Source organism: Delphinus delphis, chromosome 3 (assembly GCF_949987515.2).
Source record: "Delphinus delphis chromosome 3, mDelDel1.2, whole genome shotgun sequence".
NCBI lineage: Eukaryota > Metazoa > Chordata > Mammalia > Artiodactyla > Delphinidae > Delphinus > Delphinus delphis.
This window is the reverse complement of record NC_082685.1, coordinates 109,640,893-109,785,071: the sequence shown is the minus strand read 5'-3', so window position 1 is coordinate 109,785,071 and position 144,179 is coordinate 109,640,893. Positions and strand designations below refer to the sequence as shown.

The 144,179-nt window shown below is 43.5% G+C and overlaps 1 protein-coding gene across 2 annotated transcripts; it reads right to left on the bottom strand.

Moving 5' to 3' along the window:
• Positions 1-25,449: 25,449 nt before the first annotated feature.
• Positions 25,450-114,253, bottom strand: SERINC5 (serine incorporator 5). 2 transcript variants are annotated; one of them, XM_060009233.1, is made up of 13 exons: positions 85,633-86,015; positions 76,265-76,432; positions 57,688-57,792; positions 57,049-57,227; positions 56,499-56,581; positions 54,964-55,057; positions 49,153-49,364; positions 47,526-47,621; positions 44,916-45,042; positions 38,346-38,412; positions 35,406-35,445; positions 34,430-34,574; positions 25,450-31,055 (listed from the first exon to the last, which is right to left on the bottom strand). In XM_060009233.1, the coding sequence occupies exons 2-13, from the start codon at positions 76,346-76,348 to the stop codon at positions 30,908-30,910; spliced, it is 1,380 nt and encodes a 459-aa protein (XP_059865216.1). In that variant the 5' UTR covers positions 76,349-76,432; positions 85,633-86,015; the 3' UTR covers positions 25,450-30,907. The 2 variants fall into 2 exon arrangements, with proteins under 2 accessions (XP_059865216.1, XP_059865215.1); XM_060009232.1 differs by lacking the exons at positions 57,688-57,792; positions 85,633-86,015 and adding an exon at positions 114,110-114,253 and having other exon boundaries at positions 25,451-31,055.
• Between the last annotated feature and the right edge of the window lie 29,926 nt (positions 114,254-144,179).

Here is a 144,179-nt window from a genome sequence, read left to right as displayed (position 1 = left end):
CATTTACGTCAAAAAGAACAAAATACCTTGGAATAAATCTAACTAAGGAGGTAAAAGACCTGTACTCAGAAAACTGTAAGATACTCCTGAAAGAAATTAAAGACCACACAAACAGATGGAAGGATATACCATGCTGATGGATTGCAATAATTAATATTGTTAAAATGAGCATACTACTCAAGGCAATCTACAGATTCAGTGCAATCCCTATCAAAATATCCATGGCATTTTTCACAGAACTAGAGCAAATAATTCTAAAATTTATAGGGCAACATAAAAGACCCAAAATAGCCAAAACAATTTGGAGAAAGAACAGAGCTGGAGATATCACGTACCCTGATTTAAGACTACACTACAGGGGCTTCCCTGGTGGCGCAGTGGTTGAGAGTCCGCCTGCTGATGCAGGGGACACGGGTTCGTGCCCCGGTCCGGGAGGATCCCACGTGCCGTGGAGCGGCTGGGCCCATGAGCCATGGCCGCTGAGGCTGCCCATCCGGAGCCTGTGCTCCGCAACGGGAGGGGCCCCAGCAGTGAGAGGCCCACGTGCTGCAAAAAAAAAAAAAAAAGACTACACTACAAAGTAACAGTATTAGCAAAAAACAGACAGGTAGATCAATGAATCAACAGAATACAGAGACCAGAAATGAGCTCATACTTATAAGGGCAATTAATCGACAGCAAAGGAGACAAGAACATAAAATGGGGAAAAGACAGCCTCTTCAATAAATGATGTTGGGAAAACTGGACAGCTACATGCAAAAGAGTCAGACTGTACTATTCTCTCACACCATGCACAAAAATAAATTCAAAATGAATTAAAGACTTAAATGTAAGACATGAAACCATAAAACTTCTAGAAGAAAACACAGGCAGTATGTTCTTTGACAGTCTTAGTAATATTTTTTCAGATATGTCTCCTCAGGCAAGGGAAACAAAAGCAAAAATAAACAAATGAGACTACATCAAACTAACAAGCTTTTGCCAAGTGAATGAAACTATCAACAAGTGAAAAAGCCACCAACTGAATGGGAGAAGATATTTGCAAGTGATATATACAATAAGGGGTTAATATCCAAAATATACAAAGTACTCATACAACTCATCAGCAAAAAAAAACAAACAACCCAATTTAAAAATGGGCAGAGGATCTGAATAGACATTTTCCCAAGACATACAGATGGCCAATGGGTACATGAAAAGATGCTCAACATCACTAATCATCAGGGAAATGCAAATCAAAACCACAATGAGATATCACCTCACACCTCTCAGAATGGCTATTATTAAAAAGACAACAAATAACAAGTGTTGCAAAAATGTGGAGAAAAGGGAACCTCGTGCACTGTTGGTAAAAATGTAAATTGGTGCAGCCACTGTGGAAAACAGTATGGAGATTCCTCAAAAAATTAAAAATAGGACTACAATATGGTCCAGCAATTCTACTCCTGGGTATTTATCTGAAGAAAACAAAAACACTAATTAGAAAAGATATATGCATCCCTATGTTCAATGCAGCATTATTTACAATAGCCAAGATATGGAAGCAACCTAAGTGCCCACTGATACATGAATGAATAAAGAAGATATGGTATATATATACACAATGGAATATTGCTCAGCATTAAAAAAAAAAATTGAAATCTTGCCATTTGTGACAACATGGATGGACCTAGAGGGTATCATGCTAAGTGAAATAACTCAAACAGAGCAAGACAAATATTATATGATTTCACTTATATGTGGAATCTAAAAACAAACAAACAAAGTAACAAAACAGAAACAGAGTTATAGATACAGGGACCAAACAGGTGGTTGCCAGAGGGGGGCAGGGTAAAGAAACAGGTGAGGAAATTAAAAGGTATGAACTTTCAGTTTCAAAATAAATGAGTCACAGGCATGAAATGTACATTGTGGGGAATATAGTCAATAATTATGTAATATCTTTGTATGATAACAGAGAGTAACTAAACTTATCATGGTGATCACTTTGATACATATAGAAATATCAAACCACTATGTTATATAACAGGAACTAACAGTGTTGTAGGTCAATTATACTTCATAAACAAACACACAAATGAACTCATAGGAAAAAGAGAACAGATTTGTGGTTACCAGAGGCAGTGCGGGGTCGGGGTGGGGGGCAGGGCGGTGCAGAGGGTTGGAGGGAAGGAGAATTGGATGAAAGCAGTCAAAAGGTACAAACTTCCCCTTATAAGGTAAATAAGTACTAGGGCTGTCATGTACAACATTATAAAGACAATTAACACTGCTGTATGTTATATATGAAAGTTGGTAAAGAGTAAATCCTAAGAGTCTTTAATCACAAGAAAAAATTTTTTTCTATTTCTTTAATGTTCTATCTATATGAGATGATGGATGTTTTATTAAGCTTATTGTGATAATCACTTCATGATGTATGTAAGTCAAATCACTGTGCTGTACACCTTAAACTCATACAGTGCTGTATGTCAACTATATCAATAAATCTGGAAGAAAAAAAGAACTATAGTCACCATGCTGTACGTTACATCCCCATGACTTAATTATTTCGTAACTGGAAGTTTGTACCTTTGGACGTCTCTCACACCTTTCACCACACTCCCACCCCCGCCTCTGGTAACCCCCAGTCTCACCCCTCCTTCTCCTCTCAGGTCTCACTCAGGAGCTCTGCCTGCGGGTTTGCTCAGGCTATGGAACAGGAACGCCTGTTCTTTCCCAGCTGGGAAGCCAGACAAAGCAGAAAGAAGCTCGGGCAGTTTTGAGAGCCCCCAGACGGCTGACACCTCCTCCCGAGCAGCAACACACAAGGCCCCAGGGCTCCACCAGCATGAGAGCGGCTACGCAAAGAGCACACTGATGTCCTTGTCTGAGCCGGTGGAAGCGTCCATGGGCACAGGCTGTGGGTCAGGTGGAGACCCGCCTTGGAGCACTTGCCTCATTTTTGCCTTACTCTTCCGTGTTCCTTTTCTTTAAAATGCTGACCTGGACAGAGAAGCTCTCAGCACTTAGGAAACATTCACTCTAACTCCATCAAATGTGAGCTCTCTATAAAAGTTCCTGAAGTGGCTCCCAATCTCAGGCCACAAGTCCAGGTGTGCAGAATACACACATTTTTTCTATTACTGAATTTAATTTGTTTTGATCCCCATCCCACCAATGTGGCAAAAACATAATCTCAGTTTGGCATTTACCCGCTGCCTGAACCTAAGATCTTGTCAAAGTCCCCCTAAGCTTTGAGGGATGGGGTCTTCAATGTTCTGGTTGTCCATGTGTCTGGATGTTGTCACATATTGTCACTTTATGGCCTGCACAATTGCAGGCTCACCATCCAAACATTTCCTATTGCTGCTGGAACAAATTCCCGCAAACTTAGCAGCTTAAAACAACACAAATATATATTAACTCACAGTTTCTGTAGGTCAGAAGTCCAACACGGGTTTCTCAGGGCTAAAATCAGGTGTTGGCCAAAGCCGGGCTTCTATTGGAGATCTTAGGGAAGAATCACTTCCAAGTGCATCCAGGTTTTTGGCCCAGCTTAGTCCTTTGTAGTCAAGGGACTGAGATCCCCATTCCCTTGCTGGCTGTCCACCAGGGTACGCCTAGTTCCCAAAAGTCTCTCTCTGGGCCTTGCACATGGGCCCCTCAGCACCAGCAAAGAGGCAGCAAACACTCCTCACCCTTGGAAGATCTTCTCTGACTTGGCGTCCTCTGCACCTCTCTGACCAGCTCTGACTTCCTCTCCTGCTTGATTCCATTGGGCCCACCTGGCTAATCCAGGCTGATGTCCCTGTTTTAGGTCAGCTGATTAGTTACCTTAATTCACCTGCCGAGTCCCTTCCCAGCTGTACTAAATTGATGCTTGATTGACTAGCCAGGGGATGGGAGAATGGCTCAGGGAAGGCAAAGGGATCTTTGCAATTCCACCTACCACACAAACCCTGTGAGGGCACCCGGGGAGGGATGCAGTGCGGCCACCCTGCATGGCCACTGAGACGTCACCTGCCCCCTCAGCCCACAGCCCCTGGAACACAAGACCTCCTTTCAAGGTCATGGTCCTCTTAAGGCTGACGCTTCGCTGCTACTCTCATGGCCATCTCAGGAAGGAACTTGCTATGCTCTGAACCACACTGGGATGGGAAGCTCTGGGGGGCCAAGGTGTCACTTCTGCCTGAACACACTGTACAAGCCACTTCCTCTTTGGAGTCTCCCAGGGCTCTTTCTAGTTCACAGGACATAGGACATCCCCCCCACCATAGGAACCCCCATTTCTGTACTGTCATGGCTTTCCTTCTTCCTCCCTTCCCCCATCCCAGAGGAATCTTTTCTCGTGTTTAAGTGAAATCATCCTCTCACCAAACCCCCCAAATCCCAAATGCTTTGGCTACATCCAGAGTCCTGTCCATTCAGGAGCGGCTTTAGGCTTTTAGAACCGGAGGTCCAGTCCTGCTTTCCTCTCTGTTACGTTCCTCACCTGGGGCCAAGGGGCTGGAAGATGGCTGCTTTAAAGTTCAAGTTGCCGGGGTAGGAGGCGAAGGGAGGGAGAGGGACGGCAAAGCAGGGAAATACTTGAGTTAATATTTCAAACATGTTTTCCCGCCACTCTCCTGACCTGGCCTGTTCTTTAAAATGCCCTTGGCATGCGGCCCATCACAGGAGTCCATCCTGGGGGACTAAGCTGGAGCCAGCGTCTCCCCAGCCCCAGGCTGTGCCGGGCCAGGAGGGGCTGTGGGCAGCTTTGAGGCCTGCACCTTCTTGTCTTTTTTGTTCACTCTTTGGAGCCTAATTCAGAGGTCACCTCTCTATGCGGCCTCTCCTTCCCTTCAGGTAAGTGTAAGCACTCCCTACTCTGGGCTCCCAAAGCTCTTTGACTTGTTTTTGACCACACGGCCAAGGGGTTTGGCCTGGGTTAAATCAAAACCAACCAAGCAGCAACCTCGGAGCAGACTCCCTCCACCGGGATTACAACTCTCAGCCCGTCTCTGCCTCAGAAATGCCACCACCGCTTCCTTTAGGGGCTCCTCATCCTCTTTGGTCCCCTGAGTGTCTCCCTGCCTCCCACCTCGGACTCCTGAGGCTCTGGCTGTCCCACTCGGCTCCCCCCAACACAATGCACAGCTGCAAGGGCTGCCCCTCACGACGGAGCAGAGGCTGGCACTCCAGACTCCGAGGATGCCATCATCATAGTTCAAACCAGACACACTCCTAGAAGGGCCTGCAGAGAGACCCACGGTGCCCATGGACACTGGAGCAGAACTGGGCTTCTGTGACAGCTCAGGCTCCAGGACCTAGAGATAGTTTCCAGGAGGGGGCAGCAAAAGGCCCTGCAAACCAACCAGGCCATTGCTCTCCCCACCCCACTCAACACCCATAGAGACCTTCTCCAGAGCCAAGGGCTACTTGGATATCCTTTCAAGGTCATGGCAACGCACTCCACAACCAAGAGGGCTTGTTCTCAGGATCACATTGGAAGGGCAGAGAGATGAAGTCACAAGAACCTGCAGCCTCGATGAATGCAATGCTGTGCCCAGGCCCACCTGGAAGGACCACATGAGGCTCAGCCTTTCACCCTAACCATGCCAGAAAGTCTACGGGCAGACGTGAACAGGAAGGGAGGAAAGTTCTTTAGATCAACATGGTTTTATTGATCTTCTGACCAGCACTGGGCAAGGGCCAGTGGAATTTTTAAAAGGAACATAATCCTGGTCTTTGCCCTCAGGAAGCTTATGATTACTGAAGAGAACCAAGACTGTCACATAAGTAAATTAGGCCAGACACCGTTGGGGGACGGAACAAGGCCTTGGCCAAGTCAAGTCTGTGTGTAATGGAAAGTGAGGTGAGCAAATAAGGAGAGAGAAGAGGTAGGGGGTAGGAGTTCCCACAGGTGGGGAATCCATTTGCTAGGGCTCCTGTAACAAAGTACTGTCAACTGGCTGCCTTAAACAACAGGCGTTTGATGTCTCCCAGTTCTGGAGAATTGGTTTTGGAAATCAAGGGTCCTTCCGAGGGCTTTGAGAAAAGGATATATTCCAAGCCTCTCTCCTTGGCTTGTCAATGGCCATCTTCTACCTCTGTCTCTTCACATCATCTTCCCTCTATGCACATCCGTGTCCAAATTTCCCCTTTTTATAAGGACATGAGTCATATCAGATTAGGGCCCACCCTTATAACTTCATTTTAACTTGATGAACTCTGTAAAGATCCTATCTCTAATAGGGTCACATTCTGATGTACTTGAGGTTGGGACACAGATATGTCTTTTTTAGGGGACACAATTCAACCCATAATAGATGGCTTCAGGGAGGACTTAAAAGACTCAAAAATTTGCCCATTTGAAGGATCAGGTCCCCCAGCACCGGTGAGAATTTTATGATTACTGAACAATCCCACAGGGAAGTACTTTCAGGATTTGGAACTGAAATCCTGTAGGAACATCAGGACCAGAGGACACCATGTTGGGCAGGCTTTCTTCACGCAGGTCCCGAGTCTGGGGGCAACAGAACCCTGGCCCCAGCTGTGTGCAATGGCTGAAGCCAAGCCTTTAGATTTTCCCACCAAAGGGGAAATCTTCTGGGATCCACATGAGGACCACAGTGGAGACTGGTTTACAGGGCAGCAAGCAGCCAGAGTAGGCCAAGGGGGAGGGAAGAACCTTTCTCCCTGTTTCCACCCCCGCATACAAACACAGGAAAAGTCAGACACCTCCTGCTGCCCACTTGGATGGTTTATGGGTCCAGGACACAGACAGGGTGGAGGAAGGAGGGCCACTGGGCCTGGGTCTTACATTCATGAAAGGGCTTTATTTTAGCCTTTCGATGTTATTTCCAAATGTTTGTTACGAGCTGAGTTGTATTCTCCAAAAATTCCTAACACCCAGGACTTCAGAATGTAACTGTATTTAGAAATAGGGTCTTTAAAGAAGTTAAGTTAAAATGAGGCCATCAGGGTGGGCCCTAATCCAATATGACTGGTGTCCTTATAAGAAAAGGACAACTGCACACAAACACACAGAGAGAAGACCACGTAACAACACGGAGAGCAGACGGCTAATCTACAAGCCAAACAGAGAGCCCTCAAAGAAGGCAACCCTGTAGACAGACACCTTGATCTCAGACTTCCAGCCTCCAAAACTGTGAGACAATTTCCGCTGTTTAAGCCACTAACTTAGTGGTACTTTGTTCCGGCAGCCCTTTCAAACTAATACAGTGTTAAATCTATATTCACATTGTCTGTGTTTTTAAACATTAACTTTTTTTTAAATGTTATTTCCAGTGTACTTTTCTTTTTTTAATTTATTCATTTTTATTTTTGGCTGCGTTGGGTCTTCATTGCTGCAGGCAGTCTTTCTCTAGTTGCGGCGAGCAGGGGCTTCTCATTGTGGTGGCTTCTCTCGTTGCAGAGCACGGGCTTTAGGCGCACGGGCTTCAGTAGTTGTGGCATGTGGGCTCAGTAGTTGTGGCTCATGGGCTCTAGAGCGCAGGCTCAGTAGTTGTGGCGCACGGGCTTAGTTGCTCCACAGCATGTGGGATCTTCCCGGACCAGGGCTCGAACCCGTGTCCCCCGCATTGGCAGGTGGATTCTTTTTTTTTTTTAATAACATTTTTAAAAATTAATTTATTTTTGGCTGCGTTGGGTCTTCATTTCTGTGCGTGGGCTTTCTCTAGTTGTGGCAAGCGGGGGCCACTCTTCATCACAGTGCACGGGCCTCTCACCATCGCGGCCTCTCTTGTTGCGGAGCACAGGCTCCAGACACGCAGGCTCAGTAGTTGTGGCTCACGGGCGTAGTTGCTCCGTGGCATGTGGGATCCTCCCAGACCAGGGCTCAAACCCGTGTCCCCTGCATTAGCAGGCAGATTCTCAACCACTGCACCACCAGGGAAGCCCCGCAGGTGGATTCTTATCCACTGCGCCACCAGGGAAGTCTTAAACATTAATTTTTTAAATGTAAATATATTTTTTAAACACTATAACATTTAACCTGTTTTTCCCCAGCATTTGTAATGTATTGGAAACTACCACCACCCCTCTTCAAAAAATGAAAGCGGCCCAGGAGTCTGTAGCTCTAGGCAGCCCCTGAGAGAATCCAGCAGCCCAAACAGCAACTCTCTGGAGATCTGGAAGGATGGTGTGTCTGGACACAGCCTTCATATCTGGCCCGAGAGCCAGCTGGCACTGCTAGGCTGAGGAGAGAGCTCTGAGCTTCCTCAGTAGCTGGCAGCATCCCCGCCTGCCTCCTCCCCACCACCCACAAACCATCTGGAAAATGAAAATAATGCCTCTGCTTCCTACCAGGCTCCAGAGACTGCGAGAGACAGGGAGAGATTATCCACTAAGCCCCCCACATTCCTGGAGAAGGTTGCCCTGGAATGGGCTCTTGCCCAGCCGCCTTCGCCCTCAATAGCAGAAGTAAGACGCTCATCAGGGCTCTCGCCAGCTGCCCTGGCCTGGCCTCTGGAACCGCTTCTGCTCGGAGGCCACCCGATTGAAGGCGAGGCTTCCCACCGGCTCCGCTCCTCAGGGGTATCCTTTTCCTACCCCGCCCCTCTTCCCCTGCAGCCTGTCTGAGATTCAGCCACCTGAGAGGTGACTCGGGCAGAGCTATGCAAAGGCAGCTGTGCTCTTGAGTCACCTGCAGATTTGTTAGAATGCAGAGTCTGATTCAGCAAATCTGCCCCAAGGCCCTGAGCTTCTGCCTTTCCCCCTGGTGATGCAGATGTCACTGGTCAGAGTGGAATAGCGCTAGACAATACAGCAGGAGGGAATTATAGTCTCCAACGCATTCTGGCAGAGGCCAGCACTCCCAGTCAAGAAGCTTGACCACTGTTAGGAGGGAAACGTGATGCTCTCCCCCGCAGCTCCGAGGGGGATGCAAATCCACACAGGCTTCTGCCCAGCCGCTTTTCCTCGCACTTCCAGGTGGGCACATAGCCCCCAAGTCAAAGCAGCGTTTCGCCAGCTGGCAGTCCAGCACCAGCAATTCATCTTTAAGTTAGGAACCTGGGAATCAATAGGCGGGTGCAGCTCAGTTTTGGGGTGTCCCTGAGAAACGACGCAGCCCCTCTCCAGATGGGCTTCTCTGCACCTTCCCTCCCTCCAGTGGGGGCTGGCCAGGCCCCAGGGTGGATTCGTTCTGGGTAATTGCACTATTCCTGGCAGGGCTTCCAGGCTCATGAAATTTATCTCTTGCCAAAGGCAGAGGATCAGCTGGCAACAGAGAGCACGGGCTGCAGCTAATCAGGTGCAATCGTTTTTTTAATGACATCTTTTTCCCTCTAATTATCAAGATCATGCAGCAACTCACTTTAGAAAATTTAGAAAACATTGAAAATAGAAGGAATAAGCCTGCAATTCTACAATTCTAAATTAATCCATTTTAACATTTTGAAAAATGTCCTTCCAGTTCTTTATGTGCTTAAATGTCATCGGCATGCAGTTACGCATTGGGCTCCCCAAATTCTTTGAAAGCGTTTTTTTTTTTCAAATGATTAACATTTTATTATAGAAAAAGCATCCCAAATACAGGATTTTGTAAACACTTTAAAAGTAAATACAAAATAAAGAGGCAAAAAACCTATAAGCAGTTTGCCTTCAAGAAAAAATGTAATGTTCTCCCGCAGAGCTGATCCCACCCAGAGCATGAATGGGGCTCCAACCCCCATAAAGGCACCAGGTGTACTTTCTGAACTATGCCCAGTTTATCAATTTCAAAATGATGGCAAGAAGTGGCATTGAATAAATCACTAAGACAGTTGCTTAACTTTCTACTGATTATTACTCGATAAAAGCTTCCCATCACACTTTGACAATTTAAAGCCTGTGTTCTGATTGTTTTTACTTACAGAAGGGCTGGAACACTATCCATCCTTCCTGGGCTTATTCCACAGTATTTTTCATAGATAGACCTGTATACATTAGGTATACAGAGATCAGAGAACTAAATTCCAAGAGAACAGAGATCACACTGTTCTCTTGGAATTTAGTTCAAAATAATATTGGCTATTGCATATCGTGCAGTAAATTCAGCTACTTTCTAGCTTCCTTACCTTTTTCTACTGTCATTCTTTTAATACCTTTTCTCCACTTTGGAGAAACCATTAAGTAATCTCACCAGAAAGAATGATTTTCAATAGCTGCATAATAGTTTCCCCAAATAGACCTTGAGCAAGTTGAAGGCAGACTTGTTTTTTTCCATATTCCTAGAATTTGACAAACAATAGGTACGCAACAACACTTTGTTGAATAAATGAAACTTTCCTGAGTTTACGTTTACCGCATAAAATTCTATACATTTTTGCTGTCTTACATTTACTTCTTTTAAGGTATCGATATGCTGAAATTTGGTAAATATAATTTCAATCCCACTTGAATCCCTGAAGGCTAGGTAAGAGTATTACAAAAAATATAAAGTGCACTTACCATCTGCGAGCAGGGCCATCTAGAACTCTTCTATGGCTCTTTAACAAACCTTCAGTGGGATTCCTACCTCCACGGACAAATGGGGAAAATTCTAGAAAGGAGGGAAGTCTTTTTGATTGGGATGCTTAACAGATTATTCACAAAGTTAATTCAACATTGGAAGGATAGAAGATGTCAATTCCACACAAATGTAGAAGAAATCAACAGTCTGGCCTCATGAAAACCCATGCTGGGGAAGGCGGGGGCAGATGGGGGAGGAGCGTAGGGGCAGAGCAGAAAGCCATTTCTTGGCTGCAGCAAAATGCAAAATCAGGCCCCTTACCTTTGGCCCCTCCAGCACAGCACTCCGTCTTGTCTCTCCGCTACTTGGAGAAAAGCAAACTGTATTCAATCACCTTTTCAAATTCTAAAACCAGGCTTTCCTGTCAGAATCAGGCCCAGGAATTTTCCATTCCCTCTTGCACTGAGGGTATTTTACCTGGGTCTTAAGTCCATAACATTGAGAGCTTCTGAGAAAGGAACAGAAATGAAAATCCAGCCTCGTGTCCCTCTCCTCAACTGAACAGAGGGTGGGACAGGCCCAGTCAGTCCAGATCACCACCAGCCCAGAGGAAACTTCAGTCCATATTCCCTATTTCCTTCACTGGGATTTGCATGCTATGCCTCCCTCCAGGCAGTGAGAGGCAGCGCTCACCTGCTTTCTCCCCACCCCTGTGTGCAGCAGCTCCGTAACTGAATGCAGAAACCGGTGGCTCACCTCCAAGAGGATGCCATACACTTCTCCAAGGGCCCTGTAGCAGCCAGAGATCAGCTGGCATCCCGTCCTATTACATCTCACTCATTAACGAACATCTGCGGAGGCACGCCTGCTGTGGCCTGGAGGGGCATGCCATACACTGGAGGACTCAGGCTCATGGAGCCCATTGCTCCGTCCACCCCTCCGGCTCTGGTCACCCAAAATGGTGGAGCCCTTAACTACAATGACTAAGCATGTAAGAATTTACTAAAAGGGAAGATGGTGTAGGGAACTGCTTAAGCCAAGACTCAGGAGCAACACAGACCTGAGTTCCAGGCCTCCCACTGGCACTTATTCACTGTACAACCACAGGTGGGAAATCACCTTTCTGAGCCTCAGTTTCCTCATCTGCAAAATAGGATAATACTAGTACTTACCTCATAGAATTGATGGGAGTTTTAAATGAGGTAATGCAAGTAAAGCACTTAGTCTGGTACCTAGCGCATATTAAGTAGTCAACAATATCAGAAATGATGAAGGTGATGACGGTGATGATGATGTAAGTCCAACACAGAGAAAGAGACAGGCAGGTACTAACAGATAATTACATAGGGCTAACTGACCCCCCAATTTCAGTGATGTCTGTCTCTGCTTTTCCATCTGTCAACACACAACATAATTCATCCTTGAATTATATGCTCCCTGAGGATTTTGCTTAAAACAAGTAGGGTGTATTAGTTTCCTGTGACTGCTGTTAGAAACAAAAACAAAACAGCCATAGACTGGTGGCTTAGAACACAGAATTTTATTTTCTTGCAGTTCTGGAGGACAGAAATCTGAAATCAACGTGTTTTCCATACTCTCGGGGACAATCCATTTCTTTCATCTTCCAGCTTCTGGTGACCATGAGCATTCCTTGGCTGTAGCTGTATCACTCCAATCTCTGTCTAGACGTCACATCTCCTCTTCTGTGTCTGTTTTCTCCTCTGTGTGTCTCTTATAAGGACACTTGTTACCCACCTGGATAGTTCAGGATGACCTCCTCACTCAAGATCTGTACCTTCATTACTTCTGCAAAGGTCACATTCACAGGTTCTGGGGGATTAGGATATGGACATATTCTTTCAGCCCACTGCTCAGAAAAACTAAGAACATGAGCTTTAGAATCAAACTGACCTGGATTCAAATACCAGATCCACAACCACCAGCTAGTTGAGTCACCTTGATTAAATTATTTAACATCTTTGAGCTTCAGTTTTTGGAAACAATGCCAACTCCTCAGTGTTTTTTGTGAGAATTAAATAAGCTACTATGTAAACTCCCTCTGTAAATGGTACTGCCTCTCATTAATGGTAGGTTTACGTCACCAGGCTAAAAGCTTATAAGACCGGGCAACATCTTGCTTTGCTTCGTTCATGGGTCCTTCTAGCACAAGTCTGCAAGCAGTCCATCCTCAGTAAAGACAGGGTGAGAAATTGGCTGAACAAGCAACCCAGGCAACCAACATCACCAATGACATGTGATTCTACAGATGATAGGGAGTTGGGTTCATGTTCTCCACATCTGAAGGAGGCTGTTAGAGGAGTCCAACAGTCACTCGAACCTGAGCATTGCAGGGCCAAGATGGGTGGGCTTTAGGGAGAGAATAGGACCATTTGGCAGGCATGCAACTGGCCTCACTCATCTCTGTTGTTACCATTAAAAAAAAATCCCTCCCCAGTGACATGATTCCTTGGAGTGGGGCAGGGGAAGCTACTCTGGAGAAGCCCCAGAATTTCATAAACAGAATTTCATAAACAATTCCTAGCAAGGAGCACTTTTCCAGACCAGAACTGGGAATTCACCTACTCATGTTCATTTCAACACATCTGAATAACCCAGGGTGCTTAGTTAATGCAGATTCCTACCCCCTCCCCGACCCCAGACTGGCTGAATAAAACTTTAGTGGAGTGGGGCTAGGAACTAAACATTTCAAACAAACCACTTAGGTAATTCTGATTCATTTGGAGAAAACCAGCCATGATAATCAAATTATAATCCAACCAACACATCCCTAAACATGGGCTTGATCTCCAAACGTTCTACCGAAGAACCATTATATGTCAAACTGGGAAGAGTAAAAGTTTGGGAGTCAAATAGGATTGAGATCCTAATGGAGGTGCTTCACATAACAGCTGTGGGACCCTGGGAAAATTATTTCTCTGGCTCTCAGCTCCCAGTTCTGTAAAGCAGACCAATATACCTCTCAGGGCTCTGGTGTTAATTAAATGAAAATTATGTAAGGTGCCAGTACACAGTAGGTTGAAGCAGAGACTGATACTGTTCACCAATCCATTTCTTCTTCATTAATCTACAGCTAGACTATATCTCCAAGCACCCTGACAGCTAGACATGGCCATGTGACTAGCTGTCACCAAGGGAATGACTGTTAAGTGATGTGTCTTCCACTAGACAAAGGCTTGAGGGACAGATGCATCTCCCTCGTGTTCTTTCATCTTGCACCAACTGGATGTAGGTGACGGCCCTAGGGAAGCGAGGAGCTACAATATGAAAGGAGATACAATATGGAAGGAGCCTGGGTCTCTGAATCACTGGGTAGAGGAAAGCTACCCACCAACCAGAATACCTGCCTTGGACTTTTTTTTTGCAAATGAGAACTAAGTCCCTATACTTCTGGAATCTATTTTTTACAACTAATGTATAGGTGGTCAGAAGATGTTCACCTTCTTTCTCGGCCTTCAAATAATAATTACACGTTACCCAGAACTGGTTCAAGAGTTTATCTCCACTCGGAATTTCTTCGTAGTAGGCAAATTCTAAAGACGGCCTCTCTGAGATTCCTGTCCCCCCACTCCCCCCACCCCATTATTCATTCAATTAAACATTAATCTAGAGACTTCTGTGAAGGAATTCTTCAGATATAATTAAAGTTCCAAGTCAACTGACCTCAAAATAAGGAGATTATCTGGGTGGGCCTGATCCAATCACAGGAGTCCTTTGAAGGACAGATACGGAAGTCAGAGAGATTGGAGTGTGAGAAGACTCCATATGCCCTTGCTGCTTTGGAGATAGAGCACCATTTGAGAAGGAACTGAGGGTGGCCCCTAGCTGGCAGGCAGCAAGAAAACAGAGACCTCAGACCTACAGCCACAAAGAACTGGATTCTGCCAATAACTTGAAAGAGCTTGGAAGCAGATTCTTCCCGGAGGCTGCAGATAAGAGCCCCGTCTAGCCAACGCTTGCTTTCTGGCCTTGTGATACCCTGAGAAAAGAACTTAGCCAAGCCCACCCAGACTTCTGACCTCCAGAACTGTGAATGAATTCAGTTGTGTTGTCTCAAACCACTAAATCTGTGATAATTTGTTACAGCTGCCACAGAAAACCAATACATTTTCTAAATCTGTTTCCTCACCTATGTCTTTAAGAATTCTGTGGGGTGGTGGTAAAAACTAGGTTAGGTGATATCCAGGCATCCTTTTAACTTTACATTTGTTCAGGCCCATGTCTCCATTGTATATTAGGGAGCCCCATGGCCCTACGGCACTTGGAATCTGGTGTGAACATGGCACAGTCTGGGTATTAGTTGTAGCTTTATGAGCAGATGATCCACTCCCACTTCACCAGCCCCCAAATCCAAATCTTAAAAGTAGCACTGCTGTCAAAGAAAACAAAGTTGGGCAAAGTGATTCCAAAGCCTACTGTGCTGACCTTCAATCTCCCAGCAGATCTCCAAGCCTGATGAATGTGGAGGATCCAGCCTTTACCACTGTTCTCCAGCTCTGGGTGTCATGAACGGGGAAGGTGGCTTATTCTGATCACATCTCCTGGAACCCTCCTGGCCTGATGCATATATCTTATTTCCATGTCTCTTACCCTAAAACACCCTCCAAAAGCAGAAAGTGTTCCCGCACATATTATGCCCTTGACCAAGATGAATTTAAGAAGTTTTTTTTGAAGTAAAGGAGTTCAATACATACAAGTATCATCATGAGATACTGAATATACAAACGGACAATGGCCAGACTATATATAAAAATAGAACTCTGGGGAATTCCCTGGCAGTCCTGTGGTTAGGACTCAGCATTCTCACTGCAGGGGCCCTGGGTTCGATCCCTGGTCAGGGAACTAAGATCCCACAAACCGTGTGGTGTGGCAAAAAAAGACCCCAAAAAACAAACAAACAAAGGAACTCTGACACACAACATGCAGCAACCAGATCAGGAACCCAAACAACCCTTGTAGCAAATGACTCAAAATGGCCAGGACTTGATTAATAACTGATAGCTTCCCTAATTTTTGCCCCCACTTCCAATTTAGGACTAACCAGAGAAAGCTAAATAGTCACCTTCACCAATCACACAGGATGCCTGCATCTAGTTAGCCCGTTAGCCTGCAAACAGTTTCCTCATGGCAGCAGCTTCCAATAAGAGCATCACTGAAGTCTTCTCTTTTCTCCACTATAAAGCTTTCCCACTCCTTTGTTTTTTTGAGCCTGCCAAGCACTGTTGACGGTGGCTCACTCCCCTGCGATACAGCAAGATCTGGAGAGCCTTTGCTTGTTCTCTTTTAGGTAGTCTTCATTTATGTACTTATTTTTCAAGCAGATTTAGAGCTTTGAGACATAAAGTGACTTACTGATTGTTTTTAGTAGTGTTATGTTATTCACACTAATTCCAATAATAAAAGGAAAATTTCACAGTAGGCTACAGGAGTGTTTACTGGAAACTCAGGGTCAAGAGAGCATCTGGGCCACAGGAAGACCTAGAACCATAGTCTGGAAAAGCCATCAGAGCTCTCTATCTTGCATCTTATCTCAGAAAGTTTCCGCTACCTTATCTTGTTGCAAACAGAAATCTCTGCTTTTCTGGCCCACAGGGCAGAAAACGTGACCATGAACAGGGCCTGTGTTTAATGGTTCTTGTCCAGCCAAGGGGGAGTTATCTGCAGAGAGAACTCCCCTCCCCTCCCCTCCCCTCCCTTCCCCTCTTTTTTCTCTTCTCTTTTCTCTGTCTCGGTCCTAATTGCAAGCTCCAGGGTAAGGGACACAGACCAGGCCACTGGGTCTAGGGCCATCTTAGAACAGTTCACCAACTATTATAATTCTATATTCTAGGATAAAATAATTCATCCTAGAATAGTCCCCAACCCCGAACCCAGGTGGTCAGTGGCTGTGGGTGGTCTTGTTTATGACCACTGCAATCAGGAATCCATCACTGTAACTGTTTGAGGGGAAGCGGGGGATGGGGACAGTTCCCAGAGAAAATGTACAGGGGCAGACAACCCAGTAGGGGTTCACTCCATTCCTGATGGCACAGGGAGAGAGTAGTTATGTGGTGCTAGATTCTGTGCCTCCCAGTATCACTAACTGACATGGTCTAGTCACTGATTTTCCTTGGGAAGAGATTCATCCATCCATTTAACAGACAGCAAGTGCACATATCCCAGCATTACGCTAGGTGCTAGGTGTACAATGGTGAAAAAACCCATCATCTCTGCCTTCATGGAGAGGAGGATATCACCACATAAATGGAAAATTAAAATACGGTGAAGAGTATTACGCTCAAATTATAACCCAAATCTGATCCGGGTGGGGCTGAGGAGGGAGCTGTTTCAAGAAATGCTTTCTTAAAGAATATGATATCTGGGGCTTCCCTGGTGGTGCAGTGGTTGAGAGTCTGCCTGCCGATGCAGGGGACATGGGTTCGTGCCCCGGTCCAGGAAGATCCCACATGCCGCGGAGCGGCTGGGCCCATGAGCCATGGCTGCTGAGCCTGCGCGTCCGGAGTCTGTGCTCTGCAACAGGAGAGGCCACAACAGTGAGAGGCCCACATACCGCAAAAAAAAAAAAAAAAAAAAAAAAAGAATATGATATCTGAAAGGAAATCTTGAAAATTAGGGAGGTTGGTAGAAATAAAAGAAGGATGAATGTTCCAGGCAGAAGCAAGTTTCACTGTCAAGGAAGGGCATTTAGGAACACTGAAAGTAGTAATAGTAAGGCTGACATGAGGAGTGTTCGGGTGAGAGCACTGGGGAGGTAGACTAGAGAGGGGGTCAGAGACCAGGTCTAAAGGTGAAACCATGACCCTCAGATTGGGACTTGAAGCCACACTGCCGGGACTCAAACCTGGCCAAAACCCAGACTGGGACTTGAAGCCACATGCTGGGACTCAAACCTGGCCAAAACCCACAGTCTTCCAACTGATACTGCACACCCGGTTTCAGGACTTAATGAAGCTCAGGTTCCTGATGTCTCATTGCAGAAAGAATTCAGTGAGAAACAAAGTGATACGTAAGAAGCAGATTTATTTAGAGAGAAACATACTCCACAGACAGAGTGTGGGTCATCTCAGAATGTGAGAAAGGCACGAGGGTAAGGAGATGTCAGTTTTTATACAAGTGGGTTATTTCCCAGGCTAATGAGTGGGAGGAGTATTCCAGCTATTTCAGGAAGGGGCGGGGATTTCCAGGAATTGGGCCAGGGCTCACTTTTTGATCCTTATGGTCGGCCTTGGAACTGTCATGGCGCCTGTGGGTGTGTCATTTAGCTTGCTGATGTGAGCATATACTGAAGCTCAAGTTCTAGTGGAAAAAGTCGACTTGTCTGCCATCTTGGACCCATTTGGTTCTAATCAGTTTATGTCATGTCCTCAGGCTATGTTATTCTTTCAAAAGTTGTGCCCTGCCTCCTTCCCTCCTGTTTCAAAGGGACTTGAATGCCATAAATATATGACGAAGGCAATGGGCCCCCTTACACAGGAGTGATCTAGATTACTAGATTTACATTCCTGAAAGGTCACCATGGCTGGTAAAGGATTAGGTGTACCTGAAAATGGAGAGAGCCAGGTGGGCAACTTGTGCAGTAACCTTGGGGTTCTAAGGTGAACTAAGACAGAAGGCAAACTGATTCAAGAGATGTTACCACATGGATCAAGAAAAGGCCATGTAGTGGATGAGGTGGTGGGGGGAAGATATATAAATAAAGTTATTACTTGAAATAATGGAGGAAAGTTTGAGAGAGATTGATTCTATCACCATTTATTCGGCAGGATCACAGGCTGAATCATGAGCCTTCCTGCAACCTAATCTAAAGTTTGTTCAGTTCAGAGATTCTATCTGAGCAAGGAGGAGCTAATGAGTCAGTCACCTGTCAATGTGGTCTTGTGAGCTTTCTTGTCTCCAAGAGACAAAAAAGGAAGAGAAGAACACTTTAGGATTATAATTATGAAAATTCATTTAAATATACTGAAAAACCAAAGTGGTGGGGTAGAGGGGAGAACTGAAAATCTGATTTCATCTCAACCACCAAGTAGATTTGGGACAGAAACAACCAATTAGGCAGAAATCCAATTTGGATTACAAAAAGCTAGTTCATCAGTAAGATCAGTACTGACTGTAAAAATCAGAAGCAAATGAAGAGTCAATTAAGCACAAAAGCTTCGCTGTGATAATATGCAAAGAGATCCAAGCTGTACTAACTGTAAGTTTCCTGCCAAAGAGAAATATCATCTTCCCTGGTGGCAAGAGTGAGAATTTCATGACATCAGCCAGATAACCACAAAAGAATGTATCTTATAATACAAAATGCCTCTATGCCATCATGAGACTATGCTCTCCCCACCCAACTAACCAACATTCATCAGTTACTGAGGTATGTATTTAACGAACACATCCCATTTTACAGCCACACTCTTTCTGAGCTGACAGGTTGGATAGAGAGATACCTAAAACACAAGCTCTCCAACATACATTTTTTCCTTCTATGTTGTGAGATATTAAAACACTGTTTTACACACATCACCCTTCCTATATTAAAAACAAGTTATCCACTGCCTTTTCTGTCCAAATAAAATTTATAAATTTTAATCTGGCTATGAAAATTTTAATTAAAACTTAAAATTTTTAATTTGGTTTCAAAATAACTATATATTCATTATAGAAATTTTCGAAGAAGAAAATTAAAATCACCCTAATTCCAATACCCAGAACCAATCACTTCTGTAATTTAAGACACATTGACATCATGTATGACAGGAGAAAAAAGTAAATTATAAGAATTTTTAAAAATATCCTTATTCCCCATTATAGTAGGTTGTATTATTGTTCAAAATATCAGCTGCCCCACCCTGGGGGAGGGTAATACTTCCCTGCCTCATTGCATCAGCCTTGGCTATGACTTGAGGCACCCCTCCTTGTGGGAAGATTAGATATCCCCACCCTGTGGATCTCAAGAGTAGCCATAGGACTTGCTTTGATCAATGCAGTGATAACAGAAGTGATGTGTACCACCTCTAGGAAGAAGCTTTGGGAGTCACCATGTGATTCTGCCATGTTCTCTCTTGGCAGAGAGAGAGACCAGTGTAGGGGAGGAAAAATAATTTTCCCTTTACTCTTCTAAGTTCTTAGCTGAGACCTCTGTAATAAAACAGTTAACAAAAGACAAAGACATTTATTAGCATGCATACCTCATGTATACATGAGAGATACCCAAGGGAAAAATGGCTCCCCAAAGTGGCTTAGAACTCACTTAAATACCATCTTAATAGGGAAAGAAGAAAGAGGATGTAGGCCTTTTAGGGGAGAGTAATGATTTTTAGGAAAGATGAATGGACCTTTAGAAGAACAGATGGGAGTTTATGTTGAAGTCTGTCTGGGTGTGGTGTCAACTTCTAGTCTCCTCTGGTTGATGAAATTCCCAGGGAAGGGATCTATGACTACTGAGCTTCTTTTGGAGGATCTGTCTGTAGGCAGGCAAGGGGCATTCAGAGAAAGCTTCTCCCTACTTGCTATAGCTCAAAACAATCAGTATGCCAAAGTGGCATATTCTGTGGTGGCACGTTTTGCTACCCTTCATTCTATACCACATGTATACATGGGAGATACACTGGAAAAATTAGTAGTTCTCAGAAGTAGCTTAGAACTCAGGCTTATATACCATCTTTAGCTAAAGACAAGGGAAAAGTATGGGAGAAGCCAAGTATGAGGAGGTGACCAGGAGAAGCATGGTAAACTAGAGTGTTTTATTATGCAGATTTAAGTCAATGTCTTCTCCATTGATAAGGGTCCAAAGTTGTCCCCAGGTATTAATGTTTGCCCTTACCGGTAGAGAGGGGAGGAGGGATGCTTTTCTAAATTTATGTTCTGCTCTTAGGCAAATGGGGGAGGGCAAAAAAGTTTTCTTGTATCTTCTCACTTGCGTTCAGCTCAGAATTCTTCTTCTTCCAAAGTAGCATATTTTGGAGTGGCAAATTCACCCACCTTCATCAGCAATGTCCCAAATAGGGGCTGCTGTATCAGCCTGGCTCTCAGAGTGAAGAGAACTTGGAGCAGAGCTGCAGACAGCCCACAGCTGAAATGTAATGTGAGCGAGAACTGAACTTTAGTCATTGTAAACCAGAGAATTTTAGACTTGCTTGTTACCACAGCATATCTTAGCCTATACTGACTGACACACCCAAAGTATCAACTAAATTTTTCTTATGTCTGAAGACAGCTTTTATGCATTGAAAGAGTTTCAACTTACATTTTATATAAATTATATGTATTTTTAAAATAATTTTTAAGCCTTTAAACTCATGTCATTTTATTTACAAATTGATTAATTTTGTGTTAATATTATTAGTCAATTTTGTTTTTGATTAATGTCTCCTTGGCTTATAAATGTGATACATACACCCAAATGTTTATCACGTTTTAAAAATTAAGTCTTAGAAATTTCAAAGTACAATCTAATTTTAATACATTTGATTTTCTCAAGCCCTTCAAAAACCCAATAAAGATGATTCACATTAGTACAGACAAAACTCTCTAAACATTTAAAACACATGACACCTAAAAAGTTTAACCTTATGAACTTAATAAACTATAATAACTTAAACATTGGCTTTAAACTTAACTACCTGTATCTTCTTTTGAATTTTTATTAATATTATAAGTCTAATTCATCAGTCTCTTCACTCACTTTCTCACCTTAAAAGGCAGAAAAACGCATAACATACTATAATGATTACAAACCTTATTTCTAGATAATACTCATTGCTAGACATAACTTAGCTTGTCATCAGAGCGTCTTTAAAATTATTCTTGTCTTCTGGTAATAACAAGATATTCCAGACCTTTATATTTCCTGCCCTAACATGTGCAGTGTGCTTCTCTTTAGGGAGCCCTGCACCCTTCCTTGGTTTTCTGTCTGTAATGTAGATAGGATGGATCTGCAAAGCAGTCCCTGGAGTCCACAAAAGAAAAGCCAGAAATTCACGGTAGCCTTTGGCCTGACACTGAGATGCTGAACCAAAATCCCAGGTGTTTATGACACTGAGGTTCACTGTGCTACTCAAATGCAAGTCCTTACTGATATAATCCTTATGCAAATAGAAAAACCAAGAGAAAGCTCTATATGCTAAAAGGAAAAACTGATCTACAAAGGAAACCTTGGGAGGTGGAGAATGGTAAAGAGAAAAGGAGATGGGAAAGATGGGTGAGGTGAGGTTGGATTTGGCAACCTCTGTAAAAACAATTGCATTTAGTAAGGATTTTAAGAAAAGTTCGCCTTTTTCCTTCACGTGTAAAATGAGAATTAGAACAGTAACTTCCACAGGATCATTGTGAGAATTGTACCAGGCATACATCAAGTGCTCAGTGAATAAGAGCTATCATTATTATTTCAAGCTGGGGTTCCAGAACAGAATTCAAGTGGGGAACATTAAGAACACCCTAAGAAATCCAGAAGTCCATTCTCTCTCTCTGCCCCACCCCTTCTCTCTTTCACAACTACCCCTCTACACATCCATTTTAATCCTAGATCTTCCTGCAAATTGGCTTTCTCCCTGTGTTCTAACTAGTCACTAGCAACATCTTTTAAGTTTCCCAACTCCTTGTTTCAAGTCCAAATTTCCAGAGAGGCTGATTGCCCAACTTAAATGGGAAGTCCATTCCTCAATCAATTAACTGTAGCTATGACAATTATGTGGAAAGAAAATAGCTGCTCCTGCTACAGGCATGAGAACAGTTCCCAAAATGTGGAGAGGGAAACACAGAGAGGAGGTGCTGCTATGAAGACAAAACAGTGTGAACACTTTGGGTGCATTTTCTCTGAGCGTGCAAGCATGCATGTGTGTTCTAACCAAGTCCCTCTCCTTGATCAAATAGTCAGGCTCCTCTGAGCTCTCTTCTTGACTAGACCTCAACCTTAGTCTTCCACATCCAGCCTGTCCTTGCCAGGCGGCACAGCTAGTCTTAGCAAAACTCCCCACCCTTGATATCTGACCAAGTTCTTCATCCCCTCTACCTTTGATGTATAAGTCCTTGTGTTACCCAAAAACTGCGTTCGCCTCTTCATGGGTGTTGAGCCAAAAGACACAACCAAGCCAAAGATTGAGAGAAGGAAGGATTGATTATTACTTGCAGCCAGTAAGGAGAACACCAGGGATCTTTCTCAAAGCAGTGTCTCCCTGAATAGCAAACTTGGGGAAGCTTTAAGCTAAGGGTTCCTGCATATTCATGAAAGGGCTTGTGTGGTATATGCATATTCATTAAGGGGTGTGAGCAGAGAATTCAGCATAGACTTGGGACAAACGTTGACAAGAGTCCAGGCCCTAGTTGACAGAAGTCATGAGGGTCAGAAAATGTCAACATTGTCATCCCTTAGGTTCCAGTTAATCTGATGGTTGAGGACTCCAGGGGTTTGAATTCTGCAAAACAACTCAAGAACGTGCTTCAGGGTAATCTTTACCTTTCAAACAGAACTGGTAGTCTTTACAACTGATATATTGTCTCTGATAAAGTTAGGTTATCTCCTTGTCCTGGTAGTAACTGTTTTTACCTTCTTTTTTTCCCTTAATATCACTGACTACTGAGACCTATCCCTCTGCAAGGGCAAGCACTGTGGCCAGGCTTAGATCACAAAACGGCTGAGGCCTAAAATGGCTTCTTATGTTAATAAAGCTAAGTCTGGTTCTTCCTCTGGGGGCCCCCTACCCTACCTGCTTACACTTGGCCTACCTTTAGCAAGAATCTCTCCACCCCCTGAGGTCTCCTCTTATAATTTTCCATCTACTGGACCCCCTCCCTCTGCTTGTTGGTTATCAATCCCCACTGTCCTTGTATTGAGTTAGCCTGATCTCTCTGCCCTATTGCAAAACTCCTATTGAATGGACTTGAATAAAGTCTTACTGTGTTGTTGTTGTTGTCATTGTTGTTTTTTGTTTTTTTTTTTTGGCCACACCATGGGGCATGCAGGATCTTAGTTCCCCGACCAGGAATTGAACCCAGGCTCCCGCAGTGAAAGCACCGAGTCCTAACAACTGGACTGCCAAGGAATTCCCAAGTATTACTGTTTTAACAAGTATGAGAATAATTTTCTCTTTAAGAGTTCACACAGGCAGGATTTGGATCACACTGTATATATGGTTTTCTAAATTACTTTTCATTTAACAACACACTGAAACACATTCAATGAAATATTTTTTCAACAACACTATTTTTTTAACTACTCATCATTTCTAAGATGCCACAAATAAAGTGTAGCCTCAAGGTCAAGATAAAGCCTCTTATTATGACCTCAAAGATTTAAGGAGGTGCGTCTCAAATCCTCCTGGCTAGTGCGTCTCCTAATCTCAGCTAGATAAAAGGGCTTCTGTAAGAATAAGGGTATTGTCACACACCACTCTGACCTGTAGCCCAAAGTAGAGGGGAGTGTATCTGGAAAAGATTGGTGGGGATGGTTTTACCTAACATAGTGAATCCCAGTAAGAGTCACACAATGTTTTTAAGAGAATTGAACTAACAAAAGCACCACCAGCTTGTACCAATAGGGACAGGGACAGAGACGGTTCAAACTGAAGCCACTGGGCTCCCAACCACTTACGGGCAGGAAGCAGGCTGAGCAAACTATTCAGCTACAAATCAGGCCTTTTTTTTTTTTTTTGCGTTATGTGGGCCTCTCACTGTTGTGGCCTCTCCCATTGTGGAGCACAGGCTCCGGACGTGCAGGCTCAGCGGCCATGGCTCACAGGCCCAGCCGCTCTGCGGCATGTGGGATCTTCCCGGACCAGGGCACGAACCCGCGTCCCCTGCATTGGCAGGCGGACTCTCAACCACTGCACCACCAGGGAAGCCCCAGGCCTTTTTTTAAGGAAAAAGAAGGATGACCCAGAAGGTGGGGCTTAGAACTAAGTCAGGTCCTGTTGTGGATGATGCTTCCAGGGGTGGTTCCTTGGATGTCGTTCTGTGGGTGCAGAGACTGGAAAACTAAAAAGACAAGTTTTTTTGTTTATTTATTTATTTATTTATTGGCCACATTGGGTCTCCGTTGCTGCGCGCGGGCTTTCTCTAGTTGAGGCGAGTGGGGGCTGCTCTTTGTTGCGGTGTGTGGGCTTCTCATTGCAGTGGCTTCTCTTGTTACGGAGCACGGGCTCTAGGTGCTCAGGCTTCAGTAGTTGTGGCACACGGGCTCAGTAGTTGTGGCACACGGGCTCAGTAGTTGTGGCTCACGGGCTCTAGAGCGCAGGCTCAGTAGTCGTGGCACGCAGGCTTAGTTGCTCCACAGCACGTGGGATCTTCCCGGGCCAGGGATCAAACCCGTGTCCCCTGCATTGGCAGGCAGATTCTTAACCACTGCACCACCAGGGAAGTCCCAAAAGACAAGTTATTTGCCTCCCATGATCTTAAGGGCAATGTGAACAGGGACATGATAAATACAATAGACAATTCCTTTCAAAAGGTGGGGATGAGTGTATGTAAAAACCAGTAAAATCTGAACAAGGTTTGTAATTTAGTTGACAGTTAATACTGCCAAGTGCTGGTAGGTCAAGTAAGATGAGGACAATGGATTCAGCAACATGAAGGTTACCAATGACTTTGAAAAGCACTTTCTGAAAAAGGTATGTGTGAAAGCTTTACTGCAGGAGGTTCAATTCAAGAGTGAATAGAAGAAATGACAGAAGCATAGTTTTTGGATCTTCCTGAGTTCCTACACAAAAACAGTGCGAGAGGGTAACACAACCAAATACCCCATGGAAAACACTTACAACAAAAAGCGGTGAACCTCAAAACACAAACGCCAGAAGACCTGAGCAATGTCAGCATTTATGTGGGAAGAAGTGGTAGAGGGTGGGGATTGGCAAATTCATAGAGGTAGAAAGTAGGATGGTGGGTGGTGGCTGCCAGGGGCTGGCGAGAGGGGAACGGAGAGTTGCTGTTCAATGGGTAGAGAGTTAGGCCTTTGCCAGAGGAAAAGAATCCTGGAGATTGGCCGCACAACAATGTAGATGTATGCCAACTCAAGGTTGGCACCTGCCACCTGCCTCTACAAGGATTAAATCACAAGCTGCTGGGACCGCTGACCTTCAACACCCCCTGAAAGGAGTTCAGGGTGGAGATCAGGAGTGAGGCACTCTGTGCTCCGGGAAAAACTGGCAGAACAGGCCTTCAGATAGTTAGATATTTGCAGGAGAAGATTATGAGCCCAATTCTTGCACCTCCTCATATCTAGAAAAGCACTAAAATCTTTCATGGTGACGCCTGCTCCTAATACACTGACATTCCCCCCCAAGCCCCCGCCGCCACCTCTTCGGAACAGTTCCTCGGAGCTATCTGAAATGCCGTCTCTTGGGCTATAGTCCCCATTTTGCTCCAGATAAAACATAACTCACAACTCTCACGTTGTGCTTTTTTTTTTTTCCAGTCGACATGTATTTAACACTGCTGACTGCACACTGAAAAACAGTTAAGATAGTAAGTTTTATATTATGCGACACATACTATTAAAAAAATCAGGATACTAACCTCACATACAAATGAGAATTGGAAGTATCAAGATTAAATCCCATACAAAGATATTTTAATAAAAACAAAAGGATCATTCAATACGGCTAAAGAAAATTTAAAAGGCCTATGTAAATGAAAGATACAATCATACATCAGAAGACTTAATGTTGTTATCATGTCAATTCTTCCTGAATTGATCTAATGACTCAATGCCATCCCAAATCAAGGGAACTGGCAACTTAATTCCAAACTTCAGAGGGAAATGCAAAAGGCCTAGAATAGCCAGATCTTGAAAAAGAAGAACCATGTTGGAGAACTCACACAACCTTGTTTAAAGACTTACTCTAATTCTCATATTTAAGACAGAGTGTCGTTATCGTAAAAATAAGAAAAAGGAAGCAGGCTGCAGGGGCTTTCAGAGAGAAAGAAGGCAAAAAGCCTGGGTTTTCCTGTTTGAATTTTCATTCTCTAGAACCAGAACAGACTCTATGAAGCTTAAGAGAGAGCGAATTAACACCTGAAGACATCTTTGGAAAACAGTACCTGGAAGACTTTAATTACAAATGCATTCAACAGAAGGGAGAAAAAAACAACAGTTTTCAATTTTATTAAAGTTAACAAGTTTTGAGTATTCTACCTAGGAAAAGACTGGTCAACTTCGGCTGCTTCATAGAAAAATTAGCATCCAAGATAACAAACATAAATCCATAGTTGCCTTTGTGACTTAAAGGAAAAACAATAACTATTTTAAAAGTTACCAAAACTCCAACCATATCTGAGAGCATTATAAATTTCAAACAGTAGATTTACCACACATATTACATTTTCAAATTCTAACATAGCAAAACATAACCACATAATTTGGCTACATCTAATTATTTCAGAAAAGTTAAAAAAAAGTAACAAAGTTATGACTATAAAACTTTTGTAGTTTTTTTTTTTTGCAAAGTAAAAAAACCTTAAATCTTTAATAAAGGAAAACAAAACAATCCTTAAATTTCTTATAAATAGCTCTCAAGACATATATTACCCATCTGCTACAAGCTTTCTTTACCTGAGAGAATTTCCCAGGATCCTTCACCACAAAGGATTACCTTAAAGAATTCTTCTAAAAAAAAAAAAAAGAATTCTTCCAACATTTTACTCACATAAATATGATTAAACACCTATAGAAGTGGATGTAGACAAATGCATTCTTAATCCACCCTTCCCCAAGTAAGTTTTTGCTGAAAGGATTTTGCTTTTAAAAAAAGAACACCTCTTTGGTAAAAGCCAAATATTTCCTCCTTTCAAAATGAACGCCTCTGCAAATGATTTACTGAGGAAGGGTGAAAAAAAGAAAAAAGAGCGAGAGGTCTTTAGAATGGCTAGCATCAATTCAAAAGATCTGTGTCCTGTGAAGCAGGTCTAACATTAGAGAACGCATTTCTGCCTAAAATGCAAAACTGGATTAAAATATCTGAGGCTTTACAAATATATTAAAGATGGCAGGAAACACAGTTAAGAACAAGGCCAAAGGGATTTAGTAAATTAAGGAGAATACCCTATAGAGAATGCCATGAATCCAGGGGCATTGGCACTGTACCTGATTAAGGAGGGCCCAGCGTGCTCTCTGGACACGTGGGGTCTTGGCCCAAGGTCACAACCTTCTTAGTTATAACTAAAACCGCCTTTCACTTCCAAGAGGGGTAGGACATGAATACATACCAAGACGAGATGCTCGTTAGAAAGGCAGTCAAAGGAGAAAAAAGGCCTAGGCAGCTTAAATGCACACAGGCTCTGGAATTCCCTTTGCAGGGTAACAGGAAGCACCAATGGTAGTAAACTTCTGGCCAAAATTAAGCACATAATCTTAAAAAGGCAGAAGGTGACAATTTGGGGGGGAATTAGCACTGCACAGAGGTCACCCATAATGAAGGCACCGCTGAGCAACTGGAAATAAACAATGGGGTGTGGGAGCCCCTCTGTTAGCCATTCTGATGGGCACCAGAACCCGAAATCCCCAATAACCCCACCCTCCATCAGTCCACATGCACATGGCCCATCTACTCTACAAAGGAGCTCCAAAGACCTCTGGAACAATTCTTTCAAGCCATTTCCCAAGAAACTGTGAGAACAAAAAAACCAACTAACCAGTATTAAAAACTTCAACCCAGTGAGGACAAAGTAGGGTTTCCAAAAGCCTTTGACAAAAAAGTCTCTGGTCTTCAGTCAGGTGACACATCTAGACATACACTGCAACACTCCCAGAAGAATCCCTTCCCCTACTTAAGTGTCTGTACTCATGAAAATGAGAGGGGAAAAAATTTCCTCATCGGATGAACGGCACAGAGGAAGCATACACAGTTTTAAAATATCTTCGGCTTTCATCACTAAAGGAGTCTGACCAGCAGCTTCTGGGAATGCACTTTTTAAATCATGTATAAAAAGTTGTAGGAAGCAGAAGTCTATTATTTTAAAAAGACTATCAGTGAATTTATCAAATGAACATCATCCTTAAGAGCAACTCAGAGCAATTGGCACAATGTTTCCAGTTTCTTAAAACACAATAGCACAAAAATGTAGGTTTTTTTAAACCCATGAATGTTGACTTATCACCTGAGTATTGTTTATTACAATTAATAATCATTAAAGTCAACTTATTTATATGCCCTCTGTCCTCAGAGAACACCTACATCTCTTGATCATTCAGATAAGCTTGCTTAAATTTTCAGTTGAGAATAAAATCAGAGTGACTGTAACTCTCCTTCTTGTGTCAGACCAACCTTCAGAAAGGAACATTATTAGTCTTAAGCAGCTGGAAAATGGGGGTTGGCTGTAGGAGAATTTGGGCGGCTAAGGAAGGAAGCTCCGAGGGCCTGGCCACTGGCAATGTCCTTTCCTCTGTGTCTCCCTGAGCTTCCTTCGGCACAGGAAGGGCCCAACGAAGGCCCGCTAAGGAACACAGGGCCTGGTCAGCTTGACCTTGACCTGCCAGAAGGGCCAGTTCTAAAGTCACACGGCTGGATGCCAGACCCCACTAGACCCCAGCAGGGAGAAGACACAACGAAACCAGTCACTGACGGCACCCCGGCTCCTGAGCTGCCTCTCCTTTCTGCTTACCCAGAGCCCGTGTCACTGCACCGGCCGCTGCGGTGGCCTCTGCCAGGATGCTGCGACACACACAACCCCACTCCCTCCACCTGTCCGACCCACAGAGCTCACACTCCCACTGGCTTAAGCTCGGGCTACGCATAGCGGCCATTCATTTTGTGCCTACAGAAGATCTCTGGACCACTGAGCTCAAAGAGCTCCTGGTCTGAAAACAACTTGATAAAGTTTACAAAACAAGGCTCTCACACACACACACACAATGAGCGAACCTCCAACACTGTAAATAAGTTCCTGGAGGAACTCATCCATTGTTTGAGCCCCGCCCCCCAATTTTCTTGAAAGGAGGGCAAAGCAGTGAGTGGAAATGAAGAACTAGACTAATTTCTCAGGCCGGCATTTGGCACACTGGAGGCCAGCTTAGGTGGGACCCAATGCATACAGCAGGGCACAAAAAGTACAGGCCAAATCTTTTCATCCTCAGACCCTCTCTGCCTGGGTGCTGAGAGGATTCTTTCCATCCCGCATGAAATACTAAGAGGAGGGTGCCCACCGTCCTCCACCAGGGTCTCTGATGGACTTTCCACTGCGTAAACTCTTCCCTGGCTGAGAGTATCAGCACTGAAAATGGACGTCTTCTTGGGCAGCTGCCTAGAGTCATATCTTTCTTCAGTATCACCTTAAAAGTATGTATTCTGGAAATTTCTGCGGCTTTTGCTTATGGCTTAGTTAAATACCTCCCCCCCACCCACCCTTTCTTTTAAGTATATTTGGTCACTTGTACAACTTGTATAACTGGAGGCCTTACCTGGTCAGCCCTGTTTGAGGTGTGGCCTGCGGTTCTCACCTCAGCAAATCCACCCCCAAAATCATAATGGACATTAACGGTGTGGTCACATTACAGGTCTGGAAAACAAAAGTCCTTTTGCTTTTACAATTTCGAAGGCCTCAAGTGGAAGAGAAAACTGGCTGACTTTAGTAATGGAAAGAGGGGCGCAGCAGGCTTCAGTCAAGAAGCAACTTCCCAGGTAAGGTCCTAAAGTATCATGAATATCAATCCACAAACAAGAACTATAGCAAAGAAAACAACACGAATATTGTTCTCTAATCAGTGAGTAACACCACGTGTAAGAGTCATAGTATTGCAGTAACTCAGATCAGGTAGTGATAACCTGGTGGGGGATCACATGGGTGGTGATGACAAATTGTGCTTTTTCACATTACGACAAAGATGTTGAACCCAGAAAGGATGAGGGGAGCTCTGGGAAGGGCAAGGACAGAGTGAAGTCTGTGATTCCCAGCATCACAACTTCAAAGGGAAACGTTTGGGGGCTGGGAGGAAACAGCACAAGGGTGGAGTTAAAAGCAGATGCTTCCTCTTGTAGCCAATAAATAGCAGGGAACCAGGAGCAGGGGTCCCGCAGGCCGAGGTGTGGGAGAGGGGTCTGCGTTCTGTCAGGAGCTTAGGGCCCCAGATTCTGTCATGTCTTTCTATTTCAGGGATAGGAATAATAGGCCACACAAGGTAAGCTTTTCTCCCTGTGATAAAATGTCATGTCCCAAACTCTGTTTTGGTAAAAACATACAGAAGGAAAATACTTGCCTAACTACTATCCCAGTTTTTAGGGGTAAGACACATACAAAATATATCACTCAGGATCCACTCGGGTGAAAATTTCAATTTTCGAGGGACAAACTGGTAGCTTCTTTTCAAATTTCAGAATTAAAAAAGATAAGCAGGTGATTTTTTTTTTCCCCCTGTTAAGTTTTTTTAGACCCACTCAAGCCAGCCAGGGGGAATGCCAGCTTGTCACAAAGTACCAGTCACTGCTCAGACTCCTGGTACGTTTGTTCAAAGGACGTCACTTCCAGCCTGCAGAACCTAGGAGATTGCTCAGATCCTCACACGGAGAAGTGCGGAGAGGGTCGACAGAGGGGAGCGACCAGCGTTCCCAGGTATAACAGCACACATATCCAGCAGGAAGCCATCTTGACCCAGAAGATGGACCAGCTCCCGCTGAAGAAGGTTTCAATGTTGGCACTTTCATAGCTGCGGAAACAAGAGACCCAGTTGTGATCAGTGCAGGGTGAGAACAGGTGGTGAGAAGGTCTCTTCCACCAAGTCTTGTCTCTCCCTGCTTCCACCACCTCCAGCCTTTCTTTTTTTCCCTGGCAACTCAATTCAGGTGTAATTCACACCCACTTAAAGTACACGATTTTTATTATATTCATAGACTTGCGTAACATCACCACAATCAATTTTAGAACATTCTCATCCCCCCAGAAAGAAACCCTGCACCCTTCAGCGGCCCTCTCATTTCCCTCCTCCTGCCAGCCCCTGCCATGCATTTATCCACTTTCTGTCCGTATGGCTTTGCCTATTCCGGACATGTCACCATGCATGGAATCATGTGGCCTCTTGTGACTGGCTTTTTCCGCTCAGCATACTGTTTTCAGGGTGTATCCATGTTGTAGTATGTAACAGTACTTTATTCCTTTCTGTTGATGAGGAATATTCCACTGCGTGGATATAGCGCCTTTTGTTTATCCATGTGTCAGCTGATGGACATTTGGTTGTTTCCACTTTTCGGCTATTATGAATGATGCTATTATGAACATTTGTGTACAAGTTTTTACATGGACATATGTGGTTTTTTTTTCTCTTGGTTATATAACTAGGAGTGGAATTGCTGCATCATATAATAACTCTGTGTTCAACATTTTTGAGGAACTATTTTCCAAAGTGGCTGCACCATTTTACCTACCAGGAGTGTGAGGGGATTCCAGTTTCTCCACATCCTTGACATGTTATTTTCTGCCTCCATCCTTTCTTAAACTTCCGAAGCCAAAATTTTCCAGGAATTCTCCAGGTATCACTGGGAAGCATTAGAGGCTCTAACACCCTCTTCTCCCTCAGGATGTTGAGGAAGAATCTCCTCAGGGAAGCCTTCCCCATCACTCTATTTGAAACCGCTGCCCCCAGCATCCGCGACCCCACTGGGTACTCCTCATTCCTCTTCTTCATTTTTCTCCCCAGTAGTCATCACTGTTTGACACGCTGTATTTGATGTGGATCACCGTCCATCTCCCCTATTAGAATATAGCCCCTACCACCCACAGCAGTGTGGCATGAAGGAGTCACTCACATGTTTGTTGTACAATGAGTCTTAATGTCTATCCTAAGTTATTCTAATGTCTATGTTAGGTATATCCTCAGGCACAACAAATTATGATGCAACAGAAACTTTGGATCGGTCAAAGAAATCTCCAAAAGGAATCAAAAAGAATCTCCATGTAGTGACAGGGAAAGTCAGGCCCATCATGTATTGCCCATCACGTAAGTTAAAAAACAACCCTCAAGGGGGAGAATATGTGTAATCACGTTTATGTTTTAAAAATTATATAGGCTAGGGCTTCCCTGGTGGCGCAGTGGTTGAGAGTCCGCCTGCCGATGCAGGGGACACGGGTTCGTGCCCTGGTCTGGGAAGATCCCACATGGCGCGGAGTGGCTGGGCCCGTGAGCCATGGCCGCTGAGCCTGCGCATCCGGAGCACAGGCTCCGCAACGGGAGAGGCCACAACAGTGAGAGGCCCGCATACCGCAAAAAAAAAAAAAAAAAAAAAAAAAAAATTATATAGGCTTATAAATACACAGAAAAGGAATGAAAGGATACATACCATATAGTTAGCAGTGGTTATGGGGTGGGGGGGTCCATTGTTACTTTTCACACTTTCACCTTTTTTTTGGCTATGCCACGCTGGCAAACCCGCGCCCCCTGCTGTGGAAGCAGGGAGTCTTAACTACTGGACCACCAGGGAAGTCCATATGTTAGTTTTTTTTAAGAAGATGTTTCAAACTTTTGTAATGAAAGTGTAAAAAAAAAAAAAAAAGACAAAGTACAAAGTAGAAAAAAAGAGTATCTTCTCTTTCTTAAAGGCAGAATTCCATGTTCTTCCTCCTCACTGTTACTATGTTCTCAAGACTGCCCACGTGCCATTAACCTCCCATTTTCTTAAAGCTGCAGTAAGTATCACCAACTGCCAGGCTTAAAAGCATGCCAACAGAGGGACTTCCCTGGTGGTCCAGTGGTTAAGACTCCACGCTCCCAATGCAGGGGGCCCGGGTTTGATCCCTGGTCAGGGAACAAAATCCCGCATGCTGCAACGGAAAGATCCCTCAACTAAGACCTGGCGCAGCCAAATAAATAAATAAATATTGTTTTAAAAAGCATGCTGACAGACTGTCAGGAACGCGGACTGTTTCTGTGAAGATGAGTACAGCAGCACTTGGAGAAGAAGTTAGTTGACTCCAAGAGATCTGATCTTCGGGCTGTAAAGAATAGGATGTTTTTAACAAACAACCCAATCCAAAAATGGGCAGAAGACCTAAATAGACATTTCTCCAAAGAAGATATACAGACTGCCAACAAACACATGAAAGAATGCTCAACATCATTAATCATTAGAGAAAGGCAAATCAAAACTACAATGAGATATCATATCACACCAGTCAGAACGGCCATCATCAAAAAATCTAGAAACAATAAATGCTGGAGAGGGTGTGGAGAAAAGGGAACACTCTTGCACTGCTGGTGGGAATGTGAATTGGTACAGTCACTATGGAGAACAGGATGGAGGTTCCTTAAAAAACTACAAATAGAACTACCATACGACCCAGCAATCCCACTACTGGGCATATACCCTGAGAAAACCATAATTCAAAAAGAGTCATGTACCAAAATGTTCATTGCAGCTCTATTTACAATAGCCAGGAGATGGAAACAACCTAAGTGTCCATCATCGGATGAATGCATAAAGAAGATGTGGCACATATATACAATGGAATATTAGTCAGCCATAAAAAGAAACGAAATTGAGCTATTTGTAATGGGGTGGATGGACCCAGAGTCTGCCATACAGAGTGAAGTAAGTCAGAAAGAGAAAGACAAATACCGTATGCTAACACATATATATGGAATTTAAGGAAAAAAAAATGTCAAGAAGAACCTAGGGGTAAGACAGGAATAAAGACACAGACCTACTAGAGAATGGACTTGAGGATACGGGGAGGGGGAAGGGTAAGCTGGGACGAAGTGAGAGAGTGGCACTGACATATATACACTATCAAATGTAAACTAGATAGTGGGAAGCAGCGGCATAGCACAGGGAGATCAGCTCGGTGCTTTGTGACCACCTAGAGGGGTGGGATAGGGAGGGTGGGAGGGAGGGAGACGCAAGAGGGAAGCGATATGGGAACATATGTATATGTATAACTGATTCACTTTGTTATAAAGCAGAAACTAACACACCATTGTAAAGCAATTATACTCCAATAAAGATGTAAAAAAAAAAAAAGGATAGGATGTTTTTAAAAGACTTTTTTTTTAACAACTTCTAAAACATCTAAGACAACGGAGCCACTCACTTGAACCAGTTGGTGACGGTCATCATCACATAGAGGGAAGCCAAGAAGAATACGAAGTGGAAATAGGCATAGCTGTAGACAGTGCTTCTCTTCTCATCATAAATGACCCTCGGGCCCTCTTTCACATTCTGCTGCTCTTCTGTGTCTGTGAACCACAAAGCGAGCACAAGCCCAGTGAGTGAACACACGCATGTTGACCATTTTCGCAAAGCCACACTCGCTAGTTTCCATCCCAGGGGCTGTTGAGTAGAAAAGCTGTCAAAAATCATTTGTACCCTCAGGCAATTTCATCTATGCCATAAGCCCCAAACGCCCACCTCACCCCAAAACCTTCTACAACAGGATGAGTTACCTAATGTCGGTCACGTTTAGTTTAACAGAAGAGAGCCCTTAAACACACAAAACGTATTATAAGCTCAGAAGAAAATGAGAGGGCAGAGCAAGAGTTCTCAAGCCCCTGGGATGCTCTAATTCAAGAAGAAAAGTAAGCTGAACGAAAGAAAATTTCCAAATTATCATTCGTTTAAAAAATGCACCTCCCGCTCCTTGAAATCTCACTGGGTAATGTAACTTATATAAACACGACCCAAAATATAGACTGTTCTTCGCTTGCCAGAATATCAACACAAACGAATCCCAGCAACCCTTTGGGAAGCATGCGTAAAGTGTAACACATAACGATAAACCAGCTCTGGAATAAAAACGTCCTCTCACCACTCACGTTATTTGTGCCTGAATCCCAAATGCCTACAGACTAGAGCTACAGGTCTGCAGGGCCGCACGGAGCCCAGAGCTACAGGTCTGCAGGGCCGCACGGAGCCCAGAGCTACAGGTCTGCAGGGCCGCACGGAGCCCAGAGCTACAGGTCTGCAGGGCCGCACGGAGCCCAGAGCTACAGGTCTGCAGGGCCGCACGGAGCCCAGAGCTACAGGTCTGCAGGGCCGCACGGAGCGCAGAAGGAAAGCTGTCTACTTACCCTCTCCACCAGAGCCGAAGCAAAAACAACACCGGGCTACCTGCGAGGGCAAAACCAACAGTCAGGCGGCTTGCTTTCTGCTTTTCTATCTCCACACTGGTTAAGAACTAAAGGCCACCTATGTGCCAAACCTCCTCCATCTGAACTATATCCCAAGCCCCGAACTGCACGCTTCACTCCTTCGAAAGGTTCTGATCACGTGTGTTCTTCCAAGACGCTCTGGGGGCTAGTGACAGGAAATCAGGACATGGAGGTGAGCCACCCAGATCCCGTTCCAAGGTGCTCCCTTAGTGCTTGCTCAGCTACTGCGAGGCTCTAGAAGGCAGCTCCAGGCTTTGCCCCAGCTGTGGGTTGCCCCACCCTCGAGGGAGCCTATCCTGGGCAACCCACACAGAATGACCGCTCACGGCAGGGCGGTAAAGGCGCAGCCACTGACCCCTGGGGGACAGCTCTGATGGGTCGTGTATCTGCTCCGAGTGCCCGGGGGGTGAGCAGTGGCTCTGTCCAGCCTGCAGTGCCCTTCGACCTCACCCTCTGCCCCATGCTGCCCCCTTCCCTCCTTCCACATGTGTTGATCCCTAATAAACACCCGCATATCAGGCTCTGCCTCGGTGGCTGCTTCTGGAAAACTCAACCTGGAACACAAAGTGAGTGAGACAAGGTCGCCACACTCATGGCGCGCACTCCTGGTGCTTTGCTCTACTTGCTACTTGATGAGATCCTCTTCAGCGCCTGGGGCTGGGATCATTATCCTGTTTACACGTGAGGAAACTGGGGTCCCGCAGGCTGAATAACTGGCCTGAAGTCACAAAATTAGGTGACAGACCTGGGAGAGGAACGCAGTGAACCCCAATAGGCAGCACATGGTATCTAGGAGATGGTGGGGCTGACAGACTCAGAAAGGGTAAAACAACTAAGGGATCTGGGGCCAGGAGGCCTGCCCACATTTCCTATGAAAATCGGGCTCTGAGCTGGCTGCCTCATGGGGGCAGGGGTGCTGGGGACAGCGATGGATGGGATGCTTTCCTTTAACAGTCCTTGGTTCCTTCCAAATGTCATGCCATGTTTCTGACCTACTCAAAACAATAAACAATTTAAAAGAAAAATCAGGTTACGAAAAATTACTCCATGATTCCAGAAGTACTCCGGTAAACAGAGTAAGAAATGCTACACACGCCAGGACAGTCTGCGAAGTGCTGGGTCCTCAGCACCTTCCGGCTAACAACAGTTTCACGACAAAGAACACAGAGCCAGGGGCAAGGACGTGGGAGCTTGAGCCTTCGTCCCATTTATACATCTCAAAGCCAAGCCCTTTTTCCTTCGTGCATCAAGGAAACTTGTCATAGAGGGATTGGCTCTGACAGAATCTTGGATCAAGTGATACCGTCTAAGATTCACTACTTCATTCAATGGGGCCAAGACATCGTATGCTGGGGTCCCAGTTCTTTTGAAGCTTAAGTTACAAGAAATGACTAACTCTCTCTTTCAAAGGTATATCCTGTGAAATGTGAAGCAAGGAGTTAGCAAACCAACTTCCATCCTGTGTGCTCTCCAGTTCAGAGGGAAACGCTGGGGCTCTTTCCTTGGAATGCGAAGAAAAACATCCTCTCTTAAATCTAACTCGGAGACTTGCTGTTCTTTGCACTTTAACTGTGTACACAATGGGGATATTGAAGCCAGAGAGGTCCAACCTCAGCAGGGGGTGACCCAGTCAGCGGTGTGAACAACCACTTGCCTTCTAGAGGCCATTCTCTTCTGGAGAATAGGCAGTAACCCATTCAAACTCAGCACAGTTTTCTCCTTCTTCAAGAGACAGAAAGAGCTGGTGAATGATACTGGCAGACTGACAACCCCTCATAATGGTCCACTATCTCCAGGTCAGGTGCAGGGAGGGCCATCCCCAGAGACCCACTGCAGAACAAAGTGCGCATATCTGGACAGACGCCAGGGCTCTTCCTCCATGCAGCCGGGGTTGGACGCCAGGCAGAATCAGCAGAGAGCAGCTGAATCTCGGGCAGTGGTGGTTAGGAACACAGCATAGACTCTGGAACCAGAGGGCATGGTTTACACGCTGGCAAATCAAAAGTTTCAAGGACTTAACTTTTCTGTTTTTCCCCCTTCTGTGAAATGGAGATAAAACGCTCCTTGGGTTTCTTTGAAGATTAAGTGAAGTCACAGATGTAGCGCTTAGAACACAGCTAGTCTTAGCCATCATCGGAACCTCCTGTTCGTTCCATCCTTGGGGTCAGGGCTGAGTCTCTTCCTGGCTGCCTCCATCTGATCAGACCTTTTGTGACCTTGGTGGATGTTCCACTGAGGGCCCCAGAAAAAAGGCGTTTGCACAAGAAAGAAAATGACATTCTGCTGACCGACAGGCAAATGCTGACCAGCCTGGTTCTTCGGACGCCGACTGTTCACCATTCTTCTTCGCCCCATGGGATGGCCCGCCTGCTGGCGCTGCTGCAGTTAACAAGCTCACGTACAGGCAGTGCCCAGCAGGGCGGCACAGAGCGCAGGCGCGTTCCTCCCCTCTCCTTCCCACAGCTACCCTATGACCTCATGGCCGTGCTGTGTACGGAGAGCGCAGACAGGTAAAGACGAGGGGGATGGGCTAGAAGTTAAGACAACCCGCACACATTCTGTTACAACAGAGGAAACGAGCAAAGAGCAGCCCAACGAGCTACCCAGGCCTCTGGTGGGAGCGGGGCGGCCGAATGCCACACCAGAGGCCAAATTTGTTGGAGGAAGATCAAGGATTTGTTTTAATCCTGTAGTATATTCAGGACATTTCTTTTCCTGGACGAAAATTGTATTCCTTCCTGAGGAGAAAAATGGGATCGTGGAATACAGACCACTAAGGATGCAAATAAACACATAAAAAGCCTTCTGAAAAATGGGTCTTCTGAGATGAAGCAGGGCCAGAAAAGGAAATAAGCTTACTTCCAGGTCAGGAGCTGCGTACCGCCCCTGCAGAGCATCCGAACTTGATCTGGTCGTCGATGTCAAACTAAGAGATAAACAAAAAAGGTCAGCAAGGCCTATTGACGTGTTATATCACATAGAAGGAGGGCAGAGTCTCCTGGCGGAGGCTCCAGTGAGAGGCTCACTCTAACCTACAGTCCTGCTTAAATACAAGTTGTCTATTTTAACAACCCACTTTATTCCAAAATTGCCTGACCTGTTCGATGGCTGATGTTTTTTTCCCATGTTGCATGAGATCATTTTATGCAAAGAGAAGTTTATAGGTTAAAAAAGATAAAAGTCGTTTTTTGATCCTATTATCTTGTTTTTCACTATTGGTTTCCGCTTCTCCTCCCTCAAATGCCAATAATTTTCAGATTTCATTTTTATCTTTCCCCTCCCTTTGACTAGTCTCACTTAGAAGGGATCAAAAGCAATGAAAGAAGCCAGAAATGGCAACAAAACGCAAAGGCACGAAAAGCAAAGGTCATCACTATTTTCTGTGATAATCAGCCTTTGGCAGAGCAAGGTTTTCTGTTTGGAAATTCAGCACAGAGTAGTTATCAGTGTGATTAAAAAACATTCTTCCTGCCACTCTCCCCATGCCTAGAGAGGTAAAATGTTATAAAATCTGGCTTACAGGGGTAAAAAAAAAAAAAAAAGTATTTATTTTTCCTGGGGGAAAAAAAGGACCATTTTAAGCAAATAGAAAAATATTCAATATATATGAATAATCTTTACAGATTGATTTAGCAAATATTTACCGAAGGTGTGCCATGTGCCAGGCCCTGTTCTAAGCACTGGGGACTCGGTGAAACACACAACAATCCCTGCCCTCCTGCAGCAAATGCGCTAGCCTGGGGGCGGAGGGGCTAGTGGAGAGGCAGGAATTAGCAGACCCATTTCAACGGAATAAACTGCAAGACGCAGCACTACCTTCTCTGCTCATTCTCATCCTCTCTCCCAAGGAGAGAAGAGATCAGTGAGATGCAAATAAACAATAAAAAGTTTTCCTCATAAAAAGGTCCTCTGGGATCCAAGAGCATTGCTTCTTTTGTGGTCCACTCAAGTCCAATGGCATCACTTTCACGTCTGCTTTGAACAGATGGATGTTAATGGAGGCCCGCTCCACTCCCACCTCCTGACTTTGAACCTGGTCTGAGGAAGGATAGAAACAATTCCCAATGGCTGTGCACCCAAGAAACACATACACCTTGCTCCTGCACTCAAGGCATGCTCCATTTTGTGCATATGAATTATGATTTCACACAGTACATCGTTTCCATGGAGGAAAATGTAACTTAACTTTAGGAAGAGATCAATATCTGGAATTTTCATCTGAAAGATAATATTTATTCTTTAAAAAAGTTCAAATAAATATTCCATTTCATAAATTCTTGGGAATAAAATGGTTTCAGAAAAGCAAAGCTTTTGATCCTGGCACCTCTGCCACTTTGCTTCCATCATCAGAGAACACTTTAAAAGGGGAAGCTTTTGTTCTTCTAAAAATACCTATAATCAGTTCATCATTAGTGACATGTGACTTCTATAAGTAGATGTTACCATAAAATAAGGTCTTCATTCAATCATGGCCTTTACCCACAAAACACTCTTCTTAAAATTACTGAGAAAATATTGTTTTTACAAACTCTTTAAAAGCCTAGGAAATTCTTATTGTCTGCACTCTGGCTATTACTAAGACCCATCTGGTCGGCACAAGACAACAATTCCCGGATTATCCATAACCTCTTCCCTTCCAGGGCTAAGGCCTGAGTGACTTTAACCCAGTACTTCCTGTGGGGGTGGGAGGAGCCTGACAGCATTTGGTTGGGACAATGCTTCAGTGGACAGAGAAGGTCTAATCACCTTATTTGTTTACTATCTCGAGCACTCTCTCACCAAAAGCCAGGGGCATCTTGCAGTTGTTGTGACAACCAAAAAAGAAAAACGCCTCCCTGCTACCCCCAACCCCTCCCAACCTCTGTCATGCCCAGAATCTCTTCCATATTGGAAGAATGATTTGCAATGCAGGTGCCCCTCCACATCTGCTTCAGCGGTTCGGGAACTGGCCAAACTCCACTAGGTCACAGAAAATCTCTAGACAACGCGTCCAGACTTTCCTATCGGAGACCACAGATTCTGCCCCCGACAAACTTACAGGGCCCTTGAGAGATCCCGTGACTGTTCTCAGACTTGGTATAATCAAGTTCAGTTATGTTCCCAGTGGAAACCAGAGATGGTGAAAAGGGGTCCTCAACATGTTCCTGATGCAGAGACATGAAAACTTCTAGCTGGCAGGTTAGGCAGTAACAGGATTCCCAAAAGGTACTCCCCCCACCCCCTTCTTAAATAAAAGCAGTAGGTCCAGAACACACCAAAAGAATAGATAACCCTCCTTGATTTGCCAACTTTTCTCCATTTAAACCAATCTCTCCAGTGCCATCTTACCAATCTTGCACCTATTTCCATATGGTCTGCTATAGTGCTGTGAAATGTCCCATTTGGAACTAGCAAGTTGTTTGACCTTTACTAAAGATTCTTAGTTTTTCCAATTTTGTTCTCAAATTCCTAAGACAGCTGAAAAAAGAGTTATTTTTTTCTCTTAAGCATAGCTAAAACTGAAATAGCCGGGGAACATTTTACAGCACAAATGCCTCCTAATAATGCAATTATGCAAGTCATGCAGCTGATTGTTCCACCTAAGTGAAGGACCTTACTCCAAGTCTTCCCAGGGCGTGGGTGGGGGGTGGGGGGGGTGTGTGGAGAATGACTATGAACCTGTCTCTCCCAATACGCCAGCAAAGGAGATGTAAGGAAAGGTTTCCTGAACTGGGGGAGAAATATAGGAGCAGTCTCCACATCTCAATTTTCCTTATGTGTACAATGAGGGAATTGAACTTTTCTTTTGTTGGGGGGGTGGGGGTGGGGTGCACAGCTTGTGGGATCTTAACTTCCCAACCAGGGATGAAACCCGGGCTGTCGGCAATGAAAGGACAGAGTCCTAACCACTGGACCGTCAGAGAATTCCCAAGAGGGAATTGAACTTCATCGACTCCATGATCCTGTCTCATCTGACAGTTTGTGAACTTGAATCCAACAGAATAACAATTTCAATCAAAATCTAGAGACCAAGGAGGGACTTAAGGAATAGCTGGGGGAGGCCAGGGCCTATGACAGCAAGGATCCAGGCCTAAGGGGGTACAGGGGCACCCGCTTATAGAAAGAGCCATCAGGGGACTCCTGACGGGGTCCGGGCTGTGACATTTCTTTACAGCATAATGCCTGGGTACAGTAGAAGAGGCTTTGGGAGAAAGGGCAGCCTCAGTTGGAAAGCTGGCGAGTGAGTTTTGGCTGAGCCCTTCTTCCAAGCTAAGACAGCCAAGAGTAAAACATCCTCATAGTGAGTGCCCAGAAGCAGGACTTGGGACAGAGAGCCAGAAAGTGAGACTGGAGGCCATCATGAGAGCCTCCTAAAGAAGTGTCTGAGAGCGAGAGAGTGTGTCGGGGGTGAGGAGACTCCAGTTGGGTGAGAACATAGCACAGCGAGCCTCTAAGATCTTACCAAAACAAGTTAACCCCAATCCCAAGCAATCCTGGACTTCCATTGAAAACAGGTGATTTCTTCTCCCTTCAACGCACACACCACCCAATCTTCTGGCTTCCTACAGAGTCTATGGAGAATTCTAGATATTCCTGCAATCATCTTCAAATGACAGTTTTCGCCCAGGCAGCACAGCCTCCTTCTGTAGTATCTTCCAATCTCTCAATCCTCTGAGTCTAGGAAAGTCAAGATTTGAAACACTCCTAATTGGGTCACCTCTCACACCTCCCTGTTCAAGGCCCTCCTAGGCTGAACTCAGTACCCCTTGAGCTCCAAGATGCTTGGTATAAAGTTCTCAAAGCCCATTCCTCCTGGAGCTGTGGTGGGTAATCAGAGCAAACATCAGTCACTCAGACACCCTCACCCCACCCTGTGCAGCACTTCACTGACCCCTGAGGAATCACCTGGCATCACCAGGCAGTGTGTCCGCGCCATGTGTTACACCAATACCCTGGAGCTGCCTGGCTACTCCTCATCTCCACTCGGTGTGGCTGCTGTTTTCTGTCTCCTCGTTCCTTTGCACACTATGGTTTTGCAGTTTGATTACCAGCATTCAAAAACGTTTGTTGGGCTTCCCTGGTGGCGCAGTGGTTGGGAGTCCACCTGCCGATGCAGGGGACACGGGTTCGCGCCCCAGTCTGGGAAGATCCCACATGCCGCGGAGCGGCTGGGCCCGTGAGCCATGGCCACTGAGCCTGCGCATCCGGAGCCTGTGCTCCGCAGCGGGAGAGGCCACAACAGTGAGAGGCCCGCATACCGCAAAAAAAAAAAAAAAAAAAAAAGTTTGTTACTGGCATTTAGACAGATGTTAAGTAGCAGCTGTCAGCTTTGAAATTTGTTATCTTTTGGGAATATCAGATTAGACCTTACCAACCTCCACTAAAGTGCCTCTAAATTCCAAAAGGAGCAATGTTTCATTCATCATTTCTCACTCAAGGGTGGCAGTGAAAATCTAACAGGGTGGAAATTCCACACCACAAACCAACACCACTGGTGGCAGTTCCATCAGCACATTAAATAGCATTTTTGCCATCTTTTCCATTGATGGGCTTATAGCAAATCTATGCCCTATTTTTATCTAAGGGCACAAACATTTTTTATCATGCAGGATTAGGCATTCAGCAACTCAAAAAACACATGATTTTATTGTATCCAATATCTTTACAGCCTTTTTTTTTCTGATAGCACAAACAAAAGAAACACTAGCTCATTGTAAAAAAAAAAAAAAAAAAATTTTTTTTTTTTTTTTTTAGAAAAAAACAGAAAAAAGTTATCCCTAATACCACCACTCTTACAAGCTTGGTTTATCTCCTTGCAGGAGTTTTTCTACATGTGTAAATACAACTATATTTTATTTTAAAATGGAATATTCTACACTTATAGTATAGTAACCTACTTTCTCCTCACTGGATTTACCAATATTTTTTTACATACCAATGCAGAAAAAAATGTGAGTGACAAATTGCAAAATTAGCCATGTTGCTGACACTTCTCCCCAAAGCCCAACAATAACAGACTCAGGAAGGAAAAACTTAAGAAAGGAAGGGCCGAGAATCAGCATTAAAATGTGGGTGGCCTTTATGGCTTTCCTGAAAACATTCATTGATGAGGGCCCGAATCAGTGAACAAGTATGGAATTAATAACGGTGCAAGGCCAGAAACCGGTCACCACAGTCCCTTCTGCTGCATCATGGAAAGGCTGTCACCACATCACAGACAGGCTGAGAGCTTGCACGCGTTTGAAAGCTTGATGCATGACTGTGAACACGTACTTTATAAAACTCAGTTCTCTTGTCTACGTCTGTCATCTGTCTATGTCTGTTGGTCTCTCTCTATGGCATTAGGGGGTGTTAGAAGCTCTAAGAGAAAAAGCCAACATGCTCAGAGAGACATTCTTTTTATACAAGCTATCACCACCAGGATAGTACAGTTTTGTCCAGAGGAAGATTACCATGTGCCTGTGACTAGCTGAAATTTTTAGACACTGAAATATAACAAACGAGGGACTTCCCTGGTGGTCCGGTGAGTAAGACTCCATGCTCTCAATGCAGGGAGCCCAGGTTCGATCCCTGGTTGGGGAACTAGATCCCGCATGCATGCCACAACTAAGAGCCCACATGCCGCAATGAAGATCCCGTGTGCCGCAACTAAGACCCGGCATAACCAAAATAAATAAATAAATAAATATACATATATATATATATTTTTTAATAAAAATAAAGAAGAAATATAACAAACGAAATGTAAAACACAGGAGTAAAACCTAAACATGAAAGGGTTACTGTCAAAGGGAAGCTTGATCATCAGTGAAATATGTACCTGAAGTAAGAAACTTATCATTCCTACCCTTTACTTTTCTCCTTCTCGTATCTTCTACAGATTTTGAAGGTGGAATAAACCTCACCCCAAGCATCTGCAACACAGCCTGTTTATGTATCACACTTACTTTTGGAAGAATGACTTCGCCTCCTTAATAGCAATGTGGGTTTTAGCATAAAAGAAAAGGGATGTTTCCTGTCTTTCCTGGACCAAGCACAAAATGACTGTGCATGGAGTACTTTGTACTCTTTCCATCAACAAGAGAACAAACGATATTTCCGCTGGAGTAGAAAGTTGCCAAAACATTCTGGCACATTCCACCTCTTCCTCACTTTGTGCCCCCTTACCCTCCAAAAATGCTTATGCAAGTAGTACTCAACCGTCTGTTAAAGCATTGCAACGTACCATATATATTTATTTTATTTACCACATAGAAATACAAGTTAGGCAAATGAAGTCCAAACACCTAGATTTCATGCTGTAATACCACCTTTTTACTTCAGGCTACATTTTCCCTCCTCCTCAGATGGTATTTGTTTGGCTGCCTCACACTGCTAAAATGTATTTAAATTCTCCTCTTTTACTTTTAAAGTCTGCAAAGATGGCCTTAGGTAACTCCTGAAACTTACCAGGAATACAAGATGCATGCACACAACAGAGTGGTACCCAGTCCAGCAACCAAGTTTTTGTCTCTGTACAGGTCCTGACCAAAGTCAGGCACGCAGATGGTGACATTCTTCCCATGTTGATCTAGAACTTGTGAAGAAAAGGGAAAGGAATCAGAGCCACATTAGAAAAGCCCGCTGTTACTCAGGGATGCAGTCACTTTGAGAAAATTCATGCAGTGCGGAACAGTGAGACTCAGCACTGGAAGCTTCTCCTCTACTGTCCCACTCGACTCAGACTAGATTGTTACTACTGTGAAGCACCCTCTGCCACCTAGGAAGCCTCTCGGAGCAAGACCCTCGGGTTCCAGTTTAGTGCTAAAGGGATCTTCAGTCCCAGGACTTGCTAAGAGTCATGCTATTTTTCAGTACTATTGAAACGATAGTAAAGAGTAAACTTAGGTCATTTTTCAGTTGATTGGGCAGTTGATTGGCAGGTAGCGTGCAGCTAACTGAGAGCATCCTCCATGTCTATCCTCCCTGGAGGAGTGTCAAGACTATTACATCAAACAGGAACCTGCAGGAACTGCTATCTGGCCGACAGCCTCCACCCAGATGAGAAGTCATTTTACTATTGGTAACAGGACAGTCATGACATCTTACGGCTGTAACCTGGGAACCTCCTCAAGTGGTCTAGAGCTTTAAAAAATTGTGAGAGGCTACATAACAAAGATTTGTATCATATTACCATCACTAGTCGTTTACTTTTTATCTATCACAGAGTCTTCAATTTTGAACACCCAAGCTGGGTCTGTTCGCCAACTCTGCCCAAAAATAAGGAACATAAACATAAAATAACAGGCTAGAAACCATTTTACAAACATGCACATTCTAAGAGTTTAAAGTTGGACTAAAATTATTGCTGGTGCTCCCACTTGAAACTGTAAACTGTGTGTGCTGTGGTTTAAGGAATCTTTATTCTTAGGCCAATGAAAATTTTCTTTACAAAACTGACCAAAATATGAACTTTGCTATTTAAGTAGCACCACCCAAAATTAAAAATAAAAGTTTTTTTCTGTATTTAAGTGATACCTGCCATTAAAAAGAAAAATGTTGTAACCAAAAACCCCGTTAAGTTAAAAACAGAGATTAATACATAAATAGTCAAAACACTCATAAAAGTCTTAAATAGAGTAGACTTAAATAAACTTAGAGTCAAGAGAGATTTAAAAAAAATATATCCAGGATAGACTATACTTAATATAAGATGTACAATTATATTTGCATTGTACTATAAATAGCTATAAAGGCAAGACCCATATGTAGTACATGTATATGCTAAAAGTTTCAAATTATCTTTGCATTTGCTTTCTAAATTTAAAAAAGGAAAACAACTTCAATGTTCTATTCTAGAGAAAAGAGAGTACATGTATTTCACCTGATGTATATAAGATAAAATGTACCCAAACATACTCACATGTATATGAGTATACATTTATATACACATTTACATATCACAAAAGTGATAAAGATGATGAAATATAATGAGTTTGGAAATCAACACAAGAAAATCTGGTCCTTTACTGGGAAAGCTTATAATATAATAGTGCTTTTATAGTTCTCAAATATTCATTGCAACCACTCTACGAGAATAATAGGGCACCCTTTATATAGCACCTACTACATGCCAGGAACTGTACTTATACTTACATACACACACATACTCATTGAAATCTTAAAAACCACCCTATAAAAGAAGAATTTTATTTAATTATCTTCTTAAAATAATAATTAAAATTCTTATTTTAGGGGCTTCCCTGGTGGCACAATGGTTAAGAATTCACCTGCTAATGCAGGGGACACAGGATCGAGCCCCGGTCCGGGAGGATCCCACATGTCACGGAGCAACTAAGTCTGTGCGCCACAACTACTGAGCCTGTGCTCTAGAGCCCACGAGCCACAACTACTGAGCCTGAGCACCACAACTACTGAAGCCCGCGTGCCTAGAGCCCGTGCTCCGCAACAAGAGAAGCCACCACAGTGAGAAGCCCACGCACCACAAGAAAGAGCAGCCCCTGCTCCTGCAACTAGAGAAAGCCCCACATGCAGCAACAAAGACCAGATGCAACCAAAAAAAAAAAAAAATCTTATTTTAAAGGCGAGATATCTAGGGAGAGAAAAGTTACTTCATACAAGTTACTTAAGTGGCAGAACAACTCCCATGCTCTTTCTACTCTCTGTTACAGTCAGAGAAATGATCACCTAAAGAAAATTAATAACCATCTAAAAATAATAATAAAAAATAGAGCAAAAAATTTTTTCTTGAATATTTTTGATTATTTCTTGAACATTTGAGTATTTCTGAGCAGGAAAATGCAGATTAGGCCTCAAAGCAAACTCAACAGCCCTCCTTAGTTCACGTCTTTCCTGAACAGCAGGAAGACTCAGGAGAAGGAAGTTTCATGTTCATATCCCATGTTGAGGACCTCATTTAATGAAGAAGTCTAGATCATCTCTCTATTTTGATGTGTCGTATCCCTGATACTTAAACGATTGCTCACAGAGACATAGTGCTCACTCCACAAATGACAACATTCATCCTGCAAGCACAGGCTCCCTAACAAGCTGGCTTACCTACTTCTACAGGTTTGCTGGACAGAGCTGAGAACGTGAGATACGTGACGTAGCAGCTGATGAGACCCGACTGCAGTAACCCAGAGTGCGGTTGTCCTGGAGAATGAGAAGAGACAGTGTTTTAAATCAATGATGAGAAAGCATATGTGCCTTAAAAAAACAGGTCTCCCCCAAATGATATCCCTCCAACTTGGAGCCCCACCCTTCAGGGTAAGAAGAGGTACGTAATGTGTTTCTCAGATGACACCAAAACATTTGGGGAGGGGGCGGGGCGGGGAGTGATACACTGAACCTAACTGCTGTTTTAGAGATGACAAGTTCTACGGAGTTCTCTCCCAACACCCTATTTTGATAATAACTACAGCTGTACTGAAACATATTGCCTGGTCTCCGTGAGGTTCATAACATTAGTTCTTAAATCACAAAACCTCCAAAGAAAATTTACCGTCGTTATTTGTGAGATCACATAGTTTAGTGGGGTAAATAAATGATGGATTTTATAGGGAGGGCCTGGATTCCAGATGGGGAGAAAGCTCGTATCTGTCAATGGACAAAAAATCCTTTGGGAATACCAGAGCTGGTCCAAACCAAAGAAGAAGGCTATGGGACTGAGCATTCACTGGGAAAAGGGTTTCAATGTTACAATATTTAAATTAAACTGTTCGGATGGTTGAGAGTAACCAAGATGTGATAAAAGGGATTTATCCTTTTTTTGGTGAAATTTTCAACCACCTGCAGACATAAAAGGATTTAGTTTCACCCAGTCTTCCATTTGATTAAATTTATTCCCAGAGTTATAATTATTAAATTATAATGACCCATAAAGGTAAAAAATAGGCCCTTTCATAATGTTGCTCTTTGGCATGGGAATAAGACTCACCTTAACAATTAATGGCATTAAACCAAATATTTCAAAATATTATAACTATTTCAAAAAGTAGGATTTAACCCAAAGCACATTTTAATCTGAATACTAATGCTTTAGGAAATTCTTAATTGATCAATTAAAGGAACTGGTGGAGTAATAACCATCTCAATTTCAATAATGAACTTCCATCATCTCTTCCTTTTAGCTTTGAAACAACCATGAGCAAGATCAGGCTCACAGGTTTCTGTTGGCTTTGCAGAGGAAGGATTGGGGTGTGAGAACGGTTAGCTCCCAGAGCTAGCTGCTGGCAGAGCCAGGATCGGATTTCCTGCTTCCTGACTCTGGGACCACGCTGTCCTCAATTTGTGGTCCACAGGGGTCTTAAGTGAAAGATGAGCCCCAGAACAGCTCCTTCCGTAGCCCTCTCACTCATTCAAGTTTTACACAGAGTTCACAGGGAAGAGCTAAATATCCAGTAAAGGTGTTTTCCATTGAAAGGCTCCTTGTAGTGCATTATGTAATGGCAACATCTATCTCCTTATTTATTGGCTTCATTACACTCAAATCTTGGACACAAGGCATGCGTGACTATCACATTCGCCCCAGTGTGGGGCATGAAGGGGACACTGGGGTCCCACCTTTCCTATTGCTGATCCACCCATGGTAAATTAAGGAATGACCATAATTTCCAAAAAGGGAGGGGTGTTGCTCAAAGACATTTATAATATGAATAAGAATGGAAAAAAAAACTGTGCTTACGATCTTGGACACAGGGTGAGATGGCTACCACTGAAATAAGCAGACACAGGCCTCCGTTTACCCCCAGAAGAATTTTATTTTCCAGGCAACCATCTTTCTGTGTATAAAACACTGCCATCAAAATCAAGCCTCCCGTGGCGATGGAGTACATGATGAGAGTCACCAGGGACAGAGAGGCGTACCACAGCTTGTTGCTAGCTGTGCCTGCGGTCCTGTTTCTCCAGGAAGTGGAGAAGAGGAAGGGGAGAGAAGACAGGTCAATTGATTCTCCGACAGCATCTATCATCCCTCAGGCATTATTCACTAATGCTATCAGGCCCCAGCCCATAGTAATGAGTTATCCAAAGGCCTATCATTTTACCCACTAGAAGCTAGAAGGTACAGGTAAATATGCAAAAAGTTCTTGGCTCAAGGATAGAATTTTTTCTAAACACTGATAAAATTCCATCTTTGACTCAAGTGTATTCATCAGCTAAAATGAATACACCACAGACTTTATTCTAGCTTCCCCGTTCTGGATGTCAATTACCCTGGGACAGGTTTTGGCAGTATTAAAAAGTGGCTCTTTGCTGGAGTTGGAGTTTTCCCCATAAACACAGAGCCTGGAGGTGCCAGTCTCTTAGCCAAGTGCTGCCAGCAGCTCCTGCTGACACTCATCTTCCCTTTAGGGAGAGAGAAGCAAATGAACTTCACCCGGAGAAAGACTGGCTGACCTCAGCTCTTCTGTCTCTGCACTGAAAAGGAGAATCTGTACTAGTTCTGCTTCTCCCAAACAATGCCAGGTATGATTAAGAAGTTTGACATTAGAAAAAGTGAAGACAGGAATTCCCTGGTGGTCCAGTGGTTAGGACTCAGTGCTCTCACTGCCAGGGGTCCAGGTTCAATTCCTGGTTGGGGAACTAAGATCCCGCAAGCCACGCAGCACGGCCAAAAAAAAGAAAAGAAAAGGGGGGGGGGGTGGAGAATAAAATCAGCCGGGAAAAGAGTAGAAATTTTAATGGGATTTACAATAAAGAATCTAAAAGAGGAGGTTAATGTGCTCTCTGATTTATGTAAACATTAATAAAGGGATGGGAGAAATAAGTAGTGATTTAACAATCTACAGAAACTGTTCAGAACAAAGAAAAGAGGGCTTATTGATGCTAAATGAAGAGGACAGAACAACAGGGGGATGGACTGAATCACTGTCATCTGCCTTAGGATTCAATTGCCCTTTGTAACCACACTCTCACAAACCTTCACAGAGAAAGCAACATACTTACTATCTTCACAAAGCTGGAGAGTGTTCAAGCAACCCAGCTAAAATGTTTCAATTATGAAGTTACTGCAGCCCGGAGACAAAGAAAACAGGGAGGAAAGGCCAAAATGACAATGACCATCATATTCCTGAAACGGAGCCAGGTGCTCCGATGACCACAGTTATTCTAACAGGGAAGGCACACAAAGCAAATGAAGAGAAAATGAAACTAGAGAAAGGAAGGAGCCAAATGGTAATCGACGACAGGGAGAGAAAATGGATTAAGTAGAAAAAGGTGAACACTGCTGACCAGTGTGTAGGTGGGGTCCAGCTGTTTCCTCACTAGTCTTTTGGGCTATGTTATTACTATAAGAAGGACTTTCTTAACAGTTAATTTATGCTTAGATTCCCAAGGTTAAATCTTCAACCCTAACCTCTCCTCTCAACTCCAGGCTCCTATTATCCAACTGTTAATGTCTTCGCTTGGAGGTCTAATCTGCATGTCAAACTTGGCAGGTCCAGATTAACTTCCCAATATTCAAACCTCCATCCCCAAACATGCTCTTCTGTGATCTTCCCAACCTCAGAACATGGCAATTCCATTCTTCCCATTAGGGGTGGGGGTGGGGGTGGGGGGAGATTAAAGAACTGCAGTTGCTCTTGACTGCTGTCTTTTTCTCTCCCTGCTCCTCTCCTCTCCCCACCACCATGCCATCCCCAGCAGCAAATTCCACTGCTTCCAACTTCAGACTATATCAGAATCTGACTGCTGCTACCATGTGGTTTGCACTCTTCCCTCACCACTGGGGTCCAGCCACAGTGGATGTCCCTGTGCCCCTTAAAGAAGCCAGCACGATCCTGCCTTAGGCTCTCCCCAACTTCCTTCGTCTCCCTCACACCTCGTCATGAAAGCCTTTCCCTGCTCTGCTCACCCCAACTCCCACACCCTTTCTTTTTCTCCAGAGCACTTTTCACCATTAAACCTAGTACGTATTTGCTTGATTATAAGTTGATTATCTATCGCCCCTCTCCCCAGGAGAATGTAAGCTCCACAGAGCAGGACACGGTTGCATTCACTGCTGCTCTCCTACTGTCGAGTGCCCGGCAAATAATAGGTGCTTAATGAATATTGGTGCAAGGACTGCCAACTGTCAGAGGATAACTGGAGGCAGCAATGGTGGCAGAGTGGCTGTGATTCCTGCTGCTCCAGACTCAGTTGGTCCTCCCAATGACATCTGCTATAGACACCCCAAATAAGTGCTGTGACTTATTATCTTTATACTCTTGGTGCCCGGCACACAGTTAATAGTCCAAAAATTTTGAATCAGTGCTCAATAAGAAGCCCTTGGATGGAGATTAGAAAAAGACCGGGCAGTGGGGAGGAGTGTATGGACACAGAAGCAAGCAGGTTATCAGGTTAGGAAAGATGTCTGGGCTCAGGCTTTGGGTGAGGGTTAGGAGTAAACAAAACCCAACAACAACATTAATTTAAAATCCATAAAATCTAATAAATAAATAAATAAAATCTAGAAAATGGGTCTTTATTAGAAACACCTAAATAGGGCTTCCCTGGTGGCGCAGTAGTTAAGAATCTGCCTGCCAATGCAGGGGACGTGGGTTCAAGTCCTGGTCCGGGAAGATCCCACGTGCCGCGGAGCAACTAAGCCCGTGCGCCACAACTACTGAGCCTATGCTGTAGAGTCCGTGAGCCACAACTGCTGCGCCTGTGTGCCCAGAGCCCGTGCTCCACAACAAGAGAAGCCACCGCAATGAGAAGCCCGCGCACCGCAACGAAGAGTAGCCCCCGCTCACCGCAACTAAAGACCCAATGCAGCCAAAAAAAATAAAAATAAATTAATTAATTTAAAAAAAATGCAACTCCCTCCAAAAAAGAAACACCTAAATATACTGTTTACTTTTTGTTATTTCAGTTTTAATATAGAACTGATGCTTCGAATTATAAAAATTGACCTAGAAAGTGTCAAAAACAAGACAACAGGCTTAGAAAGGAGTCGCTTATGCTAAGCCCCACACCACCAAACCAACACAACTTAGAGTTTCAGCTCTCCCAGAAACGGAAACTTAAACCAGTCAATCAGGAATCCCCTGATTAGCACTAGTTATGTCACCTAACTGGTAGATGCCTGCCATCCCCTGAAGGGAAGTTACCTCACAATAACCAACCTGCTTTTTTGCCTAATATAACTTCCTTGTCCCTGCTCTCTGCTGCCTATGAACGTCTTTTATTTTGTACAGCTCCTCGGAGCTCCTTTCTATCTGCCAGATTGGAGGGCGCCCAATTTGAATCAATTTTTGCTCGGACAAACTCTTAAACTAAATTAGATGAATTTACATAAAAATAACAATACTTGTACATTTCCTAGCTTAATCCTAATTTTAGGCAGACCAACCAGCTGTGAGTATGTGGACAAAAGAGATTTTATTGGGACACTGGCCTCAAAGCCGGGACAACAGCAACATCAATCGTTGCAAAGCTCTTAAGCCATTCCTATTGGGTGGTTTCTGGAAAGTTTTTAAAGCAATCAAACTCTTCCAAAATGCCCGTTAAAACTTGGCATCGATAATTAGTCCCAGAAAATGGCTTCAGAATCAATCAAAACATTAAAGTCAGAGTAAAAAAGCACAAGTATTCTCAAGGAAGCATACTATTTAATGGGCAAGTCAGGCACTCAGTATCAAAGATATTAGTATTTTATCATAAGTTCCTTACTCGAAGTTTATTTGTAAAAATTTTAGAAAAAAGTGTGATGCATTCCTTTTGTCAAATAAAAAATTCAGAATGAAAGTACATAAGAATCACCAGGGAATTCCCTGGTAGTCCAGTGGTTAGGATTCCACGTTTTTACTGCCAAGGGCCCAGGTTTGATCCCTGGTCTGGGAACTAAAATTCCACAAGCCACATGGTACAGCGCCCCCGCCCCCCCCCCCCCCCGGAAAAAAGAATTATCATCGATGGAAAGAATGGTATTTAATCAATTAAAATGCATTTCCAACTTACTGTGCATATTTCTTCTGTATAACTGAGAACAGGGTCACATAAAACTATAGTCAACCATTTGACTTATCTTTAGGAAAACTTTGCTGCCTCGAAACAAGATCTAGTAGAAGCCCCAAACATACTAGGTTTCAGGGATGACTCAAAATGCAGGACAGCATGCAATAATAAACTTATATATGTACTCAGACCTAGAAATCTGTATTATCATACAGATTAAGATTTGAGGGGAGTTCCACGGCAGTCCAGTGGTTACGGCTCTGCACTTCCAATGCACGGGGCACGGGCTCAATGCCGGGTCAGGGAGCTAAGATTCCCACATGCCGCGCAGCGCGGCACCCGCCCCCCCTCCCCAAAAATAAAGATTTGAAAAAATACCAAAACACGCCTGTAGCGCTACCTGTATGACTATTCAATGTGCTGCAAACATTTTTAAATTGGTATTTGGGTGCTTACTCCAATATTTACCAAATAATAAAATGTTTAACCTATCTTTTCACTCAGGCATCTCATGATTCGATTTTCAAAAAAACAAGACCAAAACAAAACAACTACTACTACTACCAAGCTGAGGAATATAATCAGGATGAAAAGTGTTTTGAGAGAATTTGGACAGTATATTTTGTTTTGTCCAAAATAAAAAATAAAATTCACATTCATATAGAACTTTCAGATACCCGCCCAAACAGTACAAAATAACATGATGCCTACAAAATCTACAAAATTACAAAAGCCTTACTGGATATAGCAGGCAGTTATTTTCATTCATATTTTATAAGTAAAGTAAGACAGAGCACTTCAGTGCTTTGCCCAGAGTCACAAAGAGAGTCAACCTGGCCTTAGCACCGAAGGAGCTGGACCCCTGTTTAGCTGTCACTTCCTCAATGTGGCTCAGCAAGAAATAAAACGAGCCATTAATAGTTTGGCATTCCCCATGTATTCTAGGATGTGAACTCTATTTTCAAGGCACTTAAAAAGGGTATTTTTTTTAAAGTCGGGAAGGCTTTCTAAGGTAGAACAACAGATCTTCCTAATGAAGGGGTCCTTCCCCTCTTAGGCAGTTGAGAAGGAACAAAAATTTTTTTAAAAAGAAAAGCACTATTTCATTGAATATTCTTTGCAGAAAATGAACCTCCAGCTCCAAAGTACTTTTTTCTTTTTAATCTCCTATGGATGGGAGCCTAAGATAAAGCCTACCCAAATTTTCAGCCACTAACGCAAGCACGGAGCAGGGGCTGTGAGGCGCCAGCAGTGGGGTTGAGTGTGGCTAAGTCTTAGAGCCCAAATGAGAGGGTGCAGGGAAAAGAGAGCCAAAGAGTGAAAAGCAATGAAGTGGAAAAAGGAAAAGTAGGAAGGCGAGAAAAACAGTATGGGAGAGGAGTAAATGAAGAGGTCCAAAGAGCAGGAGGGAAGGGAGAGAACAAGCAAAAATTGTTTTTGGTGTAAGCAGGCTGCTAATCGCTGGCAATACAACTCGGGGTAGAGCTCCTGTCATCATGGGCACTTTCTCTGAGTCAGAGAGTGAGTTCACGTGGAAGCTCTCCATAAAAGCACATACCAGTTCTTGTTCCATTTATGTGCAAACTCCACAAGTAAGAGGAGCTGGATGCCTATGAACAGGAAGCCTCCGACGGCTCCCACATAGCGCCAGGCTGCAAAAGAAGACCGTCCGAAAGGAGATGAGGTGACCGTCCCAAGTGTTTAACTCAAATGAGAGTAATGACTACAGTTAATTTTTACTGCAGGCTCCCTGTACCAGTAACACATTTAATTCCCACACAACCCTACAAGGTGGGTACTGCTATTACACCCACTTTACAGATGAGAAAAACTGAGAGTCTACACGTAAGCTGACAAGGTCCCATAGCCAGTAAAGGGTGGGGCTGGGATGTGAACACAGGCAATCTGGCACCACAGCATCCAAGCTTCACCTCCATGCTATAAATAAATGCCAGATATCCTAACAGATGCAGTAATTCATAAAATCAACAATGACCCTCAATTTAAAAGTAAAATCACACAATGCCAGAAAAACCAAGGATTCAAATTTCACCGGATAGAGACCCACCAATGTCCAGTGAGGAAATGAGGTTCACATGGGGGGCCACGGACTCAGGTTCTACTTCTGGCTCGGCCACAGAGAAGCCCAAACCTTGGATAAGCGCATCACATCTCTGGGTTGTCTATAATACAACTGAGCTGGGCTAGAGGATGGACAGCTAGGTCCCATCCCATTCTAAGTATATTACTCTAATATATACAAGGACCTCTGTGGAGAATAGAAAACTAGTTACCAGTATTTTAGGTAAAAAGACAACTTGGATACAACTTCCTTAAGGAGTACATAAAACCGGTATGACCCTAAGAAACTAGCTGGAGCCTGATATGTGGCTATTTGAGGGACTATGGCTGTTCCTTATTCACAATGTGAGTATTTTTACTATCTTAATAAGGAAAGTGAATCCATTTGGGTCTGAACAGTGTTCTGAACCTCTAAAACTCAGGCTTTTTTCCTCCTCCCTACCTCATATGAAGAAGGGCCCCTTGTTTCAGCTATGATTGAATGCATTATATTAAATAACTTTGGTAGGTTCTATCGATAAGGGATATAATTCAGTGTTGTACAGTTTCACATAAGGCAAGTTTAGAAATGGTCTGGAGGATGCCTTTCTTACCCCATTATAGCTACAGCAGATTTAAAGCTGCTGAGAAGCCTTGGGTTTGTGTGCAGTGCTCAGAAAGAACAAGGTCTCCCTGGGTCACGCTGACATGCTAAACTAGTTTTCAAACAAGTTTTAAGTGCTTCATTTTCCCTTCAGGCTAATAACCTTAATTTCAATTCTTCAACCAGTAGAGTAACTAAAGGTCCTCTCACCCCTCCCAGGGAGGGAGAAGTGGAGGTGTGGGGTGGGGAGGGAGGAAGTACAGAGGGTGGGTGAAGTGTGGGCAGCTGAGGCAGGATTTTTTTTTTTTTTAAGCTACAAGAAAGTTAGTAACCTACAATATCAAAGGCACCCTGGACTACGCTTTCAAACAGTTTTACAAAGTGAATAAAAACACAATAAATAGATACCCCCAATGCCCCATTTGTACCATTTAGAAAGGTCTCCTGATCTGGAATGAAGAAGGCTCCTGAGCACATGGCCCCCAACAGCAGAAGTTTAAAGAACCAAAAGCTGGAGGGGAAGAAAAAAAAAAAAGGAAATGTATTTAAATGATATTCAAGGAAGGACAAAAGACCTCTTAGAGGTAAGCGTGTCAATTCATGATTCTGTTCTCTCCAAATGGAGGGGAAGTAATTAAGTGACTGGAGACTGCCTTTTCCCATAATTAGACAGACTTCGGTGTGGCCTCTGATTGTGCAAGACCATTTTGTTGCAGGGGTGGAAGTGATCTGGGGGAAGCTCTTGGTACAAGAAATAAACTCTTATCTCCAATGCATTTCTCATTATGGTACCAGGTGTTACAAATAGGATTCCAGTTCTTAGGCCACTGTGTGGTAAGTAGAAGTTCCACCTTCCCTAAAATCGGTGTCAACAATTTCAACTAGAGGAAAGCAGTCAGAGGGTCTGAAGAGTGAAAGAGGTCCTGGAATGTTGCTCTGAATATAAGGAAGGGTGAAAGGATACCCACAAAGACTCACCCATTGTGAATATAGGCTCTACAACTTTTACTGTTGTTGATTTTCAAGGTCAGGAGGCAGAATATAAAGAAGAAACAGGCCATTCCAAAACAGACTCTATATACCGCAGAATACCCCACCAGCTTCTCACAGGTGTCGCCAGCTTTAATGCCTTTACAGATATCTTCGAAAAAAGGGATCTGAAGAAAAAGAGAAAAAGTAATTTGTTAAAACTAGGAAAAGAAGGGCTGCCAATGGAGTGTTCTTTCAGCCTACAAGTCAAAATCCAATGTGAAATACACCATGTGCAGAGAGAAATTAAGACTGAGAAGAAAGTCTCTCTTCCAAAGACCTCTTTCTTTCTCTGAATCTTTCTTAAAAATACAGTGCTCATAACATACCACTCCACCTCCACTTACTCCTAAGGAATTCTGAAATCCAGCATCAGAGTTTTAAAAAATGATACTTATAATACACAGGTATATTTTTCTTTATTCATCCATACATTTTTGCTGCGCCAGTCTTAGTCGCGGCATGCGGAATCTATCATGCGGAATCTATCATTGCGGCCTGCAGATGTCTTAGTTGCGGCCTGTGGGATCTAGTTCCCCAACCAGGGATCGAACCCAGGCCTCCTGCATTGGGAGCTCGGAGACTTACCCACTGGACCACCAGGGAAGTCCCACGGGTAGATTTTTCTTGAAATGCATAAATATGGAGAATAATTGCACATATGCCATTATTTATATAGGATAAGCTCCTGACCTGGAAATGAAATCAGTGGGTCAAGTAGTATCTACATTTTAAAATTTCAAGAGATAAAGTCAAATCACACTTTTAAAGGCTGCCTTTACATCGTACCAGTAACATTTGAGACTGCTCACATTCCCAACCTGAGCACCAAATTTAAAGGTTAAAAACCACTATCTTGTTTTAATGTCCGTCTTCCTCATTACTAGTAAGGTTCACATCTTTTCTTAAATTTATGGCCATTTGTATTATTCTCTGTGAATTGGCAGTTAATTGGATTTTTTTTCTTGATCCACTGGAGCTCTTTATTTAGGGACCTTAATCTTCTGATAAATGTTGATAATGGTTTATTCTAGTACAATTAGAAGGTTTTAATGTAAAACCCACTTACATTATCAGAATAATTAAAATCTTACATTATGAGAACAAGCAGCACGTTTCTATTAATGTCAGAAAATAAAGATTTAGTCAGTGTTAAAAAGAAAACTTGCTTCTTACCAACATCAAAGCTGAACACTCTTTAGAACAGAAAATAAGTTGAAAATCACATTACAGCCTTTACTCACAAGACAAAAAAAAAAAAAAAAAAAACAGGGAAAAAAATGACATAAAACTAGAGGTAAAACTGAAGCATGATAATTTAGTTTCTTCTCCAGAAAATATCCTAAAGAAACAACAACAGTGGAGGTTATTAAGATTTCCGTAAACAGAAGGAAGACTACACTTAATTGCAGTTCATCTTCCTCCACTAGGGTTCCCTCCCTCAGAAAAGGGCTGCAATCATTACTACACCTGAATCTCAAACATGCTTTTCCAAACAAAGCATGTTTTTCAAAATTAGTGTCTTGGGCAAAAAAGCATTAATACTGAGACCCTATTAGGATAGCTCCATTTCCATGAATAGCTATAAAAGATTTCATGGGACTTCCCTGGCAGTCCAGGGGTTATGCTCCCCACTTCCACTGCAGGGGACACGGGTCTGATCCCTGGTCGAGGAACTAAGATCCTGCATGCTACGTGGCACAGCCAAAAAAACAAAAATATTTCATAAAGAAATGCCAAATATTTTGCAGTCAGCAAGTTCCTGCAACTCCAATTTCTTTTTGATCAGAGCAAGAAATAAATGCATAAAGAGAGACACTACTATATTTTTGAGCAAGCCAGGTAAAATACTAAGCCTAATGAAATACAGAATGTCTAGTTAAATTTAAATTTTGGATGAATAATAACTAATTTTTTAATATAACAACACTTGGGACATACTTAGACTAAATATTGCATGGGACATATTTATGCTAAAAAAGCATTCCTTGGCAAGAGATGAAGCTCAAAAGAAGGCAGGGTCTTGGTGGGAAGGGCCAGGTGTATGCCATGCTAAGGAGTCTGGCTCCCACCCTGTAAGGGAAACAACTATTTAAGCTGGAATGCCTTTGGCTGCAGAGTGGAGAACATATGGGAAAGGGACAGGTTTGAGGCAGGAGGATAAATTAGAGGGCCACTGGATTAACAGTCCAGATAACAATTGAAGAAGGTAAACTACTAGCAGAGAAAACAGAAATTCTGTGCCTAGAAGTCATAGTTGGCAGGACTGTGAAGGATGGGGGGAGGGTTCTCTTCTGCTTTATTAAAGCTGTTTGGGGTGGTGGGGGAATAGGGTTGGCAGAGGATGAAGAGTGGAACTGAAAAGAACAGATCGGGAGTTTGCTTTTAACATATAGGGTTGGAAGCGCCTTGAAGCATCCCAGTGAGAACGGCTGGTCTGGAAATTGCTTCAGTATAGCGATAAGGATACAGGATACAGGAAGTGCCCTCACACAGGTAATGAGAAGTCAGGAAGGGCCTTCTGAAGGACCTTGAACTTTTAGCAGTGTTTCACAGTGAGTGAGCAAACTCACATGGTTAAGATCCTCATATACTGAAGTGATGGGGGATGCCACACAAGTGAACGTTTCAGAGCCTCTAGCAGGAAACAAAAGCTGCACCCGTATGAGTGGTACCGATAATAAGGAGGTAACATTGCATTAAATCTGTAAAAGGAGGCGCCATGCCACCTCACTTACTCCTGTTTTGTTCATATGGGATTTACTGTTCTGTAATATTCATGGAACTCTTCTTTTCCCTCCCTTCTGTGTCCCACTCTATCAGCAAAGCTAATCCCTGCTGCACACCACCGCCCTCACTTCCACTGTAACACGTGCATGGCAGCATCCCTTTTGTCTACACCAGCCCATCTTTCCCGATTAGACTCTTCTCCACCTCCCTACCCCACACCCACTTCTCTCTTCTTCTCAGATCAGTTCAAGAAGAACGTTACTGCCAGCAGGCCTGAACGCCTACCCTACCATCCCCCACAAATCCCCCCTCCCCTAAAACCCTTGTTTACCGCCAGAGGCCCTTAGGCTCATCAAAGGGTGAGTATGTGGCACTGCATACTTCATCCAAAATATCAGTAGGCAAACAACCCCCTGCTCCAAATACTAAGACCTGCTTTATGCTCTGTGGGTGACTTAGTCATTTAGCCTTCAGTACGTGGTGAATATTTTTAGGCAAAGAATCTCCGAGTTGAACAAGCTGGCAAGATTTAGTGAGGGGAATCTGCTCTGATTAAATATTTGCTGTTCCAAGCTCCATCCCGGTTTTAGAAAAAGAAAACATTCATTACACACAGATTCCACACCATGGGGTAGAGGGGACAGGCCTGCTAAGGGTGTTACCTCTTATGTCTGGTTCTGGGCATCCAAGGACGCTGCATCTGTGTTGGTTCTGTACAGACCCAAGGGCAACGGTTTCCCCACAAGCCTCAAGCAACCAAACTCAGAGCCACAAATTATCAGGAAAAATAAAAAGCTCACATGGACTTCCAACCCTGAGAATTAAATCGGTGAGTCATTGTAAAAAGTGCTCGTCACAGTTCCTAATCCATAGTAGCCATTAAGTAAACTTCCTTAACTCTAAGGTACTATTTTATAAAAGAACTTCTCGGGGAGGGAGTTAGGCACATTACACGAACCCCTGATTGGCTGATGCATACTGATTTAAACATGGGGGGACATGAACATCTTAGAACTCAGTAGATGCTCTATTCACTTTACAAAGGATTCATATTGAAAGTTACAGTTGGACCCCCATATCTGCCAGTTCTGCATCTGTGGATTCAACTAACCACAAATGGAAAATATTTTTAAAAATTTTTTTATTTTTCAGGGAGTTCCAAAAAGTGAAACTTGAATTTGTCATGTACCAGTAACTATCTACATAGTATTAGATATTATAAATAATCTAGCGATGATTTAAAGAATATAAGAGGATGTGCCTAAGTAATATACAATGTCATTTTATATAAGGTACTTGAGCATTGGTGGATTTTGGTATCCGATAGCGTCCTGGAACCAATCCCCCACAGATACCAACAGACAACCGTACCGGGTAACTTTCAATAAGATGAATCCTTCCCTGGCACATATATAGGCATACATGAGAGATATCGTGGGTTCAGTTCCAGACCACTGCAATAAAGCAAATGTCTCAATAAAGCGAGTCACACAAATCTTTTGGTTTCCCAGTGCATATAAAAATTATGTTTACACTACACTGCAGTCTATTTAGTGTGCAATGGCACTATGTGTTTTTCTTTAAAAAAAAAAAAAGCAGTGTATAGACCTTAATTAAAGAATATTTTATTGCTAAAAGAACACTAACCATCATCTGAGCCTTCAGTGAGTCATGGCAGTAACATCAAAGATCACTGATCACATAATAATGAAAAAGTCTGAAATATCGTGAGAATTACCAAAGTGTGACACAGAGACATGAAGTGAACAATGCTGTTGAGAAAATGGCACCAACAGACTTGCTAGATGCAGCATTCCCACAAACCTTTAATTTGCAAAAAACGCAGTATTTGCAGAAGTGCCATAAAGGACAACAAAACAAGGTATGCCTGTATAAGAATTGAGTTCTAAAAAACAGTGCTCACTACCTATCTTTCAGAGACCTAGTTGCCACCCAAAAGAAAACACGTCTGAACTCCCAAATCAGGGAAGACATTTTGAAACATCAACACAAGTATTAAGCTCAAAGAGATGGAAGCTAGAAAATCCCTGTAACTCATCTATATAGAAGAGAGGCTAGCTATGCCTCCAAAACAATTTCAATCTCAGGTAGATAAATATAAACAAACAATAGAAGAGCTACAGAAAGGCTTACAGGTCTAGTTGGCCAGGGGCCCACATGCTGCAAACTTAGAAATAAAGTATAGAATTTGGGAGTGTTTCTTACAGAAATGAAGAGGAAAAGGAGCGGCGTGTTCCTATAATATTAAAATATTATTTGGGAGAGATGAGAACATGGCATATTAGCAAAGCGAATGAGTCTTACATTTCATTACATCAAATTTTTAGGGCACTGAATGAAACCAAGCTGCAGAGAAAGCTTTGGGCAGCTGAGCAGGAGTGATACCATAAAACCTAGAAGAACCACATCTGTAGGTTCTGTTTAGCATCTCTTACTTGAAATGAATTTCAGAATCGAGACCCTCTCTCCTTTTTGATATTCCACTTATTTTCATACTTTCTAAGACAATTTCTTTTTGTCTGTGGAAAAACTCCAGTGTCCATGAGAGTGATGCCTGTCTGTTACCCACCCACAGACAGGAGCTGTGCAACAGGGAACATTAAGATCCGCTTCCATCCTCCCCTCAGTGGCCTCTAGCAACCAAGGCTCATTTCTCTGTAAATTATTACCTTTGAGGCCCTTTTTTTGGGGGGGGGGGGCTATTTTTAAAAACAGTAACAATCTCACATCTCTTTTGTTCGGGTTTCTAGACATTTTTACAAGAAAAGTCTACGTTGTGCCATTATTAAAAGCCATAAGGGGAACTAAAATTTCACCGAGCCTGGTTTTATTTGACCCCGCCACCTCTGCCATCAGGAACTTGACATCCCCGAATAGTAACTCCCCAGAATCTCGGAAGCATGCAAGACAGAGACGGCACTGGTGCTCACAGCTTCTCCTCCACCGTGAGCATTTCGTCAGGATCAAACCACCCCAAATATGATTAGACAGTTAGAAAACAACTCCAACCAAACTCTAAATAATAAGCTTTCAACCCAAACAAGACAACTTGCAGAGAACTGACTAATAATGATGGCACGAAGGGCTCTTCCTCAGGAGGGAAGCAGGCGACAGCTAACGTCGATCTGCTCAGGGAATTAAGGTAACATGAAGGCAGAATGTACGAGCAAGAATCACGCCAGTTACTAATCTTGAAGGAGAGATAAGAGTTAATCCCAGCGAAAACTCATATAAATCTTCAATTAGGCAATGGCAGTGGGGATTGGGGCCGTGGAATAGACAGGTCCCGTGGAATAGACAGGTCCCGTGTGCTGATTTGATGGGGCCTAGGAAGAAAGGCAGAGGAACCCAGAACTAAGATTCCCAGTTCCTAGCTTGGCAGTTGGTTGGATGGCGGCCCAGCAGTGGATAGGAATCACAGAAGAGCGGTTTCAGGATGGAGGGGCAGTCATTCACTTAACGACAGGCGGCCAGTATCCGGGGGAAATGTGGGCAGATGGCTAAGCAAGGGTGCAGTGCTCCAGAAAGACAGCAGGACTAGAGAGAAGGACTTGGTAGTGACCAGCAGAGATGGCAAAGGAGGCACTCAGTGGAGTAAATAAACTCACCTGGAGAGGAATGTGGGTAGAGGAGGGGGAGGGAGACAGGTGGGAACAGCCCAGAATGCTGGGGAATGCAAACATTTGGGGACTGGGAAGAAGGGGAAAAAAAACAAGGAAGAAACTGAAAAGGTACAGAACCAGAGAGAAGTTGAGGGAGGCTTTCAAGAAGCAGAGTGTGTCAAATACCACCAATGCGATGACAGCGCAGATTGGATTTGCCAACAGTCATCTGGGGCAGTGATCAGAATATTCTCTAGAGCAGATGGGGGCAGAAGCCAGACTGATGGCTGAAGGCTGAGCAGAGGAGACAGTCAGGAGGGCTGGGTAGCAGGCAGAAGTGAACCCAGCAGCCCTTTCACCCCTGCTTTCAAGAAATCTAACTGCAAACATAAGAGTCCAAGCATCATTCTAAAATATATTTATTTACAATTATACAAGCAATACATAATTATATTCTTGTTGCCAAAGATAATGTAAATTATAACAGATACAGATAACTGAATCCCCTTGCCCATCATTACTCCAACCCTAACCTGACTGCTTCCCAGAGGGAATCACTGTCACACTTTCATGTGTATCCTTTTAGGCCCTTTGCTGTGTTATTCCCCTCTCATTACGTCTCACAGATTGTTGCATGTTCAACACATAAATCTATTTTCATCCTTTTTAACTACTATACAGAAATCCACAACCCAGACCAATCATAATTTAGTTTCTGTGACGCTAGTGGCAGACATTTACATTGTTTCTGAGTTTTCACTCTTATAAACAATGTACAATGGTTAGTTCCCATATTGTGCATGTCTCTCTCTGCACATGTAGAGCATTTAGGAGGACTGACATCCACAAGATGAATACTGAGTCATAAAACTGGTTAAATTTTAACCGACACTGCCAAACTCTCCCCAGGGAGGGTTTCTGAAAACCCTAGGGTTGGGGGGAACAGGGAGAGCAGGAGAGAGGCACAGAGATGCCCACAGAGCCCCCTACACACCCATCTCGGAGCGAGGAAAGTCTCTGCTGCTCCCCCCTAGGGTCAGCACCTCAGTAAGCACTGCCCCCCATAATCAAGAGAAAAGGGGTGGAAACAGGGGGCCCTCTGAGTCCAGAAAACAAATCCACACCTAACCTCAGAGACAAAACTGCAGCTATGGCGGCCTGGACTTTGTTTTAGATGGCAAATACGGTTATTGGCCCACACTCCCTCCCACAGAACGCAGGGTCTGATAGAGAACTCTGTGCCCCCTGAGAGGAACAAGGCCCACTGACAGTTCTCTCTTGAACACAGAGATGCTAAAGTTTCTATTAAGAGGACTAAATGTCTAAACAGGCAGAGCTTTCTAGTCAGACCACTCATCAGTGGGAAGATGTGCTTACGGCCTAAGTGAGCACCAAATCAGCTAGCTTCCTCTTGAACTTGTGAACCCGGAATACAGTGGTGACATATCAAATGCAAATCCAACTATGCTCATGGCTGTTTTCTGTAAATAATTATTAAAAGCCCAGTGAAAATAGAGTTTACGTGTGTATTCTCCATCCCACACGATATATTATATAACTATACCTAAGCGTCACAGCACAGGGTTTGCTCATTCCCTGACTCATTCATATCTACTATGTACAGGTACTGTTCTAGGATATGGAGATTCAAGCAGCGTATAAAATAGGTTAAAAGATCCATGCTAACAAGGAGCTCCCTTTCTAGTGGCATGCTGTACACACAAAGCCTGTGTGCTCTGCTTTATGGATATTTCAGGCATTTTCATGGTTTAATTTCAACTATCCGTGATTTTGCCTTAGGTGGGACACAAGAACCTAATCTCCTCCAAAAGACTGAATCCTACCAAACCTATACCCTCAAGGCTCTGAGAGCCCCTAGTCACTTGTTCCCCAATCCTAGTTCTGAGAACCCGGCCAGGCAGACATTTCAGTTTCTGGTCCAGCATCCTTCCCATTTTACACTGGACCAGGAATTGGGGGCCCCCAGGAGCAAAGCACTGGGGTACCCACACACTCATTCTCTCCATCCCCACTTCTTCCCAGTCACCAAAATACTTGGCTTGGCTACCTAAGAAGAAGGGCTGATTATTATTATTTTTTTTAAAATTATTATTATTATTATTTTTTAACCTGTGAATGATTTACCACGTATTTCAAAAGGCCAGGAAGAGTAAGACATCATACTGTTGAACGTGTCACACTGAATGTATCCCTACATTGTTCTTGCCTAGTCAACCCAGTACATACGAGCTCACACAGCCCAGTATTTGCAACTTAATCAGGAGCTCCGGTACCCTCAGCACAAAGTTGAGGCCATTCAAGTTTCCCCTTCAGGGAGAAGGGGAGAATAACTGCATATGACAGGCACAGGGCCACTGAGGTCTACCACAGGCCAGTGAAGCAAAGGGCAGAGTGTGGGTCAAATCCAGCTAGCTCCTGTTCATGTAGATAGAGAACAGAGCCACGCTCGTTTGCTGGCATTTTGTTTTGGCTGCAGAGTTGAGTAGTTGCTAAAGACCACAAGGCCCTCACAGCTGAAATGTTTACTAGCTGGCTCTTTACAGGAAAAGTTCCCCCGGCCCAGGACTAGGAAGCAGAGCTGAGGAGCTGTGCTGAGCTGCTGCTGAAGCATGAATTAGCATCTCAAAGGCAAATGACAACTGGTGATGACTTACTCTAAGGATCGTAAGTCAAAGGAACAGCGGAGACGCGACTGGCGGAACTTGTGCTTTGAGAGAATTAAATCGGACGTCTCCCGTATGTCATTTTCAGAGCTGCAGCTTAAGGATTTTAATTTATCTGCCTGCAAAAAAAAAAAGCTTTGTGGAGGAGGTGGTGGAGGACATGCCTGCGAGTTCAATGCTTTTTTTTTTTCTGCAGGTCAGAAGCCCGCATAGTAGGAAAAAAACCTCACATCTGTTACACAAACATGGCGTGTAGAACCAAAAATAAAACCCACACTGATGAAAGCCGGCATGTAGAGAGATAATTTTAGACTTAATTTTAAGACTGTATAAACAGCTTCACTGAAATTTAAAAACCACACCCCCCAAATACCCAACCCCCCTTGCGATTAAGCTCAACCCTGCTTTAGAGGGCAACACACTCCAGTCCCTTTTACAAACCTCCTACCTCACCTCGGCTCCCAGTCTCCTATGAGGACGGTTCCCAGTCTCCTATGAGGACGGCTCCCAGTCTCTCATGAGGACGGGGGAAAAAGCACTCCTGAGTTCTAACGTCACCCCAAAGGTCAACAGAAGGGACAGCTGACACCACCGTCTCCAACAGTTGCTAACGGAATTCAGATTTTTTTTTTTTTGCGGTACGCGGGCCTCTCGCTGCTGTGGCCTCTCCGGTTGCAGAGCACAGGCTCCAGACGCGCAGGCTCAGCGGCCATGGCTCGTGGGCCCAGCCGCTCCGCGGCGCGTGGGATCTTCCCGGACCGGGACACGAACCCGTGTCCGCTGCATCGGCAGGCGGACTCTCAACCACTGCGCCACCAGGGAAGCCCCAGATTATTTTTAACTATGCAGCCTAACGCTGGGGGCACCTTCTTTATACACTTTCCACCTGAGGCCCAGTTCTCTAAGGACAACTGTATGTTACTCACACCCACACCCCCTGCACCTGCCACACTGCTTGGTACTTACATAGGCAGGAAAGAAAGGAGGGAGGGAGGGAGGGAGGAAGGAATCAATTACATGACTTAAAAGATATTTTAAAACATGAACTCAGATTACAGTTTAACCAAGTAACACGATCACCCTTTTAAACTCTGTTATCAAGTATCAAGACTCAACTATTCACAATATTTATATTTCCTGCTCCCAGCGATCTGAGGCTACTGTTGTTTGTGTATTGTGCTATTTGTTCCCTCTGGCTCCAACTTTATAACAGAGCTGTTTCCAACCATAAGCTCTTGTCTGTCCCATTTATCTGCAGAGAGCTGCGTGGTCCCGTCTATGGACAGTTGCTTAACAGGTGCTTTTGATGGTCACAGAAAAAAGGATCAGGAAAACTTCAGTTCTCACATCTTATCATTGTACCCCTCCTACAGTTGGACGGATCCTGAAACAGAGATCCTGTTAACATCCGATGCTCCCCCAAAGCTCCTGGGTAACAGATCCTCCAGACCAAGGACAATAACTATTGTTTCTTGTTTTCTGGCTCCTGGTAAGCTCATTATTACTGGACTAGGATCAAACCTCTTTGTCTTTGGTTCAGACTCAAAAAGGCTCTCAGCAGGGTTTACATTAGTTCAAATCACTGCCTGTAGAACCAGACTATTTCCCACAATCACTCTCCCCGCATTCACTGAGCGCAGGAGGTTGGGGCCTGAGCCATGAGAGAAGCGAGGGATGGGAGGGCTGCAGGGACTGTTTTCTCCAGGTGGTGTTATGCCTGGATGAACTTGAGACCTAAGATAAAACTGTTTGGAAACATGTGTCCCCAGGGTCACCCCAATTTAGAGGAGGGGACCCACAAGATTTAAGAGGTGGAACCTCACTGCCAGCACACCCCAGGGAAACTCTGATCAGGCCACAGTGAGAATCTTTCCTCTGTGTTCTACAAAGAACTTGAAGTTCAGTGGCCCAGGCCCACCTTTAACCTCAGAAACACACTCGCTGATACACTGGACACATATAAGGTACAACAGTACAAAGAACTCAGCTGCTGTTCAGAACGAGGACTTTTGAAAAGCATTCTATCTCAGCTGGATTAAAAAAAAAAAATACTCCAGACTCAAATAACTGGGTCAGCAATATTTTTTTTGGCGCTAATTCAACACTTGTTCTAACACAAAAGCATAAAATGCCAGCTGAGAATGGAGAGTTCTACTTCCTAGAACTTCAATGCACGATAGCAACACCTGATGCTATGTCTCAGGTACACAGTTCTCCTAACATTCAACCAGTAAAGACCAAGATCAAAACAGGAGCCAGACTTTCCAGCTTCAGCGTGAACACCTGTCATTCTATGCTGCGACAAACTACATGGTGTTCGGGATCAAACTGGAATATTTTTCGTTGCTGCTGTTTGTTTACTTTGAAAAGACGGTCACACCAAACACAGCTTGAAGGCAGGTTCTATTTCACATGCAACGCCCATGAATAAATTGGATGGATTTGTGGTTGCCCCTATTTTCTATTTCAGACTAACCATCATCCCTTGAGCCCAGCTTCTGGCTTTACAAAGGGAAGGAGGCACGTGGGGAAGATAAGCTAAGAAAGCCACTGAGGGCCCGAGGTGGTACTATTTCCAGAGGAAATACTTCTCCCTCACCACCAAGTCCAGAAGAAAGACCAGGAATCAAGAGGAAGGATAAGTTTGCTAAGCCGCCTTCTGCTACTTCTGTAAACATCTGAGCAACAGCCGACCCCAGTCGTACAGGCCAGAGAGGCACCCCTGGTCGGACACTAGCAGTCCTGGGTCCTTTTCCCAGCTCTACCTGGTGTCACGGCCTTGGACAAGCCACCTCACTGCCCTGCGCCACATCCTCTCATCTGTCAAATGAGGGGGGTGGTTAGGGTTATAACAAGATTCTTCCACTTTAAAATAATGTTTTATCCAAATTATACTCTAAAAAGAGAGCAATATTTTCTCTGCATGACACTTAACGTCGCATAGTATCTGCTGTCTCTTCACTGGGCAGAACACTTATGAATGGGAGCTGCATCCTTTTTTCCATTTCTTATCTGTTTAACTAGATCCTTTAACTAGTAACTTTGTTTCATGTATTTTTTTTTTTTAACCCCCTGTGACTGGCACGGGAACGGGAATGGGAGGGCTTTCCCAAAACCAATACTTACTATAATGCTTTCATATTCCTCATACTGTAGGTTAAAAAAAAGTAGAGTAGCTCGTTACCAAATTTCAGCATTGGATCAAAGCTCTGTCAACTCTCTGTCAACTCTAAGAACCACCCAAGTATGGTTAAATGTCACTGTGAACTGACCACAGGGTGTACTCAGGAAAGCATTTTGAAATCTAAGTCGTCTCTAAGGAAAGTAGCTTCTGTGTTCATCTACAGTTGCTACACTGTGGGAACTCCAGAATTTGAAAATGGAGTATCATCTGGGAGACATAGAAGTACAAACAGCAACCTCATGGGGTCACCCATGGGGTTAGTTCTCTGGAGAAAGAAGTCTGAGGGGAAGTGAACGTGTGAAGCTAGGGACATGGGGACAACCCAAGTCTAAATAAGACAATTGGAACAGGACATCAAGGAGCCTGGTGGGGTCGAATCAGGACTGCCTGAATGCTGAGTAGAAACCCAACCCTTTTATGACCTGCGTGGGGCAAGTATGTCGTCAGCACTGGACCTAGAAAAAAGGGGGAGAATGGATCTGTCCCCAGCACTGTCCTGAGAAAAGTGTGCCTCAACCAGCAGATAAACATTAGGAATAACCAAAGCCGGAAATGAAAGCACGGCTCAGGGAAAGCAGGCAGAGGAGAAGGGCTCAGGCCAGGAGGTGACCACTACACTCGGCACGGCGGGGGGAAATGGATGACCAGATGTGGATATGGCCTCGGAACGAGCCTGGCTATAAACAGTCCTCCTTTATTCCATTTTCATCCATCTACTTCCACGTAATCTATGTTAATACAGCTAATATACATGAATTTCCCATTACCACATCTCCTTCTCCTTCTAATGAACAGTGAAAATGACTGAGAAATACAGACCAAAGCTCATTTATATATCACCTCTAGGGAATGTGTTGAGAGAGAACTGGATTTTCTGAATAAATAGAGAAAAGTCCTTTAAGCCCGTCCTGCTACCTCTGTTCCAGGGGCCTAAATCCACAGTTGGCAGCCTCAACATGCATCCCTGTCCCCCTTCCCTGGCAAATTATGGACTTCATGATAACTGCAGAAATCGCGAGTAGAATACCTACTTAAGATTTTTTTAAAGGGGTGGGGGGAGGTGATGACTGTAACTTGGGAATGTAACTGAAGGAGGGGCAGATTTAGATCCAATCAGGGTCCCACCTCCACTTAGTCCTGAAACTGAGTGGTCCATTGAGTTCAGTGGACCAAAGTGACCAGAACAATTTCTAAATAGTCACTTGGATAAAAATGCCAGATTCCAGCGTGCCAAGGGTAGACGAGTCACGGCAGAGACAGGCTTCTCGGGCCCCGGCCTGGGGCTGTGCGTGAAGATCTGCAAAGACCACTCGAGCACATTCAGCAACCTCCCTACCCCTCACCGTCTGGGGTGGGTAAGAAGCCTGGTGTCCGTTCTGACATTTACAGCCTTTTCAGAAACTCACGAACTCAAAGAGTTTAAGCTATTTCAGGAGTTTCAAATCCAAATGCTATTCTTGGGGGGCAAGAAGTAAGGGGAAATGTATGGGACCTGATGTAAGTAAACATCCAGTGATGGGGCCTGTGGCGAGCTACAGCATGCTAGCCCCTTCTTGCCAAATGCAAGAAGCAGGCGGCCAAGTGCACATTAAAAAAAGAAAACTCTGCTGGCCTAACAAGAGCCTGTAAGCCAACTTAACAATGGCTGAGCTAGGAGATTTCCAGGCGCACCTGAAGTCTCTGGGTGTATCACTGGCTAGTGGGGGAGGCTGGGGCATCAGGGGTTCTACCAACAAGAACGGGTTTTCATTAAGTCCAGGGAGAGAATGGAATTCAGAAGCTGCTTTTAAGACACTGAGGAGACTGCAGCCCTCAGCCCCCCTCACCTCTGGGCCCTGTCAGCTCTCATCCAACCCTCCTCTGAGGCCCACTCTACCCTGCAACAATTATCACCCTGTGCTGAAAAGAACGGAAAAGCTCTTCTCATCCAATCATGGGAATGGTTCAATTTCCACATTCTTACTCACTCAGAGGAAAACTGATCCAAACCCACCAGCAGAAAATAATGTATAAAGCAAACCATGTCTCCAAAAGAGATTCAGTAAGAGTACAAACAAAACGTTAACACCTTTTAAAACGACTGAAGGGGGCTTCCCTGGTGGCGCAGTGGTTGAGAGTCCGCCTGCCGATGCAGGGGACACAGGTTCGTGCCCCGGTCCGGGAGGATCCCACATGCCGCAGAGCGGCTGGGCCCGTGAGCCATGGCTGCTGCGCCTGCGTGTCCGGAGCCTGTGCTCTGCAATGGGAGAGGCCACAACAGTGAGAGGCCCGAGTATGGCAACAAAAAAACAAACAAACAACTGAAGGAACAAAAAAAGATTGCTACCAAAAACAAACATCATAGGAGATTCTCCTCTCAATACAAGGAATGATTCTTCAAGATTTAAATTGCAAGCAAAGAAACACACTAAAACAACAACATAAACGCGTCTTCCACGATGTGGGAGGTATGTTTTGGTTCTGGAAGAAAAAAAACGCAAAGGTTCAGGTACTACCTACCACCCATGTCAATGCCTCAGAGCAGCCTGGGCACCAAGTGGAATGCGGGATGGAGAAAATGGATTCTTCCACTCAGGAACCTTTAGGGCTCTTCTTCCCTCGGCCTGGCACACAGCTCACAGGAAAGAAGCCCTGAGGGCCACATAGATGCCCTGTCCTCCCTTTTCCAATGCAGGCTTAGTCTTAGGGGCTCCTGTCCCACAGGAAACAAGAAGAGCCTTCCTTTCTCCTCCCTCCCCAAATGCCCGCGCAGCTTCCTAGGACGCCCAAACTCAAAGTGTCATCATTGGTCTCCACACAGAAGTTCCACCTTGATTTAGTGGTGCCGGTCAGGAGGCTTAAATCTCTCGCCCATTTTGTGGTTGCTGTTCTACATTCTAAAATGGATTTTTAATCCCCACAAGCATCAAATATCTCAAGACTGTTCCTGCGTGAATTACATGGTCACTGACAAGAATGACCTGCAATAAAATGGCTGGTATGTTTTGAGATGGGAAAAATGCTCCAGGAGAAGACAGAAATCGCATCCCATTCAACCAGCACAGCAGAGCCGAAGTTCTCACGGGAAAGAGGAGTTTCCCCGAGAGAGATGAGGCGGGACGAAGTCTGGCCCAGCAGCTCTTTGCAGTTCCCTCTCGCTCAAACTACAACACAGGCCGCATTGGGAAGCCAAGGCAAAAACTGAAAACAACTGAAAAGGTGCTGCCTTGTGTTCAAAATCCACACACCCGACGGAGCCCTGGCCACTGCGCAGGAAGGCAAGGATGCCGGGTAGGAGGCAACTGCGCTCTCCCATCTGGGCTGTTACAAGGATACGTGCTTCCCCTCTTCCTGTCACACCCTTAACCATTTCCCCAGGCCAACGAGGAGGGAGGAGGAAGGACTGCAGCAGAAGCCCAGTGTGCATCCCCCAAGGGACCTTCCAGCGCTTGCCCTCGAGCACCGCCTGAGGGTGAGGCCAGCCTCTATTCTATAGGCCCAGAAACAAGCTGACTTGGTGACCAGCTGGCTGGCCCCCTGTGAGGCCTTAGAGATGGGAAAGTGTTGGTTTCACCCACAGGGGCCTCATTCCCTATTCAGGAAGCCCAGCCAAACCATTTTCAAATCAGTACCTTCAGGGAACAGGCAGAGAAACATTTACAAGAGCCTCTGTGAGGCCTCGGGGTTGCTCCTTCCCTCTCTCCCTCCCTTCCTCCTTCCCTCTCTCCCTCCCTTCCTCCTTCCCTCTGCTCTGACCCCAAGTCACACTGCACACACACCACTGCTGGGCTCACCCCCTGAGTATCTCAGCCTGTTTCTATGACAACAGCCTCCTACTCAAGAATCTCTAATGGCTTCCCACTTGCCACAAGACCACGGCCAAATGCCTCACCTTAGCACTGAGATTCCTGTAAGTCATTCTACCTCCCCATGTTTCCTCCCTTCTACACATGTGTTGTCCTTATTCTACCTACAGAGCCTAGTCGCTAAGAACTCAGTCAGCCTGAATTCAAATCCCAACTCCACCACTTAGAGCTGGAGACCTTGGGCAAGGTACTTAAATGACTCAGTACCTCAGTTTCCTCATCTGTAGAGCAGGGATAATACTGCTCAGGTGAGTACAGTGGTCATGAACTGAGATGATAATGTAAAATGCCTAGAATAAAACCTGGTACACGGTATCACCCAACAGATATTAGCAATTGAAATATTCATTATTATCACACAAGTCACTTCTTCCACGAAGCCCTCCCTAGCAACACCAGTCAACACCTTCTGTTTCTCTTCTTTCTTTTCTTTTTTTTTTAAATCTTCTGTTTCTTAAACGTTCTATGAACAGTCAGATACTGACTGGAGTTGTTAGGGACTGTTCCATGAGGCAGGTTACTTGGATGGTAATCAAATGTTAAAATTATCATTATGAAAGTCATACCCTAAAATAGGTCCTGTGGTTCCCAAATTATCTTTACCTCCAGTAACAATGTTTCTGATGGGTTCATCTCTAAGAGGTACTATACATTTGTAGTTTCAGATTATGTTTCTGGGATCCAAAGCCTAATTCCACGGAGACTGAAAGCTTCTTAAGAGCACCATGGACACACTGGCAGCTCCTATCACAGTGACACACTGGGGCCTTTTTTTTTTTTTTTAATTTTTCCTTCCTTCCTTCCTTCCTTCCTCCCTCCCTCCCTCCCTCCTTCCTTCCTTCTTTATTTATGGCTGTGTTGGGTCTTCGTTGCTGCATGTGGGCTTTCTGTAGTTGCGGCGAGTGGCGGCTACTCTTCGTCACCATGTGCGGGCTTCTCATTGTCGTGGCTTCTCTTGTTGCGGAGCACGGGCTCTAGGCATGCGATCTTCAGTAGTTGTGGTACGTGGGCTCAGCAGTTGTGGCTCGCGGGCTCTAGAGCGCAGGATCAGTAGTTATGGAACACGGGCTTAGTTGCTCCACGGCATGTGGGATCGTCCCAGACCAGGGCTCGAACCCGTGTCCCCTGCATTGGCAGGCGGATTCTTAACCACTTCGCCACCAGGGAAGCCCCACACTGGGTCCTTAAGCCAATGCTTGTTCATTTAAAAAGAGAATATTAAGTTACCTGAAAAGCTAAGGTAAGAAGTGGGAGATTAAACAGACCTTCAGAATAAGAGTTAAAATCTACCCTTTCAAGTATTCCTCCTCTCAAACTTCTTGTCACAAACATTTAAGATTAAACCAAGTTAAGAAGAAGAGAAGAGTGGAAAACACCACCGAGATGGAGTAGGACCTGGTGTAGACGAACAAGGCAGCCTTAGCCCTTGGTCTCCCTGCCTCCAAACTTCCACAGCACTTCACGCATGCTCTCATAAGACACAACTTCTACCTGGTTTTAAGCCTCAGAAGACTTCATACCTGTCTCTGGGTTAGAAGCTCCTTTTCTCTCAAGTTTGAATGACCCATGGCTCCCATGCAGGGCCTTACTGAACAGAGATCCACTGTTTAAAGCAATCAGAGGAGAATCTAAACTTCACAAGTTTTCACATTAGTTCCAGTATATTCCAGATCATACCACCACAGTTATAAAAGCATTACCCAACAGAAAGCTTCAAAGGGACTACTTTAACTGATAAGAATATAACAAGTGCTTCTAAAAACATGATTGTTCTGAAGCCCTTGAGTGCATTTAAAATAGTCTGCAGTTTCAGCATAAGGTTGGGGAGAACAAACAGCTCCTCAGGAGTTGCTCCTGGCGATGCCATCTCCAGGCTTCCAGTAGGGCACTGCCCTAACCTTGCCCCCCCCCCCACTCTGCTGGCCCCAGGAAGCTGCAGTGCTCAGCACTAAGGCTGCGGGGCAAATGGGGTCTGGCTGGCGAGCCTTTCTTCTCCCGCTTTCCCTCCGAGGAGAGCTGCCCCCAGAGAACACACCTGCAGCTCTTCCCAGCAAACTGTGCCCCTGCAGAGGAAGTGCTCCCTGGCTCAGGTGGGGTCCCCAGATGGGTTGTCTAACTCATTTTGGGATTCAGTAGTAGGAAGACCACTTCCTTGCAGATTCGAGCCACAATGTCTTACATCAACTTCTGGGGGGATAAAGGCAATGTTTGGCATCTACCCGCTGAAACTGTAGTCTTTTTTGTCAATTTGTTCAAAACCTCAGAGCGGAAGGATGGTGTTATTTATTGGGCTCCCTCAGAACCCCCAACACTTCCCCCCATAATCAGGCCTACTACGAGGAAATTCCAGAAAAAAGGCCCTATATGTGTCTCTATCAGCATCATGTACCAGGGATACCTTTGTAGACACTGCCCAGGAAATGGCTGGAAGCAAATCCATCCCTCACCCCTGGAGACACCCACCCCACAAGTGACATGTCCAGAAAAGTAAAACTTGCCCGATAGCCCACTCCTCATTACCTGTGGGATTACGTAGGCTTTACCATACTGGCTACATTAAGTGTTTATATATAACAGCTGCTACCAGAGACACTGGCAGACAGCCTTAGGACAAGGGAAGAGTACAAAGGTCTGTAAGAAAAGACTACACATCTAATCAGGAACGGCCATCAACAAGGCTAAGATGGGACTTCCCTGGCGATCCAGTGGCTAAGACTCCGTGCTTCCACTGCAGGGGGCGTGGGTTTGATCCCTGGTTAGGGAACCAAGATCAGGGAACCAAGATCCTGCATGCCATATGGCATGGCCAAAAAGGAAAAAAGACAAAAAAAAAAACCCAAAATGAAGCCAAGACAACACACACAATCTTCTGCACCAAAAGCATCAGATGGCATCTGTCCTTCTACTAAAGATAGAGATGGTGAAGGGTTCGCCCACTTGGAAGGAAAGCACTGAAGAGGCTTCAGGGAAGTTTAGGGAGAGCGGGTATAACCCTAAACCACCCTGGGGTGGGTGGGCCCCATCCTCTAAACTGAATGTTTCCCACACACCCTCATCAACCGTTCATCAGCAGTAGGAAGAGGTGAAGGGGTGACTTACATGCTCCCTCATCCCGTTGGCCACGGTGTTGGACATCATGATGCAGCAGATGATGACGACCAGGATGAAGTAGAGCGCGTACATGAAGCGGGTGCTCCGGGACTGGCGGATCTTGGGGCAGCAGCCGCAGCAGTAGGAGCAGCCAGCATTCCCACAGCAGCAGGCCAACTAGGAAAGGAACACAAAACATCCTCTCGGAGCCTCTCCTTCACAAACCTGCTTACCCCAGACCTCTGCAGGTGAGCTACCGTTCTTCCAAGGCGTCCTGCCCATAGGACATGTGTGAACAGTTGAGTGCGTGAACAAAGTTTTCGCCAGAATTGGTCTGACATTGTCTTTAATAAACACGATGGCTTGGGAGATGCCCAATACTTAAACAGAAAAGGCACACTTCACCTGAAGCACTGTCATCACTCTTAGACAAAAACCAATTGGTGAAGAGCAAGAAGCCAAGAACTAGAAAAAGGACTAAGTGAAGTGGGAAGGACGGGAATACCAAGAAGTTGGGCCCAAGAAAGGGACCTGTCAAAATCCATGAGCCAAAGAATGAACTGCATGGGCGGGGGGGGGGGGGGGCGGCGGAGGTAACTTGAAGCACAAAAGGCACAGGTGCCTCTTACATGTGTGTTGTTGACCACAGCTTCAGGCCCCTAAGGGTAGGCTTTAGGCTAATGAGTGGGGCAGGATTGGGCTTTACTGGTCAATGCAACAGGACATAATTTTATTTGAGAATATTAAATAAAATAGGGGATTAAGTTTTCAGGTTTGGGTCTGGTGTTAATTTTTTTCTTCTTCTTAAAGAGCTTGTTTTTTTAGAGTAGTTTTAGGTTCACGATAAAACTGAGGGGAAGGCACAGAGATTTTCCATATGCCCCCCACTCCTACACATGTATAGCCTCCCCCGTTATCAATATCAGTCACCAGAATGGTACATTTTGGGTTCACTCTCGGTGTCGTGTATTGAACAGGTTTAGATAAATGTATAATGACATATATGCAACATTATGTAGCAGAGTATTTTCACTGCCCTAAAAGGAAACTAGATCTTTAGTAAGCCTGGGTTTGGGCCCTGGCTCTGCCACCTACCAGCTATGAGCGTTTTCAAGGCTCAGACTCCTCATTTTTTTTTTGCGGTACGCGGGCCTCTCACTGCTGCGGCCTCTCCCATTGCGGAGCACAGGCTCCGGACGGGCAGGCTCAGCGGCCATGGCTCACGGGCCCAGCCGCTCTGCGGCATGTGGGATCTTCCCGGACCGGGGCACGAACCCGTGTCCCCTGCATTGGCAGGTGGACTCTCAACCACTGTGCCACCAGGGAAGCCCCAGACTCCTCATGTTTTAAAGTGAGGGTGCTAACAGTACTTAGTGTACTTGGTGGTCTCTTGGACAACCTAATCAGACACACCTGGTGTTAGGGAGGGATATCCGTTTAGCAAATAGGGAATAATACAAAAGAGATTACCATAAACCACGAATAACAACCAAATCTACATGTATTAACACTATACATAAAACCTAACAATGCAATCTCTTGATAGTTATTTAGCAGGAAGTTCAGAGCTTTGCATGGCTTCAAAACAAGCATCAATTAGAAGGCTACACTATAAACATCACTTACAGTAAGAAGAGACCACAGGTGTAAGACCACAACAGGTTATAATCATAATGACGTTAGGACAGATCTTAGAAACATACACATTTCCCAAGATATTTCATCTACTTCATGGAACCGCCATTGTTGGAGCCCTTTGTCATTCTGTACTATTTCATTACTTAAAATTTCTTAATGTACTCTCTCCATCTTACCTTCAGTTTTCTAAGCCATTTTTCTCAAGACTCTTCTTGCCTCAGAACGCTGGGACTGCTCTGCAAGACAAGCTATTCTATCGGGCTGAGCTAACAGATCACACGAGTGGGATCCTAACACTGCTGCCTGTGTGGTGTTCTTACAGGCCACCTTCCTTTACAGTTCACTCATCCATATTCTCTGTCCCTGATTTTACTGATCCCTTTCCACTCATATGCCCCAGTTTTTCTTTCCTCTCCCTCCCCGGCTCCCTCTTCTCCGCTCCCACTGGCTTAGATGGCTTCTGGCCCAGACCCGCCTCCCTCTTCCTCTGCCTGCCAAATTCTTTCCAAACTGCCTCATTCAACGGTTGCTAACTCTTTAAGCTCTATGGTCTTAGATAACCAGTTTTACTGTATTTCAAATGTGATCAAATATTTATCCTATCTGGAAAAAGAAATACTTAGAAGCAGTTGATACATCCTATGAGAGAACTTACCCATAGCAGAATCAACATTTACACTTACTATCTCCACAGAGGGGAAAAATGAGCACATACAGACATAATGTCAGCCTAGTGGGTCATTTAAAGACAAATAGTGACAGTGGAATGTGATCATGGAAAACGTGAAGAGAAAATCACATTGGTTTAATCCTACTCTGTCATTAAAGTCATGTGTCATTGTATGGATCTAATTTTTTAAACTCTCCTTATTTTTCACTTTCACCCTACATGTGGTGCTATGATATTTATGTGTGTATACATATATACAGACAAGTGTACATACATACACACATGCCTAATATTAGAATCAAAGAGCACTTCTCTACTAGCCTAAAAGTTATTTATGAAAGCAAACTATGCCAATCACCAATACCATAGTACAAGTGCATTATCTTAAGCTAAACGCTGATACGGAAGTGGAAATTCAAAACAGCATCCACACAAGCAATGTTATGTTAGCAGTGAGGAAAATCTCACAGCCCTGCTGACTTACTACTTCTTTCCGGAAGAGCATAATTTAGAATAAAATGGGTTTACCTTTTATTCCTTGCCACTTACAGCTTTATTACTGTGAACATGTCACTCCCCTACTCTTCACCCTCAAAACTGGAGAAAGCAACTCCTGGCCAACCTAACTTCAGGGGCTGTCACAAGCTTGGAGAGAAGGGCCTCTGTCTTGTTACCCCCGACTCCAGAGGACCTAAACATTTTACTGAACAAGTCAAGGTATAAAAAACAAAGGTAGAATGGACAATACCAAGAGTGAACCCTAATGTAAACTATGGACTTTAAATAATAATGATGTGTCCATGTAGGTTCACTGGTTGTAACAAATGTACCACTCTGGCGAGGGACGTGAATAATGCGTAAAGCTGTGCGTGTGTAGGCGCAGAGGGTATACGGGAAATCTCTGTACCTTCCTCTCAATTTTGCTGTGAACCTAAAATATCTCTTAAAAATAAAGTCTATCAAAAAACAAACAACAACATATGAACAAAACAGTGCCCATCAATGGCTCAATAAATGTTGAATGAATAATATATGATAAAGTCCTAACAGCAACACTCCTCAAACAAAAGGGCTGGCAATCCCACTCCACAGGGCCAAGGGCACAAGTCATGTGCTGCACTCTGAATTTCTCACACCCACATTGTATCACAAAGAGTTCATTATTAAGGGCTTTAATTTATAGATACTGCACACAATCTTTTTCCACAAGAAATCAGTAGACATTCAAGAGGGACCCAGGACAATCTTTTGGGAGGGCGATGCTTACAATTCTTCTAGAAGTTCATCCTGTAGGTATACTTACACAAGAGCACAGAGATTTATGTATAGGTTGTTCATTAAAAGCATAAAAACGGGGACTTCCCTGGTGGCGCAGTGGTTAAGAATCCGCCTGCCAATGCAGGGGACACGGGTTCGATCCCTGATCTGGGAAGATCCCACATGCCGCAGAGCAACTAAGCCCGTGCACCACAACTACTGAGCCTGCACTCTAGAGGCCACGAGCCACAACTACTGAGCCCATGTGCCACAACTACTGAAGCCTATACGCCTAGAGCCCACGCTCCGCAACAAGAGAAGCCACCGCAAAGAGAAGCCTGTGCACCGCATTGAAGAGTAGCCCCTGCTCACCGCAACTAGAGAAAGCCCGTGTGCAGCAATGAAGACCCAACGTAGCCAAAGATAAATAAAATTAAGAAAAAAAGCATAAAAAAGGTATTATTCTCCAGCTACACAGGGGCAGAATAAATGAATTATGGACTATCCATACAATAGGACATAGTTTAAAAGAATAAGTCAGTGTTATGGGCTGAACTGTGTCCCTGCCCCCGCCCCTCCAGTCATATGTTGGAAATCCTAACCCCCTGTATCTCCAAACATGACTTTATTTAGACAGATGGCCTTTAAAGAGGTAGTTAAGATTCAATAAGGTCACTGGGGTGGACCCTAATCCAATATGACTGGTGTCCTTGTAAGAAGAAGAGATTAGGACACAGAGACATACGGAAAGAAGACCATGTGAAGACATAGGGAGAAGACAGCCATCTACAAGTTAAGGAGAGAAGCCTCCTTAATCTCGGACTTCTAGCTCCCAGATCTGTGAGAAATTAAATTTCTGTTGTTTACACTACTTGGTCTGTGGTACTTGGGTTATGACAGCTCCAGCAAACGAAGACAGCCAGTATGCCCGGATATTTTATACGTACGCATATCTGTACGTGGGAAATATGTGTGTGGACACAAAGACCGCTAACATCGATCACCTGGGCCTAGATGAGTGGGCCTAGATGTGGGGAGGAAACTAAGACAGCCACGTCTCAGTCTCACTGTTTTGCTCTCCCGTCTGGGTTTTTACCATGTGCATGTATTACTCTCGTGATTAGAAAAAGAAAACGGACTATTTAAGAAAAGTAACTAAGTTTCAAGATAATGATACAGAAGTATTTGCAGTGTGGTATTGACGTGTGTGTTTTCTTTCTTTCTGAAGAAACTTTCCCTCCCCCAAATATACTGAAAGAGAAAAATTTCAAAGAGCCGTTCACACCCTCTATCTAACTTCCTTTGCAATAGCAACAGCATGAATAGCAAAGGCTTTTCTAAATAGAAGGTGCTTTGTCCTTGCCGGGGCAGAGTCCAAATGAAAGGATTAGCCAGCCTCTTGCTGCTACCTGGAGCTGGGCCTCCCCCTTAGTGTTAGTTTTCTTCTCCTGTCTAAGGTGCGTGCCCTCGTGCTCGCGTGCTCGTGCACACACACACTACCAAAACCACAGTAAATAAATACACACTCTCCTTGTCCTCCCACTGGCCTTGGGCTGACAGTTCTTCTAAGGACTGATGCCAGGCACGTGAGGAAGTGATCACAGAAGCGAAACATGAGCTAGGGCTGGTAGTAACTTCCGGGTTCTTTTGTTAAACTAAAAAGCACAATTCCTTTATTACCTAGAATTCCCTGCTGACAACACCACCAATTGGAAATAGCAAAGAATCAGGAAGAAAGCCAAAGAGACGTCATAGAATCAGCACAAACACATGCTCATGTATCTTGTGAGAGTTCCCCTCTTCCTCCCTCAGGTCTTTTTTTCACAGTTCCAACAGGCTTGCTTAAGTCCACTGGTGGGAAGAGTACAGGTCTGAGAACCAGAAGGCCTGGATTCTAACTCTGTGCAGCTCTGGGTCTTGGTTTTCCTCACTTGCACATTGAAGGAGCCTAGGCAGATGACAGAGGATAGGTAAACAGGTTTCATCTGACGCTCAACTCATTGGCAGTGGTGGTCCTGAGGTAGGTTTTAAGGCTGAATGTCTCAATCCACAGGGAAAATGCAAGGACCAATGAGCACCATGTGCATGGTGACACCCATGCTACAGTCTGTTCATCCCTGTGAGAGGTGATCTGATTGATCCCTACCATCCACAAGTTCTTAGATGTTGAAAAATGACCTGCAAGAGGTAAGCACACTGGGTTAAACCCAAAGCAAGAAGAGAGAGAGAAAAATCGATCAGAAAGAGAAGAATTAAAAAGTGGAGCAGTCAAAAGCTCTTCAAGCAGGCGCGGGTTCTATGAGCATCACCCCATTGCTTCCTGGGCTACATTCTGCGATGTTCAGCTCCCACGGCAGTGAGATAACTCACATTCATCATAATGACTCAGGCACCCCATTAACTCGGGTTCCCTTCGTTCCACTTAGGAAGGCAAACGAGTTGCATAGGACACTTCTGTCGCAAGAATCACCGCAAACACAGATCACATTTTTTTCAGTTCCAATGCTTTAGTTTGGGGGAATGTAAATCCCTCAGCAAAGTGGAAAACGTTCATTCATTCAGACTTATTCCTTGAGAGCTCTGGACAGCCTAGTTGGCTTTAGCACGTCAAAACTAAGTTGAAACTGCAAAAGGAAAGACTGCTTCAAATCTGACACGGACCTTCATTCAGTCCCTTTTCCTGACTTGGAAATGCAGGAGCCCTAGCAGAACTGAGGAAAGACCTAAGAGATTTTTTGTTAACTACAATAATTACAATATTGTCCCTTAATAAATGGCGAGGAGGCGGGGCAGCAGTAAGGAAGTTCCTAAAAAACTTAAGTTGTTGGGGGCTTCCCTGGTGGCGCAGTGGCTAAGAGTCCACCTGCCGATGCAGGGGACACGGGTTCGTGCACCGGTCCGGGAAGATCCCACATGCCGCGGAGCGGCTAGGCCCGTGAGCCGTGGCCGCTAAGCCTGCGCGTCCAGAGCCTGTGCTCCGCAACGGGAGAGGCTACAACGGTGAGAGGCCCGCGTACCGCAAAAAAAAAAAAAAAAAAAAAAAAACAAAACTGAAGTTGTTGAAGCTGCTGGAAGCAGAACCCAGGTGTTCCTGTGCAAGCTGGGGGGTGGGGGAGGGCGTTAATACCAAAGAAAGAGAAGAAAAACACACAAGACATAAAACCAGGTTCAGAATATTTTATTAAAGTGAACGGTGCTATCTTTTAATTTCCATTTCCACATCTCTTGGTAACACACAATACTACTCATGCCATGTCACAGCCCACTTTCCTTCCTTCTACTTTGAGGTTTTAGGATTATCTATGAATCACCAGCGGTCAGCAGAGAGGTAAGGAACAATTGATTCTACTTTGATAGCAGTATTTATTTAAATTCTGGACTACACAACCAATATTTTGCACCTCATTCTCCTCACTAGATGCTCAGAAACAGCTTCCCACTGAGCTTATACAGATCTTTTCCTCCACTACAGTCAGGAGGCAGAGGCAGTGGTAAATAGCAACTCTTGCCACCGTGGTGCCACGTGCTGCCCTTTACCGGTAGCTATACGAGAGAATGATGCGACTTGAAAGCTGGGAGAACAAGAACACACAATTCCTCTGCTCAATAAAGGCGTATCTTACTGCACAAGAAATACAGGTGGCAGGTAGTCGCTAATTCACAAAAGGATTGTGTTTTAGAAACCTCAACACATATTATACATGTGTTAGTAAGTTGGTTTGTTTGGAGCTTACAGTGGATTTCTCCCACACAAAAGAATATAGGGGAACCTAGTAAAGCTTACTTAATCCATAATAATATTAGCTAACACTTATTAATCCCTTGCTCTTTGCAAGGTACTACAACTTATCATGAGCTATTATATCAACCCCACCGGACAGAGCTGGTGAGTGGTAGAGCCAGGATTTGAATCTGTAGGCTCTTTGCCATTCTGCTCTATTCACTGCTGGCATATACAGAGGGTGCACTGGACAGACAACACTGGCCTGAAACCTTGGTTTCCTACAGAAGGGAAATTGGCTGTGTGGGAAAGAAGCAGCAAGTGAGGAAGCAGTTTTTCTCTCCTGCTCTCAGGGGTACAGTAAGCATTCAACAGGTATCTGAAGAAGGCATCTCCCTCTGTGTGCCCCTCCTCTCTCCTGGCAACCTCTGGCTGCAGTGGACCTGGATGCCCTCTATTAGCGCCCTGCCAGAGCAGCTCAACCACTCCCATTACCAAGTTCCCCCCTCTCTCACCCCCAAGCCCTAGCCCACTTTAAAAGCCCTACTACCCCTAATCCTATGGAAAATAACCAGGCCATTCATTCACTCAACTAATGGTTAGTATACTACATACCCAGTTGTGCAATGTTAATTCCTGAGAATGCAGCAATAAACAACAGACCTTGTTTCTACCCGTGAAATGACCCTATGGGGCATTCCCCCAAACCCTCTGCTTCAGCTCCTCTCTGAAGTACCTAGATAACAGCATCTAATGCACATTCCTGAGTTGCTTGGCAGATGTGAAAACCTCCACCAAATGAAAGACGTGAACTACCTGATGACCATGAGCACATAGCCCCCAGACCTACTGGTGCCTAAGGACTGGTAGTGTTAACCCCTGTGACACTGCCCTGTTACCTCACCATCAGCCAATCAGAGAACTGTGCACAAGCTGATCACATACCCTGTGACCCTCTTCCCTCATCTGGCCTTAAAAATGCTTTGCTGAAACCTTCGGGGAGTTCAGGGTTTTGGAGGGGGCACGAGCCACCCGTCTCCTTGCGTGGCCCTGCAACAAACCTTTCTCTGCTCCAAACTCCGATGTTAGGGTTTGTTTGTCCTCACTCTGTGTTGCGCACACGAACTTGCGTTAACATAACAAGTTGTTTAGAAGAAAGGAACCTGGATGCTCCTTTCTGTACTGGAAGGAGTACTGATCACTGACATAATGGTGCATTCATATCATTGAATCCAATGCACCCACTGAAATGATTATACAGGAAAAGTTACAGCCATGGAAAGATGTCCACACTGCATTAACTGAAAATAGATAATAACACAACAGTATAGAGCATGATAGCATTTGGGGTAAAATTATAACACGATACAGATCTGCAATAACAACAACAAAAAACAATCTAAAAGGATATACCAGTATGTCAATGGTAGTTAACAGAATTGTGGGATTATGAGTGACTACGCTTTTCTGTATTTTCTGAACTCTTTGTAACCAGCACATATCTTGTAATTAGAAAAACACTTCAAGTTTCTCTTTTGGAAGAAAACAAAACATTTCTCTTCTACCTTACAGGTAGTAAGCACTCAAGCATTTGCTAAACGAATCAGCCAGCGAGTAAATGAGATCTACTTCTGCTACGTGATTGGTAGAAAACAGCCAGAGTGAACTATCACTGTAACTGAGGCATAAAACTAGAAAATTCTACTGTGCTGTTTTGTTTGTTTTCTTTTTTGTGGTACGCAGGCCTCTCACTGTTGTGGCCTCTCCCATTGCGGAGCACAGGCTCCGGACGCGCAGGCTCAGCGGCTATGGCTCACGGGCCCAGCCGTTCCGCGGCATGTGGGATCTTCCCGGACCGGGGCACGAACCCGTGTGCCCTGCATCGGCAGGCGAACTCTCAACCACGGTGCCACCAGGGAAGCCCTGTGCTGTATTTTTAAGTATGGTTAAGACGGTGAATTTTGTTTTTACCTCAATTTAAAAATTTTTTAACCCTTATAAAGTTTTTTTGAGTTTAATTGCTATAAATAAACCTCTACTTGGTAGAATTTGAAGCAAATGAAAATGAAATAGGAAAAATTAAATGGCTACCTAAGAGTGCAAGTTGAACAAGAAGCTGTGTATCTGCCTGGCCCAGAAATTGGCTCTTGTGTTTCCTTCATTTCAGGTTCTTAAGTTTTTCCCTTTTGAGTTCAGAGAATCACTTAAAGCTCCAAGATTTTCACAATCTTTTCCATAACTGTCACGACACGATTCTGGAGGGTTGTCGGAAAGGAGTTTGGGACAGGAGGTTTCTCACACAGGTTTCAACATTCTAGAACGTGCTGGTTTCAACAGCATTTCCATGAAAAGCATTGTCAAGGGTCAGTGTCCTTCCTTCATGAGCACTGAGTACCCACAGCCACTGGGACCGAATCTGAAACAGGCAAAGGACAGGTCATCAACACCCACCAAGCCAGCACTGGCTTTTGGGTCACAACGAATCTGGACACAACCGTTCCCCTTGTTGGGAGTCTCTTTCTCACGAGGTTAGGGTTACTTACAGAATGCTGATTGAGTTCTCTGTTCTCAGACAGCAGTTGGATTCTTTGAGTCATTCCCTCACACCACCCTCCGCTTATGCATCTTCTAAAAAATACCACACTCGATATACTTTAGTAAGTTGGTGGAGAGAACCTATAAGGTTTAAGGTTAAAAGGTAAACTAACTGTTTTCTGTTGAACTGCCAGAAAGCAGAAACACTCGTGGGAGACAGATCATTTAGAGCAAAGTTTGTCAAACTCTTTGGGGCACCATTGGGAGCCCCATAATTCTTTGGGGGGGGGTTGCTGTCCTGTGCACTGTGGCACGTTTAGCAGCATCCTTGGCCTCTCCCCACTACATGCCAGAAGCAACCCCCCCTCTTCTCCCTCACAAGTGGAGACGATCAGAAATGTCTCAGACAAATGCCCTCCCCCGTTCTCGATGGAGCCAGGCTGTCTGGGTTCACACCCAAGCTCCTGTCTGGGTTCACACCCAAGCTCCAATGCAGCCTGGTTAAGCGGCCTTGGGCCAATTCTTTACCTCTCCAGGTTTCAATTATCTCATTGTTAAATGGGAATAAAAATACCTACTTCACAGGGTTGTTGTGAGGATTAAATGAGTCAGTTCAGGAAAAGCTCTCAGCGCAGAGCCTAATACAGGGTATCCATCCACTTTCCCAAGAAAGCCACCTGTACTTATCATCTACATCATCAATAGTCATGTCCCTCCTCCCCAGAGAGGCCCCCCTCCTCAGTCCATCAGGTAGATATGGAAAGAGGTAAAGATGGGAGGGGGATGGGATCAAATCATTACTACCTCACTTATAACAATGCTTTCATTTTTCTGCCCTAATGTGAATGATAAATGCATCTGTTGAAGGAAAATACTTTCAGAAATAAAACTTCTGAGATCTAAACCCAGGAAAGCATCCTAGCAACTTGGGGAAAAGTTGTCATGTGTGTGGAAGCACTTCCCACGTGCCCTCTTTATTTCCACTGAGGAACGAGCAAGGCAATCAGAACATTCATTTGCACCCACTGAAGCCACAAATACCTGCCGCAGAACAGTTCTGAGAAAGATGAGTTAAGCAAGTTCCAGAAAAAAAATGCTGTAGGAAAACAAAACCTTGAAATTCAAAATGGAAAAGTGTAGGACAATGGGAAGAAAAGTGCTCATTAGGTTTAAACCATTTTTAAAAGTCAGTTTTAAGGCTTCTCATCAAAATGAGAGAGGGGGGCAAAATCCTGCTTGTTCCACTTCATAATAGCTTATCAACAAACAGTTAATGAAACACAAAGCCCAAAATGTGCCTGATTGTGTCGTGGAGATTACGCCGCAATGAAGAAATGTGCCAAGCCCTTTCTAAGAGGTCCTTTACGCCAGCCCAATCCCCAGACGCTGCCAATCCTGGTGATGGAGGCCACAGAGCCAACTAGATCCAAGTGTGCTCTGGGAAGGAGAACAGAAATGGGCTCATTTCACAGACAGTTCCAGCAGGCATGACCTCAGAGCTCAGGTGGGCCAGCAGTTTCAAGGGGTTAGCAGTGCACTCCTTTCCCTACCAAGTGAAATCCCATGTGCAACTCCAATGTATAAAACATATGGGTGCACTAAAACACTACAAATGTTCTTATATATACATGCAACACATATTTATCAAATGCTGACTAGTGACCAGGCACTGTTCTAGGAGCTAGGAGTACAGTCGCTGCCCTCATGAAGCTTACATTCTAGTCGATTTATATCAAACACGGCATCCCCCAAATTCCACCCAAACTGGGACATGTCGCAGCACCTAGGTTGAAAACCTCTGATCCAGTCCAGTCCCCTTATTTTCCTGATATGAAATCGGAGGCCCAGAAAGGTTAGGTTATTTGACTGAAGGACAAATCTAGTGGTGGGCATCAGTGGACCAGCAAAAAACACAGCATTTGAGACAATTCAGCAGTCTGGAGGCAGGACGAGCTAAAAACTCAGCCCGTGGGTCCCACACTTCTGCATCCATAGCGCAATCAACTCACAGACACGCAAACCCACTAAAACGTGGCACCATAAGTAGTTTAAACAACGCTCTGTCGACTCTAGCAAGAAGGCAGTAAGTGTCTAAGTGTCTAGTACAGTTTGAAAGGTTTCCATCACAACACAGTTAAAGTGATGGCTCACGATGAGTCAGCCCTGGGGTGGCCACAAAACTGAGCTCTCTGGAAGCTACGGGCTATGGCTGCTAAGTGCCCAAGCCCCTGAGGCGCCTCCCTCCCTACTTCTGAGAAGCAGGCAAGTCCCTCCCCGCATCCCTCACACAACCGCAGGGTCAACTGCTGGTCGCTCTCCCTCCCCGCCGCCGTAGGAAGAGGCCACTGCTCAAGACACCTCCGACCCCTGACAAGTGACAAGCTGGCTATCTCTGAAGGTGAGACTAGCTGCAGTGGTTCTGTGCAAGGACAGACTCACACACGCCTCCTGCCCTAGATTTTCCAGCAGTCAGGACTTCATATAATCCTATTCTTTAGGATTCCCAGAATGCCTGATAGAAGGTGACGTTTTAAACCTGTTTTCACATAAACGAATAGAAAAACTGGAAAAGAGAGATGCCAGACAAAGGCCTCTGGCTTGGAAAACCCGTTCCCGTGCGGCGCCAGCCCTCAGGGGCGGGGAAGGGAGAGAGAAAGGGCCGCAGTGGCTCTCACGGGGACCCTCCTACAGGGACGCCCTCACCCGTCTCTCCACATGAAAGCCTGGTGGCCACATGAAAGGTCCTGGTTCCGCAGCCTTTTCTCAGAGCTGGAGTAACAGCTGCACTGTTTTCCTACAGCTGAGAAAACACCTTCTCACAGTTGAGATTGCCGTTCCTCAGTCCCTCAAAGATTCAGGAAGCCTTCTTCCCAGCCCCCCTCTCCTTCCATCCCCGAAGTTTACCTCCTCCCTCATACTTGTAGCTTGAAGAGGAAGGAATGAATAGGTGTGTACCCTTCCCCCAGGCAAATATCCACAGTTAACTGCCTTTTTTGGTTGAAGAGCTGCCCAGGGGCCCAGTGGATCTTATCAGCAACCCGCCTACCCTCTTCTGAACCTGGGTCTCGTGACAAGGCCAGCTGGCACCAAACCCTAGGTGTCAGGGTTTGTGAGGTTGCTTTTATTCAGCGACAGGCAGCTTTCATCACACCGGCCGGCAGAGAACTCTCACACATGTGCAACTCCCCCCTGCGACCGCGCCCCCATCCTGAGAAGCTTCCTGTTAATGTTCTTAAAATACCTCTGCAAAAGGAACCGAGGCCACACACGAAGGAGTGCATGAATCATATTTTTTTCTATCAAAATATCAACAGAAATGAAAATATTCTTATATAGCCCCCCCCCCGCCGCCGCAATCTTCACCTTCATATTTTTAATCCATCAGAGCACTGGCTATGCCAGCAAGGAGGGCAGAGGGGAGTCTAAGGGATGTTCTCCCAGGGGCATTCTTTTCAATGACAGAAGTCACTTCCCAAGTTGGGAGTGGTGTTCCCTCTGCCACTTAAAACTACAAAGATAGAGCCCTTCTACTGGCCCTACACTGTGGAAGAACAGTACCCCGGCATCAAAACCAAATGCCACGGATCAAAAAGCCAGGCTGACACACATACTCAATGAACTGTTATTGGGCTGCAAGGTAAATAGGCCCAAGGGGTAGGCGGTTCAGGAAATGGACCTGAATTACTGTGATTTGTTCAGTCACACCCGGTGTTTCTCAAGCCAGCTGGGTGGAGTGGATAGGGGGTAGACAGATTAGAGGGTTCCCTGCAGGAGTCTGGTCTGTCTCGCCCCTCCTTCCTTCCCCCAGGGAAATCCAAGGGTCAAGGGGCCCAAGTGGGGCAAATGCCAGGTTGGGGCCAGGGCAGGACTGACGGAGGGTGCCTCACAGAGAGAGAGGGAATCAGCCAGCACAAGGCCCGAGCGCCTGCACAGGAAGCTGGGGCGATGGGGGCAGCAATGAAGTCGAAGTCGCGAAGAAACCTTCCTGGCCCCTGACTTGGTGGTGGCAGGAGGGGGAGGCCCAGGAAGCCAAGAGCTGCTGGAGTGACAAGAGCGCATCTGGTGGGGATGTGGTGAGAGCACAGGGCTATGGACAAGAGCCTGGATGAGGGGATGGACAGAGGAAGTGCAGGAAGGCCCCCAAACAGACGGGCCCAGAGTAGACTAAGGCACAGACTGCTTCACAGCAAGAGCAGAGAGCGCTCGGCAAATTCTGAGGTGCCCGAGCTCGAGGTGCCAAGTGTGGCTCCTGGGCCAGCAGTGTGGGCATCGCTGGGAGCCCGTCAGGTCCCAGCCCCCAACTACCACTCAGAACTGGAACCTGCACTTATTCAATAATAAGCTCCCAGGTGATCTGTGGCTCCTTCAATGCTGTACCCAAGCTCAGGGAACTAGGGTGAGGGCTTTGCTTCTGCAGCGGCAGGGCCTCCTCTTCCACGGATCTGGAACAAGCCAATGGCAGGTGCGGGTGTGTCTTTAAGGAAGACATTTCACACCCCTCACAGGAAGCTCCCGAGCTCTCCACTCAAGAGGACTCTTCAGGGATGGCAAATAGGGAACGCACGTTTCCAGGGGGATCAAACACTGCTTCAATATGACAAGATAAGGGGATTCCGACAGACATGTATGCGGTCCCTGAAAAAGATGTCGTTAAATAATTTAATATGGGAAAATGCTCATGGACACATCCCTGGGAAAAGACAGAGTAAACACACTAAAATATTAACCAGAGCTGTGATTTTTAAATCATCTTTGTGTTCTTTACCTTGTCCTGATTTTTCCAGGTTTTCAACATTAGGATGAATTTCATAACAAGTTCTTTTAATTAAAAGAAAATTATGCAAAATTTTAATCAGTGAAGAATAAAAGAGTAGAAGTCTTCCGACCCAGAAAAAAGTACAAAGCCCATTTAATTTGCTACCTTCCACATATGCTATGACTTGCTATCTAGCTGTCTATTTTATTTATAAAATTCATTCTAGGAATTCCCTGGCAGTCCAATGGTTAGGCCTCCGCGCTTCCACTGCAGGGGGCACAGGTTTGGTCCCTGGTCGGGAAACTGAAATCCCGCACGCCGCGCAGTATGGTGAGAAAAAAAGCAAAAAAAAAGAAAAATTCATTCTCTTGGGGTACATTAAAAAAACAAGACAACCTTGGCAAAATCAAAGAATATCAGAAGGGAAGAAATACCGTAAGCAGTTCATGCAGCTCAATATCAAAAAAACAAACAACCCAATCCAAAAGTGAGCAGAAGACCTAAACAAACATTTCTCCAAAGAAGACATACAGATTGCCAACAGACACATGAAAGAATGCTCAACATCACTAATTATTAGAGAAATGCAAATCAAAACTAAATGAGGGAAAAAAAAAAAAAAACACTAAATGAGGGGGCCTCCCTGGTGGCGCAGTGGTTGAGAATCTGCCTGCCAATGCAGGGGACACGACACCAGTCAGAATGGCCATCATCAAAAAATCTAGAAACAATAAATGCTGGAGAGGGTGTGGAGAAAAGGGAACCCTCCTGCACTGTTGCTGGGAATGTAAATTGATACAGCCACTATGGAGAACAGTATGGAGGTTCCTTAAAAAACTAAAAATAGAATTACCATATGACCCAGCAATCCCACCACTGGGCATATACCCTGAGAAAACTATAATTCAAAAAGAGTCATGTACCACAATGTTCACTGCAGCTCTATTTACAATAGCCAGGACATGGAAGCAACCTAACTGTCCATCGACAGATGAAAGGATAAAGAAGATGTGGCACATATATACAATGGAATATTACTCAGCCATAAAAAGAAACGAAATTGAATTATTTGTAGTGAGGTGGATTGACCTAGAGACTGTCATACAGAATGAAGTCAGAAAGAGAAAAATAAATACCGTATGCTAACACGTATATATGGAATCTAAAAAAAAAAAAATGTTCTGAAGAACCTAGGGGCAGGACAGGAATAAAGACACAGATGTAGAGAATGGACTTGAGGACGGGGGAAGGGGATGGGTAAGCTGGGACGAAGTGAGAGAGTGGCATGGTCTTATATACACTACCAAATATAAAACAGATAGCTAGTGGGAAGCAGCTGCATAGCACAGGGAGATCAGCTCGGTGCTTTGTGACCACTTAGAGGGGTGGGACAGGGAAGGTGGGAGGGAGACGCAAGAAGGAGGAGATACGGGGATATATGTATATGTATAGCTGATTCACTTTGTTATGTTATAAAGCAGAAACTAATACACCATTGCAAAGCAATTATACTCTAATAAAGGTGTTAAAAAAATGACATAAAATTCAAAAAAAACAATCCAAAGAATTATATGCTGTTCTGCCATCAAAACACCGAAAATTAAAACTGGGAATGTCTTAAAAAAAAAAAGACTGGGAGTGTCTTAAGCAACCAGGGAGATCTTTCTACCCAGTACTCATTATAAATAATAGTTACCTACCATTTCTTAAACACTTCCTCTGTATCAAGGTACTACACTAAGGTGTTTTCAAGACATTGTTTGATTTAATCTTTTTTTTGGCCGCAAGGCATGCGGGATCTTAGTTCCCTAACCAGGGATTGAACCCGTGCCCCCTGCAGTGGAAGTGGAGTCCTAACCACTGCACTGCCAGGGAATTCCCTGATTTAATCTTCAGAAGAGCCCTATGATTTAAGTATCACAATCCCCATTTTACAGATAAGGAAACCTCAATCTCTGATTGCAAAGCCCATCAGGATTTCGAAAACTGTTGTTACATTACCACATCCCCAGGAGACCTGGAGTACACCGTTTTAAAGCCTCCTCCACCTGCCCCCATACAGAAACATAAAATCAAGAAAGATCCAAAAGCACCTAAATGCACACAAGACCTGAGGCAGTCCGAAGGGCCCATTAGATATGCATCGTCCTCACTGGCCCTCACTCAGCACCATTCCAAAGGCTTGCTGTAGTATAATACAGCCAAGGCCTTCAGCATCAAGTATCATTCTGAAAGATATTTGGCAGTGTTTATTCTTCTTATAAGTTGTGGTAGCAGTAGTAATAATAATTTTTTTAATAATAGAAAATTGTATTGTGTATTCTCTAGGTGCCAGGTAGGGCCCTAAATTCCTAACATAGTTTCATTTCATCCTCACAATCCTGTGAGGCAGATAATGATTTACCAGTTTTTCACTGGTATTTTTGCCATCTTTTCACAAATGAGAAAGTATTACTTAACTTTTTGGCATGAAAATGTACCACTTTTAGAATCAGAGAAAAAATTTATAAGTTATGCTGACTTTGAAAGAGTGATGTGAAGACAAAAGAAGAAACAGAGGAAAGGAGAAAAGAGAGAAAAAGGAAAAAAGAATGTCGATTCCATTTTTTTCACAAACGAGAAAACTGATGTGGACAGAAGTGAGGCAACTTTCCTAAGGTCCTGAGATGTGGACTCAGTCAGCCAGGTCCTAACACTCAAACCCAAACCTTTATGCTGCCATCTCTAGGATGGAGCAGCCACCAAGAGCTACTGACATACACTCAGGATAAAATTACAGTCTACAGAGAGGGATGATGTTTAAAAGTTTCTAGCAATTATTTTGGACTCTAGCTTTAAAAACAGACACTAAGCATAAAACAGAGTGAAACTGAGTTTGGCACTTTGCAGCAAGCCTAAAATCTGAACTACAATCCAAATCTCCTTTTATCATTCGCCTTCTTCTTTCAACTATTACGTTAAGGAAAAAAAATTCAGGTTGCCTACATTCTCAATCATTATGATACGGCACAAAATGTCCATTTCTAAACTGTCCCATGATTCACATTTTTCCCATTGCTAACATGAGAACACCTCCCACGCTTTCTAATAGAAATGAAAAGATCATTCTGAACTCTTCCAAACGAATTATACAACAACAAGATACTTAAGCAAAAGACAGAAAACAAAAATTACACTTAGGCTTAAAGTAAATTTCATGGTAAGTTCAGAAGACTCCCTTTCCCTCAAAATATCACATAGAAACTTCTTTTTTTAATTTAACTTCTTGGGATCATCTCTTCAGAGACTGCATAAAACAAAATAGTTTTTCAACCAACCTCTGAAGTTATCAAATAACTGAAAAGTGATCAATATGAACAAACAAGAATTTGAAGTCACCTACATTAAACATTCACAGTTTAAGACAACACTAGGCAAGAGTAAAAGTAAACAAACAACAGAAACTTGCTCCTTTGTAGGTAGGAATCCCTTGGCCAGTGGAGCAATGCAAACAGACTTGTTCCCCCGTATCAAGGCGATAATGATGACATCTTTAAGGAGGACATGAGATCAGCCATGTAAAGTGCTCAGCCCACGTGCCTGGCACATAGTAAGTGTTCAACATTAGCTTGTATTAAATGCTCATCCCATCAATACAAGGTTACTTATCAGCTCTGCACCTCAATCACCTCATCTACAAAATAGAGGTAACAGTAGTTCCAACATCATAGGATTGTTAGGACAGAAAATGTAGTAAAGCACTTAGAACAACAATGTTAGTTACCAATATTATTCTTAGCGCCCTCAAAAAAGAAGCTGAGAGGCTTACGGGGCGGGGGTGGGGGGGGGGGTCTGAACCCAGTAGCTCCAAAGTAGCTAGCATCTCATTTCCTCAAACGCAAAGCTGGAGCTGACGCTTAGGGAGATTTACCCGGCTGCCAGCTCTCTTCCCACGGCACAAGGAACAAGGGGACAAGGAACCTGTGGAAGCTTGTTCCCAAAGGACAAGGAACCTACCGGCTCCCTTCTTCCTGGCAGTTCCACCTGCTCCAGCAATGTGCAGCTTCAGCATCCTCAGCCCCATCACCCAAACCTCACATCTAACCAAAAAGTTATTCCCCTTTGCATTTCTGTTTGCCGACTTTTTCCAAAAGGATTTTGTTGGGGGGTGGGAGGGGGGTGTTTTGTAACTATGTAAACAAACAACAACAACAAAGGCAACTGCTCCCATTTCTGCAGCACTCACTCCCAAATGCTAGGATGGACTCTTACGTGTGGATAGTTTCTTCCAACCTGTGAGATACTTACTTTTGTTATTATCCCCACTGCGGCAATGAGAAACTTGGGCTCAAGAAGATAAGTTGCCCAAGGTCACAGCTCATTAAGGGTGAGGACAGGGCCCAAACCCAGGTGTGATTTAAAGTCAGCATTCTTAACTGCCTCACCAAACTAAATGTGGAAAAGAAGAAAGGAAAGAGGGATTAGCACCTTCGAAAAACAATAACTGCTTTGGAAAATCCAATCAAAATTCATTTTCTAATGAAGTTATTGCTTAATAAATGAAAATATTACATAAAGAGCTGGCTAGTGCTGCAGACAGCAAGGAAGCGTACTTTAGCCCTAACAACTCCATGACTCAGAAGCACAGTTTAACAGTGATATAGGGACGACTCCAGTTTCCACTGACACCGTATCTATACTTTGTGATTTGTATAAACAAAACCATCTTTCATGCCTCCCAACATCTACCACAGCCCTGTGAAACCTACAGTTAGAAATCTGAAAATATTTAATCTCATGACCACACGAAGAAATGAGCCAACCATCTAAGACTGACTGGCCACCAGTCCCCAAACTGCAACCTCCAGCTCACTGACCAACAGTCCCACTGTGTCTAAATCCCAGATGGATAATTCCTCCAATGTAGGATCAATTTTTAAAAATTAATAGAATTGAGAGCCCAGAAATAAACACTAACATTTATGGTCAATTAATTTCTGACAAGTGGGCCAAGTTAATGCACTGGAGGAAAAAAACAGTATTTTCAATAAACAGTGCTAGAGCTATTGATAGATACCCAAATGCAAAAGAATAAAGCTGGACCCATTCCTTATACCATACACAAAAATTAACTCAAAAAATGGACCAAAGAGCTAAACGTATGAGCTAAAACTATGAAACTCTTAGAAGAAAACACAGGACTAAATCTCCATGACCTTGGGTTGGACAAAGCACTTTTTAGACACAAGATACAGCACAAGCCAGGAAAGAAAAAACTGATACATTGGACTACATCAAAATTTTTTAAATTTTATGTTGCAAATGAGGCCATCAAGAAAATGAAAAGATAACTCACAGAATGAGAAAACATTTGCAAATCACATATCTTACAGAGCTGGTATCTAGAATATAAAAAGAACTCTTAATATTCAATTTTGAAAAAACCCAACTTAGAAATGAGCAAAGGATCTGAACAGACATTTCTCCAAAGAAGATATGAATAGACAATAAGCACCTGAAAAGATGCTCAACATCATTAGTTATTAGGAAAATGCAAATCAAAACCAAAATGAGATACTTCACAAACTAGGGTGGATATAATTTTAAAAAAAGAAAAAAACAGACAATAATAAGCATTGGTGAGGATATGGATAAATTAGAACCCACATACACTGCTGGTAGGAATATAAGATGCAGCAGCCTCTTTGGAAAATGATTTATTTAAAACAGCCATAAAGTGGAAACAACCTAAACAACCATCAACTGAAAAATGGATGAGTTAAATGTGGTATACGGCATAAAAAGGAATGAAGTACTGACACATACTACAACATGGATGAACCTTGAAAACATGCTAGGTGAAAGAAGTCAGTCATGAAAGCCACATATTGTACAATTCCATTCACATGCAATGTTCAGAACAGGCAAATCCATAGAGTCAGAAAGTAAATTAACAGTTGTCAGGGATCTGAGGAAGTTTGGGGAGAAACTGGGAACAACTGCTAATGGTCACAGAGGTGATAAAAATGTCCTAATATTAGACTGTAGTGATGGTTGTACAACTTTGTGAATATACTAAAAACCACTGAATTTTTACACTTTAAATGGATGAGCTACGGACCTCCCTGGTGGTCCAGTGGTTAAGACTCTGGGCTCCCAATGAAGGGGGCCCGGGTTCAATCCCTTGTCAGGGAACTAGATCCCACATGCCACAACTAAGAGTCAGCACCCCACAACTAAAAGATCCTGCACACCGCAACTAAGACCCAGTGCAGCCAAATAAATAGATACATAAATATTTTAAAAAATAAATAAATGGATGAGCTATATGGTATGTGAACTATATCTCAAAACTAACTTTTAAAATTTTATAAAGAATTTCTTTAATTAAAAAAACCTAATATAGTCATTTTTATAAGACAAATAAGGAAGTATCCAAAAAAAGAAAAAAGAGGAAACCTAAAATAATAATTTTAAAAGGCTGGACATTTCTGCTCAAGAGAGAAGTAATAAACGCTTGGGCATTGCTCCAACTCACTTTAAGGATAAGAATAAAACTATGAGGTTTTTTTGAACACCTGTTAATTTAAACAGGAATAAAGTGTCCCCAAGGGCAAATTCCCAGCACTTTGGAGCTGAAATTGTTCCATGTGATTCTTAAATTATTGGTCAGCTATAAAATGCTTTGTAAAGTTTACATTAAGTATTTCACGGATCTTTCAACATTGAGTTTTCTTAAGAGACTGCACATTGGAAATGGCTGATTCTCAGTACTGGAGGCTCCCATTCCTCTAACAATTTTCTTGTATCAAAAACAGCCCTTTCAATACTTCCTAGTAACCCACAGCCGGCAGCAGCACCCCGACAAAGACTGATCTGACAGCTTAACCATAATCTTGGCACCCACTTTTGTGGGTGGCACACTTTTTTTTTTCTAGTTCTATTCACTTCAGTACACTTTAGTCAAGAAAAGCCTGCATTTACATATGTAACTTGTGGGTAATGCAGATAATAATAAATCATACCACACACCCTTATCAGCGGCGCAACCAAGCTGATAATCTCAGTTTCCTGTCTCTCTGGACTCAGGCTTCTTGTCACCAGAATTGGCTCTTAATTATTCAACTGTACTGTCTGTGGACTACCCACAAAAAAAGCTCACAAAATGCATACCGGAAATATATCTAAATGAACTCTCTCACCTTAAAGCATGCTTTTCCTTCTCCTATCAAACACATAACTTTATCTAACTAGCTTAGCTTAAGCACTCAATCTTAATATGACACTTCTGAGCAACACTGAAAGTAAACTACATCCAAAATACAACCTGCTGTCTGTATGTCAAGTTTTGAATGCATGTTATATAAGTCAAGGTGGTGCTGTGGTAGAATCATCTACCTTGCTTATCTGTGCCCTTTTTCATTTCCGTATGTACCACTGGAAGTAGGATTCAGTCCATTTTGCAGTTCTAAACTCCATGGAAAAATTATCAAGGCCAAACCACCAAGTGGTTCTTATCTGGGCAGCACCATCCTCCCTCTTTGGGCTTGTGGGTTGTTGCTTATAAAGGTGGAGACTGTTTTCACAAAGACTAGTGAGTGCTACTGATATCTAACTGGCTTAGCTTAGGCACTAAATCTTAATGTTATCAAGCATACTAAATACCAGCTCAGGACTCCCTCAAGAGAAAGAACTGCTTCACCCAAAATTCCAACAGCACTGCCCCGGGGACCCACTAGTTAAAGATCGTTCCTCCCAAAAGCCACAACTCACTTGATTAGTTATAGCTTTTTCTTTAACTCTTCTAATAAAAGCCCTATAGAATAGATACTTTTTTTTGATCAGGAGCTCCCTCCCTACTTTCTCTTAGTACCTCAAGCATTTTTATTACTCTCAGAGTCTTAGAAAGATCGGGAAGGGGGAATGGAAGGACAGTGCTGAGTGGAGGAGAAGAGGGGCATCTCTCTAAAATCTGGGAATTTGGTCAGGTCAGACTCACAATGAAGGGGAAATGGCATAAGTATCAGCCTCTTCCAGGGCTCTGTGCCCTGCTTTCTTTCTGCCATGTCACAGCAGGAAAATGAAGTCAGAGACTCAGCTCTGCTGCACCTCTAGCTTCCAAGAAAATACAATCCCATGACAACCCTCATCCCTCTCCTCCCCCCATCATAAGGAAATAATTTACTGCTTCATGCTTTTCAAAGCCTGCAGCCAGAAGCCACTGCTGGGTATAACAATTTGCATAGAGCGCCTCATTGGTTAACCAGCTCAATCTAAATGGCCTAATACCCCTTACTCAGCAACCTGCAACTTTCACAAACTACACGGCTTGGTAAGAAATAAAAAAGCACATTCTAAAAAACTGCTTTCTGCTAAAGCCCATGATCCACAGATGAAGCAGAACTTCCTGGAAAAAAGAAATTCAAACAGCTGCTTGGGAGTTTAAGAGAAGAGAGAGGACAAAAGGTTTAAACTGATTTGACTGCAGCAAAATACAGTGGAAAAAAACCAATGTGAGATTTCAACCATAAGATTATGTTTAAAATCTGCAGCCATGAGCTCTCTGTTGAACTGCAGATGTCTTCAGAAAAAGCCCAACACTCACCCATTCTCCCTCTTGTCATTTACCAAATGTCCACTGTGTACAGGCCACGGGGGCACACCAAAGGCCGGGGTAGCAGGCCAGGGTGGCAGTCCCTGCTGCACGCTGATTAGCTGTGTGAATCTGGAAGAGGGCCTGAGCTCTGCAGGCCTGTCTCTTCAATAACATGAGAGGGTGGACATGCCACTCCCTTAAGGATTCATCTAGCTCCAGAAGATGACGGTGTAACTAACCAGATTCTCACAGTCCATCAGGTACCTGAGAATGGTAACCCACCAAAGGAGTGACAGGCATCACTCACATCAGAAATCTCATGGTCAGCAGTGAGACTTTCTCTGGCTTGCTGCCAACCAAAAACTGCCCATGATGGTTCTAATTTCAAACTGCCCGACCATTATCCTTAAAAACTATTTAGGAGTGCTAGAAGTTCCAATAATTTGGCTTCCGACTGAAACTTCTCATACCCAGAGGTACAATTCCCCTCTGTCAGCATGTCCCAATTTTCAGTTTACGGTTTGGGTAGACAGTGAGGATTTTCGTAACCAGGAGAGCTGCGTCAACCCAACTGTGGTCCTCTATTCCCCAGGAGCCAGAGCCCATTCCCACCTTCAATGCTGCCTCTTCTATACAAAACCACTGCAACTCTCTCCAAGTTCCGGGACAGCAAGTCATTTCAGCCTGGGGAGGCTGGCAGGAAGAGGAACTCAACCAGAGCTCCCCAAAATGAAGTAGAGCTGTTTCCAAAGATAGGAAGAGTTCCTATCTCTGAAGTTGTTCACTTACTATAGTACAAGAAATCTGAGCACAACTGGGTGGGAGGAGCAGAAGACCCTTCCAGCCACTTCCAGTACCAACTTTCTGGGAGTTGGTCCAAAGAGAAGCAGCGGGCCCAGCTCCTCCCTCACGCAGCTAACAGGCATACGAATTGGTCAGCCTTTCTGAAGGTTTGCAACGTCCAGGGCTTCTGACATATGCATTTTATAGTTGGTTCTGCTATACTTGCTCTGAAAATACAAATTTGTTCCAACAGGATTGATATGGAAGGAGTTCAGAGCATCTCACCCCAGGATATGCCACTTTGGCATATTGATTATTTTGAGTTAAGGCACCTGAGAAACAGGTGCAAGAAGCAGGTGCAAGAAGGGCACTCTGGGGGCTTCCCCAGTGGCACAGTGGTAGAGAGTCCGCCTGCCGATGCAGGGGACACGGGTTCGTGCCCTGGTCCGGGAAGATCCCACATGCCGCAGAGCGGCTGGGCCCGTGAGCCATGGCCGCTGAGCCTGCACGTCCGGAGCCTGTGCTCCGCAACGGGAGAGGCCACAATAGTGAGAGGCCCGCGTACCGCAAAAAATAAAAAAAATAAAAAAATAAAATAAAATAAAAGAAGGGCACTCTGACCTTCATGTTTCTTCCTGAAAGCAGAAGATGACATTCCCACGTGAGAGGTGCCCTCCCTGTACCAGAAGGAAGACATTCTTAACAAGGACAAGAAGTTGAGATGGAGAGAATTCTACACAAAGAGACCTTATTAAAATAATTTTTATCTTCCTTTCACCTCCCCACATAATTTAGTCATTTTTCCACAACTGCCTCTCTTTGTTCAATCTAATATAAAAGTAGGTTTCACTATTTCTTGGTTCTTCATTTCCTTATGAGGGCTCCCAGATCAAATAAAACTTGTGTTAAATGAATGTGTATGTTTTTCTCCTGTTAATCTTCGTCAGTTTAATTTTCAGATCCAGCCAGAGACCCTAAAAGGGTCAAGAAAAACTTTTTCCTCCCCTACCATGTTAGGGGACAATAAGGGCAAAACAGGACGAGCAGTTTTGTCTGTGAGAAACATATACTGAAGGCAGAACACTGTGCCCAGCTGAACTGAGCTACATAGAACATATGAAACACACACTCCTCCACTCCACCTGCATTATGAGTCACTCAAAAGCACATCTGGTGTTAACAACTTTCCATCCAATTTCAGATAACCCTCCATCCACCACTTCACAACAACTCACAGCTGCAACTTTTCCGACACCTGCTTCCACAAGCAAATTTCAGGTCTTTTTCAAGGTCAAGTGCCAAATTTTCATAGTATTACATATCTCTTAACCATTTAACATCTGTAGAACTGTAATATCATTTTTACCAGGTTCCCTTTTGTGTGTGTGTGTGTGTGTGTGTGTGTGCGCGCGCGTCACTGACAAAACTTTCAATGCTGTGCTCCAACCCCATTTTCCCCACAAGGCCTGTGGTTTTTGCTGTTCCATTTTGCATAGTGTGATTTTTAGGAATGCATATTCATGTTGTGTTACCGAAGGACTATTTCCAGAGCTCTAACCTAAAGGGGCATGGGACTAAAGAAAGATTACATAAGAGTTACTTAAGTTTTTTCTTTTTTTTTAATGTACTAAACATTTAATAAAGGGTAAACAGTGAAATAAATGTCCACGTGATCAATTAAATGTGATACTGCCATTAAAATGTTCTCATTCTTGCAATATGTGGAAATGTCCATAATGTTGTGTGAAAGTAGCTAGGATATAAAACAGTACATAAAGCATGATCTAATATTCATTTATTTATTTATTCATTCATTCATTCTGCATGGCTTGTGGGATTTTTAGTTCCCTGACCAAGGACTGAACCCAGGCCATCAGCAGTGAGAGTACGGAGTCCTAACCACTGGACTGACAGAGAATTCCAAGTCTAACAAGGGTTTGTTCTCTCTAGGATTATAAATGATATTCATTTTCTTCTTTATACTTTTCTGCATTTCCCAAATTTTCTATGATAACTATATATTATTTTTATAAAGCAGAAAGTACTGTTTGTTACTTATCATTTGCTAAAAAGAGTCTAGTAAACTGACCCACTCTTATCCTTTCTTCAAGATGCTATAATACATACTATAATCTTTACAAAATTTTAAGGAATAAAAAGGTAATAAAGAAGATAGAATACTGAAAAACATTTAATTAATGCCCATCCTACCCCTCCTCCCAAAAAAAGGTAAGAAAGAACAAAGAACAGACGAGGAAATGGAAATGACCAACAATATATAGCCTGAAGTTCAAGCATGAATAATTACATTAAATGTAAATGATCTAAACATCCAATTAAAAGGCAGAGACTGTCAGAAGGGATCAAAAAGCAAGTCCCAACTACATGTTGTTTATAAGAGCATTTTTAAATCTAAGACACAGATGAGTTGAAAGTTAAAAGGGTAGTATGGCCATCAGACAAAGACATGAATACAAAGAGCATTACCAGAGATAAAAAGGATCATTTTATAAAAGGATCAATTCATTAAGGAGACATAAGAATCCCAAATGTGTGTACACATAATAGAGCTTCAAAATATACTAAACAGGGGCTTCCCTGGTGGCACAGTGGTTAAGAGTCCGCCTGCCGATGCAGGGGACACGGGTTCATGCCCCGGTCTGGGAGGATCCCACATGCCATGGAGTGGCTGGGCCCGTGAGCCACGGCCGCTAGGCCTGCGCGTCTGGAGCCTGTGCTCTGCAACCAGAGAGGCCACAGCGGTGAGAGTCCCGTGTACCGCAAAAAAAAAAAAAATTCTACTTGAAAATATACTAAACAAAAACTGACATAACTAGTGGCAGAAAGAGACAAAAACACAATCATATTTGAAAAATTTAACACCCTTCTCCCAGTAATTGACAGAATTAGACCCCTCTATCAGTAAAGATAGAGAAGATTTGCACAACACTAGCAACCAACTTGAACGCTATACCCAACCTGCTGGTAGTATGGAAAAATGAGCAGGCAGCAAAGAGACTAGGAGAGGAAAACCAGTTTACACGATACGCATTTCCATCTTCCTGCCTTTAAGTCAACCCCCTCAACACTCTGGCCTTACTTGTAAGGCTGTCATTTGGTCAAGCCACGATGGGCACAGTAACTACACAAGAACTGTAGAAAACATGTTCTTTTCAAGAGCACATGGAACATTCATCAAAATGTATCATTTTCTGAGCCATCAAAAAGAAATACATATATACAGAATATGTTCTCTTATCACCACAAGCATAAACTAGAAATCAATAGCAAAAATACGCCTGGAAAATCCTCAAATACTTGGAAAATAACAACACACTTCTAAATAACCAACAGGTCAAAGAAGAAATCACAAGGGAAATTAGAAAAAATTTTGAATTGAATGATAATGAAAACAAAGCATATCAAAATGTGTGGGATGTAAAATGATTTTAAATATTCCCTTGAGAGGAAAGAAAATATTTAAAATAAGGGTTTACGGGGCTTCCCTGGTGGCACAGTGGTTGAGAGTCCGCCTGCCGGTGCAGGGTACGCGGGTTCGTGCCCCGGTCTGGGAGGATCCCACGTGCCGCGGAGCGACTGGGCCCGTGAGCCGTGGCCGCTGGGCCTGCGCGTACGTAGCCTGTGCTCCACGGCGGGAGGGGACGCAGCAATGAGAGGCCCGCATGCCGCGAAAAAATAAAAATAAAAAAATAAGGGTTTACGTTTCTACCTTTAAAAAAATCCATAAAATAATTTAAAATAAATAATAATAGATTAAGTAAACAAAAAAGAGGAAAAAGAGCAGAAATCAATGAAATAGAGAATAACTAACAATAAAAAACTTGTTTCTTTCACAAGATTAATCAGATTGATAAACTCCTAGAGTCATTAAAAAAAGAATAAAGAACACAAATTACTAATATCAGGAATGACTGAAGAGACGTATTAAGCACATTTTTTTTTTTAGAATATAAGTTATCTCGATACAGACCACTAACAGATTCCTACAAAAGACTTGCATTTAGAAAATCCACTACGTTAACCCCAATGGTGTTGAAAAATCAGGCAGGGGATGACATGATTAGGACTATACTTTGGTAGAAGGATCAACCTGCTGGTAGTATGGAAAAAGGAGCAGGCAGCGAAGAGACTAGGAGAGGAAAACCAGTTTGCACGATAACGTATTTCCATCTTCCTCCCTTTAAGTCAACCCCCTCAACACTCTGGCCTTACTTGTGAGGCTGTCATTTAGTCAAGCCACGATGGGCAGGAAGCACAGCACTCACTAGCGTTATTACACTAGTTCCTCCTAGCTTGTGCTCCACAGGGATAGTTCTCTCATTCAGCCTACATTCCCACCTTCTTCTATGGGTCTTCCAGTACTGAAGAATCTGGAAAATGTAACCACATTTCTCAGACTCCTTTGCTCTTGGGGACCTGACAATTAGCAACACTCACAATATTTGGAAGGTGAAAACAAGGTGGGGGCCATCCTCCTGCTGCAGTGTCTGCTTCCCAGCAAGGTCCTAGGACAATGGCCAGACTTGGGGCTCCCATGTTAAGCCGCCAGCTGTGTGGGTGTCAAGAGGCGGGGGGCAGCAGCCTGGGCTTTCAGACTTCTGGATTACTGCTGGAGTGGTGTGCCCTTAAATCCAAGAGTTCAAAGGCGGCCCCCTGACTCTTGCTCCTCTAGCTCTTTCATTTCTTCAACAGTTAATTCCCTACATTAAATTGTTCGGCTTAAAATACCCAGAGAGGTCTCAGTTTCCTGCATTGAACCCTGACACACCTGCATCACCAACTTACAGATAACAAAGAGTCTTAATATTGTCTTGTTTTCATCCCTTCCAACAATCATATAAGGGAGGCAAGACACAAATTTCCCCCGTTTGATGAACAAAGAAACCAAGGCTCAGAAAACTTAAAAACTGGGAACGGTAGTGAGCTCCCCAACACTGGAGAGGCTCAAACACACCAGAGGTACACTTAGGAGGGGCAATTTTACAAGACTTCTAAGCTTCAGATGGGGAATTAAAAGGGATGCCTTTTAAAGCCTCTTCCAAAAGTTTCTGATTCCACGATCTGCCTCATCAATCACCACACAAATAGCCAAACCTGGGCTAAGGATCATAGCATTAGGCGACTCAGCCCTCCGTTAACTTACTGAGATACAATGCAAGAAACAAAACACTGGAAAATAATCCCGTAAAGACCTCATGAGCTTTGTTTCAAAGAGCAACTGGCTAGTTTATAAAAAACGATATTTAAACAAACATTAGCCTGATTTTCCATCTCTCCTAGTTATCTCTGCCTAAATAAGATTTAAGCGGTTGTGTGTATGTGTTTTTCCTACTTTTGTTTAGACTAGACAGTTTTCATGAGGGGGAAAATGCTGTCTAATCATTATATTTTGTAACCTTACTTCAAACCGAAATTGTTTCAAAATTTATTCTGTGATAAGAACCCACCCTAAGTTTTTCCATAACAGCTGCTTTCCTTAAACGTCAGCTCAACTTTAATCTCACAAGGCAAACTACAGAAGAAAAGCCAAAAGTAAAGTCCTATTTCCTTCAAAATTCAAACAGATGTTTTAATGTAATCAAACAAATCCATTGTTTGAATTTCCTACCCACACACACTACACTGACTCCCAGATTATGTTCTAAAATCTTCTAAAATATCATTAATACACAAGCTAGAAAATAAGAGGATGCCCCCCCCCCGAAATGTTTAAAATTCATTTTAACAAGGGTTGCAAAGGTTCACTTTGGACTACTTGAAAAACCTGATCGTTAGGGACAATCAAGGTGGTCTAGATGAGTAACTTGATCCATTGGATGCTTGCTCTCAGCATCCCATAGCAATCGCAAATTCAACTAACAACAGCAGTATGTAATGACAATTCACTAACAATGCTGGTTGGCTCAGGACGCTGAAAGTACACAAGATCTTTATCTATAATTACCATTATAATTAAAGATACAGAAAGCACTTTAGTCAAAGGGTAAAATGGAATTTGTGTCCAATGGCTAGTTCTGCAGACATACCATGTTACACTAGGACTTCCTTTTTAATGTTAAATTATCATAGGTGAACAGGCCACATACTGCTCTCCTGCTCTGAATACAAGTAGACAATGCCATCGTTATTGCTCTGTCCTTTCTAAAGGCTTCTAAAAGGCTATTTACATTAAAACACCTGGGAAACTGAAAAGTAAGCTTCTGAGTCTCACAGTTAACTCACTCCCAGATATTCAATATCTCTGGGAAATTGACAGGCGATATTCATAGAGAAAACGGGGGTGGGAAGCAAGCAGTGGGCAAGGGGGTGTTACCTTTTATCTCATTAGCAGAGAGATGAATCAGAGGCTGCCCTCTACTCCCTACAGATGGGCCCTCCTAGTAAAGCAATCCCACTCAGACCTGCCGCAGCCCAAAGCTATTTTGCCAGCCTGCCCAGGTCAGCTCTAAAGCCACCCAAGAAAACAAATCTGAATGAGCAACCTTCATGCTGACTCTCCACCTACAACGGCAAGGTCAGTGACAAACTTCTTTCCAACAACGTGAACTTGGCTAACTACACAGACGCATCTCCAAACCACTCTTTCTGTATCAGCAACAGTTCACTGTCAGCCGAATCACCACCACCTTTGTCAGTATGGTAGAGCAATGATGTGGCCATTTTACTGCAACTTGCCCGCATTTTATAAAACGCATAGAAAAATAAAACTGCCAATACTAGTGATAAGCACAGGACTCAAATTTAATGCAACTGAAACAAAGAAGGGCACCTTTATAGAGCAAGAAAACAGAGACAGAAAACACCATCTAGACAGATGGTATCCACATAAGTGACTGTAAAAAGACCAAAGTTAAAGATGATGTTGAAAATGGTTATTGTCGATGGTATCTAAAGGAGGTGTAGCTGGGATTTTCTTCATTATTTTTAGTCTTTTGGGAATTGAAACACGCACACACACTCGTATTAACACATAAGCCTATTAACTGACTTTCACATATTTACGTTTACTTAATACCTCTGGAAAAACTGCCATGTTTGAAGGCAGAGGACTGCACTACTTTCTGGGTATAAATAAGCCCAGAAAACATGGCTGCAAATGAGTGGCTGGTGCACTTGAAAAACTCCTGTAATTCAGCAGAGTTGAATCAAACATAGCACCTACAACATAATCCCAACTCCACAAAGTAAAATCATATATATTAAATGTGAGTGACTGTTATAAAATATCAAAATACGGTTCTCTCTGGGTGATATGTATTTCACAAATGCCCCAAACTCTTCAAAAAAGCATCAGTCATGCGAAGAATGAACTTTTGTGCCTAGATCCCTTCCAAGGGTGGAAGCAACACGTGATATAATGAGGACCTAACATTTCCAATCACTATAAACAAAGAGCTGTAGGGAAAAAGTTTTGTAACCAAAAGCACACAACAGGGGGTTCAGCTAGGTCACACAGTACATGCTCTGTCTAGGAGAGAGGAAATGCACCCACACAGTAACCAGGAAACAACTCCAGTGCATCAGATGACCACATACTAGGTGGTGTGGACAGGTTTTGTGTGCAAGTTCTGAGAACTCTTAAAGCAAGAGGAAGGTCACTTCTTAGGAAAATGCTTCCTGAGCTTGGCCTTAAAAGCAGAGATTTGGGTTTTATAGAGAAGGAAGGACATCTCAGGGAAATTAGTACTTTTATGTGGTATGTAATTTACTTTTTAAAGAAGTCTTCATGGATTTTGTGTGTGTGTGTGTGTGTGTGTGTGTGTGTGTTTTAAGCTACAGTCTAGAGGTGATCAGATGCCCTGATGAGGAAGACCCATTCCAGCTAACACTTAACAAAAGCCAACCTCTAAATGCCTCCTGCGTGGGCTTCAGTTACTTCTAACACCAATGACCCCAGGCTTTGTTAACCAGCGTAATGATGAGACATGGTGAAAACTGCAAGAACTCTTGACATACAGCAACTCTGCTCAAACCCCTGCACGAAGGACTTGACCAAACTTTAACAGGCTTCTAGTAGCCTGAGGCTGCATCCCTGGGATGACCTAGCCGCCTTTTGCCTTTTTGAGTTCTTGTCTGGAAAAGTTCAGGGCTGTAAAAAGAAATTTACTGTTTGTTCTAGCCAGCACCTAAGATAGGCCCTAACCTCCCTTTTTTTTTTTTTTTTTTTTATTTTTGGCTGCGTTGGGTCTTCATTGCTGTGTGCAGGCTTTCTCTAGTTGCGGTGCGCGGGCTTCTCATTGCGGTGGCTTCTCTTGTTGCGGAGCACGGACTCTAGGCGTGCGGGCTTCAGTAGTTGTGGCTTGCGGGCTCTAGAGTGCAGGCTCAGTAGTTGTGGCTCGCGGGCTCTAGAGAGCAGGCTCGGTAGTTGTGGCGCACGGGCTTAGTTGCTCCGCGGCATGTGGGATTTTCCCAGACCAGGGCTCAAACCCGTGTCCCCTGCATTGGCAGGCAGATTCTTAACCACTGCACCACTAGGGAAGTCCCTAACCTCCCTTTCTTAAGAGCATTTACTAAATAGGGCTAATAATTGTGAATCCTTCCTCTGCCCAAGAGGAGAAGGACAGATAGGACACATTTCCTACAAGTCTGGAGTGTCTTTCTCAAGGACTTAAATGCCATTCCTTTGAAATGTAATCAATCAGGAAGGATAGGGTCTATCTCCTAGTCTCGGTGGAAGGACAGAATCTAACCTGCCAGCTATCAGACCCAGCTGGCCTCATCACCCATACTGCAAACAAACTCTGGAACGTCTCACTTCCCTAACTCTATTGGTCCTCCACTCACTCCTCCCTATTCCCTCATCGTCCCTTGAAAACTCCCAGTGATCTGTGCTAATCAGGATGGAGCTCAGGTCTTTCTGTCAGTAAGTGGTTACTGAACAAAATCTGTTTTCATTGCTTTAACTAACGTCCAGCTTTATTTATCTTTGACAGTGGACAGCCCCTGGTGGCATTCTGTGGCTTTGTCAATCAATTAATATAAAAGACGTTAGAAATTTGCTTTCGTTGGGGAAAATCTCAGGGATCGAGTAATACAATCTGGCTGGAAACACCCTGGCGTAGGCATTCCCACCCTTATATGAGCCGGCTACAAGGACAAGGAGTGTTCTGCCTGAGAGTGGTACCGTGGGCTTGATCCATCCATGAGGTCCTGCGCTTCAGCAGTCTTGGTCAAGTTCTTCCTTCTAGAAGGTTGTCACATCTGCCTCAGGGGAACATGCAAGTTCCGTGTCAGTGCACCAAGAAGGGCAAAGAGCTGGAACTTCGTGAAGCCGCAGATCAGGCTGTGTAACTGTGTTGGGCCTGCCTGCCAATAAATGCCCGCACAAGTGACAGAATTTGGTCTGAGACTTGCTGTCTTTATAACCTGGACCAGACTGTGAGGAAGAAGCTAAACCCCACCCACTGGTAACTCCTGGCAACCACCAATATCTACCAAGACAGCCTCACAGCTATGCATTCAAAGCTGCCTTAGGGCCATTATAAGCAACAACAATGGGCAACAGTTCCTCATGATTTATTCATACTGTATTTAGAATAATAAGGAATAACAGTTTCCCAGTTAGGAGCTCCAACTTGAGTCAGGTGGACCAGTGTTGAAGGCCTGGCTCCACCACCATGTAAATATCAGTCAAGTTAATTTATCTCTCTGCACTTCAGTTGCCTCACCTGCAAAAGGAGGCCAATTAGAACATTCCCCGACCCCGTAGGGTTGCTGTGGAGAATGAGTGATATAACGTAGGTAAAAACAGCACACTTGTGAGCATGAAATAAGCTTCAGCTATTGTTACTATTATCATTAATGCTTATACTTGCCTGGAGTAAACCCTGCCAAGCCTTACTCTCAAATTGCCTTGACGGGGTGTCTAGATCTTCCAATTACACATCTCATTTCACCTCTGACAGGGTGTCCTGTCACTTTCTGTAATGAGCTTCCCCCACACTTCCAATCCCCAGCTAGCCCTTAAGTTCCAGGAGAGCAAGGATGCGCTTTGTTAATCACCCAATGCCCAGGGGCCTTACCACAGTGCTGGGTACCCAGAAGGTGTCGACTGACCACTGTCCTGTGACCTCTGCTTCCATTAGCATCGATCAGCCAACAGCCTAAGCAAAAGCTAAGTATATCAGGGTCAATGCAAAGATAAAATGACCCGGAGACTGTCCAGGTAGAGGTGGATAACGGTCACTAAGACTTTGGGGGTTCCTTACTCTGTGCCAAACCCTTTACTAGAGACATTATCCCATGTAATACTCATAATAACCCTAGGAGGTATTATCACACCCATTCAACCTCGGAGGAAAACTGAGGTTAATTGAGGGTAAGTGACATGCACAGTCACACCACCTCTCCGTGTCCAGATTTCCCAATTCAAACCCAGACCTGAGTCCAAAGCCCAGGCTCTTTTCTGGGTTACACATTGCTTCTGACAATATCAGTTAAAGTCCCCCAAATTTCTATCTCCAACCTCAAACTTCTCCCAACTTAAAAATCCAACCGACGACTTACCATCTCCATTTAATTTATAATAGGCATCTCAAATGTAACAGAGCCAGAAGAAAACTATGGGTTTTCCTTGCCAAATGTCTTCCTCCCTTCAAGCCTCCTACCTCACCTCAGTGAGGCACTATCACCTATGCAGTTGCTTGGGTCATAAACCGAATCTCTCTCATTCCCACACCCCACTTCTAACCCATGTAAAAGTCCAGCTCTACCTCTACAATATGCCCAGAAGCCAATGACGCCCCACCGTAAGCACCACGACGCCCTAAATTAAGGTACCACACTCTCCCCTCCTTGGCCTAGGGCAACAGCAGGTTGCCAGGATTCAAGCTTCATCAAGAAGAATTCGGGCTCACGGCGGAAGCCCAGACCACTGCTCACATGCAGGAGGAGGCAGCTTAAAAGTATTCACCGGGGAGCTTCCCTGGTGGCGCAGTGGTTGAGAGTCCGCCTGCTGATGCAGGGGATATGGGTTTGTGCCCCGGTCCGGGAAGATCCCACATGCCGCGGAGCGGCTGGGCCCGTGAGCCATGGCCGCTGAGCCTGCGCATCCGGAGCCTGTGCTCCGCAATGGGAGAGGCCACAGCAGTGAGAGGCCCGCGTACCGCAAAAAAAAAAAAAAAAAAAAAAAGTATTCACCGGGTGGCCAGCTCTGACTGCTCTCCCTCCATGCCAGTCCCTGAGAGTCAAGTCTTCACAGCACCCAAGGTGACCACTTCTGTTCCTCCAACACCTTGGAAGACCCCCTACCCAGGCCCTGACGTGGGTGCCTCTCCTCCTTTATCAGTCGCAATTCCCAGGGCATCTTCTCAGACAGACTTCCCCAGCAACCCTACCCAAAGCCACTCTGCCACCAGGACCTGTGGCAGTACCAGCACTTGCTGGTACTGGGTTCGCTGCTTTCATGCTTATGAAATGCTGCCCCACCCCAGTCACTGAGGGCATAGATGACGTTTGCCTGGCTCACGGCCATATCTCCAGCTCTTGGCACACAGGAGGTACTGTGATATGATCAGAAATATTTATTCGGTCTTCCACCCCGGTGTGGGAGGCCCAGAAGACTTGGCATTGGCAGCTGGAGTGTGCGGGGGAGGGGAGGGGGAGGAGGGCGGACCCCTAACCTGTGGGATAGTAACTCCAGGTAGTGTCAGAATTGAATTGTTGTACAGCCAGTTACTATCTGGGGAGCTGGGGAACTGGCTGGTGCGGGGGTAAAAACAAAACAAAAAACCCGTACATTGATGTCATAAGTGATGTAGGTAAAAACAATGCACAGGTGCTCAAAATTTTTTTTCAAAGGATTCACAGACTTAGATATCTTCTGACAGTGCTGCACTTTTTTTAAATGCAAACTTAACAGCCCCATTCATACGAAATTATAGTGTCATCACCCCCTCCCTGTGTTGAGAGCCACCACAGTGAAGCCTCAAGCAGTCCCTAGAAAGCAGAAGTTAATTTTCCTGTGATGAATGGCCAGGATTTGGTTCTTTCCAAAGTCCTGAGAGGGGGATTTCAGAAACAAGTCACAAGGACTTCCCTGATGGCGCAGTGGTTAACAATCCACCTGCCAATGCAGGGGACATGGGTTCGAGCCCTGGTCCGAGAAGATCCCACATGCCGCAGAGCAACTAAGCCCGTGCGCCACAACTACTGAGCCCGCATGCTGCAACTACTGAAGCCTGTGCTTCACAACAAGAGAAGCCACTGCAATGAGAAGCCCGCGCACCTCAGTGAAGAGTAGGCCTCGCTCACAAAACTAGAGAAAGCCCGTGTGCAGCAACGAAGACCCAACGCAGCCAAAAAATAAATAAATAATTTTTAAAAGTTCTCACTTTAAAACAAACAAAAAGAAACAAGTCATGAAACCCTGCCAAAATATCAACCATACCAATAATTCTTTTATAAGACCCACTTGAGTACTGGCAATAATTTTCAGAACCCTAAATCACCTGCTGGGAGCCACAGAAAACCTCAAGGGACTGGAGAACAGGTGCCCTGAAATATCTGTAACGTAATCACTATATAATGAAGTGTCACATCAAATTAGAACTATCTCAAAATAACAACAATGGACGATTTGCAAAGCTTTGTTGAGATTTGGAATATTCTGAAAACAGCCTTTTCCCAACCACTTTGGTCTCCAAAGCCCTGAGAAGGTATTAAATGTCCTCCTGTCGCCTTGCCTGACTCAGGGCAAGGCATTCCACCTCAAGTTAAAAACCTCAATTTCCTCATCTCTGCAAAGGCCAGCTTGAATGCATGCCAAGTACAGTATTAGACCTCAAAAACCAAGTGATAACTTCACACGGCCACTGCAAAGAGGACGGATTATCTACCGGTGTAATCGGCGGGTTAGAGAAACCCACAGCTTAACCCCTGCATCAGTTACGGGCTGGCCTCTGATTGTCGCAAGGCTGAATGTATTAAGAAGCAAAAAGCCCGGTATGCCCTCCGGAGTTAGACTCATTTGAGAAAACGCACCATTAAAAACTGTACAGAAATGCCGATAATCAACACGGCTAGGAAGGAGGGAGTGCGACGTGCGGAAGGCTTTACCTACTTCTTTTTTTTTCTAACTCTGCAGGAAGGAGTGAAATCAACATTAAAGGTTAAAAACTACTACTAATTCTGCCCTGCTGCACTACTAACCGGTAGAAGACGCCCATCCCAAGCGGACACAGGTGTTTTAAGATCTCATGAGTTAAACAGGCGAGAGTTACAAACAGGCTCGGGCAAGTTCAGCTGAAAGGAGGGATGGCTTCAGGCTCGCGCTCTACCCAGTCAGCCGCGTTTGGGTCCAGCCAGGGTTGGGTCGGGAGACTCAGGAAGCAGGGCTGAGTCTTCCCAGCGCCCAGACCTGAGCACAGCGGTTTGGAAAGCAGTCTTCCAGACTTTCTCGAAGAAAAAGAGCCAATGCTCCAGAGCCTGGCGAGATGTCAAGCGCAACTCGTCTGGGCCACATACGACCCGTTCAGGGCATGGAAAAGGAGTGGCTGCCCAAACCCACGTCTTCTCCTGGGTTCATCGGGTTGGCAGAGCCAGGTGGCCTATGGAGCTGAGCACCACACACTTGTGTCCTGGGGAGGAGGCGACACGCTCCTGAAACAGTCGGGATCCTCCGCCCGAACCCTGCCCGCCCCGCCCTAAGCGAAGTTCCTAAGGCCGAACGGGAAGACCTCGGGGTAGCCTCTAGGGCTTCCCCGTGTCCCTCTGGCCCGCCTGCCGCGGCACACGGTTTTCCCCGAAGGCCGAGCGCCGCGCTCCGGCCCGGAGCACTCACCCAGGCGGCGCAGGGTCACCCACCCCACTTTCGGCGGCGGAGCTGGGACGTGCACCCAGAGAAGCACGCGTTGCCTCGGTTCCTGGCCCGGTCTCCCGACCTGTCTCTCCCCGCTCACCTGGCCCGCACAGCACTGCGCTGACATCGTGGCGGCCGACCACCACCAGCGCGCTTGCCGGCTCCCAGCTTCCCTCTGGCCCTCCTGGCTCCCTCCGGCCTCAAGCGTCCCTGTGCGAACCCGCTCACGCCTCCACGCGGCGTAGCCCCAGCTGAACGCGATGCACTGAGGCCTTGGTAAAAACAACTGCCGCCAAACCCCGCCCCGCCACCCCAGGCCCCGCCCCACTCGCTCGCTCCAGCCGCGGCGGCCGCCCGCAGCCCCGCCCCGTGCCCGCCCCTTCCCGGGCGCACCGCCTCCGAGCCCGCCAGCTCCCGGCTCTCGCTTCCGCTGGCGTCAGGCGGTGGGCGGTGGTCATCACTTCCCGGTGCAGTGCTGGACTGCGAAGGCTGTTCTCCAACGCGCCGGCCAGGTATTACCGGGCTCCTGCGACGGCCTGGCGGCGCTCGGTCCCCGACCCAGGAGGGCGCGGCGCCCCTAGTCCCCGGCTGTGGTGGAAGAGCTGATTGCTGACTCCAATATACCTTGGAGCCTTTAGTGAGCGATTCTGAGTGTCCTGCACTGCACAGGCGCAATAGGGGTGGCCGGGTGCTGGTCTGTGCTGCGCCTCGCGCCAAACTGGGTTATCCACGGGATCCCAGTTCCAGAAATCCCTTTATCTCCCTCATCTGCCAAGAAAATTTCTCAACTTTTGGGAAAGTTCCCTCGACCGAAGCTTCGAATCCCTGGGCTTGGCTGTTCTGCCCTGACGTTACCATGGCACTTGGGGGATCCTGGGAGAACCCTTTCTGTGCTTCCCTGGATATTGATCTATTTTCTAATCTCTCCTCCACCACCCGCGTAAGAGCGCATCCTGGCCCAGGGACTTGGTTTGCATCCCTACTTCCTCTCGCCCAGCTCCACTAAAAAAGGGTTCCCTATATTTGTTTGTTACATGCAGAAGGCAGAGAGGGTGCCCCTAGTTTATCTCCCTACCCAAATCTTCTCTCCTCGCGGCCACTTCCCCAAGAAGAGGAATTTCTGTTACTACAAACTTTGTGCCAAGGCCTTTTTACTCCTTAAAATAAGCATTACTGTGTATATTTTAGAAATGAGGCAACTGAAGCCCACACAGGTTAAATAACTTGCCCTAAGCTTAACAGCAAAGCTGAAGAAGCAATACTGGGACTGGAATCCACGTGTCTGATCCCCTCGGGCATGATACAAAGCTTGACCTTAAGCCTTTGGCAAAGTAGTGTCTTTGAGAGCAGTTTAGGAGGTGGAGACTAAGAGGAAAGTCGCATGGAAACCAATCCTTGGATTAGGAGCAGCACGAGATCTAGAATTGAGGCACGCTGGGAACTGGGATCCTCTACAAGAGTGCTTGCACCTGGACAAACGTCTCCTTGAGCAATAGGATACAAAAAATTATAAGTGACTAAAAAGAACTGCACACATGCACAGTTGAGGCAAAGCTGAGCAATAGGAAACAAAAAGACCAGGAACAAACTACAAGTTGTTGAGGTGCCAGGAGCTAAAGCATGGTACTGTGCATGATCCTGTCCACTGCACCACCAAAGAGGTGGACAGACCACGTAATGTATGCCTCCTGCCAAACCCACCCATCCATCCCTGTTGTTACCCCATTTAAGGACCCAAGCAGCTTCACTCCGAGAGCTGGCAAGGGTACCTGTTTCTTTCTTTCTTTTTTTTTTTTTTTTTTTTGTGGTACGCGGGCCTCAAACTGTTGCGGTCTCTCCCGTTGTGGAGCACCGGCTCCGGACGCGCAGGCTCAGCGGCCATGGCTCACGGGCCCAGCTGCTCCGCGGCATGTGGGATCTTCCCGTACTGGGGCACGAAGCCGTGTCCCCTGCATCGGCAGGCGGACTCTCAACCACTGCGCCACCAGGGAAGCCCAGGGGTACCTGTTTCTTGCTTTTGCTACCTGATGCTGCAGCTCCAGCCCCAATAAAGCCTTGCCTGAAATTCTCCTCTGACCTCTTACCAACTTCTATTGATTAAAGAGTCCAAGGGCCCGGGTGAGTAACAGAAGCTCCTAGAATCTCAGCTGCCAGCGTTTAGAGGAAGAGAAATAATGGACCAGGCCCTATTCAGAACCATGGAAAGTAATGAGAATTGGCTCTAACTAAAATTTTTTAAATAACAGTATTAAAAAGAAAAACAAAAGGGCTTCCCTGGTGGCGCAGTGGTTGAGAGTCCGCCTGCCGATGCAGGGGACACAGGTTCGTGCCCCGGTCCGGGAAGATCCCACATGCCACGGAGCGGCTGGGCCCGTGAGCCATGGCCGCTGGGCCTGCGCGTCCAGAGCCTGTGCTCCACAACGGGAGAGGCCACAACAGTGAGAGGCCCGCGTACCGCAAAAAAAAAAAAAGCATAAGCAGTATCAGACCAGTGCAGCCACCTGCTTGGTGGCAGCCTATGATTCATGAGAAGCCAAGGATCTCACCAAGACTGTCTAGTTAGGTTCACTGTTGGCTGGCGTGGTCACTCTGACCCCATTTCTTGCCCTGGGAGATTACTTGCGTGCCGGGAGATTCCTATACCCTGGGAAGAGCCAGGCAGCTTCTGGGGAGGGGGAAGATGTGAAATCTACCTACGTTTGAGCCTGCTGGGACTGCAAGGTCTCCTCACCTTTTAGGAGGAGCTCAGGAAGATGAGATCCCTCATCAGGCACCACTGGGTTACAGGCAGAGCTGGTAGTAGGATCCAGGCCTCCTGAATCCTAAACTCATTTTTTCCAAATGGATGCCAACGTGGGAGGATTCTGTGACAATATTACCATCAGCCTGGCAAAGAGAGAATATGACTTAATAACTGGAGGATTTGTAGACTGTGCCCAAGGTACCCAAAAAGCATAGTAGAAGCCTGAGCCTCTGGAGCCATAAAGTTGTAAATTTTAACTCCACCAAGAACTCGCTGGGTGACCTCTGAGCCTCAGTTTCATCATCTGCAAAACGGGGACTAATAGTGCATTAAACTCACCCCTACAGACCATGTGGTACAGGGCCTGGCCTTCATAAGCACTGACTAAATAGTAGCCCTGACTGGTATTAACAAACGAGTTAAAAAGACAATAACAAGTAATCTATGCAGGCTGATTCCTCCTCCCTGCTGGAAAATCTCAAACGAATATGACTATCATTGACCAAAAGAAAAACGTACAATGTAAAGTGAGTTGAGTCGTATTCAGAGAACTTACTGTGGATCATAGCCCAGGAGACAGCCTCTCAGATAACTCCAAATTGGGGAATTGCTCCAAAGAGATAAAGGAAGAGCCAGGATATATGTGAATTTTTTGCTGGAAAAAAAAAAACATGTAGTCAAACATAAAAGTATTACTGCTAATCACAAAGAACAGACATCTCAAGTTAATTATTTTAATACTTTTCTATGAATGGGAAGATACAAGAATCTGGGGTTCTTGAAATTTTTCCGTAGATGTGCTTCTTAACTATATAGGGGCCAGGACGTTTTTCCTTAGATACGCATCTTAACTATCTAGGGGCAAAATGCAGAATGCTTCCTGTTTTTCTCCATCCTGAAGTCCCCTCAGGACGCGTTGTTGGTGGGTGACAGTGGCTAATGGCTTGATCCCTGTAGAAATGGAATGACTGGCAACATTTTTTTCTTTATGCTAGGTCTGAAGGTTTACTCCTTTCCTGGCTCTGAGGGCTTCACACTTACTATTTAAGGTCTGGTCCATAGCATCCTTTGCATCTGTGGTCAGTTAGAGAGAATAGAGGTAATGTCAGTAGACATAACATAAAACAGTGGCACCTTAATTTTATTTTAAGTACTCTGCAGGCCTTTTCAAGAAAGACAGTTGTATGCTGTTCCTAACAGGAAGGTAATTTTACAGTCCATCCCTTTTGATGTGGATTTTTCAGGAACAAGCAGTAATAGACCTGTTTCAATAGACTGTAGCTCTTGGCAGACCATGTGAAATATTCTCCCCACAAAAATGTTCTTAAATTAACTAAATTAGCTCCTTTTATACGATTTAATTATACACATATATTTATGACATATTATAAATAACCAGCTTATAATTTGCTTTTTTCCCCTCCTGAATTTAAAGATTTTTTTTGATTTTTCCTTTTTAGGAAGGAGAAGCCACTGTTGAGCTTAAAGACACCACTCACTGAACTGAAAACAATAGTTATATACATATGTTATTAAAGAAGAAAAGTCATACATTTGCTTTTCTCTAACTTTGAATTTAGAAAACTTCATTACAAATTTAATTTCCAGTTCAAGAAATGGCTTAAAAGCCAATAAAATTAATTATTCTAATTCCCTAAAATTTTCTCAACTCTGAAAAAAAAAAACCTAGTGATGTGTTATTGGTATTTAAATATAAAAGAAGAAATTTCTCCAATCTTCACTCATAAAGCTCTAGGGATCTCAATCTAGTATTGAAAGTTTAATTAATTTCAGTTACAAGTAAACAACAAAGTATTCATTTAGAAACAAATAGCTATAAATTTAGGACCCAGGCAAAAAACAATCGGCGTGCTATAGTGCCCCCACCCCACTCCTTATGGTAATTGCATTCTCCTTTATTTCCATTAAATTAATATATGTACAATGTATTTTAAATGTCACAAATACTACAAAACATAAAATAAGAAGTAGCATCTCCCTTCTCCACATCCTTTCTTTCAGTCCCTTCCCCAGAGGCAACCACTTTCAATTACTTTAGCAGTTTTTCCTTATTACCTCCATATTTTTTTAACATTTTTTTTTATTATTATTATTTTTCATGCCACACGGCATGAGGGATCTTAGTTCCCCAACCAGGGGTCAAACCCATGCCCCCTGCAGTGGAAGCACGGAGTCTTAACCACTGGACTGCCAGGGAAGTCCCAACTCCATATTTTTAAATAATATTTTTTTTTTTTTTTTTGCGGTACGTGGGCCTCTCACTGTTGTGGCCTCTCCCGTTGCAGAGCACAGGCTCCGGACGCACAGGCTCAGTGGCCATGGCTCACGGGCCCAGCCGCTCTGCGGCATGTGGGATCTTCCCAGACCGGGGCACGAACCTGTGTCCCCTGCATCGGCAGGTGGACTCTCAACCACTGCGCCACCAGGGAAGCCCTAAATAATATTTTTATGCGGTTATTTCCTGATCTGTTGACTATATTTATTGTGTATTATCTTTTATGTTCCATGTGGGCTGAAAGCTTAACCCACTGAGCACTTCTATCTGCTATCTTGCCAATCTAATTCTATCACTTTTCATAAAATAATGTGTAATTAATTTCATAAACTAATATGTAACTCTGGCTAGTAAAAATTATTCATTGCATAGCCACATAGTGTATAATAATAGCATTTCTTTCTTGTCTCTTTTTATTTTTCATTCCCATCTCCCTTTCCTGGAGAGGCAGTATATTTAGTGGTTAGGGTTAGAGACTCTGGAGCCAGACCCTGCGATCAGACCTTTGCTTTTGTCGCTTATTAGGTCTGTGATTTTAAGCAAGTGACTTCTCTCTGTACTTCAGTTCCTTCCTCTTTAAATGCTGAGGATTAATAAAAGTATACAGATTAAAGCACTTAAATAGCACCTAGCATGTATTAAGTGTCTGGAGTTGTGTTTGACTCGCATGGTTTTCTTTCTACCTAATCTTGATTTTTCTCCATTTGTCCATCTGATCTGTCATAATTCTTTTCTCCCAGATAAGCAACCATGTCAGATAATCTATCAATTCCATTTTCCCCAAGAGTCCTTTCTTTCTCACAGACATCTCCAAGCTACTGCAACCTGGATTCCTCCAGGCTGCTACTGATGGCTGCCATCCTGGCATTCCCCTTGCTACTCCCTTCCCGGATATCTGGCTTCCTGGAGTCCTCTTTCTTGATTTTCTCCCTTGCTTTGGTGAATACATCAACACTTTGGGACTCCAAACCCCTTCTTTTAACCCTATATTGACCTTCCTTGACCTGCTTAACTTAAAATAAAAGTTATTCATCTTTATTTTTAACTCTAATCATTCTATTGTACCCTCATCCTACCTTTGATTCCATTACCTCCTGTCTCCTCGACTTTCTCTCTTCCAAACATTTTAAGCCTTTGCTTTCTATTGAATCATTCTCAAGCTCCAAACATGGTCAGATTTCTCCTAAATTAAACAACAAACGAAAACCTCATTTCAACTCAGCGACCACCCTTTCCTCTTTTCTTCATCTTAAAACTTCTTGAAAACAAAATTTGGTGCTCCACTCTCCTGAACTCTCTCTGGCCTGGCTTCTGTCCCTCTAGGCCACCGAAGCTGCAGCTTCTGAGGTCACTGGGGCCCCCAGCTCCTGTTCCTAAGCCTCCTATTTGCTTTAACTCCTGCTTAAAATCATTTTCTTTCTATCTCTTTATCCAAACACAGAAAGAAAATTGAATATTACTCCACTAATTCCCGTTTAGAGGATTTTTTAAAGAAATGTGCTTTTATTTTTCCAATTTCAACTAATGACAACAAATAAGCTAACAATGTGTTACCTGGTCAAGATTTTTAGGGTAAATGCTTTGGAAAACCAGAGAAATCTTTTGTAATCATCCTCAGTTATTTTGTACTTAGAGAAAACTAATGATTCTTCAGCACTCAAATGGGTGCTTTAAAAGTTTTGTCTCAGTATTTTAAAGATTCTTCCTTTAATCCATTTCACATTATTAATTTGCTTGGAAAGTCCTTGGAGTGTAAATAATACAAAGGAATATACTCCTGTATAACACCCCAGGGAACCCGAAATCCAAGTTAATGAAGAGGGTAGAGCGTCGTTCAACAGGTTTTTCAGCATTACTCAACCCTTCTGGGAACAAATTAATATTTTTAAAGTCCTCTTGAACTAAGGGCCTAGTCTTCATATCAGTGGAAAGAATATATATGTATATTCTTCATATATAATATGTATATATTTCCCACACACCCCCCATCTCTGAGATGTATCATTTACACTCAGATTTTAAGTTACCTCTTTCGAAGAAAACTCAGTAGGAATGTTTAGAGAGGCTTTGCGTCTCTAACTTAATTAAACTATATAGTTGTCTTTGAGTAGATTTTTGAAAGGTTCCAATTTCTTCTCTTAGAGATAAATATTTGGGTAGATCAGGCAAATAATTATTACAATCACTATTCAATCGTATTATGAACTTTAATGAACACTTCTGAAAACAACTCATTTCTGTTCTTCTGCATACCAAGGAAAATTATTCTGACTTCTTTGGTTTTAAAACTCAATCCAGAAAACTTTCCATTTGCTGATTTCAAGTAAACACATTCAGAAAAGCTTGAGGTTGGAGGTTGGGGTTTGGGGGGCTGGGAGGGGGACAAAAAAGAGAGCAGGCATCCTTTTCAGTTTTCCTGGTTAATCCATTCTAATTAATTTCCTGAGCAGAAGAACAAGAGGTGAGCCCATTTCTTCAAATAAGAGTACTTTGTGTTGTCTTATCTTTTTAACGTGTATTTAAAGGAACTACTCCTGCTGGTTTGTTTTAAATTTGCTTCATAAGATGCATCCTTTGAAGTAAGAGATCCTTGGAGGTGATTGGTTTTAAAAGAATCATGGCCAGTTAAATGCCTGTGAAGCCATATAGTTTCATGAAAATCAATAAAAGGCTTTCATTGAGGGTTTCACTTGAAAGGTGTTTACATTGTTCTGTGAAGACTGGAAAAGCAAAAGAAGCTTCCTGAGGTTCCACAGAAAGACAATCCAGCTTCTTTATTCATAATAGGATTTCAGTTACAGAAGAACATTTTAGATTCAACAGTAGGCGAATTTTAAATGGCTGAGAAAAATTGTAAGAAAAACTTCAAAGAACATTTCATTTTTGTTTCCCTCTTTAATGCGAAAGGAAGGGAAATACACCCAGTGAAGAAAGTTAATAACTCTGAAGCCCAAATGAAAAGTTTTAAAAAAACAGCTGCTTTAAGGGGGAAAAAATGAATGCATTTATTGAACTGACATCATCAATCAACAATTTTCAGTATTTTTCTGTGTTTTCTCCCATGCTGATTCTAACAGGTTGAAAGCAAGATTAAACACTCCTATTCCTTTGCTTTATATAAAAGCAGTGGGCTTCTATTCCATAATTGGACTACATTTTTTGAAGAAGCAAATGGAGCCTTAGGCACATTCATTTCTGTCCCACCCCTCAAAGTATGAAATCCAAATGGGAGTGTGTGGCTCAGTAAACTGAGGCAGGGAACAAGCACCAATTTTTATTTATGTATTTATTTTGCTGGGACATAGGGGCAATTAGTAGAAATGCAGAGTTAAGGCCACATTGTAGACTTGAAGCTGGAGAGGTAGAGACAAGGGAAGGAGGAAAGCAGAAGACTGTCCATTTAGCAGAGAAAAGTCTCGACTAAAGTCTCCCCCAAGGAAAACCTTAGATACGAATTTGTGAAAGGCCTGTGCTGTACGTAGTCAGTCTCCAGATTTACCTTCTAGCCCCGGAAAGGTTAATAGTGATGACTTCATACCTTTATCATGAGATAACTTGGGGAGATTTTCCCTTTTAGAAGTACTAGGTTTCCTGCTGCTGTTATTTTTAAATTCCTCTGGAACACAGAGACTTTTGGAAAAGTAGGAGACAGAGTAGAATGTTTTCGCTTCTACCCTAAGAATAGGTGTGAGGTTCAGTGATTGGGAGAAAAAAATACCAGTAGATGTAAAGCCTTTTGGTTTTTATGTCTTTAAGAATGCCAGATGCTGACCCTACCTATATGTCCACTGCAACCATATGCATGGTGGCGATCAGCTCGGACCCTGCTCCATAGGTGATGTTGTCACCATCTTTCCTCAAGCCCTGCTCCATGGGAATCTCCAAGAGGTGACAATACCTTAACCCTGTCACCTGAAAAAAATGCACAACCTAAAAGTTGAAAATTATGTCTTATTTGGCAGACCAAACTGAGGACTTAAGCCCGGGACACAGCCTCTCAGATAGCTTTAAGGGACTACTCAGAAGAGGTAAGGGAGGAGCCAGGATATATAGGCGTTTTTGCAAGAAAGACCAGGTAGTCACAACATCAGAAGATTACTGTTAGTTGAAGAAAACCAGCCATCTCAAGTTAGCGCATTTAGCGCTTTTCTATGTATGGGAAGATGCAAGAGTCTGGGCTCACCGAAATCATTCGTTTGGTATACACCTCAGCTATCTGGGGCCAGTATCCTGTGCTTTGTCATCCTGAGTCTCCTCAGGGTGCACCATCCGGACTGACTGCAGCAGCTGACTGCTAGATGGCAGGCATCCTGTTTCTATCCTGAGTTCCCTCAGGGCTCACTCTTGGGGCCCTGTAATGTCATGGCTTGATGGCTGTATGTGATGGCTTTGATGGCTGCAACATCCTTTGTTTACTGATATGTCAGGCAACATTTTTTCATGGATAACCTAATCAGAGTTCTCTAACTTTGGGGGTCAGTTACACAGGGAGTGCTCGGGGGCAAACAGGCCTTTGAACAGCTGTTGGAAGTTGGATGGAAGCAAAATGTTAAGGTATAAACTCCTGGGCTTCTCTTTTACCATAGTTGATACTGGGGCCCCTGGGTTTCAGGCAAGTGCCTGAGCCAAGAACTACCAGCTCTTATGTGATGGGAGGCAGGGGCAAGGGAAACCCATCATGTCCCATTGATTTCCAAGCTTCAACATAGTGCCTTATTTCCACTCTTATGTCCAAATCAGGACAAGGGGTCACAGGGCACCTCAAGATGAGGACAGCTCATACAGTGAGGCTTGTCTTATATTTTTGGTCTGGTGAAATAACTTTAAAACAAAAGGGAAGAGGTTTGGGGTTCAAAGGGGCAGATTTAGTGATAGAATTTATCTCCCCTCTTTCACAATATCTACACTTGTTTTTTCTGTAAATTCAGTTTTATTAGATTCCATATATAAGTGAGAGCATACAGAATTTTTCTTCTGTCAGATTTATTTCACATAGCATAACACCGTCAAGTTCCATCCATGTTGTCACAAATGGCAGGATTTCCCTTTTTATGGCCGAATAATATTCTATTATATATCTCACAGCTTCTTTATCCATTCATCCATTGATAGACACTCAGGTTTTTTCCGTGTCTTGACTATTATAAATAATGCTGTGATGAATATGAGGGTGCTGGTATCTCTTCCATATAGTGATTTCACTTCCTTCAGATATATACTCAGAAGTAGACTTGCTGAATCATATGGTAGATCTATTTTTAATTTTTTTTAGGAACCTCCATAACGTTTTCCACAGTGACTGTACCAATTTACATTCTCACTAACAGTGTAGGAGTGTTCCCTTTTCTCCACGTCCTCGCCAGCACTTGTTCTCTTGTCCTTGTCATAAGAGCCATTCTAGCAAGTGTGACAAGATATCTCACTGTGGTTTTGATTTGCATTTCCCTGATAATTAGTGATGTTGAGCTTTTCATGTACCTGTTAGCCGTTCAAATATCTTCTTTGGAAACATATGTATTCTGGTCCATTGCCCATTTTTAATCAAATTATTTAATTTTTTACTATTGAGTTTGAATTCCTTATATATTTCAGATACTAATCTCTTATCAGATGTATGTTTTGCAAATATTTTCTTCCAGTCCATAGGTTGCCTTTTGATTTTGTTGGTAGTTTATTTTGCTGTGCAGAGCTTTTTAGTTTAATATAGGCCCATTTGTTTTTTGTCTGTTTGCTTGTCTGTTTGCCTTTGTTGTTTGTGCTTTAAGTGTCATATCCAAGAAATCATTGCCAAGACCAAAGTCAAGGAGATTTTTCCCTGTTTTCTTCTAGGAGTTTTATGATTTCAGGTCTTTTTATAATTAATTAATTAATTTATAATTAAGAATTCAACTATTTTTTTTAAAAAAATATTTATTTATTTATTTTGGCTGCACTGGGTCTTAGTTGCAGCACGTGGGATCTTCGTTGAAGTATGCAGGATCTTTAGTTGCGGCATGCGGACTTCTTAGTTGTGGCACGTGGGCTTCTTAGTTGTGGTGTGTGGACTGTTAGTTATGGCATGTATGCGGGATCTAGTTCCCCGACCAGGGATCAAACCCAGGCCCCCTGCATTGGGAGCACAGAGTCTTACCCACCGGACCACCAGGGAAGTCCCAAGTCTTATATTTATGTCTTTAATCAATCTTGAGTTATCTTAGTGGTGTAAGATAGGTATCTTACATTTATTCCTTTAAAATGATAGTAAAGGAATAAAAGGAACGAGTTCCCCACATTAAAGCAAATAAAAGTGGATGAGAGATATGGACAGTTTCTGAAAGATAGAAAGCTGGAAGAGGAAAATGGTGGTGCATGAGGCTGGGTGGGGAAGCTGCTACCTACAGTACAAGCCACAAGCCAGCGAGATGCTCCCAGGGAGGGCACTAGTTTGACAAAAAGAACCCTGGAGAGGCCCTTTAGAGACAAGAGAGGGCCAGGGTGAAACTCCAGGAAAAAGCAAGAAAATTAATAGAAATTCCTAAATAGCAGTAAATTACTCCCATCATCACCCCCACCCAACCTCCTGTGGATAAAATATTTTGGAACAGCATTCTCCCTACCCCTACTCCCCCAGATAAAATCAGGTCAGCACCAGACATCTCATTTGCAACACTGGATGTTAGTAACACAGTGGAGCAACACCTTCAAAATTCTGAGGGGAAATTACTTTGAGCCTAGAATTATACAGTACAATAAAGTAAGGTACTGATATTTCAGATTTTAGAATGAATCCATGAATGTACTACAAATGGTTTAATTATGGGTACAGAACAGTATGTAAATGACAGAAAGTTTGGTGATGTCTAAGTGTAGATGAGAGAAGTCAGAGGATGGGAGGTTTGAGGTGAGGGGGTTAAAGGGAGAGTGGAGCCATTAATATCCTTGTCTTACTGAGTCAGGAGTTGTGGTAGGCAGACTAATGGCTCCTCAAAGATGTCCACATCCCAATCCCAGGATCCTGTGAATATGTGAGGTTACATGGCAAAGGGGAATTAAGTTTGCAGATGGAGTTAAAGTTGCTAATCAGCTGCCCCAGAGATGAGGAGATTATCCTGGATTATTTGGGCAGGCCCAATGTAATCATAAGGCTCCTTATAAATGGAAGAGGAATGCACAAGAGAGAGAGCCAGAGAGATGGCAGCATGAAAATACCGATACGGGGGTGTTAGTTTTGGATAAGGAGGTAACTGTCCAAAGAGCTAAAACAGAAACACTGAGATTCAGGAAGTTGTTCCTGAGGAAACTTTGTGCACTGGTGGTGGGAATGTAAACTGGTATAGCCATCATGGGAAACAGTATGGAATTTCTTCAAAAAATTAAAAATAGAACTACCTTATGATCTGGCAATCTTGCTTTTGGGTATATATCCAAAGGAAATGAAATCTAGATATGGAAGAGAGATCTGCACTCTCATGTTTATTGCAGCATTATTTACAATAGCTAAGATATGGAAACAACATAATGTCCATTGATGAACAAATTGATAAACAAAATGTGTATATATGCACAACAGAATAGTATTCAGCCTTAAAATGAAGGAAATTCTGCCATCTGAGACAACACGGATGGACCTGTAGGACATTATGCTAAGTGAAATAAGCCAGGCACAGAAAGACAAATACTGCATGATCGCACTTAAATATGGAATTTAAACAGTTAAACTTACAGAAGTAGAGAGTAGATGGGGATTGCCAGGGGCTGGAGGGTGGGGGTGGGGATAGAGGAATTTGGGGAGATGTTAGTCAAAGGGTACAAAGTTTCAGTTATGCAAGAAGAATAATTTCTGCAACACTGTATTGTATCCATGAAATTTACTAAGAGGGTAGATCTTAAGTGTTCTCACCACAAAAAAAAAGGGAAATGGTAACTATGTGAGATGATGGATATGTTAATGAGTTGGATTGTAATGATCATTTCACAATGTATACATGTATCAAAATAGCAAATTGTACACCTTAAATATGTATAGTTTCTATTTGTCAATTTAAAAAATAGCTTGAAAGAAGTTGTACCTGAGGAGCAAGTCCAGTAGTGAGAAGGAGTGGGGTAGAGGAAGCTGCTTTTTAGTATCAAACTCCTCTTTTAAGGTTGAATTTTTAGACATATGCAGATGTGACTTCATAAAACAAAGGCAGGAGGGACAAATACTGGTTTCAGAAGGGACATCAGAAAGGCCCAAGGAATGTCAGATTTTCCAAATCCCAAGGTTGAATGGGCACTTCTTTAAGAGGAGGTTGATCTTACACCTGGGGACCACAGAAACAATCAGTTCTGATGTCTATGGCAAATGTTTCATCATTTAAGAGCTAACAAACCAGTATTTGATAATGTTTTACTTTAAACAATTAATTAGAGTCATTCTAGATTATCTGTCCCTCAGTTGCATTCCCAAGTGTTTTGTTGGGTGGACAAGAAAGGGATGGAGCCTGAATTTTCTACTGCCCACATGGAACATTCTCTAGGACTGACCACATACTAGGACACAAAACAAATGCCCTGGTACGCCATGAGAGGTGTCCCAAGAGTCAATGCCATTCCTCATGGGTCTCAAGGATCAAAGCCAGGGAGCTACTGTGCCAGAAGACTTACCCTAAATAATGAGCTGGGGTTAAAAACCCACCCACCCTAAAACAGTCCTCAGGAGCTTATGCTTTGGGAACACCTGTCTACATGTGTTTAACTGTGAAATATAACAGTCATTTACTTAAAGTAAATCAGTAGCAGTTTAAAGAATATAGGGAACACCTGTGTATGCCCTTCCTTTCCCCTCCAAAGTTAATGTGTATCCTCAGTTTTATCTTAATTATTCACTTCCTTTTCTGTATTGTTTTACCAACTATGTATGCAGTTTTGAATGTTCTATAAATGAAATCTCATTGTATATATTCTATGAATAGTTTCTTTGGCTGAAAATTATGTCTTTGAAATTAAATTGTATTATGCATGTAGTTATAGTTCATTAATTTTTACTGCTGTATAATATTCCCTTGAAAGAATAAATTGCAACTGATTTATCCATTCTACTGTTGATGGGCACGTAGGTCATTTCCAAGTTTCTGCCATTCTGAAGAATGCTGCTGTGCACATGATGGGACAGGTAATCTACTTTGAGCCCAGAGCGTCCCTGTACATTCCATGCAAGCAGGAATACAAGGTCCTGATTGCTTTTTGCTTAGGCCATTTCTCAGGGTTGTGCTTACAGCCAGAAACCTTAAACGTGTGAAATACTGTTTCCTTCCAGGACAAAGAACAGGCTCACTGTAAAAGAGGTTGATTCCTCTAGCTCAGCATTCCTCAGCTGTGATGTAAACCCATTATGTGTCACATCCATCTGAACCCCTCCAGTGTCCCTTCCTTGGGACTTGGGGACAAGGAGAACTTGTACGAACATGATACTCAGGCAGCTTGCTGTGCTATGAATAATAAAGTCCTTTGTCTCTGACCCAAGAATCTCATTTTCTGCCAGTATCCATAAAACAAGTTAACTTAACCACCCAAAGATCTGAAAACAGAAACAGACTGAGATTCAATTAGTTGTCCCCAAGGAGCAAGAGCAGTGATGAGGAGGAGTGGGGTAGAGGAAGCAGTTTCAACACCAAATTCTCATTTCATGGTTGAATTTTTATTCATATGCAGTTGTGACTTTATTAAAAAAAACAAAAACATAAAACAAAAAAAAAACAGAGGTGGAGGAGTCACAACCACTGATTTGAGAGGGGACATCACAAAAGCCCAAGGAATGTCAAAACCCTTGTAGGATAAAGTCACAGACCCTGACAGCACATTCTTGTCCCTTTCTCTTAGTGAACATGTCCAAGGGAGTGTAGAATTGCTGGGTGGTGGAGTTTGCATTTTATTAGCTAATGGCAAACTCTTCCCATAGTGGCTGTACCAACTTTTTTGTTTTTGGTCGCACCATGCAGCCTGCAGGATCTTAGCTCTCCAACCAGGGATGGAACCCGCGAATCCCCTGCAGTGGAAGCATGGAGTCTTAACGATTGGACTGCCAGGAAAGTCCCTGGTGATACCAACTTTTATCCCCACCAGTGCAGATGAAGAGTCTGGTCTCCCTAGAATTTATGAATTAGTAGGGTTAGATGCTATTATTATATCTGTTTTTTTTTTTTTTTTTTTTTTTTTTTTTTTTGTAGATGAAGGAATTGAAGCTGAGAGAAGTTAAGCAACTTGCCCAACTTTGGCATGCAAGCAGTAAGTGGAAGAAACTGGGATTTGAACCCAGGCAGTCTAGCTTGAGCGTGTGTGTGTAACAACTGTACTATACTGCCCTAAGTAATATGCTGAGTGATTAAAGACATATAGAGTTTAGAGTGTTTAAAGAACTTTTAAGAAGTTAATGAGACAGGAAAATGTACGTTTTAAAAATTGGGGCAAGGGACTTCCCTGGTGGCGCAGTGGTTAAGAATCCTCCTGCCAATGCAGGGGACACGGGTTTGAGCCCTGGTCCAGGAAGATCCCACATGCTGTGGAGCAACCAAGCCCGTGCACCACAACTACTGAGCCTGCGCTCTAGAGCCTGTGAGCCACAACTACTGAGCCTGCACACCACAACTACTGAAGTCCAGGCACATAGAGCCCGTGCTCGGCAACAAGAGAAGCCACTGCAATGAGAAGCCCACGTACCACAACAAAGAGTAGCCCCCGCTCGCTCCAACTAGAGAAAGCCCGCGCACAGCAAAGAAGACCCGTCTCAGCCAAAACTAAATAAATTTTTTTTAAAAAAACTAAAAAAAAAAAACTTGGGCCCAAAAGGCATTTCACTAAGGAGGAAACAGGAATGGTCATAAACACAAGATAAAATGTTCAAATTATTTAATAATCAGAAGACGCAAATTGAAATCACAAAGAGATGCCATTTTACACCCACCACATTGTAAAAATTAAAAATACAATGACAAGTATTGAAAACGTTGGAAAGTGCTTAAAAGAGTGCCTGATATATGTTTTATATAAATATTTGCTATTATTGTTATCATCATCGTAGTCATCATCATTATATTAATACCACTACCACTACCTTTATTAACCTTTTGTCAGTTATATGTGTTTTCTCCTAGTGTATGGCTACTGTCTTTATGATGTTTTTGATTAACAGAAATTATTTATTTTACTATAGTTGAATTTGTCAGTCCTTTTAAGAAATCCTTCCCTACATGAGGTTATAGATATTCTCCTGTATGAGAATAAAGATCTTCTCCTTGTATATATTTTAAAAGTTTTATAATATTGCTTTCAGTCTTTAATCTCTCTTCTGTAACTTATTTTCTCATATGGTTCCAGGTAGGGATCTAATTTTCTTCCAATATAGCCAATGAATTGTCCCTATGCTCTTTATTAAATACTTTATGCTTTCTTTTTTTTTCAGGTTTATTGAGATATAATTGACATATAATATTAGGTAAGTTTAAGGTATATAATGTGATGACTTGATACATGTATATATTGTGAAATGATTACCATAATAGGGTTGGTTTACACCTCCATCACCTCACATAATTAACCTTTTGAGTATGTGGGGTGGGAACATACTCTTAAGCAACTTTCAAGTATATACTACAGTATTGTTAACTATAGTCACCATGCTGTACATTAGGTCCCCAGGACTTATTCATTTTATAACTGGAAGTTGGTACCCTTTGACCAATATCTCCTCATTTCTCCCACCCCTCAGCCCCTGGCAACCACCATTCTACTCTCTGTTTCCATGAATTCAGCTTTTTTAGATTCCACATATAATCGAGATCATACGGTGTCTGTCTTTCTCTGACATTTCACTTACCATAATGCCCCCAAGGTCTATCCATGTTGTTGCAAATGGCAGAATTTCCTTCTTTTTCATGGCTGAATAATATTCCACTGTATATATATTCTGTATCATCTTTATCTATCTGTAGATAGACAATTTTAGATTGTTCCCATATCTTGGCTATTGTGATGAATGCAATGAATGTGGGAGTGCAGATATCTCTTCCACATCCTGATTTCATTTCCTTTGGGCATACACTCAGAAGTGGGATTGTTGAATCATATGATAGTTCTATTTTTAATTTTTTTGAGGAACCTCCATACTGTTTTCCATAGTGGCTGCACCAATCTACATTCCCACCAAGAATGTACCAGGGTTCCCTTTTCTCTACATTCTCACTGATGCTTGCTGTCTCTCTCTTTTTGATAACAGTCATTCTAACAGGTGTGAAGTGATTGAGGTGATAACTCATTGTGGTTTTGATTTGCATTTCTCTGACAATTAGTGATGCTGAACAATTTTTATGTGCCTGCTGACCATTTGTATATCCTCTTTGGAAAAATGTCATTTCAGTCCTCTGCACATTATTAAATCAGATCTTTGACTTTTTGTTTTCGTTTTCATTTTTTGGCTATTGCTTTTGTTTTTTGGCTATTGTTTTTTGGCTATTTTATTTATTGGCTATAAGTTCCTTATAAATTTTGGATATTAACCTCTTATCAGATGGATGGTTTGCAAATATTTTCTCCCATTGTGCAGATTGCTTTTTCATTTCGTTAATTGTTTCTTTTGCTGTGCAGAAGCTTTTTAGTTTTATTTAGTCCCACTTATTTATTTTTGCTTTTGTTGCTTGTGCTTTTTGGGTCATTTTTAAAAAATCATTGCCAGGACAAATGTCAAGGAGATTTTCTGCTACTTTTTCTTCTAGGAGTTTTATGGTTTCAGATCTGATGTTTAAGTCTTTAATCCATTTCAAGTTATTTTTGAGTGTAAGATAGGGGCCCAGTCTCATTCTTCTGCATGTGATTATCCAGTTTTCTGAGCACCATTTATTGAAGAGACAGTTCTCTCCCTATTAAGTACTCTTGGCTTCCTTGTCAAGTATTAGTTGACCATAAACGCATGCGGTTATTTCTGGACTCTCTACTCTGTTCTATTGGTCTCTGTGTATGATTTTATGCCAATACCATACTGTTTTCTTAAAAATTAATTAATTAATTTATTTATTTATTTTTGGCTGCATTGGGTCTTCGTTGCTGCATGCAGGCTTTCCCTACTTGCGGCGAGCAGGAGCTATTCTTCCTTGCAGCGTGTGGGCTTCTCACTGTGGTGGCTTCTCTTGTTGTGGAGCACGGGCTCTAGACACATGGGCTTCAGTAGTTGTGGCACGTGGGCTCAGTAGCTGTGGCTTGTGGGCTCTAGAGTGCAGGCTCAGTAGTTGTGGTGCACGGGTGCCCAAACCCGTGTCCCCTGCACTGGCAGACAGATTCTTAACCTCTGTACAACCAGGGAAGTCCCAATATCATACTGTTTTGAATACTAAAGCTTTGCCACACAGTTTGAAACCAGGAAGTGTGATGCCTCCAGCTTTGTTCTTTCTCCAAATTGCTTTGGTTATTCAAGGTCTTATATAGTTCCATACAAAGTTTAAGATTGTTTGTTCTATTTCTGTAAAAATGTCACTGGAATTTTGAAAGAGACTGCATTGAATCTATAGACAGTTTGGGGTATTATGGACATTTTAACAATATTAATTTTTCTGATAAACATGGGATATCTTTCCATTTACTTATGTCTTCTTCATTTTCGTTCCTCAAACTCATAGTTCTCAGTGTACAGATCTTTCACCTCCTTGGTTAAGTTTATTACTAAGTTTTTTGTTTGTTTTTGATGCTATTGTAAATGGAATTGTTTTCTTTATTTCTTTTTCAAATATTTGTTGTTATTGAATAGTTTGTTCTTTCCCCATTCATCTGCAATACTCTCTAAGTCACAAATCAAGTTTTTTATATATGTATGGATCTGTTTCCTGGGCTCTTCACTACAATCCATTCATGTAATTGTCTATCCTTGCACTGTATATGCTTTATAAAATTCTTTGCCCTCCAAAAAAGTATTGATGTATGGTGGATTAAGCCCCACCCTTTCTTCAGGAATGTCTTAACTGTTCTTGGCCTTTTGCTCTTCCATGTAAATTTGAGAATCACCTTATAAAGTTTCATGAAAAGCCTGTTGGAATTTTTATTGTAATTTCATTGACTTTGTAGATTGCAAAGAACTGACATTTTTACAAGAATGGCTTCCTATTCAAGGATATGGTATATATTTCTCTATTTGTTTGAGTCTTTTTACTAACTTTCATTAAAATTATATCATTTTCTCCACATAGTTTTTTATTAAACATAATCTTGAGTCCTTTTGTTTTGTATTGTTATTGCAAACGATATATTTTTTATTGTAAAATTTAAAATACCTATAGTGAGTATATAAACATATATGTACAGTTTCAAGAGTAATTATAAAGCCATCACTCATGTAACCTCCATCCAAATGAAGAAATGAAACGTTGTACTATAAAAGTTCCCTGTGCCTGTCTTCAGTAACATCTTCCTTTCTCCACCCTGGAAATATTCACATTCCTTGCCTCTCTTTATAGTTTTACTACCATTGTATGCATCTCCAACTAGTTTAGTTTTGCCTGTTTTTGAACCTTGCAAAAATGGCATCATACTCTATCTATTATTATAGACTTCTCTTGGTCATTGCGATTTTGTGATCCATCTTAATACATCTAGCTGTTTTCATTCATTTTCACTAATATATATTTAATTGTATGAATATACTAAAATTTGTTTACCTATTCTACTCTTACTGGGTATGTCTTATTTCCAGTTTTTGGTTATTAAAAACAATGCTGTTATAAAAATTCATGCTCATAAGGTTTGTATGTATCTTCTGGGTCAGAAGTACATATATTTTTCTAGGTCAGTGGTTGTTAAAATGTGGTCTGAGGACACCTAGGAGTCCCTGAGACCCCTTCATGGCAACTAGGAGGTCCTCCCTTTTCCAAATATATATCTTTCTGAGTTCAAATATTCCTCATAGCCTTCAGCCAAAACAGTATACCACGACATATTGAAAGCAGAAGCGGACATGAGGATCTAACTGTCTTCTATTAAGCAAACATTAAAAAGGTCTTTAAAAAAGTAATTGTTTTGTAGAAGATAGTTATTTTACAAAAATTTTGTTATTTTTGCTAACATGCAAATGGATTTATTATTTTTTAAAATGAATTACATAAATATTTAAAATCTGTATTAATTACAGATACAGTAAATAGCTATAACCCAAATAAACAAATGCTATTTGTTGTTCTCCACAATCTTTAAGAGTGCAAAAGGGTCCTGAGTTTGAGAACTGTTCTTCTAGGGCATGGTCTTCAACCTGGTTGCACTATTCAAGGTGTATACAAGGCACAGATAATTATAAAGAGTCTGTTTCCAGATCCCTAATGTCCAAATGTGCTGTGCCTAGATTCATATAGCTCTCCTTTCCTACCTCCCCCTTCACAAGTGACAGTCTTGCCAGAGTTGTCTTTGCCTGACACCCTCTGGTCAAAACAAAAAGTGCCAGCATCAAACTCTAAAGAACAAATAACAACTTAGAGGAAAACCCCTGAGACCACAGAGGAGCAATTTTTTTTAGGAAATGCTGCTTCACCAATGCTCTTGATGCCCCTGACCCCTGTTGTATGGGACAAAAAGGACATTGACTCCAAGTGGAAGTCATGATTTGTATGAGCCACGCTGACACAGTTATTTATTTTACAAGGTTAAAAAAACTATACCAGTATTTTTTTAAAGTTCTTTCAATATGTATAACATTTCAATTTTATATCACTCATAACTGTAACTTATAAGACTTAGATCTTTATGGTCACAGGAAATTAAAATGAGTATTTCAACTTATACACACATTTTTGTTGTAAAGAATTATGAGAATTGATAAGAAAAACTTTCAAGCATAAATACATGTTACATGAGGATAAAATTCTGGGGAGGGGGTGGATTGGAAATACAAGGATAAGAAATTTCCCATTGTTAAAGAGCAGCTTGTTTGTATATTTTTTAAGTGAATGGTGGTGCATATCAAAATCACTATAGTGTTTAGAGCCTATTGGATACATTTAAAAGAATGATGTGACAGTTAAATCTATGTCAAAACTTTAACATGCAGGAATAATATCCTATGTACTTAAATGAAATTTGATGAGAAATTTTAGCTGTCAAACTAGAAATGTGTGAGGGAATACATACTTCAAAAAACTTTTATGTGCAGTGTTCTGAGCCTGGAGATAGATGGGCTCCAGGTTAGGCATTTATAACTGGCCTCCTGTTTACATTTCTTGGCGAGAAAAAGATGGGCTTTAGGCTGGACACTTACAACTAGCCTCCTGTTTGCATTTCCTGAGACAGGAGATAAGTAGGCTCCAGGTTAGATATTTACAACCAGCCTCCAGGCTTTGTCTCCTGAGGACACTTGAAGATAACAGTCATGGCAGGAACAGAGAGGAGCTAAACCTTGTTTGAGTAAAGCATCAAGAGGTCACATATTTCCCATCCTTGGGGCAAGGGAGTCACTGCACAGAAAGGCTCCTTGGGGGTCAAAAAGGAGGAGGCACCACCCCAGAATAGATGATGCCAAGTCCCCCCAAAGCCCTCTGGGCTGGAATCCACCTTGGAAAAAAGTTGCACACACATGTTGGGGAGGGCCCTAGGGCAGGTCAGGTGTGGGAAAAGAAACCAGATGATTGGCCAAAGGTAAACAAAGACCTGGAAGAACTGCCCTATATAAATGATGTAACCACCTCTTTACTGTGCTTCTCATTAGGGAGGATGCCCACACCCTTTCTCTCTGGGTGTGTATCTCTGCCTTGCTTCTGTCTTAACTAAACAAACCGTTTCTCTGTGTGCTCTCCCACTTGTTGTGCTGTGTCTCTAATCATAAACTTTGTACCTGTTTTTACCGTTTTTGCCTTCTTGAGAAATGCATTTTTCAATGGGGTAAGAGCCAGGAAAAATTTGCTTCTGGCCTCTAGCCCTTGCTGGCCTAGTGACTAGGATTCCTGGTTTTCATCCAGGCTACCCAGGTCCAATTCCTGGGCAGGGAACTAAGATCCCGCTTCAAGCCACTGCTCACTGCTGCTGCCTCTCTGAGATCAATACTAGCAAAGAGATCTGAGGACTAATAACGTAGAACATTGACAAACATGTAGGTGTTCACAGGATCCAACCTAGTGATAGGAAAATAGGCATGTATCTGGACCAGTGGAATTCAGTGGGGTTATGCATATTTTATCTTCTACTTTTTGCTGGTATTTGAATGGAGTCCTTATGTCAGCAGTTCCTCCCAGAGAAAGGAACTCATTAAACTGCTCCACTGCAGCTCAGACCAGCACCGTGGCCTTGAGCCCAGAGCTCTGCCAGTGTGAACGGGGGAGGCCTGGTTTGCTCAAGAGTGAGGCACTGATTAGCAGTTAATATGAAATGCCTTTGAGGGGCACAGAGGCAGGTTAAGACAAATGAGAGGAGGAACTGAGGAAGGCAGAAGACTGGATTTAGGTTGAATTCAGGCCTATTTGAAACAAGAGCTGTGACAAGCTTATCCAGGAAAAGAGATCATTCAAGAAATATTTAAATTGTATTGGATCTCTATCTTACACAGACAAACACACTCACATTTTTTTTCTCCTTTCTGAGTAACTCAACCCCAAACTCCCCCCACTTCTAGCCCACAAAATGCTCCAGATGACTTTCCAATGAAGACAAAAATAATTCATTTCATCTCCCTTCACATTCCATCACTAATTCAGCAGTTATTCTTTTTCAAGGCAGCTATCGTAGCTGAAACTTAGACAATCCCAGGGCTGGGATCTTCCTTAAAGAAGGAGCATCCTTCCTGCTCAGGTGAAAATTCTGTTTCTGTTAACACCCCGCTCCATGTCTCCTTCACCTCTTGTACCAGGACAGCAGAGACTGCTAGTTGACTACCTCAATACCTTTCTCCCTTTCTGAGAACTCTCAAACTAGACAACGTCAGCCCAAGTTAAGAACATTAAAAATCAATCTCATTTATGAACATACCTGGAAAAGTCCTGAATGAAACACAAGCATCACTTTCACTTACATTCCATTGGCCAAAACATACAGTCACATGACCATATCATGTTGCTAAGAAGACTGGAAAATATACTCCACGCCAGGCAGCCTTGTGCCCCCCCAAAATTGGTTTTAAATTCTTGAAGAAGTCATTTCTGTCTCTCTCCACTCAGCAACAAGATCAAGATAAGCAAGCTTCCTTACTGGCCCCCTGCGTGATGTGCATTTATTTGTACTTTACCCTTACACAAAGAGCTTAGCACTTTGCAGACCCAGATTTATAGAGAAGTCTTCTATTAGACTCTGAGATGGGTTTTGTCACCTATCCTCCTGCATTAGACTCCACTGTCAAAACTGAAATTTAAGTTTATGAGGATTTGAATATGCCCTGAAGGAAGAATATGGTTTCTTGTTTTTTCTAAATTCCTACTTTCCTTTCTCTTTTGATTTTTTTTTTTTTTTGCCACCTCAGCAAGACAGTTATATAATTTTAAAAACATTTACTCCTGCCCAAGTGGAAGTTCACTCTGGTATTTTTAGAGGTTTGTTTAATAAAACTTCAAAGGACAGCTAATCTTCATCTTATACAAATTATTTCAGAGAACAGAAAAGAAGGAAAGTTACACAACTCATTTTAAAAGAGTTGTTTAATTGTGACACCAAAACCAGGTGCTGCCAAGGTCAGCACAAAAAGAGAAATTTAAAAATCATTCTCACTTATAAACACTGGAATTTTCAGTTAAATGGGCTAATATGTTCTCTTTTGTGCTTAGAACATGGTTTATAAACATAGATGGAAATGTCCCAAATAAAACATAAGCAAGGGACTTCCCTGGTGGCACAGTGGTTAAGAATCCGCCTGCCAATGCAGGGGACATGGGTTTGATCCCTGGTCCGGGAAAATCCCACTTGAGCAGAGCAACTAAGCCTGTGTACCTCAACTACTGAAGCCTGCATGCCTAGAGCCCGTGCTCCACAACAAGAAAAGCCACCTCAATGAGAAGCCCATGCACCACAACGAAGAGTAGCCCCGCTTGCCTGCAACTAGAGGAAGCTGGAGTGCAGCATCAAAGACCCAACACAGCCAAAACAAAAACCAAAAAACAACCATCTGCAAATCCAGTCCAATAGTGTATTCAAAAAGGACATGATTCCAAAATAATTCAAGGATGGTTGAATTACACTGATAGATTTTCTAGTATTAAACCATCAATTTCTTATGGCAGCTTAACTATCCCCTTTAAATATTTTGGGCTTCTATGGACACTCATAACCTCGGGGATTTACCTTTTATCTCAAGTAGCAATAGCGGCAGAGGCTGGAGGAAAGGAGGTCAGCAGAGGGGTTAAATGAACTGGAGACCTTCCCAGAAGGAAAGCGATACCTGTTTTTAGGATCATTCTAGCGTAGGGAGTTAGAGAAGCCCGAGGGGCCCCTGGAGAAGGAGGTCCCACCGCAGGGTGCAGGAGGGGCAGACCACTCTGTCTGACTGTGCGCGTTGGCGATGGCATGACTCAGTGGGTACCAGTCACATCTTACTCGTTGTGGATTCGTGCATTTATTACAACCATCTTGAGGCAGATAGCAGGACAGTATCCTGGAAGGAATGTCTGTTTGTAATTCCTACACAGGTGCCACTGGGCTACCTGTACTGCTGAGGAGAGAGTCTGACTATGGCAGGGCTGGAATAAGATCTGGAGATGGACCAGTCCTGCCTGATTCTGGAATTAAGATCTGGGTGTCAGGCCCAGACTCTGTACAGCAGGAGGTCCTGGGGGACCAATGAATCCTGAGCTCCAGCTCTTCCTGGACTTTTCTTTCCAACTGGCTCTGCCAGGAATCTGCTTCATCTGGTATACCCACTGCCCATTCTGGGCCGAGGCTCCTAGCTTTGGCGCCTGCTGGCCTCAGCATTCTCTCTTCTCTGCCTCATCACGGTCCCCCACTGCAGCCTCCATAGCCTGATTTTCAATAAGTGCCTTCGGAATCTATAAGCATAACTGTCTTACTAAGAAGTAATTACTTTGGCATTTTCCAGGGGGAAAGAGAAAACGATTTTCTCTATAAAGAGAAAACGATATGAAATGACTGGCACTGTGCAGAAATTTAAAAGCTTCTTGGGGGAAAAAAGAAATTCTTAGAGTTGTCAGGTTATCAACTGATCAAAGCTACAAAGATGTTTTGGGGGGAACCCAAGAGACAAATAAGAATCTCTTTGAGGAAATGGCCTTAAAGATGGAATCAAAGGGCTTGGAGGAACAAATCAAATGCCAGTGGTAAATCCACTTGTTATTTTAGGCCCCAAGAACAGGAATATAAAAACCAGGATAAAATATTAGAATGCAAGAACTCAGTGGAAATATTACTCATTTTTACAAGGACTTTTGCAAACTTTCAGAGTTGAAAAGAGCCTTTAATGAAGTTAATTTTAGTAAAGGGACAAAACCTGGATTCCCAAGGGTTAAAAAAGAATATACTGGACTTAAGAGACTTGGACACTTACAACTGGGAGCAGAAAACTGAAAGGAGCTGAGTGATATAATCAAACATTGTCAGAAATTTCCAAAAAGACAAAGCAAGTGGTCTGGCTCACAAAGAAAATGAAACGCAGGTTTTGAGCAATGATATTGTGCAGCGGGAGTAGCTGGCAGGTGACCAGACTGAGAAGTTAAAAACAGATGATAGATGGCTCACGAAAGGAGCCTTTGTTAACAATAGTTGAAAAAGATAAAGGCCATTTCCAATCTAAACTAAATGCTGAGATGCTAACTCGGCAAGGGCTGGAAAACAGAGATGTTGGAACACGAATCTTGCTGATTTATTTAAGCCAAAGTTCTACTGGAAAATGACTACAAAACTTTGCATCAGAAAGCTGATATTCTTAATAAACTCCTGGGCAGAAAGGCAGCATTCTTCCAAAGAAGCTATTTCAGGAAGAATAAGAAAAGGAAGAGAGAGAGCAGAAATACCAGCTAGAGAGTAAGTAAGATTCCATAAGCAGAAAATTCAAGAAGCGGAGGATGAAGTACAGAAAACAAAGATCTTACGAAACCCAGATTTCCCTTCATGATGAGAAAGGTCATGACAGCTGGCTGATTGCACATACTGCAGAATGAGCTCTAGCGAGAAGATGCAAGCTGCTAGCCCAAGGCAGATATTAATATGTGTGCGTCAAAGGACAATAATTTTTCAAAAGTCAGTGAATGTCCAACCAACCCCAGGAATACCATAATGATAGAAACTTTCAAAGAGAGAGTTACTAATCCAAGATCAGTCTTTTGGTCCACTCGTTGAAACTAGTGAAAGCCTCTATTTTATTGGTATTGTTTCTACCTGGAATCTCTTACTCTTGTCGTAATGGCATAGATCTGTAAAAGTGAACCTGTGTCTGTCATTGGTCGTATAGCTGATCCTAGGAGGCCATTTCAGGTATCTGAACTAGTATCTATTTCTTATCTGCATCTTGGTATAGCTTCATCAGTAAATCTTACCAGGGAAACTCACCATGATCTCACATGTATTCATTCATTCCACAAATATTTAAGTATCTTTCATGAGTCAGAGATTTTACAAATGTCAGAAATACAACAAAGAACAAAACAAAAATCTTGCCTTTGTAGAGCTTACATTTTAACAGAGAAAACACGTAGGTAAAAAAGAAATTAGAAAGTAATCATATAATGCCAGGTAGGGATAGGGCTACAAAGGACAACTAAGCAGATTGAAGGGGTAGTCACGGGAGCACACTTTACATTTGGTGATCATGGAAGGCTGCATAAGGAGATGACATTTGGGTAGAGACATGAATGGAAAAAAGGAGCGAGCCATGTGAAGATCTGGGAAAGATCCTCCCAGGCAGAGGGAATAGCCGTGCAAAGGCGCTGAACCAGAAGCATGTTTGTTGTGTTAGAGAAACAGCAGGAGTTTCCGAAGGCGAGTACTACGTGTCTGAAGGCTGAGAGCTGAGAGGTGAGAACTGAGAGAGAACATTCTATGTTCTCATATATATGAGAAAATAAAACTTCTAATGGCTCCAATAAGGTAAGCAGGGAGTTATAAGTGAAGACGGTAGAAGGGTAAACCCCTACCAGATGCTATCGTACATTATGAGTCATGTTAAAAAGTTGAGGGCTTCCCTGGTGGCGTAGTGGTTGAGAGTCCGCCTGCCGATGCAGGGGACACGGGTTCGTGCCCCAGTCCGGGAAGATCCCACATGCCGCGGAGCGGCTGGGCCCGTGAGCCATGGCCGCTGAGCCCGCGCGTCTGGAGCCTGTGCTCCGCAACGGGAGAGGCCACAACAGTGAGAGGCCCGCAAAAAAAAAAGTTGAAACTTTAGTCTTAATAACATATTACTATCGTATGTTGAGTCCTTACCACATGTCTGTCAATGTAATAAATACTAGGATTTTTCTCACTTGATCCTCATAAATATTCTATGAGTTAAGAATCAATGTTATTTCAATGTTAGAGGTGAGGAAACTGAGTCACAAAGTGGATAAATCATTTGCCCAAACACCCAGAGCTACTAAATAGCAAAATTGGCATAGGAACCCATATCAACTTGAGTCCCAAGCCTGAACTCTTATCCTCCACTATTCCACATTTTTATTTATTTATTTTTGGCTGTGTTGGGTCTTCGTTGCTGTGCACGGGCTTTCTCTAGTTGCGGCGAGCGGGGGCTACTCTTCATTGCGGTGCGCGGGCTTCTCATTGCAGTGGCTTCTCTTGTTGCAGAACATGGGCTCTAGAGCACGTGGGCTTCAGTAGTTGTGGCTCGTGGGCTCTAGAGCGCAGGCTCAGTAGTTGTGGCGCACGGGCTTAGCTGCTCTGTGGCATGTGGGATCTTCCCGACCCAGGGCTCAAATCGGTGTCCCCTGCATTGGCAGGCAGATTCTTAACCACTGCACCACCAGGGAAGTCCCTGTAAAGCTGTTATTTTAATTTTATTTTATTTGGCCGAGCAGCATGCGAACTCTCAGTTCCCCAAGCAGGGATCGAACCCTGGTCCCCTGCATTGGGAGCACAGAGTCTTAACCACTGGACCCCCAGGGATGTCCCTATTCTGCACTTTTAAATGATCCATATGCATGTAGTATAATGGAGGCTATAGAGTGGGAAGGAAACCCATTAGAGGTGGGGGTTAAAGGGAGAGGGGATGGTAATGGGATCTTGGTAATAAGAGTGGGGTTGAGAAGAAAGAGATGGGATTGAGAGAGGTTTAGAAAGTGGAATGATTGGGATTTGGTGTTTGATTGGATCCGAGGAGGGAGGGAGGAAAGGAGGGGGTGGGGGGAGTCAAAGATGATTTCCAGATTTCCGGTTTATGAAACTCTGTGGTTACCATTTAAGGAGACAAGAAACCAAGCAGGAAGGGCAGTTTGGGGCTTAGGGGGAAGATGATGAGTGGTTTTAGATTAAGGATGGTGGAATAAGGACCTCTGAAAATCCGCTCCTCCATGTAAGCAACAAGATCACTGACCACAAAAAAAAAAAAAAAAAAAAAGTCAAAATCAACTTTTTAGAACTCGGAAATTAACCAAAGGCTTGCAAGAATCCAAAAAGCGTTTATTCAAGAAAATCGACGGAATCTCAGTAGAAACAGTGGGCTTTGTACTGGGGCAAGAAGGCAGATTCTAGCGGTGTGAAGAGTGAGCAGGAGTGGGGAAACCAAAATAGTGTTCAGCCCTTTGCTTGGAAAGACAAGAGAGATGGGGCTTTAGCTGGAGGATGGGTGAGGATGCAGTGCTCTTTTTTATTTTGTAGAGATGTAAATAGTGCAATATAGCTGGCAAAAAGCCTGGTCTTTCAGGAGGTGAAAAGGCCTGGCATCCTGATAGGCAAAACAGCTGAAATCTGACACCTAGAGACAAGCTACTCAGGTTCTTCTTAACTTTATTCTTGGATTGATTTCACTGTTGGCCCTTTTTGCTCTAGAGATAGAAGCTTGTCTTTAAAAATTTAAAAAAAAAAGGCAGAATTGATGACCAAGAAACATCATTGTGAGGGAAGATCGGTTATTTACATAATTCAAGTTCTGTGCAATTCTTTTAATGTAGTTTTATAGTCATTAGTCTTATCAATTTCCATAAAGGTATGCCAATGTTAGGTTTATAGCATGTCATCTTGACAATCTGTCTTCAGAACATCCTAGGGATTCTCAAACACCATATGCAGGAGTTGGAAAACTGCTTGGTCTAATTGTGCAAGCATTGAGTTCTAACTGAAAACCAGGGCAAATAAGTCTAGAGATCTAATGTATAGGCATGATGACTATACTTAATAATACTGTGTCAACCAGAAAATATGCTAAGAGAATAGATATCAGGTGCACTCACTGGACAAAACGCTAACTATGTGAGGAGATGATATGTTAATTTGCTTGACTCTACTACTTATTTCACCATGTATATGTATATCAAATCATCATGATGTACACCTTAAATATATACACAATTTTTATTTTAAAATATATAAATAAAAAATAAATCTATTCATTAAAAAATAAAACAGAGGAAGGACTCTACTTGTTCTAAAACTTGGCTGCACATGGAAATCTACCGGGAGCTTTAAAAAGTACTGATGCCTGGGTTCCAACCTAGAAACTGCATTCAAATTTAGTTTCATGTCTTCTAAAGGTCAATTTTTTTCCAGTTCAGGATCCAGTCTAGGATCACATGTTGCATTTAATTGTCATGCCTCTTCAATCCCCTTCAAACAAATCCAGTCTTTCTTTGCTTTCATGACTCTGAGTTTTTGAAGAGTATAGTCTATTTATTTCACAGAACGGTCCTTCCATTTTTGTTCTTCTGATATTTTCTCATGTTCAGATTGAGATTACGCATTTCTGGCCATGAATACCACAGAAGTGATGGTGTGTCTTTTCTCATTGCATTCTGGAGCCACAGAAAATTTTATTTGTCCCATTACCCGTGATGTTAACTTCAGACACTGAAGGGGTACATGCTATTGACATGACTCAACACTGATGATGTTAATAGGCCCAGATAGAGTTTGCCAGCTTTCTTCACTGTGAAGTTACTTTTGCTCTCTCTTTCCATACTCTACTCTTTGGAGGCAAGTCATTAAGCATTGTCACAATCTGCGTTTCACCCCTTGTATCTTCCGACCTCTTGGTTGATGTAGAAAAAAAATTTATACATTACAGTTTACTCT

Coding starts and splice junctions, on each gene's coding strand:
- SERINC5 (XM_060009232.1), bottom strand. CDS start 114,136: ATGTCAGCGCAGTGCTGTGCGGGCCAG. Junction 76,433..114,109: donor CGCAGTGCTGTGCGGGCCAG/GTGAGCGGGGAG, acceptor TTCCTTTCCTAG/TTGGCCTGCTGCTGTGGGAA. Junction 35,446..38,345: donor ACGCAGCTCCTGACCTGGAA/GTAAGCTTATTT, acceptor TTGCCCTCGCAG/GTAGCCCGGTGTTGTTTTTG.